Source organism: Dama dama, chromosome X (assembly GCF_033118175.1).
Source record: "Dama dama isolate Ldn47 chromosome X, ASM3311817v1, whole genome shotgun sequence".
Taxonomy (NCBI): domain Eukaryota; kingdom Metazoa; phylum Chordata; class Mammalia; order Artiodactyla; family Cervidae; genus Dama; species Dama dama.
The window spans coordinates 10546548-10668443 of NC_083714.1; the positions used below are offsets into that span (position 1 = coordinate 10546548).

General features: G+C 38.8%; 1 protein-coding gene across 2 annotated transcripts; it reads left to right on the forward strand.

Annotated features, from left to right (window-relative positions):
* The first annotated feature begins 46927 nt into the window (after positions 1 to 46927).
* Positions 46928 to 120675, forward strand: RADX (RPA1 related single stranded DNA binding protein, X-linked). 2 transcript variants are annotated; one of them, XM_061137120.1, is made up of 14 exons: positions 46928 to 47647; positions 56639 to 56781; positions 58457 to 58649; positions 71042 to 71150; positions 71349 to 71440; positions 71548 to 71670; positions 74614 to 74718; positions 76060 to 76224; positions 77372 to 77532; positions 78324 to 78499; positions 93612 to 93685; positions 102794 to 103087; positions 109595 to 109762; positions 120487 to 120675. In XM_061137120.1, the coding sequence occupies exons 1-14, from the start codon at positions 47005 to 47007 to the stop codon at positions 120615 to 120617; spliced, it is 2577 nt and encodes an 858-aa protein (XP_060993103.1). In that variant the 5' UTR covers positions 46928 to 47004; the 3' UTR covers positions 120618 to 120675. The 2 variants fall into 2 exon arrangements, with proteins under 2 accessions (XP_060993103.1, XP_060993104.1); XM_061137121.1 differs by having other exon boundaries at positions 102797 to 103087.
* Positions 120676 to 121896: the final 1221 nt, after the last annotated feature.

Consider the following 121896-nt stretch of genomic DNA (forward strand, 5'->3'; position numbering starts at 1 on the left):
CAAAGGAACACTATGTGAAGATGAAGGAGATTGAAATCATGCATTTATTAATACCAGCTGAGTGATGCCAAGGACTGACAGCAACCACCAGAAACTAGGAGAGAGGCATGGAACAGACTCTCCCTCAGAGCCTCTGGAAAGGACCAGCCCTGCCAATGGATACCTTGACTTTAGTCTTCTGGCCTCCAGAACAGAGAGGGAATGAATTTTTGGTGTTTTAAGCCACCTGGTTTGTTAGGGTACTCTAGGACAAAATTAGTATTTTAGGCCTTCTGGGATGCATCACCTTCTGGAGCACCCCCTGGCTCCCAGGGAGGGGTGCCCTCTGCCTGGTACTCACCCCCTCAGACCTTGCCTTCCAGGCATCTTGTCCCCTCCTGGCTCCTGAGGCTAGCAAGAGCAGCGTCTGACCACCACATGGCCTGTGAAGGAGTGGACCAGGACATGGTGGTTATTATGGATATGGTGTAGAAAGCTTTGGGCCAAACTCCAGAACAGAGACCGAAACCATGCGGTAGGGACTCACAGATACTCATGATGACTTCTGCGCCCTCCTTACCATCCTCCTCTTCCTCTTTGTCCACATAATTCTCATCATCGTCCTCCTAGCTGTCTTCCTCCTCCTCCGCTTCGTCCTCCTTATCGTTGTCGTATTCCTCATTCTCATCTCTCTCATCCTCTCCCTTCTCTTCTCCCTCCTCTTCATCCCTCTCCTTGTCACCTTCATCATCATCCTCCTCATCATCCTCAACTTCCTCAACCTCCTCAACTTCCCCCTCCTCTTCTTCTGCCTCTTCCTCCTCTTCCACTGGCTGTTCATTCCAGTACTCCTTGACTACGGACTGGGTGCCATCCGCCCCACCCTCTTCCTCCCAAAGGGCTCGCACTACAGCCTGGAAATCCCTAGGCACCGCATCCCTGCCGACTCTGACATGCCATTCTGCAGGAATCGCTCCTCTGACTAATCCAGGGTCGCGGCCCATCCTGCTACCTGCTCTGTTCTAACCACCAGTGGCTGCACAGTGCTTTCCTGGGGCAGACATGGCAAGAAAGATGCACCAGTCAGTACCTCAACCAGAAAAGCAATCCGGCTGCTAGACTGAGCTGGCAAAGATGGTGGCCACCGGCTGCTGACAGTGGGGCCTGACGGGAGTTGGCAAAGAAGATGGCAGCACACAAGTCTGAGATGGCAACTGTGGAGGCCTCCTGACAGGAAGGTTGGGGTTGGGGCGGCCCAAGGTGTGGCCAACCAGAACTGTGCCTGAGCTGGCCATTGGACTTGCCGGGAAAGAATATGATGGGCAAGTGGCAGGAGGCAGAGCTTGAAAAGGTCAACAGGGAACTGCTTCCCTCATTAGAAGTTCTAAGCTCACTGGCTGAAAGACGAGGATTGACGTGCCTGGGTTTCAACAAATTTTCAAGACTCTCAGCTTCTACAGCTTGAGTCCTTCCTCCCTTTCCTTCCAGGCCCTTGGAGTCGTGGATTACCCTTTAAGCCCAGGCATGTCCTGTTCTTATAATTTTACCATTACCAGAAAAACTAAAGTATTCCAAAATAGAGGCACTTTGCTGCACAGGCTGAAATGTTCCCTGATTTCCACCTGGAGATGGCTCACAACAATGGGGACAGAGCTGGAAAGTGCTTAATGAACTCTGCTAAATTTGAAAGGAAGAGGACCCCGCAGTTACAGACACCCTCCCACCCACCTCCTCCCCCCATTCCCACTCCCCCCTTACCCGTCCACCTTCCTCCCCCTTCCACTCCACCTGCCCCCTCATCCTCCTCCCCTCCACTTCCCCTCCCACCTCCCCTTCCCATCCCTTCACCTTCCTCCCACATCCACCCTCCCCCCAACCTCTCCTTTGTAGAAAAGCCTCCTAGGCCTTCCCTGAGTTTCAAAGAGCAAATTTAATCAGAGAAGTGAGAAAATGCAGAAACAAAGGAAAACAGCCAAGCAAGAGAAAAATAATCATAGTTTAGCCATAAATCAGAGTCATGGACCCTTATTTCCTCTTCCAAGGCTATATCTGAGCTATATCCTTGAATTGCTTTGCAGATACTAAAACCTCCACTAGGTGGAAGAATTTAACTGTATGCTGACCATGAACAAGTAGATTCCAGACAGGGAGAATTCATTTGAGTCAGTTCTAATGAGATGGATGAAACTGGAGCCCATTATACAGAGTGAAGTAAGCCAGAAAGATAAAGAACATTACAGCATACTAACACATATATACGGAATTTAGAAAGATGGTAATGATAACCCTATATGCAAAACAGAAAAAGAGACACAGATGTACAGAACAGACTTTTGGACTCTGTGGGAGAAGGCGAGGGTGGGATGTTTTGAGAGAACAGCATCGAAACATGTATATTATCTATAGTGAAACAGATCACCAGCCCAGGTTGGATGCATGAGACAAGTGCTCAGGCCTGGTGCAATGGGAAGACCCAGAGGGATTGGGTAGAGAGGGAGGTGGGAGGGGGGATCGGGATGGGGAATACATGTAAATCCATGGCTGATTCATGTCAATGTATGACAAGACCCACTGCGGTATTGTAAAGTGATTAGCCTCCAACTAATAAAAATAAATGAAAAAAAATCAAAGGATTGATGATGTTAACTCCCAAAATACCACCCTGTTACCTCACCACCAGCCAACCAGAATAATATCCACAAGCTGATCATGTATGCAACTACCACCTCCCTCACCTTACCTTTACAACCCTTCCCTGAAAACCACTCAGGAGTCTGGGTCTTTTGAGCATGAGCTACTTTACTACTTGCTTGACACCTTGCAGAAAATGCTATACTTTCCTTCACCACAACTGGCTATCAGTAGATTAGCTTTGCTGCACATTGGGTGAATGGACCCAAGTTTGATTCAGTAACATATTCATTTCAAGCCTTCAAAGAATGAGTAAAGAAAGGGAGATAATTCTTTCAAAGGATCAAGCTAAGCATAATAGATATTAAAAGGCAGACTTCCTAGAATGATTTCTGAGTCAACAGTCCCAGGTTTTTTGTTGCATTCAGCCTCATTAAGCTAAGATTTCAAGGATAAATGAATCTTAAAATTGTGAAGAAATCACTAGCTCTTTTATACTGATTCCATTTACTATTGTTACTGGGCAAAAAGCACCACAAGAATTCCTGATGAATCCTCTCAGTTCAGAAATACTCTTCCCTATCCTCATTATGTAGCACCCACTCATATCTCTGCATGGTAAGGAGGGTCAACTTGCCCCCCATCCCCCAATATATAAAACTCCTTTCTTTGTGTGCTGATCCACTGCCGCGAGGAGACTGAAGTGACCAAATAGTAGCTTTAGCTTCAAGTTCAGTAGAATCCATCTGCCTGCAAGGTGGGAGACCTGGGTTCGATCCCTGGGTTGGGAAGATCCCCTGAAGAAGGGAAAGGCTACCCACTTCAGTATTCTGGCCTAGAGAATTCCATTGGCTGTATATTCCATGGGGTCGCAAAGAGTGGGACCCGACTGAGCAACTTTCACTTTCACTTTTCAAGTTCAGTTGAATCCAATGTGTAAGACATCTAGTCTCTAGCAAGAAAGGATGGACCCCATTCTCCCAACTAAAATTTGTTGTAGACATCAAGACTGTTGACATCAAACATACACATACTAAGAAGGTATGACAAGGTTTATTCCTTACATAATAAGGCTTTCAGGGAAGAGAAGGGAAGCTTTCCCAAACTGCTCTGAAAATAGCTTGAAAGATTGGGAATGGACACTGATTTCAGCTTTTTGTTTTGTTTAGGAGGTGGGCCCAGAGTGAGAGTTTTGATGCAGAGATAGGACCTCCATGGTTTAAACCTCCTCCTGGCTTCCAAGAAGAGACTACTTGAGATTTCTTGCTAGCTTGTCCAGTTGTGGGTTGGAGGGAAAGAGGGAAGGCTGAGTCCCTAAAAGTCCTCAGTTCAGTTCAGTTCAGTTCAGTCACTCACTCCTGTCCAACTCTTTGCGACCCCATGAACCACAGCATGCCAGGCCTCCCTGTCCATCACCAACTCCTGGAGTTTACTCAAACTCATGCCCATCAAGTCAGTGATGCTATCCAGCCATCTCATCCTCTCTTGTCCCCTTCTCCTCCTGCCCCCAATCCCTCCAAGCATCAGGGTCTTTTCCAATGAGTCAACTCTTCCCATCAGGTGGCCAAAGTATTGGAGTTTCAGCTTCAACATCAGTCCTTCCAATGAACACCCAGGACTGATCTTCTTTAGGATGGACTGGTTGGATCTCCTTGCAGTCCAAGGGACTCTCAAGAGTCTGCTCCAACACCACAGCTCAAAAGAATCAATTTTTCAGCACTCAGCTTTCTTCACAGTCCAACTCTCACATCCATACGTGACCACTGGAAAAACCATAGCCTTGACAAGATGGACCTTTGTTGGCAAAGTAATGTCTCTGCTTTTTAATATGCTGTCTAGGTTGGTCATAACTTTCCTTCCAAGGAGTAACCGTCTTTTAATTTCATGGCTGCAACCACCTTCTGCAGTGATTTGGGGGCCCAGAAAAATAAAGTCAGCCACTGTTTCCCCATCTATTTACCATGAAGTGATGGGACCAGATGCCGTGATCTTAGTTTTCTGATTGTTGAGCTTTAAGCCAACTTTTTCACTCTCCTCTTTCACTTTCATCAAGAGGCTCTTTAGTTCTTCTTCACTTTCTGCCATAAGGGTGGTGTTATCTGCATATCTGAGGTTATTGATATTTCTCCCGGCAATCTTGATTCCCATTTGTACTTGTTCCAGCCCAGCGTTTCTCATGAAGTACTCTGCATATATATTAGATGGAATCAGACTCATTTTTACATGAGTCAATCTGATTTTCACTCCTTAGTTCCCAGATTCATATACACTGGATTTGGGAACATAGCATCAAATGTTAGTCTTTGATTCACTGCATATATCCAGATCCTGGAGGAATGTGCCTGAACTATGAGAGTGTTGTACCCAAAATGAGTATAACTGAGTTGCTCCACCTTATGGGATTGAGTTGACCACAAAGAAGATGTTGATCAGATATACTCTTTCTTGAGCCCAAATGTACCTAAGGCCAGTCTGTCATCCATTACACTATTACAAGGAAGTTTAGAGAGATTTTCTTATCTTCCAGAGCTTGTGCCATCTCACTGGCTATGATAGCTAAAGTTAAAGTTTATGGCCATTGTCTCTAGGGCATGGACACTGATGCCAGGGGTATGGAACCAGGAGTCAACATATCCTCAGGTAGAACAGCCCTCTTTGCCTGGTGTCCCAGTGAGTGGTCCAAGGGGTGGCATCACTTCCAATAACTACAGGGGACAGTACACAAATTAGAACATTACCCCTATTCCTAATGGAAAAATGTTCTGTGGCCCACTCTGCACCATAGACAAGCATATAAACAAAAGGGGCTTCTCACACTCGATTTGGATCATTTTTATACTGATTTGGAAAAGCCACATGGGCACTGTTGCTGAATAAATGCAGCTTCAATGTCCATACATGCCTACAGGAGAACCATGTGAATTTGTATCAGTAATACTGAAACAAGTTTGCCCTGGTTAGAGTGTTTCTATGAGGGGGGTTCAAATTTGTTAGCCATGGCCATGGAAGATTTTCTGTCCCCATATGGGCTTCCTAGGTGGCACAGTGGTAAAGAATCTGCCTGCCAATACAGAAGATGCCAGAGATGTGGGTTCGATCCCTCGGTGGGGAAGATCCCCTGGAATAGGGAATGACAACCCACTCCAGTATTTTTGCCTGTGAAATTCCATGGACAGAGGAGCCTGGAGGGCTACAGTCCACGGGGTCTCAAAGAGTCAGACACAATTGAGCTATTGAGCGTGAGCACAGCATACGTGGATGAAATGACAAGCCTCATACAATTCATTCAGTTGCTGCTGCCACTTGACTCAAGCAGGCCATGGGGATATTTGCCAAGATGTGGTGCTGTATTCAGAGGTCATAAAGCTCATCCCCACGCCTGCACCTGTCAAGGTACAAGGAGTTCCACCCCAGATACCAAGATTCTTGCTTTCCTTCCATGGCCACATCATCTGCCTATTTTAATTCAGTAGTCAGTACCTTTTTCATTGACCACCTGCACCCAGACATATCTGGATGTTCCAGGAGGTCCATGGGCTGTGACACATGGTAAAACTTTCAATGGTCCATGATATCACCTACTTCTGTCTGAATAGGGAAACACAAGTGTAATCTAAATTTCACAAAGTCTACCAATGGATCATTATCCTTGTGATCTGTGACCCACAATGTCCAATGATTGAAGTCAGGAGATAGTAGAAGCAATAAGCTGGAGTCACTTTCACCTTGCTGTATGACTAAGGTCAGTGAAGGGGAAAAAACGAGGAATGATTGGGGATTGTCAATGTGGAATCACTGATACAGTGAATTGACATCTGTGTCCTGACTTTCCCCAAGAAACCATTTCCTTTAGAAAGGTAATATTCCCACAGAATTCCCTGGTGGTTCAGTGCTTAGGACTTGGCTCTTTCACTCCTGGGCCTGGGTTCAATCCCTGGTCAGGGAACTAAGATCCTGCCAGACAAGAGGTACCCACCCTGCCCCTCTCCCAAAATAAAAGAAAGGAAATACCCCCTTGCTGGGAACAGCCTTGTATAGTGACCATATAGTCTGATTGTGATAGCTAGTCTGGCAATATTCTAGCAACGTAGCCGGTCCAGCAATGTTTTACAGTTAAAACTTTGATAATCCACTCCTTGATAATGCCAGCAGCTAGACCCTGAAAATGACCATAGAATACCCATTAATTGTCATGCCCATGAGTGCATTGTTGAGACTCCTTCACCATGAATGGCTTGCATTGAAAGTGGCCAAAAACCGGGCAGAACTTAGATTCAAGTGTTACTAGGGGCTTGCCAGAATCTGCTACTTATAAAAGAGTGACAATTTCATAGACAGAACAGGTTTCAGTGGCTATTAGATGCTCAGTTCAGTTCAGTTCACTTCAGTTGCTCAGTCATGTCTGACTCTTTGTGACCCCATGGACTGCAGCACGCCAGGCCTCCTTGTCCGTCACCAACTCCCGGTGTTTACTCAAACTCATGTCCGTTGAGTCAGTGATGCCATCCAACCATCTTATCCTCTGTTGGCCCCTTCTCCTCCTGCCTTCAATCTTTCCCAGCATCAGGGTCTTTTCAAATGAGTCAGTTCTTCCCATCAGGTGGCCAAATGATTGAAGTTTCAGCGTCAGCATCAGTCCTTCCAATAAATATTCAGGACTGATCTCCTTTGTGATGGACTGGTTAGATCTCCCTGCAGTCTAAGGGACTCTCAAGAGAATTCTCCAACTCCACAGTTTAAATGCATCAATTCTTTGGTGCTCAGCTTTCTTTATAGTCCAACTCTCACATCCTTACATGACTACTGGAAAAACTATAGCTTTGACTAGATGGACCTTTGTTGGCAAAGTAATGTCTTTGCTTTTTAATATACTGTCTAGGTTGGTCATAACTTTTCTTCCAAAGAGCAAGCATCTTTTAATTTCATGGCTGCAGTCACCATCTGCAGTGATTTTGGAGCCTCCAAAAATAAAGTCAGCCACTGTTTCCACTGTTTCCCCATCTATTTGCCATGAAGTGATGGGACCAGATGCCATGATCTTAGTTTTCTGAATGTTGAGCTTTAAGCCAACTTTTTCACTCTCCTCATTCACTTTCATCAAGAGGCTCTTTCGTTCTTCATTTTCTGCCATAAGGGTGGTGTCATCTGCCTATCTGAGGTTATTGATATTTCTCCCAGCAATCTTGATTCCAGCTTGTTCTTCATCCAGCCCAGTGTTCTGATGATGTACTCTGCATATAAGTTAAATAAGCAGGGTAACAATATACAGCCTTGACACACACCTTTCCTGATTTAGAACCAGGCTGTTGTTGCATGTCCAGTTCTAACTGTTGCTCCCTGACCTGCATACAGGTTTCTCAAAAGGCAGGTCAGGTAGTCTGGTATTCCCATCTCTTTCAGAATTTTCCACAGTTTATTGTGATCCACACAGCCAAAGGCTTTGGCATAGTCAATAAAGCAGAAGTAGATGATTTTCTGGCACTCTCTTGCTTTTCTGATGATCCAATGGATGTTGACAATTTGATCTCTAGTTCCTCTGCCTTTTCTAAATCCAGCTTGAACATTTGGAAGTTCATGGCTCATGTACTGTTGAAGCTTGACTTGGAGAATTTTAAGCATCACTTTACTAGCATGTGAGATGAGTGCAATTGTGCGATAGTTTGAGCATTCTTTGGCATTGCCTTTCTTTGGGATTGGAATGAAAACTGACCTTTTCCAGTCCTTTGGCCACTGCTACGTTTTCCAAATTTGCTGGCATATTGAGGGCAGCACTTTCACAGCATCATCTTTGAGGATTTGAAATAGCTCAACTGGAATTCCATCACCTCCACTAGCTTTGACAAAACGTGGTCCACTGGAGAAGGGAATGGCAAATCACTTCAGTGCTTTTGTCTTGAGAACCCCATGAACAGGATGAAAAGGCAAAAAGATAGGACACTGAAAGATGAACTCCCCGTGTCAGTAGGTGCCCAATATGTTACTGGAGATCAGTGGAGAAATAACTCCTGGAAGAATGAAGAGATGGAGCCAAAGCAAAAACAACACTCAGTTGTGGATGTGACTGGTGATAGAAGTAAAGTCCGATGCTGTAAAGAGCAATATTACATAGGAACCTGGAATGTTAGGTCCATGAATCAAGGCAAACTGGAAGTGGCCAAGCAGGAGTGGCAAGACTGAACATAGACATTTTAGGAATCAGCAAACTAAAATGGACTGGAATGGGTGAATTTAACTCAGATGACCATTATATCTACTACTGTGGGCAAGAATCCCTTAGAAGAAATGGAGTAGCCATCACAGTCAACAAAAGAGTCTGAAATGCAGTACTTGGGTGCAATCTCAAAACTGACAGAATGATCTCTGTTCATTTTCAAGGCAAACCATTCAATATCATGGTAATCCAAGTCTATGCCCTGACCAGTAATGCTGAAGAAGCTGAAGTTGAACTGTTCTATGAAGACCTATAAGACCTTCTAGAACTAAAACCCCAAAAGATGTCCTTTTCATTGTAGGGGCTGCTGCTGCTGCTGCTGCTAAGTCGCTTCAGTTGTGTCTGACTCTCTGCGACCTCATAGACGGAAGCCCACCAGGCTCTCCTGTCCCTGGGATTCTCCAGGCAAGAACATTGGAGTGGGTTGCCATTTCCTTCTCCAATGCATGAAAGTGAAAAGTGAAAGTGAAGTCGCTCAGTCATGTTCGACTCTTAGCGACCCCATGGACTGCAGCCCACCAGGCTCTTCCGTCCATGGTATTTTCCAGGCAAGAATACTGGAGTGGAATGTCATTGCTTTCTCCGCATTATAGGGGACTGGGATGCAAAAGTAGGAAGTCAAGAAATACCTGGAGTAACAGGCAAATTTGGCCTTGGAGTACAGAATGAAGCAGGGCAAAAGCTAATCGAGTTTTGCCAAGAGAACACACTGGTCATAGTGAATACCCTCTTCCAACAACACAAGAGAAGACTCTACACGTGGACATCACCAGATGATCAATACCAAAATCAAATTGATTATATTCTTTACAGCCTAAGTTGGAGAAGCTGTATACAGTCAGCAAAAACAAGACCAGGAACTGACTGTGGCTCAGATCATGAACTCCTTGTTGCCAAATTCAGACTTAAATTGAAGAAAGTAGGGGAAACCACTAGACCATTCAGGTGTGACCTAAATCAAATCCCTTATGATTATACAGTGGAAGTGACAAATAGATTCAAGGGATTAGATCTGATAGAGTGCCTGAAGAACTATGGATGGAGGTTCATGACATTGTACAGGAGGCAGGGATCAAGACTATCCCCAAGAAAAAAAACTGCAAAAAGGCAAAATGGTTGTCTGAAGAGACCTTACAAATAGCTGTGAAAAGAAGAGACGTGAAAGACAAAGGAGGAAAGGAAAGATATAACCATTTGAATGCAGAGGTCCAAAGAATAGCAAGGAGAGATAAGAAAGTCTTCCTCAGTGATCAATGCAAAGAAGTAGAGGAAAACAATAGAATGGGAAAGACTAGAGATCTCGTCAAGAAAATTAGAGATACCAAGGGAACATTTCATGCAAAGATGGACACAATAAAGGACAGAAATGGTATGGACCTAACAGAATCAGAAGATATTAAGAAGAAGTGGCAAGAATACACAGAAGAACTGTACAAAAAAGATCTTCATGACCCAGATAATCACGATGGTGTGATCATTCACCTGGAACCAGACATCCTGGAATGCGAAGTCCAGTGGGCCTTAGGAGCATCACTATGAACAAAGCTAGTGAAGGTGATGGAATTCCAGTTGAGCTATTTCAAATCCTAAAAGATGATGCTGTTAGGCGTTATAAGTAGCCACCAGATGGCAGCAGAGAATGGAAGTAGTCTGCCAGCAGTGGGCAGAACTCAGGCAAATCGCTTGCTGGCAGGTAACCCAGATGGAGGCCTTTTGAGCTCATTCAATTCTGGTGGCAGGGCCACTTGCCCAGTCTGATAATAAATCACCCTCCATGAATTCAAATAGACAACTAGGCTATTAGCCATAGCCCAAGTTCCAGTGAAAATACAGCATGCCTGCTCTTCAGGAGCATTGTCTAGGGCAAAGATGCCAGCTTTTAATTTAGCCCATGGTACTAACTGGTGCTCCCTTCAGTGACTTCTTTATGACTGGCATTGAGGCTGAATGACTGCTGATGCCCAGAGTCACTATTACCTTTTATTTTGGCCAAGATGCCAGTAAGCCAAGGCCAAACATCCTTGGGGGTTTCTTAGAAGTGTGGTCACCAGGTAGCTAAAGACTTCCCTTGTGGTTGAATAAACATAGGTGAAATGGCCCTTAAAGAGGTAGCCACAACCTTTCCATATTAACATGTCATAGCTATAGGACCAGACTTGCCTCTCAAATACATTTTCATTTAATGAAAAAAAAAGACTGTTGTACTTTCTCAACCTTGTTAGGATCAGAGTGGAGCAAAACTCAAGGTAGAGATATCTTGACGTGCTGTTACCTGGTAGTCCTTTCTTCAGGACTGCTCACTGCTCTCCTTTTGAGATCAAAATTGTGCTGGTCTTCTTTTGGGGCTTCTTTAGTGGCTCAGTGGTAAAGAATCCACTTGCCAATGCAGAAGATGCAAGAGATACAGGTTTTGTCCCTGGGTCAGGAAGCTCCCCTGGAGTAGGAAATGGTAACCCACTCCAGTATTCTTGCCTAAAAAATTCCATGGACAGAGGAGTCTGCTGGGCTACAGTTCATGGGGTCAAACTTCTTTTTAGGTAGTAGCGAGCCATAACATGAATGACTCTAACTTTACTATTTTGGAGATTGGTCAACCCACATGGATCCCTAGAATTTGATTTCAGTGGCTGGTCTCTAAATCTTATCAGGATGAATGAGCCACACCTTGGTGTTCATGCATGTTAGCAACAACAGTTTTCACTCTGGCACCAACTGAATCTTTAACACTCCCACATTTTGGCAGATGTGTTCTCAGATTTCCTTCCTTTGCTTCATGGCTGCATCTTATAGTTGTGCATCTTTTTTTTTTTTTAGATGTGCATCTTATAGATGTGCGTCTTACTACTATGTATGGCATCGTGTAAGTATAGGTAGCAGTTGTGCTGCAGTGAAAAGCCAATTCTGACTCCACGTTGGAACTGTTTTCTTTGACTTGCTTTTCATTGCCTTTGTTATTATAAATCATGCATAATGGCCTGCCTTTAGCGAGTCCTGCACCACCAGACTGTTAAACCAAAGTGTCTTTGTTCAGAACCTTGTCCACCTAAAGATGGCAGAAAGGAAGAAATTAACACATCCTCTACATTCCCCACCAGAGGCTTGCCATTCTAGAAGATACTTGCAACTGGTTCCAAATAGGAAAAGGGGTATGTCAAGGCTGTATGTTGTCACCCTGCTTATTTAACTTATATGCAGAGTACATCATGAGAAACACTGGGCTGGATGAAGCACAAGCTGAAATCAAGATTGCTGGGAGAAATATCAATAACCTCAGATATGCAGATGACACCACCCTTATGGCAGAAAGTGAAGAAGAATGAATGAGCCTCTTGATGATGGCTTAAAGCTCAACATTCAGAAAACTAAGATCATGGCATCTGGTCCCATCACTTCATGGCAAATAGATGGGGAAACAGTGGCTGACTTTATTTTGGGGGGCTCCAAAATCACTGCAGATGGTGACTGCAGCTATGAAATTAAAAGACACTTGCTCCTTGGAAGAAAAGCTATGACAAACCTACACAGCATATTAAAAATGCAGAGACATTACTTTGCCAACAAAGATCCATCTAGTCAAAGCTATGGTTTTCCAGTAGTCATGTATGGATGTGAGAGTTGGACTATAAAGAAAGCTGAGAACCAAAGAATTGAAGCTTTTGAACCATGGTGTTGGAAAAGACTCTTGACAGTCCCTTGGACTGCTAGGAGATCAAACTGAAGAAGGAATTCATAGGGCCTAGACTCCATCTCAGGCCTGTCCGTGCTGATTGTGCTAGGCCACCTCTCCAATGGACTCTGAACTCTGTGCTTAGAACCTGTGGGAATGACAATGGAAGGATAAGATCCCCTCTGGGCAGGGGAATCTTGAAGATCACATCCAGGTTACTCATTGCCTAAGAGAAAACAGACACTAATCACCCCTGCCTCCGGACAGTATCTATCGGAAGGTAACCACAGGCTTATTGATTATTAACTGTTTGAACACATAACACGTGAATGATGGGGTTATTGTGATTGTATTTACCCTTCCTTTGTAAGCCTCAAGGGATTTGGGCTGGTGGGTTTGGACACGTACACATGGGGTATAAAAGATTTTCACAAATGCTGGTCGGGGCCCTTGGCAAAGAGGAGACTCTGCCTTGAGCCTGCTGGTGTAATAAACTGCACTCCACTATCTGCATTGTCCTTCTGAGTGAGTTTGTTTCCCAGAAAGCATGGCTATAACAAAACTAGTCAATCCTAAAGGAAATCAGTCCTGAATATTCATTGGAAGGACTGATGCTGAAGCTGAAACTCCAATACTTTGGCCACCTAATGTGAAGAACTGACTCATTGGAAAAGACCCTGATGCTGGAAAAGATTGAAGGCAGGAGGAGAAGGGGACAACAGAGGATGAGATGGTTGGATGGCATCACTGACTTGATGGACATGAGTTTGAGCAAGTTCTGGGAATTGGTGAAGGACAGGGAGGCCTGGTGTGCTGCAGTCCATGAGATCACAAAGCGTCAGACACGACTGAATGACTGAACTGGGCTTCCCTGGTGACTTAGACACTAAAGAACCTGCCTGCAATGCAGGAGACCTGGGTTCAACTCCTGGGTCAGGAAGATCCCCTGGAGAAAGGAATCAGAGCAAAGAAGTTTATTAATCACAACAATCAGCAGTAGTATCAGCCTGGTAGCATCAATTTCCCTGTCCCTATGTTCCACAGTGTGACACTCTGGGAGTACATGGTGGCTAGAAACACTGGTTTGCATAACAGCTGAGAAACCAGGGCCAAGGGCCAAGTGACTTTCTATAGCAAGTAATTAACTGGCCAGTCACTATTCTCCAGAGAGTGAGTGGTTGTATAGCCTATCATATGATGAGGTCATGTCAATAATGCACCTTTATTCTCCTTAGTTTCAATTCAGAGCCTCAAGATCCACTCCCAAATATGTCCCTGGTTTGTGCCAGTATATTTGAGCCTAGTTTTCTACTTCCTTTGATTGTAAACTCTCCTCCTAGAACAGGACCTTCACCTCCCTGCTCTGCCTGTCGTGAGAACCAGCCTCACTTAATGGGCTTGGAGCCAATGAAAGTGTGGAAGTTCTATGTGTAGTTTGGCAAGTCTCTTGTGTTACATCTGCAGGGCCTCCAAACATGAGGAGGCTGCTCTGCTCTAGTTAAGTCAGAGGGATGGTTATGGGAGAACTGTTTCTAGAATGATAAGGAAATCTGGTAGATTAAGTTTCTCAGGTTCTTGCTGTAAGAAATAAAACTTAAAGTGATCTATTTTCAAGGACTACTAAACTTTGAGTGACAGCCTGCTGATGTAATAGTAAGGGATAATAGTGTGGGAAAGTCTGGGCAAACAAAAGGAGAGTAAAATGCCTAGGATTTTCACAGGGGTTCATTCTATTGGTGAATCAAAAAAAAAAAAAGAATGGGAATAAGTGTGCAGGATAGGTAATAAATCTAGGGCAAAGATTGTTAACCTTGTCGTTGACTACGGGAAGATTGTTAACCCATAGTACTCAGCAAATGATGAACTGGGGGAAGGACTTGTGTGCCAAGAAGATAAATTGCTCCTTATAATGACTCTGGATGTGCCTGCCCATCAGACACCCAATCTTGCAAGACTGTTAGTAAAGCCTCGCCTCCCACTGCACCTCGTGTCTCTAAGTCCATTCCTTGGGTTTGGGCCAGTGGGCTTTATTTTCCACACTTGCATGCAAATCTCCCTATCAAAGGTCTTAAGGTCTTACTATTTTTCATGAAGGCCTTGACTTGGACATAGAAGGTCTGTTCAAGTTATGTACCCCATGCCATTTGACAGCTCTACTTCTCTTACTGGTAGCTGCTGACCCTGGTTTTCAGTACAGCCTGCCCTGCTGCGGCCAGATAAGGATCTCTTTAAGCCTGGCCACAGAAGCCTTTTAGATTTGACAAGGATTTAGGGTTCATAATTGGCTGACCCCAGTCTGTGTTTTTTTTCTTTTCATTTCTAGTTTTAGTAATTTTTTTTAAATTATGTATTTATTTAGATTGTGCTGGGTCATCATTGCTGCAAGCAGGCTTTTTCTAGTTACAGTGAGAGGGGACTACTCTCTAGTTGTGGTGCATGGGCTTCTCCTTGTGGTGGCTTCTGTTGTTGCAGAACACAGACTTTTGGACACTCGAGCTCAGTAGTTGCAGCTCTCTAGCTCCAGAGCACAACCTCAGTAGTTGTGGCACATGGGCTTGGTTGCTTCAAGACATGTGGGATCTTTCCAGACCAGGGATCTTCCCAGACCAGAACCAGTGTCCTCTGCATTGCAAGGTGGATTCTTAAACACTGAACCAGCAAGGAAGTCATATTTGTAGTAATTTTTATTGAAGTATAACCTACAGAAAAACAGTGACCAAACCACAAGTGCATATGTAGCTCAATGGTTTTTCACAATGTGACCACATCAGTATAGCAGTACTCAGAAAAAGAAACAGCGCATTGCCACATCCTAGAGTCCCCTCTCATGTCTGCTTCAAGTTACTAAACCTTCCAAGAGCAAACACTAATCTGACTTCTATCTTCATGGATTAGTTTTCCCTATTTTTGAGCTTTAAAAGGGTTTTACTATACACCCTTTTGTGACTGATCTATGCTGCTTTTGTAAGAGTCATCTAATTTTTTGTGTGAGTAGTTGTAGCTTATTCATTTTCATTGCTCCTTGTTATTCTCTGATGTGAATATACCACAATTTATCTAGAAATTCTATTTTTCATATGCATTTGGAGAGTTAAAATTTTTTTGCCTACTGTGAATTGTGTTGATGTGAACACTCATATGTGTGTTTTGGTGCATATATGCATATACTTCTGTTGGATAAATAGGAGTGAAACTGTTGCATCATAGGTTATGTATAAATTCACATATATTGATGCTGCCAAATAAATTTCCAAAGTGGTTGTATCAACTTTCATTTGCATCACTTGCTCCACATTCTCACAAAAACATGATATTTCTATTATTTTTCATTTTACCTATTCAAGTGTGAAAGTAAAAGCAACACAGTATGCTTTAATATTCATTTCCCTGGTCTTCATGAATAATGAGGTTGACATCTCTTTCATTTGTTTATTAGTCATTTGTATTAGCCATTTTTTCTGAAGTACCCATTTGTCTTTTCTTATTTTTTCTAATGGATTGTTTGCCTTTATTTATCAATTTGTAGGAATTTTTAATGTATTCTGGATATAATTCCTTTGCTGGACACATGTAGCACAAATAAGCAGTCCCATTCTCCTATTTAATAATGTGCTGGGGGTTTAAGGTCAATTAGCCAAGAAAAAGAAATAAAAGGCATGCATATCGAAAAGGAAGAAATAAAACTATTTCTATTTGCAGAAGACATAGTCTTATATATATATATATAATTAAGTGTGTGTGTGTGCATATACATACATGTTAAGTTACCTGATTTCTGAAAAATGTGACACTTGAGTATAGTGAGGAAACAGTGGTCTTTTTTTTTTTTTTTTTTTTTTGGTCCGTGGCTTTTCTCTTAGTGATGCCTTTTGCTGAACAAATGTTAAGTTTTATACAGTCTTTTTTTCTTTATTGCTAGCATTTTATTTCTGCTGTGACTTGTTACAGAAAATGTTGCCTACTTCAAATGAAGATATTCCCTATGTTTTCTTTAATTTTTTTTTACCTTTCACATTTATACATGCAAACATATCCAGCTGACTTTCATTCATAGTTTGAAAAAAAGTCTATTAATTTTTTGAAGCGGATATCCAACTGACCAAAAAAAGACCACTGTTCCCTCACGGTACTTAAGTGTCACATTTGTCAGAAATCGGGTAACTTAGCATGTATACATACGTACACACACTCAATCATATATATGTAAGACCTTGTCTTCTGCAAGTAGAAATAGTTTTATTTCTTCCTTTTCAGTATGCATGCCTTTTATTTCTTTTTCTTGGCTAATGACCTAACACCCCCAGCACATTACTAAATAGAAGTGAAAAGAGCAAGGATCCTCATCTGCTTTTGATTTTTAAGAGGAAAGCTTTTAGTCTTTCACTAGTGAGTATGATGCTAGCTTTGATTTGTTTCCAGTCTCTTATTTTGTTGCTTTTTGTTCAGTGTGCTGAAAACCATTATTTCATATTTGTTTCTGATATTTTGGTTGTTTCATAGGAACTTGTGGTAGGTTGAATTATAGACACCCAAAGAGTTCTACATCCTAACCCCCAGAATCTGTGAATATATTACCTTGTACTGCAAAAAGGACTTCAAACATGTAATTAAGTTAAGGATCTTGAGTGGGGAGATTTTTCAGGATATTGCAGATATCTTGCAATACCGGAGTTGGCCCAGGGTCTTTGTAAGGAAATGTCCTTGTAAGAGACAAGGTGATGTGACAATGGAAATAGAGGTTTGAAGATACTTTCTGGATGGCTTTAAAGATAGAAAAAGAGGCCACAAAAAAAGGAAAGTAAAATACACAGCTCTAGGAAATGGAAAAGACAAGGAAACAGATTCTTTCTAGAGTGTGGTCACCACTGACTGATACCTTGGTGGAGCATGGCCACCACTGATACCTTGGTTTCGTCCCAGACAACCCATTTCAGACTTCTGACCTCCAGAACTGTTAGATAATAAATGTATGTTGTTTTAAACCACTAAAATTGTGGTAAATTTTTTTATAGCAGTTAACAGGACACTAATAGGTCACTGTTTCTCCATCATATGTAGAAACAGAAGGAAATTAACAGTTTTTCTACGTAAACTGTTCCTGAGGAAAAACAAGAGGTGGGAACAATCCTCAATTTTTTTCTCCACTCTGCACAGCTTGTGGGATCTTAGATTCCCAACCAAGGATTGAACCAGGGCCCTCAGCAGTGAAATCGCTGAGTCCTAACCACTGGGCAGCCAGGGATTTCCCAGTTCTCAACTCATTAAATGAGGCCAGTATTACCATGAAATCAGATAACAAAAGTTATGACATGAAACGAAAATTGCAGTCTGATATGACTCATTAATTTAAACATATTTTATGGAGGAGAATGGATATATGTATATGTATGGCTGAGTCCTTTTGCTGTCCACCTGAAACCATCACAATATTGTTAATCAGCTATATGCCAATATGGGGCTTCCCCAAGTGGTTCAGTAGTAAAGAATCTTCCTGCAATGCAGAAGACTAGGGTTCAATCCCTGGGTCAGGAAGATCCCCTGGAGAAAGGAATGGCTACCCACTCCAGTATTCTTGCCTGGAGAAGTCCATGGACAGAGAAGCCTGGAGGGTTACAGTCCATGGGTTTGCAAAGAGTTGGACACAACGAAGCACACACACACACATATTCCAATATAAAATAAAAAGTTTTTTTTTTAAAAACATACTTCAGCAGATTAAGCCTACAATATATAACAAGAATAATATGCTATGATCAAGTACAGTTCATTCCAGCAACAGAAGTGTAGCTTACTTGCTTCCCTTCCTCCAGATACAAGTCATCATGTGGCTCCCTCTACCATGAGCATAGGCTGACAGTGAACAAGGTAGAAAACCAGAAACAGGGTTAGCAGTGACATGCCTCAGTGTCACAGAGCAGAGTCAGAAATGTGAAGCTAAGAGATTTAAATATACTTTATTCCAACTGCTTACTAAAGCATATTTCATTCAAAGGAAACAACAAGTACTTCAACTAATCTTCCTTTCTTTTGAAACATAATTAATGAATGTGGAAAAAAGCTGCCGCATCAAAAAAAATCGCAATCAGATTTCAACCAGAGACCAGAAGTTTTATTAAGGAGTTTGTCCCTTGTGCATGTAGCAATGGGGAGCCATTTATAGGGTTTAACTAGTGATGTAATAAGTTAAGGGGCTTCCCTAGTGGCTCAGAGGTAAAGATTCTACCTATAATGCAGGAGCCGCAGTAGACGTGGGTTTGATTCCTGGGTTGGGAATATCCCCTGGAGGAGGGCACAGCAACTCACTCCAGTATTCTTGCCTGGAGAATCCCACGGACAGAGGAGCCTGGTGGGCTACAGTCCATAGAGTCGCAGAGTCAGACATGACTGAAGCAATTTAGCACTGCAAGTGCTAAATTATAAGTTAGAATAATAAGTTAAAAGCTTTCCTTTAGCATAGTAATTTCCGAAGTGGTGTTCAGATGCCTAGGATGTATGTAAATAATCCATTGGAGACCAGGAAAAAATGTATTAGTATTTCCATTATATTCATTGTATCTCACAATTCATTTGCTTCAAAACTTGTGCATTTATAATTTACCTTCCCCAAATTTCCTCAGTATATGTAGACATATTATACATATTTTAGCAATACTGCAAAAATATTTATTGGAGAGGGGTGCATAATCAAAAAGGTTTACAAATTCTGGCTCTACAGAATCCAAGATCACAGAGCCTTCACACTATGGTGTGTCATCTGAGGACACAGAAACAAGGAAGGGGATGGATTAACTGGTGACTCAGCCTCTCAGCAGAGGCTGCCAGCGGCTCTGACAACGTCTTTGATCAGACCTTACATTTGCAATGATATATTCAACTCCAATACCCTCACATACACACATGCTCACAGTGATGGTAGACAACCAAATTATTCTGATGCAAGTATCACACACTTCTTGCCTGTAAACGTCCAAGTTGAATGTTTCCCCTCCCAGGGGAAGATGGTATAGTCCGGTTGTCATAGAAACCAAAAGTACCTCAAGTCTTAATGGTTGACAGCAGCTTTCTACACCAACTAGATACTGCAAATTCATCCTCAGAGGCAAAATTTTAATCTCCACCTCAGACACCTGAACCCTTCAATCCAATAAATTAACGAATAAACATTAGAGAAAACACTAGAAACTTACCAGGGTACATGCATTAGTGGAAAAATATTTCTATACAAAAATTTAAGGAAATCACTTTAGATAGAGAGCTTGAAACATTTGGCTTTCCTGTCAGACATACATCTGCGTTCTAGTCCCAGTTCAGCATATGTTTGCAAGATGTCCATAACATATGCTGGGCCTGAAGGAGATGTTAGAAGTCATTCAATCTGAATTCCATTCTCATTTCTACCAGGTATCTATCTAATGATGCCAGTTTTCTAAGAGAAGGATAGTAAAAGCAATATCTGAGATATTCCAACTCCCTATGTTAACGCAAGTTTGTGTGGCCAATGTACAGTGAGGCTAAACAAACTGAAACATTGGAGTTTGGAGCAGAGTAAGGTTTATTGCAAGGTCCTGCGAGGAGATTCATGCAAGGAGACTTTCAGAGTTCCTGATCTGAAAGCCCCAGAACTTCCAGAATGGTTTCATCAAAGCACTTTTAAAAGCCAGGTGACATGGAATATTACTCAGCCATTAAAAAGAATTCATTTGAATCAGTTCTAATGAGATGGATGAAACTGGAGCCCATTATACAGAGTGAAGTAAGCCAGAAAGATAAAGACTATTACAGTATACTAACACATATATATGGAATTTAGAAAGATGGTAATGATAACCCTACATGCAAAACAGAAAAAGAGACACAGATGTACAGAACAGACTTTTGGACTCTGTGGGAGAAGGCGAGGGTGGGATGTTTCAAGAGAACAGCATCGAAATATGTATGTTATCTAGGGTGAAACAGATCACCAGCCCAGGTTGGATGCATGAGACAAGTGCTCGGGCCTGGTGCACTGGGAAGACCCAGAGGGAGCGGGTAGAGAGGGAGGTGGGAGGGGGGATCGGGATGGGGAATACATGTAAATCCATGGCTAATTCAAGTCAATGTATGACAAAACCCACTACAATATTGTAAAGTAATTAGCCTCCAACTAATAAAAATAAAAGAATAAAAAAAAAAAAGCTAAAAAAATTAAAAAAAAAATAAGTAAGAGCCAGGTGACGGAGGAGAGTCGCAGGATCTGTGATCAGCTAGTGAACAATTCTCTGATTGGCTTGATGCTGAGGTAATAGGGTGTCATCACAGGGGTTAATAGTACCAGTCCTTAGGCTAAGGAGGCCTAGGGGTATGTGCTACTGGTTAATATCTTCCATTTGTTGGAAAACAAAGGGGAGTGGGGGATGGGGTGGATGGGAGGTAGAGGAAGGGGAAGGGTGGAGTCGGAGATGGAGGGGGATTGTTTTCATTTGCAAAGCATCTTCCATTAGTTGGAACACAAGGGGGCATAGAGGGTAGGCCGTAGGGGGGTGGGGTAGGGTGGAGGGGGGTTGGGGTGGGGAGGGGATGAGGATGGGGATGTGGAGGGGGATATGGGGAGTGGGGTAGGGGGATGGGAGTGGAGGATGGAGGGGAGTTGTTTACAGTTGAAAAGCAACTCAAAAAAAAAAAAAAAAGAAAGAAAAGCAACTCAAGAAATGTGCAACAAATGTTACTATCTAGGTACTGCAGAGAGGAGCTAAAGCAGAGGATATGAAGGAAGACCTGTCCTGGGAAGTTCACATAAAGTCTTCCTGGATCGCACCTGCAGTAAGTGCCTCAGGTGTGTATCACATGGCAGAAGAGGTCAGAACCCTTCTGTCTACCTGCAACCAGCGCTTTCACTCCCAAACATACAGAAGAAGGTCACTTGAAATTCCAAATACCGGAAGTTGGTTTTCAGATGTTCCTGAAAACATGCCTCTGCCAAAGACCTTTGTTTCTGTGGAACATGTAGTGCATATCAGTCATGATAGAAGTCATAAGACTAATGTCTCCAACCTATGATACCCTGAAATTTACCTTTACAGCCAGAACCGGAGTCCAGTTACCAGCAGTTTTCATAGTCTTCTTGGGCAATCATTTTTTCTTCCTCTGAACACTGGTTTTTCAAATTTTTGCCGATTTTCCTCTCTCAGGTTGTATGTCATTTTCTTATTACTTTTGTAGGCATTTATTATATCACTGTGCCTGATTCATTTATTCATTTATATCAAAAATCTTATTCTTATCTATGATCTTATTTTCACTTTAAGATGTATTTTGTCAAGCATGTGGTTTTTATTCTTGAGGTCAAATTTTCCAATATATTCTTGCATGTATTTTCCTTTTTGTTACTATCTTTAAAACCTTTTCCCCATCTACTATGCCCTCAACAGAGAAATGCAAATCAAAAACACCACGTAAGGAGGTGGTTCCAGATGGAAATGTAGGAAGGTCCTAAACTCACCTTCTTCAAGAGACACACCAAATCTACAGCTACATGAAACCGAATCCCCCTAAAACTGACTTCTGCCCAGTTTATGATTAATCTCTCTATCCAAAACTTTATTCCCTTTCTTGTCCCCCTCTGACTTCAATCCTAATGCTAACTAAGACTAATCAACCAGAGTCAAAGGACTAAAATTGCTGTTGTAGACGTCATCATTAACATAGAAAGTCAAGTTGTTTCTCCAGGGGAAGATAAGCTATCAGGCTCCTGAGCAATGGACCACTTGGCCAGAGAATTGTAAAGATCGCTGCAAAGACATCCTGACTCCTGAAACTACCAATAAGAGTTTAGAGAGTAGCATGGAAATATATACATTACTATATGTAAAATAGATAGCCAGTGGGAATTTGCTGTATGCAGGGAGCTCAAACTGAGATAGAAGATAGACGGGCAGGTTGGACGTTTACAATCAATCACCCTTCTGTTTGCATTTCCTGAATAAGAGATAGGTGGGCTCCGGTTCAGAAATTCACAATCAGCCAGTCTCCTCTTTGAATTTCTTGAGGCAAGAGATAGATGGGTTCCAGGTGAGGAATTTACAACCAGCCCCCATTTGCTCCCCGAAATGGAAGTAACAACAGAAACTGGGTGAATAGCCAGTCTTTGTCTCTTGTAAACACCTCAAGGGAATAATCATGACAAAGACAAAGAGAGGCAAAAACCTTGTCTGAGTCAAGGATAAGGGCTCAGAAAGACTCCTTGGAGTGAAAAGTCAGAGGATAATTTCCGGCCTTAATGAGTCTTGCTCCTCCCAGAAGCCTTCGAGATCCATCTTTTCTAAAGTGTGCAAACACAACCCAGGGGAGGGTCCTGAAACAAATTAATGGGGATGGGGGGGACAAAACAAGATGTTTGGCCTGAGGGAAGACAAAGACCTGGGAAACTGTCCCCTTTGTAAATGATTTAAACTTCCCAAAGGCGTGACTCTGAGCTTACCTTTGTGCCTTTCAGCCTGTACTCTTCTTTTCTATCAACTTTTTACTTTACTCTTTACCTTCTGCCTCTTCACCTGAATTCATTCTTGACTAGGCAGACAAAAGACCTAGGGACCTTAGCCCTAACTGCTGGCTCCTGTGGTCCAGTGGTTAGGACTCCCAATCTGGGAGACTAAGACCTTGCTTTCAGCTACCGCTTGCTGCTGCTAGCTGCAAGCTGCCGCTTACTGCTTCAAGTGTCTGATATCAAAACCTGTGCTCTGTGCCAACCTATAGGGGTGGGATGGGATTAGGAGTGGGAGGGAGGTTCAAGAGAGACGAGACATATTGCTGATTCATGTTGATGTATGACAAAAAGCAACACAATATTGTAAAGCAATTATTCTCCAATTGAACAGAAATAAATTTTAAAAAAGAAATGTCACAGCACTGTCACTGACAATGGTTAAACCCAGCTTCATTGTTCTTTGCCTTTAAAACCAAAAACCTTAAAGGCCAAGCTGGAGTGGACCTGAGACTTGTCTCCCACTCCCTGCAAAAAATAAAAATGCTTACTTTGTTGCAAATACTTGCTGTCAGAGTTTGGCTTTCCACATCCTGAGCACAAAAACAGCATAGGAGCCCTTGCTTGATAACATATATATAGAACAATCTCTTCTGAAAAAGACTGAAAAACTGAGCAACTCCTTCACATCAGCAAAGGAGAAAGGGCCACATCAAAGTGGATAAGAGAGGCTGAGATGATGTTGCCATAAATCCCACCCCAGGCCTGGTGACCTACAGTCAGGAGGGAACTCACAAACTGGGAGCTTCTCCCTGACCAACAAAAGACTCCAACCTCACATCAGGTATTCTAATGTTTAAGAGCCGTTGAGAGCTCTCATCTCTTCTTTTGCCCTGGTTTTTACATCTTGTGGCCTGACTTCTGATCCCAACCTTAGCAACCCGAGTGTTAACCAGCAACAGAACACAAGAGTGTCTGCTCTGCCAGTATAGAGAAAAAATTTAGTGTTGTTAGGACAAAGTGGGAAGGAGAGAGGTGAGGAGCTGAGATGGGAAAGTAACAGGGAGAGTGACACGGAGCAAGTCTGTGTGGATGAGTGATGACGTGACTCTGCCCACATATGTGCTGGAAAAACTCTACTGAGATCATGGGTGGTTTTGCAGGAAGACTCGGAACCTGATGGGGAGAGAGGCAGAGTCTATGGTTTATATGCTGTGTGCTTAGTCTCTCAGTCATGTCGGAATCTATACGACCCCATGGACTGTAGCCTGCCAGGCTCCTCTGTCCATGAGGATTCTCCAGGCAAGAACACTGTAATGGGGTGCCATGCCCTCCTCCAGGGGATCATCCCAACCCAGAGATCGAACCCAGGTCTCCTGCCTTGCAGGCGGATTCTTTACCAACTGAGCCACCAGGGAAGCCCAGAACTACCATATGATCCAGCAATTCAACTTCTGGTTATCTATCCAAAGACATGAAAACATTCACTTAAAAAGATATATGCACCCCATATTCACTGCAGCATTATTTACAATAGACAATACTTGGAAGCAAACTAAGCATCCATCAATAGAAGAAGATTAAATAAAGTAAATAACACGTAAGATAGATAGAGACAGATAGATAGGTATAGATAATAAACCCAACAATAAATAAGACTCTTAAAGAAGATAGAAGTTTATTTCTATTCACCTAAACATTTGAGATAAACATTTTAGGTCAATGGAAGCTCTACTCCATGCAAGCATTTAGATATGAAGCTACTTTGGTCTCATTTCTCTGCCAAAGCAGATTGCAGAGTTTTTAACATGCAGCCCATTGACCCTTCAAGAATACCCAAGGGTAAAATTCAAAGAATCTATAAATTTGAAAACTAAAAATTTTTATTTTTTACTTCAACAACCTCAAGCTGAGATTTAGCATTTTCTTAGTTTATTAATATGGGCTAAGAACCACAGTAGTGGTAGCCGTACCTATAATTTTTATCACAAAAATCACAATACATATTACAGAATCATACATAACCTCAAGACATATTATAGTTGTTGTAGAGATTTCAAAATACCATTTATACTTCCTGTTACTTTGGAAGTAGTGTATTTGTTATATTTGCTGAAAGACATTGTTGATATAAAAGCACATGTTACTAAAAAAAAAAAAAAAGCACATGTTACTCTATGCAGTGTAAGTACCTGACATTAAGCTTTTGATTGCCAAGGCATCCAGTTCAAAGACATCCATTTCAAATAAACACATTGCCAGCCGCATGACAGCTACTAGCTACACAACTAGATAAGTACCCAGACCACCCCCACCCATGATACCTATTAAGTTCTTTTAGAAAGCTCTGGGTAAACCAGAAAACTGACCAGGTGAGTGACTCCATTTTTCCCTTCCTGTGCCCAAATCACCTCTTATGTTTTAAATACACCCATAAAGAGTGAACTTAGCCACCCTGCCCTTGGACCCTAATAAATGCAAACCTCAAGTTCATTTCTCTTTGTCTCTGTCTCTGTCTCTATGTCTCTCTGTTTCTCTCTCTCCATGACCTTGCTATGTGGCCCTCAAGTGTGCTGTATACCCTCTAGGACCTGTGAGTAATTAACTTTGTTTTTTCAAAGTTTCCTGATGGTTGTTGCTGAGGTACATGTTACAGTCATAATAAGAACCACAAGGGCCAGTCCAGCTACAAATTGGCTCTGGTTGGGGAAATGTCCATGGGGGTCTCATCACAGGTAGTACCAGTGGGCGAGTGCTTTAGGCATTCCTAGCTGATAGGACCAGAGAAGGCAATGACACCCCTACCCAGTACTCTTGCCTGGAAAATCCCATGGATGGAGGAGCCTGGTAGGCTGCAGTCCATGGGGTCGCTAAAGTCAGACATGACTGAGCGACTTCACTTTCACTTTTCACTTTCATGCATTGGAGAAGGAAACGGCAACCCAGTCCAGTGTTCCTGCCTGGAGAATCCCAGGGACAGGTGAGCCTGGTGGGCTGCTGTCTATGAGGTCGCAGAGTCAGACACGACTGAAGCGACTTAGCAGCAGCAGCAGCTGATAGGACTTCTATTGACAGGATGAGACCAACCCACACTATATCACTAATTTGTCATTGTAGTATTTTTATAGTTATATTTCAACATTATCGGTGCCCTTTGTAATCCTAAATAACTTTTTGGCATTTAAAAGTTTATTCTGAAAAGAAATGTGTAGTTTTCACCAGACTGCAAAGAATTCTTCACTTACTTGGCACTCAAAGCTGGATCCATGATGTAAGTCCATTATCTAGCTCAAAGGAGGCAGAAAGAGAATGGAGGGACTCAACTGTTGTTATATCCTGACCAGTAAATGTCACACATCACTTTCACTCATATTTTGTTGATGAGAACTTAGTCTCATGGGCACCCTTAACTATAAGAAAGGCTAATAAATGTAATATATCAGGAAAGCCATGTGGCTATTACAATGGAGAGAGGAAAACGGAGTTGATGAATTCCATGCAATCCACACCACTACTGTTTTTAGAAAAACTGAAGTATAGCTGATTTACAATATTATATTAGTTTCAGGTGTACAGCAAAGTGACTGTATATTTTTTGCAGATTATACTCCATTACAGGTTACTACAGGATAATGGGTATAAATTCCTGTGCTATATACTATATTCTTGTTGCTTATCCATTTTATATATACCACAACTCTTTCTATCCTCTTCCCCTTTGTTCTACAAGTTTATCCATAGATTTTTCTTGGTTTTTCTGTGTAAACAGATTTGTTTTCTCCTTTCCACAACATCTTTTATAGTGTTTATTTTTTTTCCTATCTAGCTGCATTGACTAAGACCTCCAGTATAATGGTTAATAGAAACAATGATAGAGAAAATACTTGTCTTTTCCCCCAATTTAGTAGAAATTCTGCTGTAAACTTTCACTATTGAGATATTAGTAGAGATATTTTATAAATTAACCCTTATGAAGCTAAGGAAGTTATTTTCTATTCCTAGTTTGCTAGGATGAACGAGATTTACAAGGTGAATAATGGTCCTTTATGATTTGACCACAGGAATGAATGAATGGCTTGAATGAGGTTTAGCCTCTAACAAGATGCATAAATTATTTAAGGGACATTGTCTCCCTCTGACTTTCCTCTTGAGATACTGAAAATTCTCCCAAAACAACTTCTGTTCTTACTGGCCTCTGGATGTAGAGTCTGTGCTAGAAAACAAAAGTCTGCAAGTCAGGGAACTCACCCTACAACCCTGGATCTGATACTGGCCCACTGTGTGATGTCAACCAACAATAGTAAAACAATATTTATAAGGGCTGTTATCAGGCGTCAGGGTCAGCAATAAGCAAATTATATCCTTTGCAGCATTAGATGTTCACAAAAGTCTGATTACAGGAATGTTATTAATGTTCCCATTTTACAGATGAGAAAAATAAGATGTGCAAGTTTAGAGTACCTTGTCCAAGGTCACAGAACACTGTTAATAGCCGAATCAGGATTGTAATGTAATTCCTGTACAACCAAATTCTATGTTATCAATGAATTTTCTATGCCATAAGTCACTTTTCCTCTTTGGGTTTCCAATTTCTTATCCATAAAACCAAAATGTGAACTATACCAGGAGTTAGCAAACCTACATGCAAATGGCACTGATGAGAAAAAAATTCTAGAAATGCTTAGGGACTACATATTTTTCTAAACAGTATATATTTATTTCAAATGGAAAGCATAACATCTGCAACAGCATTTACACATTTGTTGTTATTTCTCTTTCTCTAAAGGGTTTCATCATAAGGCTAGAATTTCAGACAGTACATCATTAACAGTCACCGTATTATTCCTGTGTACTGAATTCTAATACTGGAACTTTGAATATGCATTGTCTCAGACGAAGTCTGGTATGGTGAGTAAGGGTAGGATGGCAAGACAGGCAAGGGGAAGTTGTGGAATGATCTAGTGATGGGAAGGTATCAAATTTTGGTGAGAGTGGAGACAAAAGACAAATTAAGTAGGACATTCATCACTGAGCAAATGGAGCAGGGGTGCAGCATTTGAAAAGGAGTCTGATTGAGATGCAGAAAGAAGATATGAGATATGATGTGAATGAATAACTTTCCTTCTCCACTCCCAGTTTATAAATTAGCAATAGGGGAACTTAAGGAGGGGAAGGGGGTTTATATAGGGGTGTTCACCTTGTCTCTCTTGTTCTTTTGTCCCATGCTTGTTAGGTCACAAAAACCACATTCTTAGCAGTGGCTCTCTGTCTGTGACTCAATCCTGTAGTGGAAACATCTTTTTAAATCCCACCAATGACAGATGTGGCAAATACACAAGGAAGCATTCTAATAGGATGGTCAGAAGGAGATTGAGAAGTTCATGTATAAGCCATTGTATTCTTACTGATTGGTTGAATTATTTTATTGATTTTTCATTGATCTTGTTAATGACATACTGGGGTATGAGAACATGATCTGCATTTTTACTTCTGCAGAGGTCAGAGAAGGAACATTTGCCCAGTTTCCTTGGAGCTGCCTAACTGGAGGATTTTCTGACAAACAGAAATAATATGGGGCCTTCCTATGCTTTGGGTAATGAGACACTTGTTGACTACCTGAATATTTGGTCACAGGAACGGCCTCTTCCACACCCAAGGCAGTTTGGCTAGGATCCAATCTCCACCTTTGCATAAAGGAAGCCATATCCAAGCTCATGTTGATTGCATCATATTGTACTATTTATTTCGCATTGCAATAAGCACATGCAATTAGCCAACAACCTCTTTCCCAACTACACTTCCATTGGGTCCACAAATTTCCCTAGAAAGTTTCCTGGTGCTTTTCTCCACAATCAACAACAATAAGGATCTATCAAATTGCATGGTAAAGTAAAAGGGAGTCATGTCAGATAGGCACAGAAAACTGACTTCAAGGATAGATTATAGCTTTTGTTCCTTTTTCACCAATATCTGCCACAACACCCACTTCTCTTAAAGTCTCCACTGCCTTGAAATCTCCTGGGTTCATCCAAAGAGCTTTGTGAACCCACTCCTCTGTGGGAGAGCCAGCTTGACATCAAAAGCACCAGCAATGATAATAACAAAATTAATTGGACTACATCAAAATTAAAACCTTTCTGCATGGTATGTGTGCTAAGGCCATTTGTTACTCCAGGAGATCTTTCTGACCTAGAGCTTGAACCTGGGTCTCTTGCATCTCCTGCTCTGGCAGGTGGATTCTTTATAACTAGCACCACCTGGGAAGCCCTAAGGCATAAGGGTGGTATCCTAATTCAGTAGGATCAGTAACCTTATAAGAAGAGGAAGAGAGAAATATCTCTCTCCACATGCGTGCACTTGAAGAAAGAACATATGAGGACATAGAGAGAAGCCAGAAAGCCACATCTGCAAGCCAGGAAGAAAACCCTCACTAGAAACTGAATTAACTGTATCTTGATCTTGAAGCCTTTAGAACTGTGAGAGATAAAGTTGTGTTGTTTAAGACACCCAGTCAATGGTATTTTGTTATGGCAGCTAGAGCTGAGTTATACAATATGATAAAAATATTTATGTCATAAGCTGAAGAATGCAGAGAGTGTGTTCACCAAATCTTTTGGGATCTGTGAGGATTTATCCAGATGTGAGCAGGATATTCATGCCACTGTTACCCACCTCTTTGAAACTTCCTTCTCCCTTGAGCTTTCCTGGGTTCAACTAAAGAGTTGTATGAAAACCACCAACCACCCCCACACACATCCATGGGAGAGCAAGCAACATGTACAGCTATGTTCAGCAGAGGAGGTCACTGTGTTATGAGGGTTATGAGGATACCTGTTAGTGCCAAGTGAGAAGACACCATGAGCTTCTTCCTCTACCTTCAAATTACCTGAACACTGAATTTGAAATTGACATCTTAGAGTCATATCATTAAAACATGCTTAATTCACCAAGTTTGAGGTTTGAGTATTGTTGATAAGGTCCAGCACCTTCTTTTTAAATTGCATCTCTGTTTGACTTTCTTGGATGCAGAATTGGAGAGGTAGGATTTGGACATGTTTTGAAGTAATCCAATAAATTTACCATTGATTACTGGCAATTCCAGCTCCTATTTCAGAAAATTCAGTGACCAGATCAGTTGCTGAAAGATGCATCCCTATCACTGGAGTATCTGTGAGGTTGAACCCCAAGCCCTCCAGGATCTCAGTTTGGGTGCCAGAACATGCCCTAACAGATAGCATGGCCAAAGCTACAGAAATGCTCACAGAGGAGAAGATGATCCAATCTGGGAATGCCACAGTGAACTTGCAATAAGGTTGAATGCAATGCCAACCTTGTAGACTGGCATCTTACAGAGATTAGTACATTGTTGAGCGAAATGGCAGGTGGTTATTTTAACTTCAGAGCTGTTGAGTGGTACACAATGGATTGTATTTAGAAGTCCAGGTATCAAGAGAATCCAAAAGAGGAAAAGATAGAGGCAAAAGCTGAGAGAATTCATCTCTTCAACAAATGCTAAAGGATCTTCTCTAGACAGGAAACACAGAACAGGTTTATAAACTCGAACCCAAAACAGCAAAGTAAATGGCAATGTGATCGTACTTACCAATAATTACCTTAAATGTAAATGGGTTGAATGCCCCAACCAAAAGACAAAGACTGACTGGATGGATACAAAAACAAGACCCTTATATATGCTGTCTACAAGAGAGCCACCTCAAACCAAGGAACACAGACAGATTGAAAGTGAAGGGCTGGAAAAAGATATTACATGCAAATGGACACCAGAAGCAAGCAGGAGTAGCAATACTCATATCAGATAAAATAGACTTTGAAATAAAGGCCATGATAAGAGACAAAGAAGGACACTACATAATGATCAAAGGATCAATCCAAGAAGAAGATATAACAATTATAACTATATATGCACCCAACATAGGAGTACCACAATATGTAAGGCAAATGCTAACAAGTATGAAAGGGGAAGTTAACAGTAACACAATAATAGTGGGAGACTTTAATACCCCACTCACACCTATGGATAGATCAATCAAACTGCAAATTAGCAAGGAAATACCAACTTTAAATGATACAATGGACCAGTTAGACCAAATTGATATCGATAGGACATTTCACCCCAAAACAATCAATTTCACCTTTTTCTCAAGTGCACATGGAACATTCTCCAGGATAGATTGCACACTGGGCCATAAATCTAGCCTTGGTAAATTCAAAAAAATTGAAATCATTTCAAGCATCTTTTCTGATCACAATGCAGTAAGATTAGATGTCAACTACAGGGAAAAAAAAACTATTAAACATACAAACATATGGAGGCTAAACAACACACTTCTGAATAACCAGCAAATCATAGAAGAAATAAAAAAAGAAATCAAAATATGCATAGAAATGAATGAAAATGAAAACACGGCAACTCAACACCTATGGGATTCAGTAAAAGCAGTGCTAAGGGGAAGGTTCATAGCAATACAAGCTTACCTCAGGAAACAAGAGAAAAATCAAATAAATAACCTAACTCTACACCTAAAGCAACTAGAGAAGGAAGAAATGAAGAACCCCAGGGTTAGTAGAAGGAAAGAAATCTTAAAAATTAGGGCAGAAATAAATGCAAAAGAAACTAAAGAGACCATAGCAAAAATCAACAAAGCTAAAATCTATTTCTTTGAGAAGATAAATAAAATTGACAAACCACTAGCCAGACACAGCAAGAAACAAAGGGAGAAGAATCAAATCAACAAAATTAGAAATGAAAATGGAGAAATCACAACAGACAACACAGAAATACAAAGGATCATAAGAGACTACCACCAGCAGCTATATGCCAATAAAATGGACAACTTGGATGAAATGGACAAATTCTTAGAAAAGTATAAATTTCCAAAACTGAACCAGGAAGAAATAGAAAATCTCAACAGACCCATCACAGGCACGGAAATCAAAACTGTAGTCAACTTCAAAACTGTAGTCAAAACTTCCAGCAAACAAAAGCCCAGGACCAGACGGCTTCACAGCTGAATTCTACCAAAAATTTAGAGAAGAGCTAACACCTATCCTACTCAAACTCTTCCAGAAAATTGCAGAGGAAGGTAAACTTCCAAACTCATTCTATGAGGCCACCATCACCGTAATACCAAAACCAGACAGAGATGCCACAAAAAAGAAAACTATAGGCCAATATCACTGATGAACATAGATGAAAAAACCTCAACAAAATTATAGCAAACAGAATCCAACAACATATTAAAAAGATCATACATCATGACCAAGTGGGCTTTATCCCAGGAATGCAAGGATTCTTCAACATTCACAAATTAATCAGTGTGATACCATATTAACAAATTGAAAGATAAAAACCATATGATTATCTCAATAGGTGCAGAGAAATCCTTTCACAAAATTCAACATCCATTTATGATAAAAAACCCTCCAGAAAACAGAAATAGAAGGAACATACCTCACCATAATAAAAGTCATATATGATAAACCCACAGCAAACATTATCCTTAATGGTGAAAAATTGAAAGCATTTCCCCTAAAGTCAGGAATAAGACAAGGGTGCCCACACTCACCACTACTATTCAACACAGGTTCTTAATAAACTCACTCCTTTCTGCAATACTCTGTGTCTGGAAATCCTTTCCCAACACATTTTCAGACTGCCATGACACTTAGACCTCTAGAGTTAGGAATTTGGAGCTCATGGTTATTTGAGATTCTGACTTGCTGATAGAGATGCTCAAAGTTTGAAAGGAGAAAAAAAAAGATATTTACAATATATACCCAAGAAGCCACTTGCATCTAACAACATCCAAAATCTTCCCATTTTTGGAATTTGCCATGTATTGCAAAAGTAGAGTGTTCTTAGTTACTCATCACCACCAGCATTAGCTCTGGGGTGATAGTTTCAAAGCCAATGTACAAAACCAAGGCCAAAAAGAACAAAGTGAAAAATGGTAAGGATGGAACTTTGAATGATTGCTTTGCTGCCACATTTTCCAGCTATAACAAGAGAGGAAGAGGATGGTCTGAGCTGGCAGGGTCTGGGTTCATGCTAGGATATGTGTCTTTTAAGCAGGCAGAATGAGGGCCAGGGGCAAAAATGCCAAGAGGCAGCAGGACGAAAACTGTTTTCCCATCGCAGCCGAACAGTGTTGGGATCAGCAACCTTTTAAGGGAAAGGTACACACAGGAAGAAACTGGGTAAGCTTCTGTAATAGGTGCTGTAGAAATTATTTATGCATTGGCTTGGAGGAGATGGTGTCAAAAGCGGCTTCCAACTCCAGACTTCCAATGCTGCACACATCTATGTCTGCTCAGGGGGCAACCAGTCCTGTCCTCTGCTTACTAAAATCCCCTGCTCTATCCCTTGGACCCAGGACCCTAAGAAAGGATGCAGAAGGAGCCAAGAAGAGTGGAATCAAAAATTTCATTGTTAGATGTTCACTATGTACTAAACTGTGTGCTGCAAAGAAGCAGAGGGAGCCAAGAGCACTGGACTTGGTCAGGAGACCTGAGTTCAACCTTGCTTCTGCCAATTTCTAGTCCTAGTGGTAGAAGCAGTAGTAGTGAGACAGGCCTGGGACCTGGGACCCTTTGCTGCAGAGCTGCAATACTTGCACCTGGACATACCTCTCCTTGAGCAACAAAACACAAAGAAACTACATGGGACTAAAAATAACTGTGTGCACCTGCAGTTGGGGCAAATTTTGGACCCAAAAGATACAAAGAGATCAAAATACCAATTGCCAGTTTGGAGGGGCCTAGAGCAAATGCTAGGGGTTGGGTGCAAAAGCAGGGTACTGCACATGTCCCCTGCACTCAACTCCACCTAAGGGATGGGCAAAACACCAAAGTCACCCTTCTGGCCCACCCCTGGACACACCTCTACCTTCACTCCATATAAGGAACAAGTTTGTCCTTCCCCTATTGGGGAGATAGTGAGCAACAGAACCTGTTGTTTGTTCTTACTCCCTTCTACTGCAGCAGAGGCCCTAGTAAAGCCTGGTCTGGATTTCTTGTCTCTCTTCTAGTCAATTTCTATTAATTGAGGAAAGCCAAGGACCCTGGTCTGTAACATACTTTGTGGTGCCCAACTTGGGGCAATTGTCCCCTTCCAGGGAGAGGATCTGGACACTTCCAGGAGCACCGAATGCAGTTTCCCCGTGGGTGACAAGTGGCCACCTGAACCTCATGTTTCAGTGTCACCACATTTGGTAAGTCTGCCTTCCTGGCCCGTAGGGACCTCAGTACCCTCATTTAGGCAACACTTTGCTCAGCTTTGCCCTTTCTCACCATTTTTCCTTTCTCTGTTGGTCCTTTCCTTTCTCTTTTCCTCTCCTGAGATCTCTCTACTTCTCTGTCCTCCCCTCCCCCTGTCCTCTTCTGACAGAGTGGACATCTGGCAGCTGTAGCATCACTCCTCTCAGTTTGGGAGAGCATGGTGCCTGTGACTGGCAACAGCTCACCTAGACGGGTGACAAGCGGAAGTGGGAGAGGCTTGCCTCACATTGTGCAGACAGTGGTCCAGCAGGCTCTCCCTGACCAGAGATTTATGAGACTGATAGAGATTCAAACCTGTTGTCGTGTAGTGCCTGGACGTCTGATGGTCCCAACAGTCTCACCTTCATTTCCCCGCCTCCAAGAGATGTCCGGTTGGAAATGGGCTAAAGCAGCAGATATCTTTACACGAGTGTATTCATGGGTGAGTATTCCACCTGCAGCTTGGGAACCCACAGGCCCATGGGTGAGAGTCTCATCAGTGGTTTGGGGACCCACAGATGACATACAAATTGTATACATGGGTGAGAGTCCCACTCATGGGCTGCATTCCCACAGGCAATGTACAACTGGCCAGTTTCTAAGCTTGATCACTCTGGTGGGCAATAGACAGGGCACTCCCTCCTTCATTCAACAGGGTGTTCCCTCCACTGAACAGGGCACTCCCTCCATCTTTGGACAGGGCACTCCCTCCTTCATTCGACAGGACTCTCCCTACTTCACTGGACAAGGCACTTCCTCCTTTACTATACAGGACACTCCCTCCTTTACTGGACAGAGTGCTCCCTCCTTTACTCGACAGGGTGCTTTCTCCTTTACTCAACAGGGTGCTTTCCCCTTTACTGGACAGGATGCTCCCTTCATCACTGGACAGGGCACTCCCTCCTTTACTCAACAGGGCATGTCCTCCTTCACTGGATAGGATGTTCCATCCTTCACTGGACAGGGCACTTCCTCCTTCACTGGACAGGGTGCTCCCTCCTTCACTAGCTCTTTCTGGAAGGGGCCCAAGTTCATGCCTGATTAGACATCTGCAGCAGACAGGCTGAAATGGCAATATCTCTGTTTCTTTTTTAGGCTTTTCTGTCCCTCCTCCCTATACTTCTCCCTTGGTCCTCACCCCTGCATTCCCGCCCCCTCCTGCCCCCTTTATCCTGAAAATTTGTGTCTTTTAGGTTTTGTGATTTGTGATAGAGCTTTGCCTGTACAACTACTCCTGCATGTTTCTGCTGATACAAATAGCCCACATTGCCTGAGATTCCAGCCTTAGGATATTTAGTGGGATTTTAAAGAACAAAAAGAAAAGACAGGAGCTTGCATTTTTCCCTCTTCTGCTCTTGCAATGTAACTATTCTTGCCTGAGTTCCAGGGGCTTGCATCTCTCTCCTCTACCTTTGCAACAATGTAACTAATTTTGCCCAAGCTCTCAGAACTGGCTGATTCATCTGTAGTACCCCAGACTGAAAGGAAAAAAGGACCATTTTAAATTCAAGCAGGAAAACTATGTTCTGGTTCTACAGAAACTGGCTTATCTGGCTTCAGTTTGTGGGTTTAATTAATATAGATCTGTCTTTAGAGTTCTCAGCCTGAAGTATAATACTTTCATTGTACCTAGGGTTACTGAAAGTCAATATGTGCATACTGTTTTTGTTATACAATTTGCCAACATGGAAAACAACCTGGTAAGTTAAATTTTAAAGTAAATGTAATGGATAAGAACTTTTTGGTAAACTCTATAGGATTAATTATGTTTTGGAAACATCCATCTAAAACAGTCTCTCCAAAGTTTGGTATTTGAAACTAAATTAAGTTAAATGAAAGGAATTCACTGAATATCCATGTCATTTCAAATAAGATAAAATTTTGGAACTTTAACTGCTAAATATATCTAAATTTGCTTACTTTCTATGAGAGAGAAACTAAGGATGTTTGAGATTTTTTTTAGTGAACTTTAGAATGCTAATGTAGAAGACAGTTCATGGTTGCTTAAGGAAAGTACAAGGAGTGCTTTCAGAAAAGAAGATATGAGGAATGGAAATATATTTTGCTAAAAGGAAAAAGGGTGATTTTGCCCTAGAGATGGTTATTTCTGAATGGAAAGAATAGAGGACAAATAGGGCTGTGGGACTGGATTTGGTTTTTCTCTTTCATAAGAGAATGACGTTTTCTTGGAACACTCCTTTTGATACCATATTGTGTGAGTTTCTGTGCCTTTAAGTGATCTGCATTTACTTTTGATATCTTTTTTCCACCTTAGCTCAAGAAATAACAGTTTCACAGTGACCTATGATCCTATCTGACCAGATGTTTAATTTTTTTTTAAATTTTTTGACAGAATTCCCAAATATCAAATTCTAATTAAAATTCTCTTGACTTCCAGTTAAATTTGGGGTGCTTCAAGGGGCTCCTGGAATATCCCAAAGAGATATCCTAAACTAATTACTTTCATTTGGTATATTAAATTATATGGGAAAAATTCTTCAAATACACAATTGCCTGTGTCAGATGGAATCTTCAGGCTCTCCCCTATCATGGCTGCCAAACAGATAGGGGAAAAGGTTTCAGATTTTTCTGCTGTCTAGTCTCTCACCTTATTTTATGTCCAAAAATTTCCTGTGGGAATACTCTCACCTCTAGGCCCTCAGGTCCTGATCTTGTGGCATTTTACGTTGTGCCCAACTCCAACTGAACTTAGAAATCTGTAAGGAGAGATTTGGCAGATTCTCAGAGAACCCTGACAAGTTTAGGGGTGAATTTATCAGGCTGAGGTTGACATCTCTCACCTGGCAGGACATCACAGTCTATAATGACTGAGACTTAACATAGGAAGCCAATAAGGATAAGAGGTTAATAAAAGATAGTTCAGCTTTTGGTTGCTCTGATTCACCCTCCAGGGGTCCCTGGAGGGCCAATATACATGGACAGTGTTTCCACAAGGTTTCTTGGACAGCCCCCACCTTTTTGCAAATGCATTAGCAAGGGAACTGAGTCTTGAGAAGGGAACTCTGCTACATGTCAATGATTTATTGATAAGTAGTGACCAAACAAGACTCAGTTCAAAATACTGTTATGGTCCTAAGTTTTCTGGCAAATGGGGTATAAAGTCTTTCCAACTGGATCAGAGACCAGTGGCTTATTTTTCAAAACAACTGAACTCAATGGCCCTGGGATGGCCAAGCTGCCTGCAGGCAGTAGCAGCCAAAGCCCTGTTGGTTAATGAGGCTTCCAAGTTCACCCTGGGGCAACATTTAGATGAGTTAACCCCTCATCAGGTACAATCTGTGCTGGAAGTCAAAGGACATCATTGGTTGACTGGAGGAAAGTTAAGATATCAGGCCTTTCTAATGGACACCCTCAACATTGCCTTGAAGGTGTGTCAAACTCAGTAACTCTGCTTCTAAATATTGAGAATGGAAACTTAGTACCTCAGTGTATAGAGACCATAGGACAGACCTACTCCAGCAGGTCTAATCTTCTAGATGAGCCTGTTGGCAGTCCTGAGGCAAATGATTTACTGATGGGAGTAGTTTTGTAGAGATGAGAACCTGAAAGGCAGGGTATCCCATAGTTGGTCTAGATGAAATCATAGAAACCAAGGCCCTGTCACCCCAGACATCAGCCCGAAAGCCTAAACTAATCACGTTAATGAGAGCTCTGCAATATTTTTATAACTCTAGATATGGGTTCCATGCGCTACATGCTCATGCTGCCATTTGGAAAGAAAGATGAATGTTGACTGGTAAAAATTCCTTCATAAAACATAAAGATTTGATTCTGGCTTTTTTAGAAGCATTGCAGCTTCCCAGTCAGGTAGCAGTAACCCACTGCAGGGGCCATCAGAGCAATGGGTCTTTTCTGAGCCAAGGGAACAGCAGAGCTGATAAAATTGAAAAACAGGCAGCTCGACTGCAAGAACCTGAACAAGGTATGGCTCCAGTGATTGACCTCCTTGAGCTTCCTAGCCTCCCCCAGTACTCCCCACAGGAACAGGAACATGCTGAGAAATTGGGCTATGGGAAGGGAAGCACAGTGTGGTATAAAAAGGAGGATAAGGTTCTAATCCCTGAAGCCCAACAATAGAAATTCACTGAGAGCTTACATGATGCCACACACTATGGGACTTGAACTATGGGAGGCCTTTTCTTGCTTCTGACATTCTACTGGATGATGACATGAGCCAGGCCCTGAGATATTAATCTAGGGCAAGTTCAGAAGGCAATCCAGGACTATGCCCACAGGCCCTGCAAGCTCCCACTAAAACTCCAGAGGAAGGAGCAGTTCCTTCACAAACACACACTGAGAACCAAGTTCTTAAAACCTAGAAAGAGGAGTTCCTCTAAGACCAACTGTTGCCAAAATGGAAGGGCCCCTATAAAGTACTTTTAAGCACTCCCATTGCTGTCAAACTGCAAGGGATAGCTAGTTGGGTACATTTGTCCAGACTAAAGCTTGCACCTCCAGAAACCCCGCAGGTCATAGCAGAAGAACAGTACACCTGTGAGCCCGTGGAAGATCTAAGATGCTTATTCAAATGATAGGCACCATCAACAGATAAGTAAAATGATGGTGTGGGTGGGCTCCTATTTGAAACCTTAATGGGACTTGGGACCTCTCTTGTTTCCTTGGTTAATGTTCTTCTTAACAATTATCTGGCCCTTGATTGCCTTCTGGCAGAACAAGGCAGAGTGGTTTCATAATTTTGGCAGGATTGATATCACCTCTCTTGTCTGGTCAACAGTTAAGGAAGCTCAAAGTGATTCTTTCCTTTATCAGGCCTTTTATTAATGGCTATTTTTATTTGCCTTTTTAGCCCTTGTTTGTTTAAACCTTTGGTTAGGTTTGTGTCTTTCAGGCTCCAACAGTTTAAAGTAAGGCTCATTCATCATGGCTCAAGGAATTCAGCCCATTCTAGCAGAAAGTGGCCCTTGGTCCTTGGAACAGTCAGCAAGGGACTTCTACACCTCTAGGACAGGTTAGGGTCTGCAGCCGCTGTCCAGCAAGAAGAAGTTTCAGAAGAAGAGACCTTCGGCCCCTTACCCCTTAAAAATAAAGGTGTAGAGTCTCTCAGGGGAATGAGATAGGCCTGGGACCTGGGACTTTTGCTATAGTGCTGCAGTGGTTATACCTGGATGCACCTCTCCTTCAGCAACACAACACAGAGAATCTGGGATGAAAAATAATGCATGTGCAATTGGGGCAAATTCTGGACCCAAAAGATACAAAGAGACCAAAATAACCCAGCTTCTACTTTTGAGGAGCCTGAAGCAAAAACAGGGTGTTGGGAGCAAAAGCAGGATCCTGTGCATGCCTCCTGCGTATAACACCACCTAAGCCACCCCTCCAACCTGACCCCTGGACACACCCCTACCCTCATCCCATATAAGGAACAAGTTTGCCCCCCCACCCCAAAAGATAGTGAACAAGGGAAACTGTTGTTTGTTCTCACTCCCCAACAAAGCCTTATTCAAATTACTTGTCTGGCATTTAGTCAATTTCTGTTGACTGGGGAAGGCCAAGAACCCTGGTCAGTCAGTGCAGTAGCAGCAGCAACTCCAGAGTATTTACCATGTGCAGGGTGTGATGTGAAGCATCTAATTTCAGACACTCACTGCTTCAGGACTACATTAAAGATGTGTGCATGTTCAGAATGGGGGAAAGGGAGCTAGTTTGAGATAAACCTAAGCCACGGTCTATAGTGGGATTTGGAAATCAGGTTAAATAGTGTACACTTTACCTAGAGGGCATTAGAAAGCCATTGGAGGATTTTGACAAGGTAGTGACTAGATAGAGGGTGATTGTACCATGACATTGTTTCTTCTCAGGCAAACAGAGCTAGTGGAAATGACCACACTTAACACTGGGGTTTCAAAGTGAAGTCACTCGGTCGTGTCCGACTCTTTGCGACCCCAGGGACTATAGCCTACCAGGCTCCTCCGTCTATGGAATTTTCCAGACAAGAGTACTGGAGTAGGTTGCCATTTCCTTCTCCAGGGAATCTTCCCTACCCAGGGATCGAACCTGGGTCTCCCGCATTACAGGCCGACAGTTTACCGTCTGAGCCACCAGGGAAGCCCAGGGGTTTAAAAGCTGTATGCTAAATATCAGTCGTGAATCTGATGGGTCTTTCTAACTATCTGACACTCACTGTCCAAACTGAAAAGGACAGGGCACACCTCATATACGGGGTGGTCATGGGTGCATGTGTCTTACAGCAAGGCAGTGGAAAGCTCAGGTCTATGATGCCATGGCAGGTTCATGTCCGCTCCTGGTATACAAAACAGTCTACTCTCTTAGTTACAGCCAGTAACTACAGAAGAAAAAAAACTTGTCTAGAAAGAAAATTTCCAAGTATAGGCCCTCTGGTGGCAGTTAGAAAATGGTACAGCTTGTTTTCTGCTCCATCTTAATTCAGCTGAGATTTGCTAGCGGGTAATACCTTCAGAGTCTGTCGACATATGAGGCACATCTCCACCCATCCCCCATCCGCAGGAACCCCTGTTTTGTGCTTTGGAGTCAGAGGCACTGGACCTGTACAAAGACTTGGGATCCATTCTCTTCCTGGTCATAAGACCCTAAAAAAACCCTAGCTTAGAAGTTTGATGACCTTTCATCATGAGTGTCGCTGCTAGGTGCAGACTTACTGAGAATTCTACTTTGCTTCTTATATACCATTTTCATTTTCTAGGTCTCTGTTTTGCTCCTCTCATGGTATCAACTCTAGTAAATATCTAGTAAGAAGATAGTACAGATGAAAAGGCATAGGACTGCTATCAGGAAGATACATTGGTACCTTCCTATTTCTTTGCAAAGCATCTCCTTCAAGATCTCCAATTGCTAAATTATGTCTACCTGCAAAATGACATTGCCACATGATACTCTGTTTTGGACCTTCCTAATATTTCTTACCAGACAAGATTTTTCTTATCTCTTTCTCCTTTTAGATGCCTTAATGTGCCAAGAGTTCCCATATGGGCATTTTTACTAACAGGAATTCTTGGATGAGAATCACAGGGACAACTTTATATTAGGGACTTCTGGAAGGGAAATTAAGTAAACTAATTATAAATTAAATCCTGGTAATAGGTACTGGGCTAGATACCCCTTTGGGATAATAGTTTAAGGCAGGCATTAATTTACCCATTTCATACATGAGAAAATAGAGGCTTAGAGAGAGGATAAATGATCTGCAAAATGCTACACAGATGTTAAGTGTAAAAGCCAGAGTACAAATTATTCTCCGGTTGTATTTATATTGCTGCAGCTTAGGGAATGAAGAATGAGCAAAATTTCCAGGAAGTAGAAAGTAGAGTTGCTAGTATCCTTGCAACTCTAGGACCCTCTGACTGAGAGATTTTATTGCAAACAGCAGAAATAACTCCTCAAGGTCACAGGATACCATCTAATTGAAAGGTGATACTGCCACTTGATCACTGTGGGCTTCTCATAGGTGAACAGGCGAAAGAGAGAGCTTTGAGTAGAGTGAATTATAGTGTCATGAATTCCTGCCACACAATGGAGGCTAGAATAAATGTGGATGGAGCTCAGGTTATTTCTTAGGATACTTTTTAACACCACTATGACCAGTGTTAAAAGTATGATCTATATGGTTCATTTAACTCAAGCACATTGGAGATTTATCCTGGGGATATTACTATTATGATTGTGCCTGTAGATGGGATATGAGAACCTTAAGCTGGACCTCAATATATTTAATTTCTAACCATCAAATTCTGCATGCACTTGTAATTATACCAAGTTTTCTTTGATTCCTGGACCTAATAATTTTTTTTTTAATAATTTTTTCCTTAAAAATAGTTAATGAAAAAATTATGTCAAATGGCAAGTAGGGAGTCCCAAGAATCTGTTCCTGCATGGAAGCAATTATTAAGATGCCAAAACTGTCAGAGTCAAATTTTTTTAACTCTCGTTGTTGTTCAGTCACTAAGTCATGTCTGACTCTGCAACCCCATGAACTGTAGCACACCAGGCTTCCCTGTCCTTCACTATCTCCCGGAGTTTGCTCAAACTTGTGTCCATTGAGTTGGTGATGCCATTCAACCATTTCATCGTTTGTCACCCCCTTATCCTACCCTCAATCTTTCCCAGCATCGGGGTCTTTTCAGTGAGTTGGCTCTTCGCATCAGGTGGCCAAAGTATTGGAGCTTCAACTTCAGCATCAATCCTTCCAATGAATATTCAAGGTTGATATCCTTTAGGGTTGACTGGTTTGGTCTCCTTGCTGTCCAAGTGACTCTCAAGAGTCTTCTCCAGCACCATAATTCAAAAGCATCAGCTCTTTGATGTTCAGCCTTCTTTATGGTACAACTCTCACATCCATACATGATTACTGGAAAAACCATAGCATTGACTATTTGGGGCTTTGTCAGCAAAGTGATGTCTCTGCTTTTAATATGCTGTCTAGGTTTGTCATAGGGCTTCCCTGGTAGCTCAAATGGCAAAGAATCTGCCTTCATTGCAGGAGACCCAGGTTCAACCCCTGCCTCAGGAAGATCCCCTGGAGAAGGTAATGGCTACCCACTCCAGTATTCTTGCCTGGAAAATTCTATGGACAGAGAAGCCTGGCGGGCTACAGTCCATGAGGTCATAAAGAGTCAGACACGACTGAGCAACTTTCACACTTCACTTCACATACAGTTTAGGGGATGCTGATGGAACAGATTTGAAAGATTTAAAACCAGTTCTTCTTGGAAAAATAGAGATAGTTGATTTTTAATGACTCTTGCAGTAAATCCAATAAAAACCCACCATTTCATTTATTCATTAAACAATTACTATTGAGCACCTACTATATGCTAGAATATATATATATTCTCTGTAGTGGAGAGTCAGTGGGAATTACATGTTTCACTTATTTAAGTGCCTTTTACATATAACAGTTATGAAAAAAGTATAGGAAACAATAAAGAAAAATAAATTTCTACTCTCAAAAGGCTTATAGTCTAGCCACTAATTTAAGTGGCTCCTAACAAGGAGTAACTTTGACTCCCAGGGAACATTTGTCAATGTCTAGAGATATTTTTGGTTGTTACAACTGGGAGGGCATCTAGTTGATAAAGGCCAGGAATGTTTCTAAACATCCTCCAGTGCACAAGACATTCTCATAACAAACAATTTTCTGGTCCCAAATGTCAAGACTCTTCAGGCTGAGAAACCCTGAGTTAGGGAGATGAGCTACATACATTAGAAGTTTTGATTTTAGAGGGATGAATTGAGAGAGTAGCATTAACATATATACACTGCCATGTACAAAATACATAGCTAGTGTGAAGCTTCTGTAAAGCACAGGGAGCTCATCTCAATGCTCTGTGATGACCTAGAGGGGTAGGATGGGTTGGGGGGTTGGAGGAAGGCTCAAGAGGGAGGAGATATAAGTATACACATAGCTGATGCGCATTGTTGTAAAGCAGAAGGTAAGACAACATTGTAAAGCAATGATACTCCAATTAAAAAATTTTAAAACTGCAAAGCAAAACAAGATGAAAATATTAAAATAAGTTTTGTTTTTGATTCCAAGGTCTTAGATAATATAATTTAAATGAGTGACACATACAAGGTGATACAGATAAGAAAAAGATCATCCTAGAGTAAATTGATTATGGGAGCCTTCATGAAGGAAGTGGGGTCAAGATGAAGTGTTAGGTCACTCTTCTGCTCAACAGAGAGGAAAGTGTAGGGGCTCTGCTACCTCTCTTGACTTTCTCTCCTACAATTCTTCTTCTCATCCCTCCACCCCAGTCAACTGGGTTTTTGCATTTCCTTTAAGATATCAAGAAGGCTGTAGGTTCCTCCACCTCATTAGCCCTGATGGGCTGCAGTCCATGGGGTTACAAAGAGTTGGACATGACTGAGCAATTAATTATGCATGCACACATAGCAGTTTTCCTAGTTTTTAAAGGAATTTCCATACTGTTCTCCATAGCGGTTGTATCAGTTTGCATTCCCATCAACAATGTAAGAGGGTTCCCTTTTCTCCACACCCTCTCCAGCATTTATTGTTTGTAGACTTTTTGATGATGGCCATTCTGACCTGTGTGAAATAATACCTCATTGTGGTTTTGATTTGCATTTCTCTAATAAAGAGCAATGTTGAGCATTTCTTCATGTGTTTATTAGCCATCTGTATGTCTTCTTTGGAGAAATGTCTGTTTAGGTCTTCTGCCCTATTATACAGAGTGAAGTAAGTCAGAATGAGAAAGACAAATATAGGACATTTATATATATATATATGGTATCTAGAAAGATGGTATCAATGATCCGACATACAGGGCAGCAAAGGAGACACAGATGTAAACAACAGACTTTTGGACTCAGTGGGGTAAGGAAAGGGTGGGATGATTTGAAAGAATAGCATTGAAACATAGACATTACCATATGTAAAATAGATAGCCAGTGGGAGTTTGATGTATGACACAGGACACCCAAAGTGGGGAGGAAGGTGGGAGGTGTTCAGGATGGAGGGACACACGTATACCTATGGCCGATTCATGTTGACATACGACTAAAACCATCACAATATTGTAATTATCCTCCAATCAAAATAAATAAATAACTTTTTTTTAAAAGATATCAAGAATGCTTCTCTCTCACAGAATCTATTTTTGCTGTTCCCTCCAATTTCAGTGTCTCTTCCCAAGAAGTCCACACACTCACTCCCTCACTTCTTGCAGGTCTCTGCTCTGTTCAATTTCTGAATAGAAAACCCTCCCTTAATCATATTGTATTAATACACATTAACTCCTGGCCCCTCTCCTCACTTTCCCCTTAATATGTTTTTTGGTCTCAAAGGCAAGGCTGCAACTGGTCTCGAGCAGACACTCAATAAATACATGTGGAATTAGTGAATTGGTTAAATATTAATAATGGTATGGTTCTTCAGCCCAAGCAGTGAGAAGCTTGAGTAAAGGAGCCTGACTACTGTTATCTCCAATGGTCTAGAACAGTGCCTGCCTTTTAGTAGGGACTTCATAAATAGTGAATTAAGAATGATGAAATAGAGAGCCAAGGGAGATTAATATAATCAAGGCATGCTTATTTCTATCTTTGAAAATATTCTTGGACAATCACTACATTCTGTGTATACTGGCACATCTGGAGATATATAAATATATATAAATTCTGACTATTCTTCTCAGTGTTTTCACATTACATCCATTCCCTATACATTCCTTGTAGTTTAGAAATGCAGCTTCTGAAATTCTATATCCTGCCTGTATTTTAAGCCAGATATTGTATAAAACATAAGTATATTTTAAGAATTGTAAACTAAAGGCAGCCCTTCACAAGCCAGTTCTATAGTTTCCTGTCTCCATTTGCACTTAATCATAAATTCACCCAACCTGCACTCAGTGAGCCACTACAACTATGTGAACGCTAATAGCAAGAGCAGCTAATGTTTACAGAGGATTTTCTGCACCAGGAACTGTCCTAAAGGCTGTGCATACTTTATCCAGTTTTGTTCATACCACCAAAAGCCCGGGGTTCTCAGGTGGCACTAGTGGTAAAGAACTTGCCTGCCAATGCAGGAAACGTTAGAGACATGGGTTCAATCCCTGGGTCAGGAAGATCCCCTGGAGGAGGGTATGGCAACCCACTCCAGTATTCTTGCCTGAGAAGCCCAAGGGCAGAGGAGTCTGGCGGGCTACAGCCCACAGGCTGGCAAAGAGTAGGACACGACTAAAGTAACTTAACACTCATGCAAGCAATATACGTGAACGTGATAACATGGGTCTCCTGTGTACATGCGTGCTAAGTCGCTTCAGTCCTGTCCGACTCTTTGTGACCCTATAGGCAAGAATACCGGAGAAGGCAATGGCACCCCACTCCGCTACTCTTGCCTGGAAAATCCCATGGACGGAGGAGGCTGGTAGGCTGCAGTCCATAGGGTCGCCAAGAGTCGGACATGACTGAGAGACTTCACTTTCACTTTTCACTTTCATGCATTGGAGAAGGAAATGGCAACCCACTCCAGTGTTCTTGCCCGGAGAATCCCAGGGACAGCAGAGCCTGGTGGGCTGCCGTCTATGGGGTCGCACAGAGTCGGACACGACTAAAGCAACTTAGCAGCAGCAGCAGCAGGCAAGAATACTGGAGTGGGTTACCATGCCCTCCTCCAGGGGATCTTCCCGAGCCAGGGGTCGAACCCTCATCTCTTACGTCTCCTGCATTGGCAGGCGGGTTCTTTACCACTAGCGCCACCTGGGAAGCCCCCATTTACTGTCTGTCGCTGGCCCAAGGGGACTTCCCTGGTGGCTCAGATGGTAAAGATTCTGCCACAGCCCCCCCCCCCCCCCCAAACCCTGAGCTTTGACTACTTGGTTCTGGCTTCCAGCCAGGTTCTCTTCACCATAGCGTCTCCGCACCCTCCCTACTAGAAGAGTCACGAGGGCTCCTCCCCCTCCGCCCCCACCTCTGGGTACTTTGCTTTGGAAACCATGGCGACCAGCGCTTTTCCCGCTTCTCAATCCGGGCATCCCAGCCGGCTCTAAGTTAGAGAACCCGCCGCGCAACCACGTGTGTTACTGCCTAGTAATAGTTCCTGGGATACAGAAGCCCGCCTGGCGAGGGGCAGGGCCAGAGAGCCGAAGCACACACGCGTAAAGTCTTTGTAGCTTCGCGACGGGGCGCTCCGCCCCCTGGGGCCGAGTAACTTTTAAGGCTCGCGCGCGCGGTTTTTTTATTCTTTTCGCTTCGGACCCGGCAAGCTGACTTTTTAAAGCGAAGAGGGTACGCAGTCACCCCGCAATGTCTGGTGAATCGGGTCAGACTCAGGCTGGCCCATCCCAGGCTGGGGTCGATATGACGAACCCTGAGAGAAATCAGACTGGGGTCCCGGGAGGTGTGATCCGAAAGGTCGGTGCCTTAGGGCGCCAGTCCTGGATCCAAAAGGTTCTTGAGCAAGTAATAGACTCACCTCGCCAGTGGGTCACCCCATCGGAGGTGGTTCCTGTCGCAGTTTTGGCCGTCCAGAGATACCTGTTAGAGGATGAGCCACGCGACGTGGAACCTAAACCTCCGCTTTACTGCTTTGATGTGACAATCTCGGACGGGGTGTACCAGGAGAAGTGCTACCTGGACCCCAGCCTGAATTCTCTCGTATATAAAAATATTCTCAAAGTTGGCATAGAAATGAGAATTTCCAGAGTCTCGTGCATTTACAACGAGAAAAGAGTAGGCCAGGGAATCTTGTGCATAGATAACGTTTTCTGTGGGGAGTTGCTGGAATCTGTTTCTCTAGAAACTCCCTTCAGAAATAGTGCGCACCAAGAGGTCCCCGAGAGACCTTTAAGAGGCGGAAAAAGTCATTACTTGCCCCTGTGGAATAACGAAGATCCGTATGGAGATATCTGGCTAAACAATAAGCAACCAGAGGAGCACAATTTTAACAGTAAGTAATTGAAGGGAACGCCGGAGGGGTTAAAAAATAGTTTTTATGAATTCGCTTTAATGGAAAAGGAAACGAAGGTGTTTGGTTCTTGTTAATTATAAGCCAGGAGTGGTAAGAGACAAGCTTTGCAGGATGACGGAGAGACGGTCGCTTAATGAAATTTGCACAGCTTGTGTCTTGGGTTGATTGTAAAAAAGGGTCATTTCGGCAAGTGTCTCGCATGCGGTTTAAATTTAATCTGACAGACGTAGTCTCGTTGCAGTAAGTGTTCCTCGTGTGTTTGTTATATGTTTGACGGAGTGAAATTCATTTTAGTTCTATTCCCATTCCAGTCGTGGAAGTAGTACTTTCTGTGTTGGTTGGAAAGATTTGAATTGGGGATAAAAGTTGTAAAAATTTGGGGTTTGCCTTTTTTTGATTCAAAAAAGGATGTTCTGTGCTTTATTCCTTAGTTTACATTTAATGAAATGCCATTTTTATACCGTTAACTGTAGCAGTTACGTAAATACTGTTTTTGGAATGTGTGATTTTTGTGGAAAAGCTTGAAATTCTCATTTTTGTGTTTATTACTTACCACGAACAAAACTAATCTTAAGTTCAGTTTCATAAGAAGGAAGTTAACCTGATAATGCTGGCTCCTTAGTCATCAGCCACTGCTCTAAAATACATTTTTATCTGTAAGAGATGGAAATGAGCAGAATTATAGGTATGTAGGTATATGGTAAGGGGAAGAAATAAAGTGCAAAAAATAAAGGCGAAAGTACTGGAGCGAGAAAGATAATTTTCTGCATTTAACTGCTTTTCAGGTTTTTTTTCTAAACACTGCAGTAGTAATGCTATGATGTGTAACAGCAACAGACTTGAAAGTGAAAAGATAATTGGGACAAAAATATGCAATTAAAGTAATATCCAGTTATAAGAAAGAGAAGATGGCTGTAGAAATGTGTAGCTAAGGATGATTTAAAAAACTTAAACTTTAAAAACAAGATACTCATTTCAGGGATGAAATAATGGAATGACTTTTTTTTAATCTCAAGCATGGAATAAGGCAGTAGTACATTACTACTCAGTTGAATACTTTTAGAATTGAATGTACAAATGAAAAATTGGTGCTCTAGAAGAACTGAGAATAATAATTTGTAAAAAGTTATTTCTCTGATTATGAAAGTAATATCTATTCATTATTTAAACCATATTTTTATTGCAAAAGTCAAGGTCCATGTGCTAAAAAATCCAAACTTTAAAAGTGCTCAGGGCTGGTGCACTGGGATGACCCAGAGGGATGGGATGGGGAGGGAGGCGGGAGGGGGGATCAGGATGGGGAACACATGTAAATCCATGGCTGATTCATGTCAATGTATGGCAAAAACCACTACAATATTGTCAAGTAATTAGCCTCCAACTAATAAAAATAAAGGGAAAAAAATTTTAAATTAAAAAAATAAAAAATTTTGAGAAAGTAAAAAAAAAAAAAAAGTATATTGTATTAAAAGTGTAAGACCCAAGAACAGTAAAGTGCTAATGACAAATCTAGAAGTATTGGTGTTCTTTCGGGTTTGTTGTATGTTTGAAGTTTTTAATAATAAAATGTTTGGATGGAGTAAAAGACCCTTCTTACCTCCTCTTATGGCTTCAACTTTCCACTCAAAATGGGGGAAAATGATTATATTACATTTTATGATTTGTTATTTCTACTTCTCTCAAGTGTCTTTAACATACATCTTTTTATACACTTTTCTATAGTGGGGGTGTACCATAATTTATATAATCATGCCCATTTTAATGGGTAATTTATAGTTTTAGGCAGTTATTAGTTTTTCAGTTTTAGATCCAGTGCTGAACCTCATTAGGATATGCCTGTGTTTGTTTACTATGTTCAAGTATTTCTGTTAAATGGATGGCTTCCTAGCCGTGAAATTACTGGGTTAAAGAGTATTTGAATTTTTAAATGAATATTGACAAAGTGGTTTCTGAAAAGGTGGGTTCTTGCCTGGAGAATCCCAGGGACGGGGGAGCCTGGTGGGCTGCGGTCTATGGGGTCGCACAGAGTCGGACACGACTGAAGTGACTTAGCAGCAGCAGCAGCAGCGTATTTAGTAGAGTGCCCATTTCCCCATTTTATACTATTGTTTTTAATTGCATGTTTTTTTAATTAATTTATAGGATTTCTTTGCTAAGGGCAGTAAGTTTTTACCTGCTGTATATTGCAAGTTATTTTCTCCCACTCTGTCCCTCTTAGATTTTGTTGTGTGATTTTGTGCTTTTTAAACTTTTCTATTTGGTATACTGTGTACATAGTAAAATAGAAAAATCTTTAAAATACAACTATATATGTATATATATATATATCTGTGTAACTGTCCCCCTAGATCAAGATACGGAGCATTTCAGGAACCCCAAAAGTCTTCCTCTTCTGGTTCAGTACCCTATTCCAAAAGTAAACCATAATACTTAAGAGACAGCTTTTTAAAATGCAAGTTAGAATTCCCTGGTAGTCTAGTTGTTAGGACGCCGCTTCCACTGTCCAGGTCCAGGGTTCCATCCCTGGTCAGGGACCTAAGATCCTAAAAGCGGAGGGTGCGGGCAAAAAATAAAATGAAGTTAGACTGTGCCACTCTCCTGCCTAAACCCCTCCCCAGGGCTCCCCATTGCACTTAGACAAACATCTAGACCGCCTACCGGGATCCATGTGGCCCTATGGCGGGTGCAAACTCTTTCTGTAAAGAGATAGTAAATCTTTTTGTCTTTTTGAGACCTGTGGTTTCTGCTGCAGCTATTGAACTTTGCCGTTGTTTATGGAAAGCAACACAGAAAATATGTAAATGTATGGGTTATTTTATTAACAGATCCTGGCAGCAGGCTGTATTTATCCTGAGGACCACAGTTTGCGGAGCCCTGCTGTACACAGCTGCAGCCTTCCTTACTGCTCTCCTCTGCCATTTTGTTTCAGCATGCCGGCTGCCCTTTTTTCCACCCTGCCCACCAGCCGCCAATTTAATTTTTTTTTCCTCCTGCCATTTTCAGCTCAGACGGTTAAGAGTCTGCCTGCAGTGAAGGAGACACAGGTTCAATCCATGGGTCAGGAAGATCTCCTGGAGGAACTGGCAACCCACTCCAGTATTCTTGCCTGGAGAATACCATGGACAGAGGAGCCTGGTGGGCTACACTCCATGGGGTCACAAAGAGTCTGACACGACTGAGCGACTAACACAATCTTTAAACATCCAAGCTTTATCCTGCTGCAGGGACTTTGTCCCTGCTTTTTCCTCTTGTTGGAAAGTTCCTGCCCATCCTCAGGTTTCAACTCAAAACATTTTAAAAGGGTTATTTAAATATGTATTCCCCCCCAAAATATGTATTCCCTCCCCTTTTATTGTTATTATGTGTGTGAGTCGCTCAGTCATGTCCAGCTCTTTTGCAACCCCATGGGGTATAGCCTGCCAGTCTCTTGTCCATGGGATTCTCCAGGCAAGAATACTGGGGTCGGTAGTCATTTCCTTCTCCAGGGGATCTTCCTGACCCAGGGATCGAACCCTGGTATTCTGCAATGCAGGCGGACTCTTTACCGTCTGAGCCACCAGGGAAAGTAAAGAGTCCACCTGCAACGCGGGAGATGCAAGAGATCTGGATTCAGTGTCTGGTTCAGGAAGATCCCCTGGAGAAGGAAATGGTTACTGACTCCAATAGTCTTGCTTGGAGAATCCCATAGACAGAGGAACCTGGAGGGCTACAGTCCACGGCATCACAAAGAGTGGGACACGACTGAGCGACTAACACCTTATTGTTATTACATCACTGTAACAGAATTGATAACACTCAGAAATTATTTTGTTTTCTTTCTCCTCCCTCTAATTTATAAGATCCTTGGGGGTAAGCACTCGTGTTTTTGTTTTGTTTTGTTTTTTTCTCACTGCTGTGGTCTATTTTTCTTATAGCCAGGAAAATGTGTGGCACATAGTAGGCAGTTGAGAAGTGTTCACTGAATAAAGGAATGAATGAAATAGATTACATTCATAGGTTTTCTGATGTTGAACCACTACCGTTTCTACTTGGTCATGCTTGTTATTGTTATATCTTTATATATTCAAGTGAATTTGATCCATAAGTTTTGTTATATTTTAGGAAAGTACTATTTCAGATCAATTTTGATATATAATTAATATTAGTCTAATAGAATGAGTTAGGAAGCTTGCCTGTTTTTTCTGTGCTTAGAGAAATAACGTGTTCATTGAAGGTTTGGTGGAATTTACCCCTAAAACTACTTGAACCTGGGACCTTGGGTGAGCATTGGGAGTTGGGAAAATGATTCCTTTTCAATTTTTGAGAAAGTTAGTAAAACCAGTAACGCTTCTTTTGAGTGCATTTTTGAGAGTTGATATTTCACTAGAATCTCATTTCACCTAAATCTCAAAGTTGTACATAATCTACATGTTTTAATCTCTATCTTGTCAGTTATATCCCCTGATATGTTCCTAATGTTCAAGTCTTCACCCTTTTTTGTGATCAGCCTTGCCAGAGGTTTGTCCACTTTCTTGTTATTCAAAAATAAAACTTTTAGCTTTACTAATTAAAAGTCTGTATCAGGGAGATGTTTCTACTTTATTTGTACTGTCCTCTTTAATTATTTTTATGTCTTTTGTTCATTTTTTATTTTTACTTTTGGTACTTCCTTCTAGAGTTAAATGCTTGGTTTATTTATTCCCTTCTTTATTTCTTCCAAAAGCTTTAACAGTTCTGAAATTTCACACAGTTACTGTTTTGTCTGTATACCCCAGGTTTTGAAGTATAGAGCTTTTATTATTACTTGTTACTCATATTTTCTGATTTTAAATTTGAGTTTCTGTTTACCCTGAAAAGTTTGTAAAAAGTTTACTTATTAGCTATGCAGTTCCTTGTTATACCAGGTTTTAAAATTTTTAATCAAAACATTCCATATCCTTATTTTAAAATCTATTTTATTTGCCCATTTCTTTGAGAAGAATATTACTTCTCTTTATGAAGGTGATTTTGTTCCTTTCTGCTTATATTTCTAAAAGTTTTAGGTTTAGATGTTTCCATAATACGTAAAGTTTCATAACTTGAGTATATCTTGGTGGATTTTACTCTTTAACAGTATAGGATTTCTCTTAGTCCCTTTTTGCCTCAAATCATATTTTTTTTCCTCAAATCATATTTTGTCTAATAGTACTGTTTACCACTTCCATGGTCTTTTAGTTAGCATTTAGAGCCATGATTCTCAAACCTAAGTGGGCATCCACATCACCTCAAAGTGAAAGTGAAAGGTGCTCAGTCGTGTCTGACTCTTTGCAACCCTATGGACTATACAGTCCATGAAATTCTTCAGGCCAGAATACTGGAGTGGGTAGCTTTTCCCATCTCCAGGGGATGTTCTCAACCCAGGGATCGAACCCAGGTCTCCCACTTTACAAGAGGATTCTTTACCAGCTGAACCACAAGGGAAGGCCAAGAATACTGGAGTGGGTAGCCTATCCCTTCTCCAGCAGATCTTCCCACTGCAGAACCCGGGTCTCCTGCATTGCAGGCAGATTCTTTACCAATGAGCTATGAGGGAAGCCATGTGACCTCAGAAATTCAGATTGCTGGATCCTGCCACCAGTTTATGATTCTCAGTACATCTGCCCTAGAATTTACATTTCTAACACATTGATTCTGCTGGTGCAAAGGCCACACTTTGATAACCACTGGCTTAGTGTATATTTCTTTGCTCATCACTTTATTTCCATTTTTTAAAAAATGGATTTTGCTATACATTCACATGAATCAGCCATGGGTGTACATGTGTTCCCCATCCTGACCCTCCCTACCGCCTCCCTCCCATCCCATCTCAGGGTCATCCCCCTGCACCATCCCTGAGCACCCTGCCTCATGCATCAAACCTGGACTGGTGATCTATTTCACATATGATAATATACATGTTTCAATGCTATTCTCTCAAATCATCCTTGTTTTAGGTTTCTCTGTATAGCTAAGATTTTTCTTTTTTACCCAAACAAATTCTTTTTCTTTCAAGAGATGAAGTTAATCAAGTTAAATTTTATGTAATTAATGATGGTTGTACCTATTCTTGCAGTCCTACTTTATTATATGCCATGCATTATTTTTTTAACTATTTGAAAACTTTTTTATCCTAGTGATTTAGGAGTAATGTATTTTTATTCTCTTCAATGTTTTAGCATAATTATTTGAACTAGCATTTTATGTCAATCTCCAGAATTATTTAGAGTTTATAATATTCTCCTGAACAAGATGTTTAGGACTCTACTTAATCATGATTCATTTTGGCATACTGCTACATTGGATTTAAAAGTATTTGATTAAAAAAAATAATGAAGAAATAAAAATAAAACTATTTGATTTAGGATTTTTGCCATCATAAATGTTTTGGAATTTTAGTTCTCTTTATTACATTTGTTACAATTTTTAAGATTTATCTAAGTTTATCAAATGAATTGGTACAATTTTTATATTTACTGTGCTCTAAAACAACTGAAGAGAAAGCTATTCTTTAAAAATTGTTAACCATGTGAATCTGGTACAGTTTGGAAGGTCATTATTAGGAACATTTTTATTTTCTTCCATGGTTATTGATCTGTTCCAGTGTTCTTCTGTTCTTTATGGCAACGATATTGGTAATTCATATGTTCTAGAAGATTGTCAATTTCACTGCTGTTTTCATGTTTAGTGCTATATAATCATATAATCTTTAAAATGATTTTCTCTATGTTTATAGGTGATCACATTCTGGGTGTTATCTTTTTGTTTGCTTTCTTCCTGATTGCACTTATAAGGTTTTACCTTTTTATTAATTTTTCCAGGGAATTGGACTTACCAATCATACTGTTTTCTAATTCATTATTTTCGGTTTTTATCTTTATTCCTCTCTATATTCCTTAGATTTATTCTTTTGAAGCAGTTTTCAATGTAATAATAATAATAATATTAAGGTTTTATTTTCTTTTTTTAAACTCTTTCTTCTGAAGTATAGAGTGGAGTTTTCCAGAGGCTGCATGTCAAGGACATTGAAACAGACTGAATAAATGCCAAAGAAAATATGATTTCTCCAGCTGTATTCTTTTAAGCTAGATACTGAAGAGATCTGCAAAAATGTAAAACAATACCACTCTTCCCACTACATTTTTGGTTTTGAACAATGTAGTCATTTTTCAAAAATACATCTTTCTACTATGTATAACAGATTTATTTTTGTTTTAAAGGAATTGATAAATATTTTTATTTCTTAGCTTTACTACATAATATGGTAAGTATTGGTAAATATTACCCACATAAACAGAAGCTTATTGAGGTCTTCAGTAATTTTTTAAGACTATAAGGGGGTCCTGCGACCACCAAGTTTGAGAAACACTATTGCATTGTTTGCTAATTTTTTATATTGAATATGTAGTCTATTATTTTCATTCTTTCTTTTGATAAAGAATCCACTTATTTCTATGAATTTACATGGATTCCCCATTGTCTTTGTATAACCTGTAATTTCTTTTTAGATTTGAGAGATATGTATATTCTATGAAGTTAATGAGGTTTTTTGTTGTTGTTGTTGTTATTTTTATTATCTGGGAAAACATTCTCCAGGCAGATGTCTGATCATGGCTGTCTGGACTCAACTGTAGCAGAAATAGTAGCTCTTACAGCTGTGGTTTTATAAAAGTGTGTAGCTTTTGAATTTATTCCACTTGTAAAGGAGGAGTATGTGCCTTCATTGGTCAAAAGTGTTCCACATACACTCTAGGTAATTCAGAAGTGAGCTACAATTTGTTTCACCATATTAAAAAGGAAATTACTTAATTGTGTCAGATCAAATACTAGTCTCTGTGATCCTGGACTAGTAATGTTTTGGGAGAATCTGGAGGGGAATTTATACAAGATACCTAATACTGATAATGGGGGTGGGTATTAATGGTAGTCTTGTAATTATAAAAGGCCATTTAAACTCTTACTGAAAACAAATTACAAGAATACTTTTAATACCAAAGTTGAGTTGGTGATACATTATATAAATAAAAATGGAAGTGGAGGATGCCTTAGAGAAATGAATGAAATGTTTGAACAAATACAAGTTCAGGTTTTAAAAGCTGGGACTGTAGGCTATGAGAGCAAAATGTGGAAAAAAATGCAGATGGAATCCCTCTTAGCCCAAGGAAGAATAAAATTAGAAATACAAATTAATCTTTTAAAGATGACGAATAGCTTTTGAACAGTTTTGGCACTTACCAACAGGCTTGGAGATTAAAACATTTCCAAATAAATTATATGGCATATAAAAATGTAATAAGTGCCATTGGTATGTAGAAAAATAAAATAGGATGGAGATAAGTAAGGGGATCAGTTTTCTACAGGGGGGTTAGAGCTAGCATCACTAAGAAAGTGACCTTTGAGCAAAACTTGAAGGAGAAAATGTCATTCAGATGTCTAAGAGAAAGACATTCCAGACCCAGGGAACAGCAAGTGCAAAGGTACAGACAGAACCATGTCTGGAATGTTTGGGGAAAATTGAACTTACACATATGAGACTAAGGTGAGGGCAATAAAGAAATATATCATGAAAATTCTATAAATTAAATGTGTAAGTGCTTAGTAGGGGGAAAATATTCCATGGTGTTGAGTTTTTTCTTAAGGAAGGTAAGTTTTGATCCAAGTCTTCCAGGAAGTAATTACACAGTGTGACAAGATAGAGAGTATTATAGATGGACAATTCCAACTAAATGTGTTAGTTAACATAGGTATTTACCTATATTCCAGTCACATAGTAAATCATGGGTATGTGTATGTGTGTGTGTGTATTTAACCATTATTATTAAGGATACTGTTTATTGCTAAGTTTTGTATGTGAGAAGTATATAGACTGGCTTAGCTGGTGAGGAGTTGATTTGGGTCTGATCCGGCTACCATTTTTAACTAATAAAATAGAATTTTGAAATCACTATGACATATTTTTTCTTTTTTGTATTCTAGATACCAAAATAATTTCCCTTTCTCACCTTGAGATGACCTGGTCTAATAGAAAGAGTTTTCCTGCATTGCTTGTGAGAATCTTGCATAAATCAAAACTGCGATACTATGGAAAACCCAATAAAAAGATGATTGAGCCATACCAGGTATGAATAGTGATAAGATGTTATATGTTAATTTGTCGATCATAAATTATAACTTGCAGACCTGATATATTCATTAGGATAATTTATGTTTAAATAAAAAGTTAAAAGTTCAACTTAGTAATGTAAATAATGAACATAAGTATATATTTCAGAGTATTTTTCTGTGTAGTTTCTTACACAAAAAGGAATTATTTCTGTATTAGTGCTCTTTAGTTTCCTTGATCTAGCTAGTCTCCTTCACACCTTTTTCTGTATCTTCAACATTTTCCTTTTTTACTGAGATTTCTATACCAGCATATAAATATTAGTAATAGTAATATATAGTCTGTGTGGGCATGCTCAGTTGCTTCAGTTGTGTCCGACTCTTTGCAACCCCATGGACTGTAGTCCTCTGTCCATGAAATTTTCCCGGTAAGAATACTGGAATGGGTTGTCATGCCTTCCTCCAGGAGATCTTCTTGACCCAGGGATCAAACCCGTGTCACCTGCATCTCCTACACTGCAGGCAGATTCTTTACCACTGAGCCATCATGGAAGCCCAGATATATAGTCTAGTCTTCCATTTTAAAAAAGGAAAAAAAAAATCGTTGACATCAGGACGCCTGTATTCTCTCTCTCCTTCAGGCAAGCTCCTTGAAGAAGTAGTCTACACTAGTTCTTTTCACTGTCTTTCCTCCTGTTTACTTATCAACACAATTAATTGGGCTCTTTTCTTCAGCTGGTCACTCACTATAGAGACCTTAATTGTCAAATCTGACACTTTTCTATTATCTTGACTCTGTGCATATGATGCTGATTTCTGTCCCATTTTTTTTAAACTTAACATTTTACTGTATTTCCATGTTATCAAAAATTATTTTGAGTGCTTTGCTAAGCTTTTGTAATAAAAGTTATACATACTTCTAGGGAATTTGCAAAGTGTATAAAGATATATAAAGCTGATAAATAATATCAACCCAAATCCTACCACTCAGTGAGAATCACTGTTAATATTAGTGTGTTTTATTTCCCTGTTTTGTATGTATAGATCATATATATACATACATGTATGTATCTCTCATATATGCACATGTCTGTGATGGCATATGTATGTCATATATACCACATCTATGTGTATATGTATTCCTATCATGTATTTGTTGTCGTTCAGTTACCAAATCATGTCCAAATCTTTGCGATCCCATGAACTATGGCCTGCCAGGCTCCTCTGTCCATGGGATTTCTTAGGCAAGAATACTGGAGTGTGTTGCCATTTCCTTCACCAGGGGATATTCACGACCCAGGGATCAAACCCGTGTCTCCTTTATTGGCAGGTAGATTCTTTATCGCTGAGCCACTAGGGAAGTCCCCTATCATATATTGCGTATAACTATGTCATATATCATAGTAAATTTTCTTACAAAATAGGAATGATAGTATATATAATATTTTGTATCATTTAACATTTTCTTAAGTATTTTCTCACATTACTAAAAGTTCTTCATTCATAACTTTTCATCATTACAGAGTCTCTCATATTACATCATAAATTACTCAGTGGATCTCCTATAATTTTGCTTCCTCATTCTTTTTTTTTTTCTCATTCTTAAAAAATAAAATTTGAACACCATGTAGGTAAAAGTAACAAATATGCATTTACTAAGTAAAATATGCTTTTACTCTTTTTTTTTCCTAGACCTTTTTGGAAGTTGCTGACAGCTCAGGCACAGTGTCCGTGATTATGTGGAATACCCTGTGTCCTGAGTGGTACAAAAGTCTGCATGTTGGTTTAGTTCTTCTGCTTCAAGATTATTCTGTTAAAAAGAGTTATCCATTCAGGATGCAGCCTCTTCCTGTGGATCCACAGATCAAACTAATTTCTACAATGGGTTAAGTATTCAGTGACTTTGTTATTTTATCAGTATTTTGTTTGTATAAATTTGCAAAGTACCATATCAAAAGTCAAGAGACCTTAAAAGTTACTGAAGCTGTTAGAATCTGACAAACCTTTAAATTCTTTTATCCATAAAAAAATTTGAGCAATCACTTAATTCATTTGTTAAGGAGAAGCATCTGAGATATTTATTACTGATTAATGAATGAGTGCCACTTTGGATTTACTTATTTTTCTTTTCTTTCATTTTTTTGTATTAAAATATTAAATTAGTGACTTGAATATAGGTTTTGTTACTTCAAGGTGCCATTTCAAAGGGCTTTTGTCAACATTCTATTTTGAAATAATTTCAAACTTACACAGAAGTTGAAAGAATAGTATAAAGAACTCCTGTATACCCTTCACACAGATTCAGCACTTGGCAACATTTACTTTATCATTTCTCCACTATAGATAGATAGATCTCACCTCTGAACCATTTGAGAGTAAGTGGCAGCCATCATATATACATATCCCTTTACCTCTAAACACTTCGGTGATGTTTTACTCTCTATTTCCTCAGAACAAGAACATTCTATTACACAGTCACCATATAGTTGTCAAAACTAGGAAATTTAAAGTTGGTATAATAATGTTATATAACTTATGATCAGTATTCAAATGTTGCCAATTATTGTAATCTTGAAAGGACTTTTCCTAATTAGTATTGAAATCACAGTATTGATATCTTGGCATCATCCTTACTATTTGGGGAACATTAGAATTAATATATTAAGTGATTGCTTACGGTGTAGATATGACTTCTTTGAATTTCCATTTTTCAAAATTGTAGAACATATCAGTCAACAGTTTTAAGCACTGTTTTTGGTTTGTCATAGTTTTATACTGGACTTGCATTTCTATGTATTCTGAACTCCCTAGCTGACCTATTAAGATTAATTACATAAAGAATGTTCAGATAATGTAGCCTTTGTTCACTGTTTACTGAAACATATATTTAGGACAATTTCATACGATTCTGTATTAGTGTCTACCAGCTATTGATGGTAGACATCAATCTGGCTGGGTGAACAAGGTATTAATTAATTTGGTATGACTAGTCCATTATCACATTACTCTTTATCATAGGAGAAGATAAACTGATTGCTGTTGAGATTTAATTAAGAAAATGTAGTGAAAGTTGGCAAGAGGAAGCTAATTCTAAACGTGTATTATTGTGTCTGCCAATTTATAAATTCTTTCTCACAACCATGCATCTCCAGGTGACAAAATTGCTTTTGAGTAAAAATTGAGACTTTCTTTGTCAATAGCACATAAGGTAAGTGACTTTGTTGATGTCATATAATGGATCACTGGCCTAGTGAAAATTGAAACCTAGTTCTCCTCATACTTAATCTAATGTTCTTTTTACTAAATACAGTGTTTTCTGATATAAAGAAAATTAACTTCAATCACAGTTTCTATGTAGCTGTGGACAAATCTAGAAATGAGTCTGTACTAATAGCTGCTTCTAAACCTTATAAACATATGGAAAGTGGGACAATAGACAGCATGTGGTCAGTAGATAAATAGTTGTTAAAACATAGCAGTGAAAGTGAATTGAGCTATATGCTACCTCTGCTACATAGAATTATAGGGCCAGATTTTCATAATATAAACTCTCTTTTTAAGATATGCTGCTGCTGCTGCCAAGTCACTTCAGTCGTGTCCAACTCTGTGTGACCCCATAGACGGCAGCCCACCAGGCGAAGCTATTTATATTTTTAAGTGAATAATTACAAATACAGAAATCATTTTTAAAATGAGAGCCTTAATGAGAATATGTTTAAAATGCATCTTTTAGTCTTTAGAACAGTTTTACTTATCAGTGTTAGCATCAGTCTCTTATCCCACACCTTTTTAATAAATAATAGGACTTTTTCCCTCTTCATCAAGTGTCAGTGAGCTATTTCTATAAATAGCTGAATAGTAAATATTATAGGATGTATAAACAGTATAGTCTCTTTCACAACAACTCAGCTCTGTCTTTATTGAGTGAAAGCAACCAAAGATAATATGTCAATGGATGGGCATAGCTGTGTTACAGTAAAACTTTGATTTGCAAAACACAGGCAGCCTTCTACAAGCCATAGTTTGCCTAGTGTTCATGTATAAGTGGATCTCAATACTACTGATACATTAGTATCATTTGGGGAGCTTTAAAGAACCATGACCACCGCACTCGGAGATTTTGAATTATTAATAATTATTCTGAGGAGGGGACCACACATTGATGTGTCTCTGAAACTCCTCAGGTGGATTCTAATGTACAGTCAGGGTTGAAAACTATTGATCTATGATCTTTAAAAATCTCAGTGTGATGAATCATCTTTTAAAGGGAAAAAAAAGCTCTGTAAACTGTGCTAGGCACAGGGGACACAAAGATAAGTAATATAGAATTCTACCCTTAGAATTAATCTAACACATAAATAGCCTGTGGACACAGCAGGGGAAGGAGAGGGTAGGACGAATTAAGAGAGTAGCATTGAAAAATACACATTACTCTGTGTAAAAAAGATAGCTAGTGGGAAGCTGCTGTATAGTACAGGGAGCTCAACCAGGTCCTCTGTGATGACCTAAGGAGTGGGGAGGAGGCTTGGGAAGGAGGGGATATATGTATACTTATAGCTGATTCATGTTGTTGTACAGCAGAAACCAACACAACAATTATCCTCCAATTTAAAAAATAATTAGTCTAACAGGGTAACAGATATGTAGGATGAACAAATTACATTAACATGAAAGACTGCTGACAGTAAACGGTAAGAAAAAAAGGATGAATGGAAGGGGAGAGGAAATGAACAGAAATGTAGTCGAGGAAAGAATGAATGGTCTGGAGAGTAAGAGAATGGGTTGAATTGGAGAAAATGTAAGTAACGATTAGGAATAAGAACAGGGTAGTTTAAATGTTATGAGAGAATACATGAGAAAGAGTATGCAATGAAGGCCAGTTTGGTCCATACAGAAACAAGGATGTGTGGTAACTATCACTGCCTTCTAGGTGTTGATGTTGGAACACAAACTGTTGGGGTAATTTAGCTTGGTTTATTTTTTTCATGCTTAGACATATAGTTATAAGTTATAGAAACTAATGTAATTTTAAAGAAACTAAATAAATGGAAGCTTATGAAGATGAAAATTCTGTTGTAAAAAAAGGACATATTATTTGCTGGCAGTGTATGATTTTTTGTTTTTGTTTATTGATTGCCTTTTTGTTTATTCTTCTGTCCTGTCTTATACAAAATAGTGTTCAGTTGACATACACAAATAATAAACCTTTTAAAGTCTTGAGATTTTCAGACTGTATTACATAATACATATTGAGGTAATAATGTTAAGTGTTTTTGGTTTGGGGTGAAGGAGATTTTTAATTCATTTGAAATCCTAGCATTTTAGAGCTGGGAGGGACCTTGAGTATAACTGAGTAACTATGGCTATGAAAGTGCTTTGTAAAATGCAAACTATTTTCTAGGTGCAAGGTAATACCATGTAATACAAACTTTCTTCACTCATATATGAAAAAGTAAAGGAGAATTTTGTAGTCACATGTTTAGTAATAGGCAAAATGAGAAAGCAGTCATCTTCATCCTGGTTTAATCTTTGTTTGCTACATAGGAAATCCTTAGAAAAATATTGACATTAAAGAAATAAGAAACCCAGATAGTTCTATAACTACTAAAGTGAATCAGAGGTTTAAAATAATCACACACACACCCACCACCCACCCACCAGGCAGGTATCATTTTATAGGCAAATTATAGCAAACATTCAAGGAATGTATCATTCCAAATTTCCAGAGAATAAAGTAAGAAGGTATACTCTCTGACTTATTCTTTGCTACCAATATAACCTTGATAATCAAAACCAAGTAAGAATTTTATGAATGAGGAAAACTAAAGGCTACCTTCAGCTATGACCATATATACAGATATACAAAATTGAAGGTTAGCAAACTGAATTCAGTTATATGTAAAAAAAATGATTACACATTGTGACTAAATTATATTGTTTTCCAGCAATGCAAAGTTGATTTTACTTAGAAAAATAGACAAGTGTCACTACCACATTAATAGATTAAAGAAGGTTGTCCTAGTACAGTCATAAAAGTCATTTGCTAAAATTTTACACACATTCATAAATTTTAAAAAGAAAATAGCAAGAAAAGGAACTTTCCATAACTGATAAAGGATGTTTGAAAAGCCAAATGAAAACAAACACAACTCTTAAGGGGAAAATTTAGAAACACTCCAAAATTTTTTTGGGGGGGGCATGCCTTGTGTCATACCAGATCTTAGTTCCCCAACCAGGGATTGAACCCGAGCCCTCTGTAGCAGAAGGGCAGAGTCTTAATGACTGGACTACTAGGGAAGTCCTGAAACACTCCTTTGTAAAATGAGGACCACTTACCATTACACACGAGTCAGGATGGCTGCTACCCAAAATTACAAGCAATAAATGCTGGAGAGGGTGTGGAGAAAAGGGAACCCTCTTACACTGTTGGTGGGAATGCAAACTAGTACAGCCGCTATGGAGAACAGTGTGGAGATGTCTTAAAAAACTGGAAATAGAACTGCCATATGACCCAGCAATCCCACTTCTGGGCATACACACCGAGGAAACCAGATCTGAAAGAGACATGTGCACCCCAGTGTTCATCGCAGCACTGTTTATAATAGCCAGGACATGGAAGCAACCTAGATGCCCATCAGCAGACGAATGGATAAGGAAGCTGTGGTACATATACACCATGGAATATTACTCAGCCACTAAAAAGAATTCATTTGAATCAGTTCTAATGAGATGGATGAAACTGGAGCCCATTATACAGAGTGAAGTAAGCCAGAAAGACAAGGACCAATACAGTATACTAACACATATATATGGAATTTAGAAAGATGGTAACGATAACCCTATATACAAAACAGAAAAAGAGACACAGATGCATAGAACAGACTTTTGGACTCTGAGGGAGAAGGTGGGGGTGGGACATTTCGAGAGAACAGCATCGAAACATGTATATTATCAAGGGTGAAACAGATCCCCAGCCCAGGTTGGATGCATGAGACAAGTGCTCAGGGCTGGTGCACTGGGAAGACCCAGAGGGATCGGGTGGAGAGGGAGGAGGGAGGGGGTATCGGGATGGGGAATACATGTAAATCCATGGCTGATTCGTGTCAATGTATGGCAAAAACCACTACAATATTGTAAAGTAATTAGCCTCCAACTAATAAAAATAAATGGAAAAAAATGAGGACCACTGATGGTCTCTTACTACTATCTCTGTTTAATGTTATATAGGCTGCCCTTGCCAATGTGGGGATGTGTGAGTGCCTGTGTGCTCAGTTGTGTCTTGATTCTTTGCGACCCCATGGACTCTAGCCCACTAGGCTTCTCTGTCCTGGGAATTCTCCAGTCAAGAATACTGGAGTGGGTTGCCATTTCCTCCTCCAGGGGATCTTCCCAACCCAGGGATCAAACCCACATTGGCAGGTCGGTTCTTTACCACTGCACCACCTAGTGAGAAGGTAAAATCCATTAAAAGCATAAGAGCTTTTTATTGAGGTATAGTTAATGTATTGGCCTCCTGGGTAGCTCAGATGATAAAGAATCTGCCTGCAATGCAATAGACCCCCATTTGTTTCCTGGGTTGGGAAGTTCCCCCGGAGAAGGGATAGGCTACCCATTCCAGTATTCTTGGGCTTCCCTGGTAGCTCAGATGGTAAAGAATCCTGCAATGCAGCAGACTTTGGTTCGATCCCTGGGTTGGGAAGATCCCCTGGAGGAAGGCATGGCAACCCACTCCAGTATTCTTGCCTGGAGAATCCCATGGACAGAGGAGCCTGGCTGGCTACAGTCCATGGAGTTGCAAAGAGTCGAACACAACTGAGCAACTAGGCACAGCACAACACAGTTGCTGTATCGCTGTACAATATGTTAGTTTCAGGTGTCCTACAGAGTGATTTGATATTTGCATACATTACGAAATGATCACCATAAGTCTAGTGACCACCTGTCCCCAAAGAAAGTTATTATAATGTTTTTATAAAGTTATTATAACTTCTTATTTTGTATATTACATCCCTTTGGCTTACTTATTTTATTATATAACTGCAAGTTTGTACCTCTTAATTTCCATCACCTATTTCATCCCCCACCCCCTGGCAACAGCTGATTTATTCTATGTATCTGTGAGTCTGTTTTTGTTTCATTTTGTTTGTTGAATTTATTTTAAGATTCCACATATATGTGAGACCATGTGGTATTTATATTTCTCTATCTGGCTTATTTCACGTAGCATAATATCCTCTAGATCCATCCATGTTTCAAGTAGCAAGAGATTTCATTACTTTTGATGGCTGAGTAATATTCCACTGTGTGTGTGTGTGTGTGTGTGTGTGTGTACACACACACCCCACATCTTCTTTATCCATTAGTCTGTCAATGGACATTTAGCTTGCTTCCATATCTTGGCTATTATAAATGACACTTCAGTGAACACTGATGTGCATATACCTTTTTGAATTAGTGTTTTTGTTTTCTTCAGGTAAATAGCCAGAAGTAAAATTGCTGGGTCATATGGTAGTTCTGTTTTGAACTTTTTGAGGAACCTCTATATTGTTTTCTATAGAGGCTGCATCAATTTACAATCCCAACAGTGCACAAAGGTACCTTTTCCTTTACATACCTGCCAACATCTATTATTTGTTGTCTTTTTTGATGATAGCCATTCTAACAGGTGTGTGGTGGTATCTCATGGTTTTGATTTGCAGTTTCCTAATGATTAGTGACGGAGAAGGCAATGGCACCCCACTCCAGTACTCTTGCCTGGAAAATCCCATGGACGGAGGGGCCTAGTAGGCTGCAGTCCATGGGGTTGCTAAGAGTCAGACACGACTGAGCAACTTCATTTTCACTTTTCACTTTCTTGCATTGGAGAAGGAAATGGCAACCCACTCCAGTGTTCTTGCCTGGAGAATCCCAGGGATGGGGGAGCCTGGTGGGCTGCCGTCTATGGGGTCGCACAGAGTCAGACACGACTGAAGCGACTTAGCAGCAACAGCAGCAGCAATGATTAGTGATGTTGTGCATCTTTTCATGTCCATTGGTCATCTTTGTGTTGTCTGAGAAATATAAATGTCTATTCAGGTCCTCTTCCCAGCTTTTAATTTAGTTTTTTTTCTTTGACATTTGTGTAAGTTCTTTGTCTATTTTGGATATTAACCCCTTATTGAATTATCATTTGTAAATACCTTCTCCCATTCAATGGGCTCTCTTTTCATTTTGTTGATAGTTTCCTTTGCTTTGCAAAAGTTTGACATGGTTACATTTGTTTATTTTTGTTTTCATTTCCCTTGCCTGAGGAGACAGATCCAAAAATATATGCTAAGACCAATGTCAGAGAGCATACTGCCTGTGTTTTCTTTTTAGAAGTTTTAGGGTTTCAGGTCTTACATTTAAGTCTTTAATCCATTTTGAGTTTTATTTTTGTACATGGTGTGAGAAAGTAGTCCAGTTTGATTCTTTTGCATATAGCTATCCAGTATTCCCAATGTCATTTATTGAAGAGGCTGTTTTTCCCCATTGTATATTCTTGCTTCCTTTGTCATGGATTAATTGACCATATAAGCATGGATCACCAGGGCTATATGCTTAGGGGTGCCTCCTATGTGGGTTGTGTGAGCCCTCCTATTGTGAATGACTACTATGGGTGTGCTGGTAGGCAGGGCAGCTCCTGGCCTGGTTGGCTGCCAGACCCTATCTTGTGTGGAGGCTGCTGCCCACTGGAAGGTGGGAGCCAGTCCCTGGGCAAGGGATGGGATTGTCGAGTGGGTCCATGGCTAGTGCCAGCCTGCTGGTGGGTGGGCCTGGGTTGCTGCAGGATCAGCTACTTGGTATGGAGGTATTCCAGGACTGGTGCTGACCAGCTGGTGGGTGGGTAAGCCAGAGACTTCTGCCACAGGGCAAAGCCCCAGTCACACCTGACCCACAGACTGAGCTGTGGAACTTCAAGGATGCAGCAGAGAATGGGGGAGAGGCTGCCCTGGCAAGGTTTCTTTCACCTAAAGGACACCTTCACTTCTCTTGTCTGTGTCATCCCTAACTTTCACTCTTGAGAAAACACTAAATATTGGAGGATCAGAAAGAGGGCATCTGGTGTATTGAGACACCCATTAGCATTTTGATAAGTCCTCCAAGGTGCACCTCGAGGTCTCTTGATGTTTTTCATTTGAGGAACTGATGCAGTTCCAGTTCAGGGGTTTCTCCCTGTAGACAGGGCACCCAGTTTGTAAGGCACTGTTTTGCACAAACATCACAGGCTTAGTGGGACTTGGAAGTCACATTTGGGGCATTCTTGCCATTTGGTTTTTTTAATTTCTGGGCATCTCTTTGCCATTTGCTTTTTTTGGGTAACTTCCTGCTGGCGTGATTTGGTTTGGTTTGTTTGCTTTGAGTGCACAGATATTTTGTAGTAATTGCTTCCTCTAAGGTTCCACCTCTAAGTCCCCTAGGAAAAATCCTAAGTGATTGGTAGACCTATCATTATGATCCAATGAGGAGAAAACAAAAACTTGACCAAACTTTAACAAAGTTTTCTAGGGGGAAACTTGCATTTCTGTCTTGGAGATGTAAATGTTCTATCTGATCTTCCTAGGACAATCTGTGTTTGTGTGTTTGTTCTGTATGTGTTTTGAAAACTCTGACATTTTGGACAAAGGTCACAGGTCTAATGGAACTGGGAAGCCATGTTAATATGACTCTCTGGCTGGCTAGGTTTTGGTTTATTCTGGTTACTTTGGTAACGCACAGACATCTGATACTAACTGCTTCCTCTAAGGCTTCCTCTATGTTTTCTTGTTTCTTTCTCCTCAAACCCTCTGTGAACAGGCAAGTGGCTGTGGAAGCAACTGAGGAACTCTGGCCAGGGTTATTCTGGTGTGTTCCAAAGGCCCCGCAGCCCACTGTGCCACAGTATCTGCCACCCAAGCTAGTGAAGGCTCTCGTTTCTTTCTGCCTTAAGTTGAGAACCAGGCCAATTAAAATTGTGCAAGCACAGGTCAGGCACTTTTAAAAGCCATTAGGGTGCCTGCTGCTTGAAGACTCCCTTGACAGGATAAGGTGGATCACGGAATGGACCAGGCTACTAGGGTCTCCACCCCCAACAAGACAACTTCCGTGCAATGCCAGACACATCTGGTTCAAGCCTAACACTGAGCCCACTTTTCCCTGGCCACTGCCTTCCTGGCAAGACTATGAGGTGGATACCTCAGCCTATCTTTCCTATTACCTTCACCTCTTTCCCCCTTGGTCCAGATTGATTTACAAGAGGCTAAGTGTTGCCTCTGAACCTTCCCAAGAGGCCTTCTTCCCTAAGCTAGAAAAGGAAAAGTAAAACTTTCCAACATAGGTAAATTGGTATGTCAGTCCTTCAGTTTCACTGAGGTAGCCACACAATTCTTTTTTTAAAAAAAGAAATACAAAACTATCCTTGTTTTACAAATGTAATCTTTACAGGACCATGAGGGTGGCTCCAAAATTAATCCAAAACCCACCAATCCTTTTACCACTTCCCAAATCTTCCATGTTTATCTTAAGAGGCTTGTAAATATTTTCAAAAAGGGGAAACAAAGTCATCCTAGGAAGACTTGCCTGTATCTTTGAGATGCAAGTGTCCTATCTGGTCTTCTCAGGACCATTCATCTCTGCTGTCTTTTAAAATGCAAATTTTAGAGGGGGTAAACTAGAAGTTGGCTTGTCTAAGATAAATAGAAATCCTAAATGCTTTTTCTGCAAATATTTAGCCATCTAGCCAAGTGAATTTGACTTGTTTAATCTGTCAGAAACCCAATTTTAATGCAACTTCTTTTGTACACTGATGGGTTTTGCATTGCTGAACCTGACTCAGGACTGAAATCTTGAAATAAGAACTGAGGTCTCTGTGTGTGTGTATGTGTCTTTGACTTTGGATAATATTGTCTTGGTTGATTTGTAAAAGAGCTCTATTTAATTGACTTAAATAAAAGTGTTTACAAACCAAACAATTGAAAATACAAAAGGAATTAAGCTAAGTGAGTTTCAGGCTCACATGAGCTGGGAAATATTTAGAATCAAATTAATATCTGAAATTAATGCTTGTTATCACAAATTTGTCATCAAGAAAAGGACCTTGGTATGAGGAAACTTTTAAGGACAGAAAATGTAAATGAAATAAGAGCTTTAGATAAATTCTATTAAGGATAATAGTGGCATAGTGGTAAAGAATCTGCCTGCCAAGGTAGGAGATGCAGGTTTCATCCCTGGCTTGGGAAGATCCCCTGGAGGAGAAAATGTCAACCCACTCCAGTATTCTTACCTGGAAAACCCCATGGACAGAGGAACTTGGTGGACTACAGTCCATGGGGTCACAGAGTTGGACACGACTGAGCATTCAATATTAAGAGAAAAAAATGACATTATATTCCTATATCATACCTATAAAAAATCAGTGCCAGACATATCACATGCTTAAATTTTCAGATTTAGGGCAAAACTTTTTAGAAAGTATCTGTTTGCCTTTGGGATAAGGAAGCATCTTTTGGATAACACACAGAAATGGTAACCATGAAAGAAAGATTAATAAGCTTAACTAGATTAAAATTAAGAACTTCTGGGACTTCCCTGATGGTCCAGTGGCTGACTCCATGCTCCCAGTGTAGAGGGCCCAGGTGCTATTCCTGATCAGGAAACTAGATCCCACATGCCACAGCTAAGAGTTTACATGCCACAGGTAAAAGATCCTGCATGCTTCAACTAAGACCCAGCACAGCCAAATAAATAAATAAAATATTTTTAAAAGGATAAAGCAAAAATTATGAACTTTTGTCCATCAAAAGACACCCCCATGGAGGATTCAAGTCAATGTATGGCAAAACCAGTATAATGTTGTAAAGTAAAATAAATAATTTTAAAAAAGACACCCCCCCAAAATTCAAAAACTGGGTGAAGGTGTTTGCAATAGTATAATCAACAAAGGCATTCAGTATATATAAAGAACTAATACAAACAAGAAAAAGACAATCCAGTAGAAAAAAAAATTCAAAAATATTAGGAGGTATTTCATGAAAGAGGATGTGTAGATGACTATAGGTATATGAAATGTTGAACATAATTAATAGTAAGAGAAGTACAAAATGTCATTTTGTATCATTTGATTGACAAAAAATAAGAAATTTAGGAATTTCCCTGGCTATCCAGAGATTAAGACTGTGCTTCCACTTCAGGGGGCACAGGTTCGATCCCCGGTCAGGGAACTAAGATTCCATATGCTGTGTGGTACAGCCAAAATAAATAAATTTAACAGAACCAAAATTTGGAGAGGATGTGGCTCAATGGAATTCTTGCACATTGCTGCTGAAACAGTTAATAGTTTAAATTAATATTTAATATTTAGTAAATATTAATGAATATTTATAGTATTAATAAACTAATTGAAGAGTTAATAAATACTACTTGAGAATAGTTTGGAATTATCCTATAGAGTGACTTCCCTGGTGGTTCAGACAGCAAAGCATCTGCCTACAATGCGGGAGACCCGGATTTGATCCCTGGGTTGGAAAGATCCTCTGGAGAAGGAAACGGCAACCCACTCCAGTACTCTTGCCTGGAAAAATCCCATGGACAGATGAGCATGGTAGGCTCCTACAGTCCATGGGGTCGCAAAGAGTCGGACACGACTGAAGACTTCTTCATCCTATAGAGTGGAACATTTGCATGTTTTATAATCCAGGGTTTCCCTTCTGGATATAATACCTTAGAAAACGTTTGCCTGTGTGTACAAGGAGATATGTAGAAAAAAAATTCATAGTGACTGTTTGTTATGACAAAAGCTGGAAATAATCCAGATGTCCAGCAATATGATGAGGAGTAAATAGAATTGTAGTATATCAACACCCTGGAACATTATTCGCAGTAGAAATGAGGAAAAAATGCTGTATGCAGCTGCATGGATGAATTTTAAAACCATAATGTTAAGTGGGAAAAAAGGTAGCCCTAGAATACCACATTATGGTATTACTCCATTCATTTAAAGTTCAAAAACAAATCCAAATAGTGTACTATTTCGGCAAAAACACTTAAGTGATTTTTTTTTAAAAAAAAACAAACCTCTTTTTAAAAATTTAAGTATATGGTAAAACACAAAGATAAGTGGATGTGATAATGTCAGAGTAGATAGAAGAAAGCTATTGATAATCTAGTTCTCAGGTTTAGTGGTGGACTCAAAGCAGTCAATCTATTTTTTGCTGTGTGATATATACATGTGTATATTATTTTATATGTATATCATATTAAAGTAATATATTTCTTTTTCAGAAATTTGCCTGAATATTCGAGATCCTCCAACTAATATAATTATCATCCCAGAAAAGCAGGTGAAACCAGAATGGAGATTGCCAAAATTAAATCACCGTTTTGTTACGAGGTAAAATAGATTCTTGTAAAATATCTCAAATATTTATTTTCACTGTTAGTGACTGAAACAAGGTATTATAATTTGCTCAAAATCTACCCCAAATTATGCTGTAGCAGTTAAATAGATAATGATTTTCATTCATATTTGTAGAATGCTCTTTTGCTGTTTAAAAATAAAATATTTATTTAATAATTTTCCTTCTTTTAGATCAGAACTGGATAAGATGCCAAATAATTCTATCTGTGATGTTATTGGCGTTTTGGTTTTTGTAGGAAGGGTCCAGCGGACAAAAAAGAAGGGTAAGCTTTTGATATTGAAAGTCATAAAATGTATTTCAGTGAATAATTCTGTGTTCATATGTGCATAATCCATTGTCTTCATTTATTCTAATGTTCTATCCATATAGATAGCCGTGAAGATTTTTGGTCATATCGCTGGATTCACATTGCTGACGGGACTTCAGAAAAACCATTTATAGTGGAGCTGTTTTCAACATCTCAGCCAGAAATCTTTGAACATATTTACCCAAGTACTCAGTTCAAATATTATTATCATTTTATAGTTGGAAATGGGAGCATTAACTGAAAAAAAATAGTAGAGTATACTAGCTTACAGAATGCCATGATACTGAGCTAGCAAATTCAAGCAGTCTGATAGCACATAATACATTTTTTCTATATTAATATTATAAATGGTATTATAGATACTAGCTGTCTTCTGGTTTTCTATTCAGAGTTAATTTGGGATTGAAACTAGTTTTTTTCAGTTCTCACTTTTAGCATTTTAGACATAAAAGCTTAAAATTCAGTGAAACTAAAGCATAGACCGTTTCCTTTGTATCCATTTGGAAATTGAATTAATAGACCCCATTTAAGACAATGAAGACTTTACTAATGTAGAATTAACTGGTAGAGGATTGGGAAACTATGTAATTAAATAATGACAGTGGTAAGTATGATGTCCTTTGAGTATGAAATTAATATTAGGTTAATGGTGTTAAACCACCTGGTCAATATTTTACTTACTTTGGTGTTGATTTTTCCCCTTATTATTCATATACATAGGTATTTTTTCCACTTCTTTTATTTATTTCAAGACATTTAAAGTATGTCCTACATTTAAAGTATGTCCTACTATGTATTTTATGTAACAACTTAGTCTACAAATCTATTTTGATGAGGAAAAATATATTTAATACTTTCTTATAACAACTTCAGTGAAATTTTTCCTTGTTTGAATTTGTAACATAAAGCTAGTTTAGATATGGTGAGCTATTTTCCAAATGATTATATGATTGAAATACTGATTGTTAAATGCTTGCCAAAATTGGGAAAATTCTCAATCTTGACCACATGTATTTTTTTTTGATCAGCAACAACATAGAGATAGTAGAACATCGGGATACCAAGAGACCATATATGGGGCTGTTCTGCTACCCCTTATTCTCTATTGTAAAATAGTATTACCCACTATTCAGATATTACCTCATTAGAATCCATCTTATGCCTGTGAGATTAAATTTATATATATATATATATATATATATATATATATATATATATATATATATATGAATAGAACTAAATATTTCCCCAACTATGATTGAAGGGGAGAGCAGAAGGGGAGTTTTTACCAAAACCAAGGTATGGGTTTCCAAGGTAAGTGGGGCTTTGATCTTTCATATACCTTCTCTCAGGGCATAGATGGTTGATAGTGATGATTGCTCATGACAATTTAGATGGGTTTTATGGCCAGGTCCCTCTCTCTTTATAGCCACTGTAGCTGTTTTAATAGCTAACGGACACAGGTTTTGGCAAATGATTTTTCACAGAAATGTTGCCATGTAGTCACATTCTATTTCTTATGGAAACATGAAATATATCTTTTAAGAAAAGTTTATATGGAGCTTAGTGAGTTTTACTCTAGTACAAGAGTTGACAACAATCACTGTTCATTTTCATCTTTTGACTAAGAGTGAAGGAAAAAATTGTGAAATAAATGGTGGATATTAAGGAACTTCAGGCCTATGAAGGAGAACATGACTAAGGATCTTCTGGAACAGTACCAGAATCCTTTGGTAGTAGAGCATCTGTTTTACTTTGTATGTGTGTGTGCTCAGAATCACAGGCTTTGGCGATTCATGGTGCTGTGGAAGGCCAATGGTGTGTGTGTGCTGGGGCACTGCTGGCACAGAGCCACCTTTTTTGCTTTTCATTAAGGAAAGTGAAGAACTAAGGGGAAATTTTCACTGCTTACTATATATTAGTTGCTCATAAATGTTAATTAATTTTGTACTTGCAGTTACCTTTTAAAGAAGTGATGTTTTTACAAATTTATGGGTGAGGAAATAAAGGTCAAGAGAGATTTTAAACAGCTAGAAGGTGTTAGGTTCAAATGTCTTATTTTTAGCAATCATGAAATTAAAATGAGAGATTTCTTTAGTATTCTTATGTCAGCATCTTCAATCATGAATACTCACATCTTTGTACAGTTTTTGAAATAAGTGAAAAACAATATAAATCAAGAGAATTATTCTTAGTCATTTGAACGGATTTTATTTCTTTGCATTGCTCCAAATTAAAGAACTAGTAAATGAGAGATACAGGAAATAAATTTATAGATATTATCATGCTCTAGGGAAATATTTATTCTCAAATGAGAGCTTACTGTTGATAGGAAATTGCAAGTATTTATATTTTATTTCTTCATTTCCTAATTTGTAAGACAACTGTTTTGGCACATGGTAAGTTAAAATTTTAAAGATATTGTTGGATAAGTAAACTCTTCCTAAATAACCTGATAGTTAAAGAACAGTTGATAGCTTTTGAAAGTGGTTGAAATCTGAAGACACGATAATCTTATTTTCAAGGATTCTTTTTAGTCTATCTAGTTGGTGAGGAAAGCCAACAGAAAAGAATACGTGGTAGAAGCCCTGTCTTTGAGATTTAAAGTCTAATTGAGAGAAACACAATTAAAACACTTGCATAAACAAGTTCACATTAATAGTGTGTAGCCCTATCTGATGGAAAGAGAGAGTAATTTCGGGGATCAAGTTTAGATTGGGTTAATCAGTGAAAACATCATGGAGAAGCTCAGTTTTTTTTCTCTGTAGGAAATAATGGTTCACACTCTGTTATGTGGCCAGTTATAAGACTTTTGCTCTTCAACTGTCCAGCAAGCAGGGCCTTCAGTTATGTGCAGCTGCTATATTAATACTTCCTAAAGGAAAAGTGTTAGATCCTTGTTGCTCCAAGTGTGGTCAAAGGGCTAACAGCACTAGTATCACCTAAGATCTCACTAGCAAAGAATTTCAGGCCCCACACTAAAACTACTGAATCTGAATTTACATTTTAACAATTTTCCCAAGTGATTCCCGAGTTCAGTAAAACTTGAGAAGCACTCTGTTAGATCGTGATCTAGGTATTTCCCTTTGAAATGCAAAAATAATTTTATAAGTTTTCTTTTCCTGCAGTGACATATTTCATGTGTACACAGCTGAAAGTTGTCAAAAATGATGCTCAAGTACCTAAACTGCTTTACCTGACCACTACAAATGAGAGTCATATATTTATTACTGGTAAGCAATTTCTTTGTATATACTTAATTGGAAATCTAATATATTTTCTCTTCATTAAGTTGAATTTTCTATTATAACATTCAACCACAGGATAGCCTTATTTTGATCTCCTTCACTATAAGATTGGTTTAACAAAGAATATGTGTGTGTGTGCACGCATGTGCACAGTAGTTGCTCAGTCGTGTCTGACTCTTTGCAACCCCATGGACTGTATAGCCCATCAGGCTCCTCTGTCCATGGAATTCTCCAGGCATGAATACTGGAGTGGGTTGCCATTCCCTTCGCTAGGGGATCTTCCCAACCCAGGGATCGAACCTGGGTCTTCTGCATTGCAGGCAGATTCTTTACCATCTGAGCACCAGGAAGCCCCAACAAAGAATATACAGCCTATGAAATCTATTGCTTCAAGATGATTTACAGTTCAAGCAACGATTTTCTGACTTCTGAAGAATTTTATGTCCTTTGGTTAACTTTAATTCCTGCTTAATGTTAAGTTAGATAATCATAAATGGCTTTATAGATTGAAGACTGTTTGGCCCTGTATCATAATAAGGATTCAACTAACAGTAGTTTTAAAATATTAAAATGAAAATGTATGTTAAATTTTGGTCCCCAGACTTGCATTTTACTTACATAGCAAGCAAAGTCTCACTGCTTATCTACAAGTTTATTATTTTTTTCCATTCCCTCTGATAGTGTGGGCAAGAAAATCAGATGAGTGAGAGTACTGTGGAATGTTGTACTTACTAGAATACTACCATCTTGGTAATTAGGAAATTTGTCAAAGTAGAGTCCTAGGAAGGATGTAATACACATCTTTGTTTATACCCCATTTTATAAATATGAATAATATCAGATCTAATATATACCAATAATATCAGATGTAGATGACACTTAAGTACATTTCAAAAGCATGAATTTAAATGCTAAGCTATATTCACAGAAAATTTAGTTCATATGTGCTATCATACCTTCAGGTTAATACATAAAAATTGGTTAAGAAGATGCTAACCAGTTGGATAGTTAGAAAAGTCCAGGCTATCAGTTTTCTTTCTCTTCTGGCTTTTTTTGGTATCCTACAGACAGCTACAGTGTAGTCCACTGAAACTGTAATATGTTTGATTTCCTTCTAGATTTAGGATTTATTAACCATCTTTGATAATTTTTGTATGCATATTCAGTATAATTATGTGCTACATAGTGAATAAGTTGACTTCTTTTCTTGGTGACGTAAGATTGATCTTATATTAAAATGTTTTTATACACAAAAAAGCCCAGGCAGTTTACTACAGTGATTTGTTTTTTTTTTTCCCCCTTATTTTTTACCCTTCATGCAATGAGGTCATAAAGGCCAGCCGTATGCCAGTGATGCCAAGGTAAAAAACTTTATTCAGTGGATTAAAGCGAAGAACGATTCTGGCGAAGTGAAGAATACTATTATGGGTGGATATTACCCCTATCCACCAGTGCCAGAGACATTTTTGAAGTATAGTAGTTCTCTTAAAGGTACTGATGAAATTACTAGTCATTTATGATTATATGCTATATGTATGGTATATGCTTGTCATTTAGTCATCTTTATTCTTTAGTTTGAGTAGGCCAAAATGTAGCAACACTCACTGTTAATAATTTGGTCTTTATCAAGATATAAAAACATATGTCCCATAAAGGTGGATATTTTGATTTTATTAGACTGTAAGAAAAAAGGAATATAGACTGACTAAATGGAGATAATATCTTGATTTAAGGTCTTTGAGATAAAATCTGAGTTGGTAGATCCCAACTCCTATAACATTATTTAGATTAAACATATGAAAGGAAACATTGGACAATTTGATATCAAGATACAGAAAACTGTATTAGGCCACTTTTATGGAATGATACATGGATATCCCTTGGTATCCATAGAGGATTGGTTCAAGGAGCCCCATGGATACCTAAATCTACAGATGCTTAAATGCCTTACATAAGGGATATATAGTGATTACAGTTGGCTCTTTGTATCCGCAGGTTTGCAAAACTTATGGATGACTGTATATTGGATATAACACAGTTGAGGCTCCACCTTTAAATAAAAATGATATCAAAATTAGTGAGATTCAGAATAAGTACTGATGAGAGACAATGTTAATTTATTTTAGTAGAATTAAAATATGATAGTTGAAAGGTTTAGCATCTATTCTTTTTGACAAGCTATGGGATAATTGCACAGCTTTGGAAAAAAAGAAACTTTGAAATACTGATCTATCATCAGCTAAATATTGGCATCCTTCTATACTTCATAATGCCAGCAATATGTAGTATCTGCTATATATAACATATAGAATATAGAATATATTAACATGTGCAATGGCTAAGAAACACTTTATAGTTTGAAGTATGATATATAAATTACATTTAATATGTAAAATTTCTGTTTCAAATTAAGACAGCAGACTAGAAGACTGTATCACAATTTAACTGAAATATGTTTTGTTAGTTTTACTGACATTACATAGGGGGATGCCAAATATAAGCACAAAGTCTCACATATTTAAGTTATGTAGCAAGTTTATAATTTTCATGTTGTGAAATTACATTGCAAATCTAATTCTTATTTTTGTCATTTCAGTTCTTTAAAACTTAAAATTTCCTTGGAATTACTCTTTTGCAGTTGAATCACTCTTGACAGCTCTAAGTGAAGTAAAGGTGGAGATTGAAGACTTGCAGTATAGGGAACAAAAGCGCATTGCAATTCAGGGAATAATTACCGTTATAAAGTATGTCCCGCATAGCAGTGCAACTGAAAGTGCCTCAGCATCTGAAACACTACGGGTATGGTGCCCGAGGATTAATAGTATATCTCTGAAAGCACTGTGTTTGTAATCAAAATTGGTATTACATCTTGTATAATTCATTCAGAACTCACATGTATTAACTCTTAATGATGTAAACCTAAAAGGAAAAGCTTCATTTTTAGTTTGTTTTCTTTTTTATGTCATCTATTTTGGAGCAATCTGGACTGAAAGTCACAGCCTCTGATATTTCCCTAGGCCCTCCAAACTTGGTATCTTGTTTTTGCTTTCTATGTAATATGAGCCTGTCACGATAGCCTTTATTTAGATTTCCAGGTGGTATTTATGATTACATTCATTTCTTAGCTTTTGTCCAGGCCGAAAGTATAGGTACATTCCCACTGAACGTTTTTAGCTCTATTGTCAGACTTGGCAGTTCTACCCAGATTTTATTAAGAGGTAGCAGTGACTCTTGGAGGATAAATGCTGTAGAAGAGGCCACTTCTGGACTCTAGGCAAAATCAAGACAAGTTAATTTTTTTCATGAGTTTATGTTTTTAAAAGTTATTTCTAAGATTACTATTCTTATGGAAAGAAGCATCTAATCCAACTTTACAGTTATATAAGAAAGACTTTTGTTTTTCTTTATGAAATATGTTACTAGCAGTTAGATTAAGATAAATCAACTTTATAAAAGCATTGTTATGATTACAAAGTTTTGTCACAACTCAAGTTATGAAAAATGAATACACTAAAAGTGTAGAGTCTTTTAAGAGAGAAATAATTTTTGTGAATTAGTTTAAAATGTTTTCTTCAAATTTTTGGTTTTAGAATGCTAACCGACCCTCAACATCCGAAGCAGCTAGAAAAGAAAGTCAAAGTCAGGAAAAAGATGGTAAACGTCATCACGATGATGGTTCTGGGAGTTCTCAGTGTTGTCGTTCTGCACATGCAAGTTCAAGCCCTGTCACGAAGAAAAAAATTATGCAAACCCCAAGTGGCAAACAGTAAGTCATTTGTATTAAGTATATACATAGCATATGCTTTTTCATTTGTTTCTATCCCACAGAATGAGCAGTGCTACTAGAAGTTGTATAGTTTTCTATGGCTGCCAAAGTCCAAAATCAAGGTATAGGCAGGGTGGGTTCCCTCTGAAGGCTATGAGGAAGACTCTGTTCCATGCATCTCCCTTAGCTTCTAGTGGTTTAGTGGCAATCTTTAGCATTCCTTGGCTTATGGAAGTTATCACTTGAATCTCTGCCTTGGTCTTCACATGGCGTTCTCCCTGTGGGTATATATGTGTCCAAGTTTTTCTTTAAGGACACCAACCATATTGGATTAGGGACCTGCTCTGGAGTACCAGTCTACTTTAGTATGAACTCATTTTACTGATTACATCTTCAGTGACCCTACTTCCAAATAAGGTCATATTCTTATGGTCCTTGAACATGTAATTGGTTACATATTGGTAGTCAAGGTGGTGTTTGGCAGGAACATAATTCAGTCCTTAACAGTCTGCCCTCTAAAAACTCATGTCCTTCTCACATACAACATACATTCACTCTATCAGAACATCCCCCAAAGTCTTAATCTATACCAGTATTAACTCTCATTCCTAAATATCATATAAATCTCATATGGATAAGATGCAGGGTGTTTCATCCTGAAACAAAATTCTTTTCCATCTGTGAGCCTATGAAACTAGACATATTACCTTCCAAAATACAGTGGTGGGACAGACATAGGATAAGTATTCCCATTTCAAGAGGGAGAAATTGGGAAGAAAAAGGAGGTTATGGGTCACAGGCAAATTTGAAACCTAGCAAGGCAAATACCATTTGGCCTTAAGGCCCCAGAATTATCCTCTCTGGCAGAGTACTGTGTCCTTTGGGCCCACTGAGATGGCAGCCCCACCCCCATGGCACTGAGTGGTGGTACTGCACTCTGGAACTGAGAAAGTGGCCCTGGCTTCTGGAATTCAGGAGGTGTCCCTGCCTCCTAGAATGGAGGAAATGGCATCACTCCTCGGGGGCATTTTTCCCTTTTCTTGAAGGATAGTACTTGATCACAGCTAGATATCTCTGTCAGCTCATTTCCTGACTGTAGAATCCCAGAAGTCCAGTGGCATTGCATTCCTGCATTTCTTCCCACCTATGTCCCTTTCAGTTGAAGCTAATAGCATGCCTACTGAGTTGGTTGACTGGATCCACAAGCTGTAATCCCTTGGGCAAATGGTTATCTAGCAATGCTCTTAGTGTGCTTCCCAAAGCAAGCTTTCATATGTTTTCCAATATTGAGAGGCTGATAATTTTTCAAGTATTGATGTTTCTTTTTTTGTTTTTATTTCATTTTTTTTGGCCATGCTGCACAGCTTGTGGGATCTTAGTTCCCCACCCAGGGATTGAACCCAGGCCCTTGGCAGTGAAAGTGTGGAGTCCTAACCACTGGACCTCCAGGGAATTCCTTGATTCTTTTTTTCTTAACAATTCCTTTTCAACTCTTCTCCCTTCTTGTATTTTACTATAAGCATCAAGAAGAAACCAGACTGTGTCTTCAACACTTTGCTTAGAAATCTCTTCATCTAAATATACAAGTTCATCTTATACATGTTTCACTTTCCATCCAACAGAATACAGTTTGGCCACGTACTCTGCCACTTTGTATTAAGGATTATCTTTCACTCAGTTTCCAATAACATTTCTGTCTGAAACCTTACCAGAAGCAAAATTTACATTAACATTTCTAGTTCTGTTCATGACACTGAATGTATTCTTAGACAGCAGAAACTTTCTCTACCACTCCTTTTCTTTCAGAGCTCTCAAGAGATTCTCCTTCAAAATCCACATTTCTACCAACATTCTCTTGAGGGCTATCTAGGCTTTTTATGTTATGCATCTCAAAAACCTTCCCAACCCAGGGAATGAACTCATATCTCTTGGCATCTCCTGCATTGCAGGTGGATTCTTTACTGCTGAGCCACTGGGAAAGCCCCCTTCACTTAATACCCAATTCCAAAGCCACTTCTATGTTTTTATGTATTTGTTATAGCAGCACACCACTTAGTGATACCAAAATCTGTATTAATTTTCTAGGGCTGCTATAACAAAGTACCACAAACTGACTTATACAACAGAAATTTATTGTTTCACAGCTTTGTAAGTCCAAAATCAAGGTATCAGTAGAATGGATTCCTTTTGAGGGCTGTGAGAAAGTCTGCCCCACGCCTTACCCCTAGCATCTGGTGATTTGCTAGCCATCTCTGGCTTTCCTTGGCTTGTATAAATATCACTCCAATCTCTTGTGTCCAAATTTCCCCATGTGATAAGGGCATCAGTCATTGGATTAGGGGCCCACCCTACTCTAATATGACCACATCTTAACTAAATTACATCTTCAGTGACCCTATATCTAAGTAAGGTCAAATTCCAAAGTAATGGGGGTTAGGACTTCAGTGTGAATATTGAGGGGGCACAGTTCAACCCATAACATAAGCTCTTATCTGCCATGTTCAGCATGGACTAATGGAATGTAAGTTTAAAGTAGGGAATTACAAAAAGAAAATAACCATTTTTGTCTTTTTTTAATTCTACATATAAGGGAGATCATACAGTATTTGTCTTTCCTAGTCTGACTTATTTCACTTAGTATGATAATCTCCGGGTCCATCCATGTTGTTACAAATGATAAGACTTCATTTTTTATGGCTGAGTAGTATTCCACTGTATATACAACATCTTTATCCATCTGTGATGAGCACTTAGATGATTTCCATTATCTTGGCTGTTACCAGTATTGCTGTTGTGAACATAGGGGTGCATGTATCTTTTCTATTTTTTAAATTTTTTGACCATGCCATGAAGCTTGCAGGATCTTAGTTCCACAAACAGGTATCAAACCCATGGCCCCTGCAATGGAAGCACAGAGTCTTAACCACTGGACCGCTAAGGAAGTCCCAGCTGTCTTTTTGATAACAGACATTCTGACAGGTGTGAAGGTTTGAGATGATAATCTCATTGTGGTCTTCATTTGCATTTCCTTGATAATTAGTAATGTTGAACATCTTTTTCTGTCGCTGTTGGCTATCTGTATGACTTCTTTGGAAAAAAGTCTATTCAGGTCCTCTGCTTATTTTTTATTTAGATTGTTTATTTTTTTGAAGCTGAGTTGTATGAGTTTTTTATATATTATGTATCTTAAATTTGTAAATACCTTCTCTCATTTGGTACGTTGTCTTTTCATCTTGTTGCTGGTTTTCTTTGCCATGCAAAAACTTTTTAGTTTAATGTAGTCCCATTTGTGTTTATTTTTGGTTTTGTTTCCCTTGCCTGAGGAGACCTATCTATACAGATAATTCTAAAACCAAAGTCAAAGATCATACTGCCTATGTTTTCTTCTATGAGTTTTATGGTCTCAAGACCTACATTCAAGTCTTGTTTTTATTTTGAGTTAATTTTTTGTGTGGTGGAAGATAGTGGTCCAGTTTCATTTTTTTGCATGTGACTGTCCAGTTTTCCCAATACCATTTATTGAAGAGACTTCTTCCACCATTGTATGTTCTTTGTTCCCTTGTTATAAATAAATTGTTCATATATGTATGAGTTTATTTCTGAGATCTCAGTTCTGTTTCATTGATTGATGTGTCAGTTTTTCTGCCAATATCATATTGTTTTGATTATTATAGCTGTGTATATACTGTGAAATCAGGAAGTATGATACCTCCAGTTTTGTTCTCATGATTGCTTTGGTTATTTGGGGTCTACTGTGGTTCCAAATAAATTTTTGAATTTTTTGTTCTATTTCTGGGAAAAATGTCTTTGGGATTTTGATAGGAATTATAGTGAATCTGTAGATTGCTTTAGGTGATATGGACATTTTAAATTAGGAAGCATTCCCTTCAATTTTTTGGAAGAATTTTAAAAGATAGGTATTAAATCATCTTTGAATGTTTGGTAGAATTCACTTATGAAGCTGTCTGGTCCTGGAGTTTTGGTTTGGGGGTGGTTTTTTATTGTTTGATCATTTTACTGATCACTATACTAGTGATCAGTCTATTCAGATTTTCTGTTTCTTCATGATTCAGTCTTAGAAGCTTGTATGATTCTAAAATCTGTCCATTTCTTCTAACTTGTCCAATTTTAGGCTTGAAGTCTATTTTGTCTGATATGAGTATGGCTACACCTGCTTTCTTTTGTCTACCCTTTGCTTGAAGCATCATCTTGCATGCCTTCATTTTGACCTTATGTTTCTCTTGATAGAGTTGAGATGAGTCTCCTGGAGGCAACATATAATTGTGTCTTGCTTTTTAATCCATCCAGCCACTGTATCTTTTGATTGGTGAATTCAATCCATTTACATTTAGGGTGGTTACTGATAGATGAGGATTTAGTTACTGCCATCTTATCATCTGTTTTCAAATGGTTGCTCTCCTGTTGTTGTTCAGTTGCTCAGTCCTGTCTGACTCTTTGTGGCCCAATGGACTGCAGCACGCCAAGTTTCCGTGTCCTTCTCTACCTCTTGGAGTTTGCTCAAACTCATGTCCATTGCTGCTGTTGCTGCTAAGTTGCTTCAGTTGTGTCTGACTCTGTGCAACCCCTCAGACAGCAGCCCACCAAGCTCTCCTATCCCTGGGATTCTCCAGGCAAGAAGAGTGGAGTGGGTTGTCATTTCCTTCTCCAATGCATGCACGCATGCTAAGTTGCTTCAGTCATGTCCGACTCTATGTGACCCTATGGACAGCAGCCCACCAGGCTCCTCTGTCCACAGGATTCTCCAGGCAAGAATACTGGAGTGGGTTGCCAGTTCCTTCTCTCCATGTCCATTGAGTGCCATCCAACCATCTCACCCTCTGTCACCCCGTTCTCCTCCTGCCCTCAATCTTTCCCAGCATCAGGGTCTTTTCAAATGAGTCAGCTCTTCGCATCAGGTGACCAAAGTATTGGAAGTTCAGCTTCAGCGTCAGTCCTTCCAATGAATATTCAGGGTTGATTTCCTTTAGGAATGATTGATTTGATCTCCAAGGGACTCTCAAGAGTCTTCTCCAGCACCTAAGCTCGAAAGCATCAATTCTTTGGCACCTAGCCTTCTTTATAGTCCAACTCTCACATCCATACATGACTACTGGAAAACCGTACATAGCTTTGACTAGATGGATCTTTGTTGGCAAAGTGATGTCTCTGCTTTTTAATATGCTGTCTAGGTTTGTCGTAGCTTTTCTTCGAAGGAGCAAGCATCTTTTAATTTCATGGCTACAGTGACCATCTGCAGTGATTTTGGAGCCCAAGAAGATAGTCTGTCACTGTTTCCATTTTTCCCAAATCTATTTGCCACGAAGTGATGGGACCAGATGCCATGATCTTAGTTTTTTGCATGTTGAGTTTTAAGCCATCTTTTTCACTCTCCTCTTTCACTTTCATCAAGTATCTTTAGTTCTTCACTTTCTGCCATAAGGGTGGTGTCATCTGCATATCTGAGTTTATTGATATTTCTTCCAGCTATCTTGATTCCAGCTTGAGCTTCATCCAGCTCCTCTTTTTACATGATGTACTCTGTATATAAGCTAAATAAGCAGGGTGACAATATATAGCCTTGACGTACTCCTTTCCCAGTTTTGAACCAGTCCTTTGTTCCACGTCCAGTTCTAACTGGTTGCTCTGTATCTCCATTATTTCTTTTTCATTCTTTTTTGATCTACCATTTGATTTCGTGGTTTTCTCTGATGTTTTTCTCAGTTTCTTCCTCTTGTTTTTAGCTTTGGTGGGTCTTCATTGCTGAACTTGGGCTTTCCCTAGCTCGGCTAGTGGTGGCCACTCTTTGTTGTGATGTGTGGGCTCTCATTTTGGCGGTCTCTCATGTTGCAAGGCACAGACGATAGGTGTGCTGGCTTCAGTAGTTGCAGCGTATGGGCTCAGTAGCTTTGGCTCACAGGCTCTTGAGTGCAGCCTCAGTAGTTGTTGGGCATAAGCTCAGTTGCTCCATGGCATGTGAGATCCTCCTGCCCCAGGGATTGAACCAGTGTCCACTGCATTGCAGGACAGATTCTTAACCACCAGACCACCAGGGAAGCCCTCCTGCTTAACCACCAGACCACCAGGGAAGCCCTCCTGCTTTTTTTTTCTTTTCTTTGGTGTTTCTGCTTGTTGTTAAGTTGCTAAGTCATGTCTGACTCTTGGCATCCCCACCAACTGTAGCCCACCAGGCTCCTCTGTCCATGGGATTTCCCATACAAGAATACTGGAGTGGGTTGCTATTTCCTTCTCCAGGGTATCTTCTCAACCCAGGGATCAAACTCACGTCTCCTTGGCAGACAAATTCTTTGCCACTGAGCCACTAGAAAAATTTCTGCTTTAGATTTATCTTTTGTATACAACATCTCACAGATGAAATAGTCCTTTTTCTGCTGATAGCATCTTATCTTCATTTGCCTGTATAGCTTATGTCCTTTTCCCCATTCCTGTTCATGTTTTTGTTTCTCAAATTATCTTTCTTTATGTTGTGAATTTGTTACCAAATTGAAGTAGATATGGTTATGTTTTCCTCTTTAACCTTTATGCTATAATAAAATGTTAAAAGCCTATTTTGATGTAGTTACAGTTTCATGATTCTGTCTATTACCTTACTCAAACTTTCATGTACTTTTTTGCCTTATTGTTTCTGGTAGAAGAACTCTTCTCAACATTTTTTGTAAGGCACAGCTTTTGTTTGTCTGAGAAACTATTTCCCATTCATATCTGAATGATAACTTTGCTGGATAGAGTATTCTTGGGTGACAGTTTTTAATCTTTCAGTATTTTGAGAATGTCATTCCACTCCCTCCTGACCTGTAGAGTTTCTGCTAAGAAATCTGTTGATAGCCTAAGTTCCTTTGTAGGTTACCATCCTTTTCCCCCTGCCTTTGAAATTCTTTCTGTGTCACTGACTTATGAAGACAACTTTGGTACAATGCATCTTGCAGAAGATCTTTGTGCATTGAGGCAACAGTTGTTCTCCTAGCTTCATGGACTTGTATATACAGTTCCTTCCCCAGACTTGGGAAATTCTCACCTATTATTTCTTTCTTCTCCTTGCTCCTATCTCCCTCTCTTTTCCTTTTGGGATACCCATTGCCCTAATACTGCCTTTCTTAAAAGAGTCAGCTAGCTTTCTTTACATTTACTCATTTTAAAAAATATTTCAATTCTCTTTTCTCTTCTCCTTGTATCATCTCTCTATTTCTATCTTCAAGCTTGCTAATTCTCTCTTCCATATGGTCTGCTCTATTTCCAGTGTTTGGTAATGCATTCTTCAACTCATTTATTAAGTTCTTCAGCTCCAGGATTTCTGATTGGTTCATTTTACTTTCAGTGTCTTTGGTAAAGTATTCCTTGTGTTTATTAATTTTATACCTGAACTCATTGGTATCCTGATTTATCTTGTAGCTCATTGAATTTTATGATAGCTATTTTGAATTCTCTTATCAGTTAGATCACAATATTCTGTGATTTTTTAAGTTTGGTTTCTGGAGAATAGTCATTTTCTTTTTCTGGTGCAATGTTACTGTGGTTTTGCATGGTGCTTAATGAGGTGTTACTCTGCTGGCCATTTCAAGTGGCAAACTTTACCTTTCTTCTTGTTTGTTGTTGTTTTAGTCGCTAAGTTGTGTCCGGCTCTTTTGAGACCCTTTGGACTGTAGCCCGCCAGGTTCCTCTGTCCATGGGATTTCCCAGGCAAGAATACTGGAATATGTTGCCGTTTCCTTCTCCAGGGAATCTTCCTGACCCAGGGAAGATACAAACCTGTATACCCTGCATTGCACGCAGATTCTTTACCACTGAGTGACTAGGGAAGCCCCTTTAATTTCTAGGTAAAACTTTTTGTCTCTAATAATTCAACAGATTAGGCCTTTCTTTTATCTTCCAGCAGGTGGTGCTATAGCACAAGTTTTTGGTTTCTCTTACCTGCACTGCCTCTGGTTTATTTGACAGTCAACACTTTCCACTCTTAACCACCTCCATCAGAGGTATCTCCCAGTGCCTTTGTTGTTACTGCTTACGCTTCCAGGGTCGTTGGTGCTATGCTGCTGGTGGTGTGGCTGGTGTCACCGCCTGGGGCACCAGGATGCTGGGCAGTTCTGCCATGTCTAGGATTTCCTGAGTTGCAGACTTTCCCACTGCAGTTTGGGGGGTAACCCAGGTGACACAGGAACCTCGGCCATGTTCAGTGTTGTCAGATTTGAGGACTCTGCGGCAGTAAGTGAGAGGAGGGGTCAGAATCATGGGTGCCTCCACAGCTAGACAGGCAGGGTCCCAGACCCTACTACCACTGCCATCCAGTTAATCTGTGCACTGCTGTAGCCAGGAGGCCAGAGTTGTATCCCCTGCTTACCTTGTTGCCACCGAGTTCTCTGACTGCAAGTTCAGCTGCCATGACTTGGGGGACCAGGATTACAGGCACCAACTCCACTGTTCCCCAAATTCCACATACTCTGTAAGTTCTAGTCCACCCACCTTTAGATATACAGCTATGTTGAAATCTCCAATGCTCTGGTATGTTGGACAGAAGCACTTTTGTTGAGTTGTGGATGTTTTACTGGCTGTAGATAGGAGAGAGACAAAGAGAGCGTCTTCCTTTGCCTTGATGCTGATATCACTCTGTTCAATTTTAATGAAACTAATGATACAGTCCCCAATTTATGTTTCAGTTTACTATTTTTAAACTTTATGATGGTGTGAAAGCAATAGAAATTCAGTGGAAAACATACTTTAAATTCTGAATTTTGATCTTTTATTGGGCTAGTGGTATGCAGTACTATACTCTCTTGTGATGCAAGGCAGTGGCAGTGAGCCACACCTCCCAATCAATTATGCAGTCAAAAGGATAAACAACTGATACACTATAATCATTCTGTACCCAGAAAGCCATTCTGATTTTCACTTTTAGCGTGGTATTCAATAAATCACATGAGATATACTTTATTATAAATTTGGTTTTGTGTTAGGTGATTTTGCCAAACTGTAGGGTATTGTAAGTGTTCTGAGCATGTTTAAGGTGGGTTAGGCTAAGCTATGATGTTAGATAGGTTAAGTGTATTACATTCATTTTCAAGTTACTATATTTTCAACTTACACTGGATTTATCAGGACTTAACCCCATCAAAAGTTGATGGAGATCTGTATTTTGGGCTTATATCAATTTTTATACTATGTGTTTAATCAAATAGTTTTCATTATTCAAATTCCCCTCTTTTAAATTGATACATGTTCTTTAGTAGTTACTCTATAAATTACAACCTGAACACTTGACTTATTGTAGATAAATATAAATTATTTAGAGCTTCCCTAGTGGCTTAGGGGTAAAAAAAAATCTGACAGTGCAGGAGACACGGGTTTGATCCCTGGTCCGGGAAGATCCCACATGCCATGGAGCAACTAAGCCTGTACCACAACAATTAAGCCTGTGCTCTAGAGCCCACGAGCCACAACTACTGAAGCCCATGTGCCCTAGACCCTGTGCTCTGTAACTAGAGAAGCCACCACAATGAGAAGCCCACGCTCCACAACTAGAGAGTAGTCCCCACTTGCCGCCACTAGAGAAAAGCCCCCACAGCAATGAAGACCCAGCACAGCAAAAGATGAATAAAATAAGTAAATAAATAAATGCAGATTATTTTACCATTTCCTGATAATGCTAGATCTTTAGGATTATTCCATTTATCTCCATTTTCATTATTTTTGCTTTATATTTTAATTCTACATATATTTTAAATTCTAAGAGACATTTTTAATATTGTTTTTCTTACATGGTTAGCATTATTTTTTTCATTTATTTTTACTAGTTGGAGGCTAATTACTTTACAGTATTGTAGTGGTTTTTGCCATACATTGACATGAATCAGCCATGGATTTACATGTGTTCCCCATCCCCATCTCCCCTCCCGCCTCCCTCTCCATCCCATCCCTCTGGGTCTTCCCAGTGCACCAGCCCTGAGCACTTGCCTCATGCACCCAACCTGGGCTGGTGATCTGTTTCACCCTTGATAGTATACTTGTTTCATTCTGTTCTCACAGAACATCCCACCCTGGCCTTCTCCCACAGAGTCCAAAAGTCTGTTCTGTACATCTGTGTCTCTTTTTCTGTTTTGCATGTAGGATTATCGTTACCATCTTTTTAAATTCCATATATTTGTGTTAATATACTGTATTGGTGTTTATCTTTCTGGCTTACTTCACTCTGTATAATGGGCTCCAGTTTCAGCCATCTCATTAGAACTGATTCAAATGAATTTTTTTAATGGCTGAGTAATATTCCATGGTGTATATGTACCACAGCTTCCTTATCCATTCATCTGCTGATGGGCATCTAGGTTGCTTCCATGTCCTGGCTATTATAAACAGTGCTGCGATGAACACTGGGGTGCACATGTCTCTTTCAGATCTGGTTTCCTCAGTGTGTATGCCCAGAAGTGGGATTGCTGGGTCATATGGCAGTTCTATTTCCAGTTTTTTAAGAAATCCACACTGTTCTCCATAGTGGCTGTACTAGTTTGCATTCTCACCAGCAGTATAAGAGGGTTCCCTTTTCTCCACACCCTCTCCAGCATTTATTGCTTGTAGACTTTTAGATAGCAGCCATTCTGACTGGCGTGTAATGGTACCTCATTGACGTTTGATTTGCATTTCTCTGATAATGAGTGATGTTGGGCGTCTTTTCATGTGTTTGTTAGCCATCTTTATGTCTTCTTTGGAGAAATATCTGTTTAGATCTTTGGCCCATTTTTTGATTGGGTCATTTATTTTTCTGGAATTGAGCTGCAAGAGTTGCTTGTATATTTTTGAGATTAATCCTTTGTTTCTTCATTTGCTATTATTTTCTCCCATTCTGAAGGCTGTCTTTTCACCTTGCTTATAGTTTCCTTTGTTGTGCAAAAGCTTTTAAGTTTAATTAGGCCCCATTTGTTTATTTTTGCTTTTATTTCCAGTATTCTGGGAGGTGGGTCATAGAGGATCCTACTGTGATTTATGTCAGAGAGTGTTTTGCCTATGTTCTCCTCTAGGAGTTTTATAGTTTCTGGTCTTACATTTAGATCTTTAATCCATTTTCAGTTTATTTTTGTGTATGGTGTTAGAAAGTGTTCTAGTTTCATTCTTTTACATGTGGTTGACCAATTTTCCCAGCACCACTTGTTAAAGAGGTTTTCTTTTTTCCATTGTATATTCTTGCTTCCTTTGTCGAAGATAAGGTGTCTGTAGGTACACCTACGGATTTATCTCTGGGCTTTCAATTTTGTTCCATTGATCTATATTTCTGTCTTTGTGCCAGTACCATACTGTCTTGATGACTGTGGCTTTGTAGTAGAGCCTGAAGTCAGGCAGGTTGATTCCTCCAATTCCATTCTTATTTCTCAAGATTGCTTTGGCTATTCAAGGTTTTTTGTATTTCCATACAAATTGTGAAATTATTTGTTCTAGTTCTGTGAAAAATAACGTTGGTAGCTTGATAGCGATTGCACTGAATCTATAGATTGCTTTGGGTAGTATACTCATTTTCACAATATTGATTCTTCCAATCCAACCACATTTTTTGTTTAATTCTCTTCATTCCTACTTATATTTCCATGCTTCTCTTTGGAATCATTTTCCTTCTGACTGAAGAATTCCTCTCAGCATTTATTTAAATACAGCTTGCTGGTGATATATTCTCTATTTGTATAAAAACATCTTTATTTCACTTTTACTTTTAAAAGGATATTTTCAGTTGGTTGCAGGTTTATTTTTTTAAAGTCTGAAACTACTGTTTTATTGCTTTCATTGTTTCGATTAAGAATCAAACTAATGTCTTCTGATTGTTCATTCAAAGATACTGTATCTTTTTACTGTGAGTGCTTTTAAGATTTTCATTTTGATTTTCAACTGTTTGCATTTGATGTGCTAAGGAGTGGTTCTCTTTGTTTTATACTGCTTTGAGGTTACAAAGCTTCTTGAGTCTGTTTATTGATATCTTTCATCAGTTTTGGAAAACCATCTGCCATATTTCTTCAAATATATTTTCTTCCTCATTATTTCCTTTTTTCCATGATTCTTACTTCATATATATTAGCATTTCTGACTGTGACCAACAAGTTTCTTATACTGCATTTTTTTACTCATATACATATTTATTTTTGATTCTGTGTTTCAGTTTGGACCTGTAACTCCATTTACTCTTTTACTATGTCTTCTGTGCTATTAAACCTATCAGTTAGGTTCATTGAGCTCTTGTGGGGTTTCCAACCCAACTAGCCATACTGTGATTAAGTTCTAATGCTAATAATCAGACTTAACATCAGATTCGTAAGGGCTTAGTCCTCCTCAAGATTGACCTTACCTCAGATGTTAATGGCCACAGTTCAGCTGGTCCCCAGGTCCCCCTCATTTCCAATCAACTGGCTACAAATTCAGGAATTCCCATGACCCCCTCAGAGTCAGTAGCTCACTAGAATGAAAAATACTATACTTAAAATCACAGTTTTATTGTAAAGGTTACAGATCAGGAAGAGCCAAATGAAGAGACACATAAAGAAAGGTCTGAGAAGAAACATGGAGCTTCTGTGTGCTCTCCTTGTGGAATCTGGGCATGCCACTCTTCTGGCACGTTGTTGTATTTTAAATCCTGGCTTGCTGACTCCAGTGTCTGTATTACCCATTGGTCTGTTTCCATTGGTACAATTTATGGTAGTAATAAATATTACCATTTAAGAGGTTGTATCAATGAACATTTTAATCTGAAAGGGAGATAGTGACCCATGGTGCTCTCTACTAGATAGTAAAATGTAGTCAAAGTATATCAACTCATTCAAAATTTAGCACTGAGAAATAAAATATAATAAATGGGATGTTAAAACTTATTTGTATTCTCTTGGTGGTATTTACTTCATAAAGCAAGAAAGTACACCATATCAGGGTTATATGAATCCTTAAAAATCATTATCAGTGTCTCCTAAGAAAGGAGAAGGCACAGTTGGAATGACTTTTGTTGTACATGCATGCTCAGTCGTGTCCAACTCTTTGCCACCCTCCTCTGTCCATGAGATTTTCCAGGCAAGGATACTGCAGTGGATTGCCATTTCCTCCTCCAGGGAATCTTCCTGACCCAGGGGTTGAACCCATGTCTCCTGCATTGGCAGGCGATTCTTTATTACTGAGCCACTGGAGAAGACCATAGGGAAGACTACAATATTAATTATAATACTGTTATATCGATGAGGGCATGGCATGCTATACAATCTATATGACTTTTATCTAAGGTCAATAAATTGATGAAGAGTACAGCTTATTGCCTCTGACATAATTTTTATAATATTCAGCTACTATCCACCATATTTAATATTATCTTAACTGTCTGTTCCCTTTCTTTCCTCAGGCATCCTTTTATATTTCTTATGCTTTAATTTTTCATCTCTTTTTTTTTTCAGTTTCCTCAGTTGATACCCATAGACATTGATACCTCTACTTCTGTCATTTAGGCCCTCACCTTTAAGGCACTTAAGGCATACAAATGAATGATTGTATGTTTCAGTAAAAATTTCCTAAGCCACTTAAAAAAATTCTATACAATATAATGACGCTGTCAGAATTTGGAAAACTAGTTCTAATTTGTTTCAGATGAAAAAAGTCACTTTATAACACCATGTATTTTAAAGTATATGCTGCTGTGTGTGCTCAGTTGTTCAGTCATGTCTGACTTTTTGCAACTCCATGGACTGTAGCCTGCCAAGCTCCTCTGTCCATGGAATTTTCCAAGCAAGAATACTAGAGTGGGTTGCCGTTTCCTACTCCAGGGTATCTTCTCGACCCAGGGATCAAACCCGCATCTCCTGCATTGGCAGGCAGATTCTTTACCACTGTGCCACCTGGGAAGACCCTATTTAAAAGAATATACATACTGTTTAATGATCTCAAAATACATGTAATTTAACTATTTTTATTTATTTAAATATCTCTCAGAGTTGATGTTACCAGTTTATTAATTTTTAGAAATAAACCATTTTTCAATACTCGGAAAAAAGTTTTAATTACAACTATAAAACGTGTTTTTATTTCCTGGAGTTCTTTAAATGAAATTAATGCAGTCTTCCTTCATGAAAGCTTGTTCTTTGCATTCACTAAGAACTCATTCATAAATAAAGAATACTACTATTGTAACAGACATTTCTATTGCTGAAGTAAGTTGAGCAGTATTATGTGGTATTCTACAACATGACACTTCTGTTTTGCTTTATGCTTTTAGTTTTGGAACTACAACAGCATAAAATACTCATCATAAAAATACACTGAAAGTTTTTAAGAAGGAGGTATTTGTTATAAGTGCAAGTTTCTCTCGTCAGCTTCAAAATAAGATGCTTCCTTTCACTTATTTTTCTTTCAATGAACAATTATTGAGTGGCTATTCTGTGGAGATACAAAAATAGATAAAGTCTATGTTTTTGTAGAGCTAATAGAATCTGGTAGAGGAGATAAACTGAAAAGGCAGTAATTTTAATACAATGTGGTGAGTGGTATGATAACATTTATTCTTAGTGCTATGAGAGCATATATAAGGATTAGTGAACCTTGAGTAGAGAGCAAGGATGGCTTCTTATAGAAAATAATGCTACGAGCTAAATTTTGAAGGCTGAATAAGAGTTAACCAGGCAAAGGAAAGGGGGAATAAGGTTTTTCTGGCTGAAAGAAAAATGTGACGTTTTGAAGCATCATGAGGCTTATAGAAAACTCTGAAATGAGGTTAGAGAGTTAGGCCAGATTGTTTTCCAGAATATTTGAACAAAGCAAGCATGAAAGGAGGCCATTGAATAATTTATATTGTAGAGAATGAAATATATGTATATCCATCTTTAGTGTCAACTAATTTAATAAAAGTTGAATAGTTTCTTTTGTGTAATACTCCTTAAAAAACATATAACTCTGTTTCAGTATTTGAATTATGTTAGTATGGATATATGTTCATAATTTGAATGTGTTTCCCTTACATTTCTAATGCATTATTTTCAAGAAACTAAACCTATAAATTTTTTAATCATATTGGATTAGAATAAATTCCAAATGGAACGAGTTTTCCCATTCAAGTCTGTTTTTATAACTGTTTGTTATCTTTTTTAATCTTTTGTAGAATTCCTGTACCTCAGCCAGAAACTTCTTCACAAACAAAAGGAAGTACACCAAGCATGCCAAGCTCCTCCCACTGTATGTTGCTTTGATGATGATGATGATTTTATGGAGACTTTGTGGAACACTATTATTATATACATATTGCTGTTTGATTTGGTTCTGCATTTTGGGGTTGTGCCTGCCACTAGCTAATATAAGTACTTTAAATAGATATGTAGCTAGTTATTTTTGTTTCTATTTTTATTTTTATTACCTTAAATCCTTGTCAAAAGTACTAGTGCCAAATTGTTCTGAATTTTGGACCAGTACATCACTTAATTCCCCAAGAAAAAGAAATGCAAAAAAGCAAAATGGCTGTCTGAGGAGGCCTTACAAATAGCTGTGAAAAGAAGAGAAGTGAAAAGGAAAGATATACCCATTTGAATGCAGAGTTCCAAAGAATAGCAAGGAGAGATAAGAAAGCCTTCCTAAGTGATCAATGCAAAGAAATGGAGGAAAACAATAGAATGGGAAATACTAGAGATCTCGTCAAGAAAATCGGAGATACTAAGGGAACATTTCATGCGAAGATGGGCTTAATAAAGGACAGAAATGGTATGGACCTAACAGAAGCAGAAGATATTAAGAAGAGGTGGCAAGAATACACAGAAGAACTCTACAAAAAAGGTGTTAATGACCCAGATAATCACGATTGTATGATCACTCACACTCACCTAGAGCTGGACATCCTGGAATGTGAAGTCAAGTGGGCCTTAGGAAGCATCACTACGAACAAAGCTAGTGAAGGTGATGGAATTCCAGTTGAGCTGTTTCAAATCTTAAAAGATGATGCTGTGAAAGTGCTGCACTCAATATGTCAGCAAATTTGGAGAACTTAGCAGTGGCCACAGGACTGAAAAAGGTCAGTTTTCATTCCACTCCCAAAGAAAGGCAATGCCAAAGAATGCTCAAACTACCGCACAATTGCACTCATCTCACACACTAGTAAGGTAATACTCAAAATTCTCCAAGCCAGGCTTCAGCAATATGTGAACCGTGAACTTCCAGATGTTCAAGCTGCTTTTAAAAAAGGCAGAGGAAGCAGAGATCAAATTGCCAACATCTGATGGATCATCAAAAAAGCAAGAGAGTTCCAGAAAACCATCTATATCTGCTTTATTGACTATGCCAAAGCCTTTGACTGTGTGGATCACAATAAATTGTGGAAAATTCTGAAAGAGATGGGAATACCAGACCACCTGACCTTGAGAAACCTCTATACAGGTCAGGAAGCAACAGTTAGAACTGGACATGGAACAACAGACTGGTTCCAAATAGGAAAAGGAGTACGTCAAGGCTGTATATTGTCACCCTGCTTATTTAACTTATATGCAGAGTACATCATGAGAAACGTTGGGCTGGAGGAAGCACAAGCTGGAATCAAGATTACTGGGAGAAATATCAATAACCTCAGATATGCAGATGACACCACCCTTATGGCAGAAAGTGAAGAGGAACTAAAGAGCTTCTTGATGAAAGTGAAAGAGGAGAGTGAAAAAGTTGGCTTAAAGCTCAGCATTCAGAAAACTAAGATCATGGCATCCAGTCCCATCACTTCATTGCAAATAGATGGGGAAACAGTGGCTGACTTTATTTTTCTTGACTCCAAAATCACTGCAGATGGTGATTGCAGCCATGAAATTAAAAGATGCTTACTCCTTGGAAGGAAAGTTATGACCAACCTAGACAGCATATTAAGAAGCAGAGACATTACTTGATCAACAAAGGTCTGTCTAGTCAAGGCTATGGTTTTTCCAGTGGTCAAGTATGGATGTGAGAGTTGGACTATAAAAAAAGCTGAGTGCTGAAGAATTGATGCTTTTGAACTGTGATGTTGGAGAAGACTCTTGAGAGTCCCTTTGACTGCAAGAAGATCCAACCAGTCCATCCTAAAGGAGATCAGTCCTGGGTGTTCTTTGGAGGGCCTGATGTTGAAGCTGAAACTCCAATACTTTGGCCACCTGATGCAGACAGCTGGCTCATTTGAAAAGACCCTGATGCTGGGAAAGATTGAGGGCAGGAGAAGGGGACGACAGAGGATGAGATGGTTGGATGGCATCACCAACAAAATGGACATGGGTTTGGGTGGACTCTGGGAGTTGGTGATGGACAGGGAGGCCTGGCGTGCTGCAGTTCATGGGGTCACAAAGAGTCGGACGTGACTGAACTGAACAACACTTAATAAATTGGTTCTTTGGTAGTACATTCCTTCAGATGTACTATTTTTAATTAACAGAAGAATCAGGTAGGAAGTTTAATTTTTTTTTTTTTTTACAATAACCGTAGTTAAAGATAGTTGTAGTTCCAGTTTTGGGGTTCATTTCTGAAGTGATATCATGACACAAATTTAGTTATGGCAGGGTATCCTTAGAGTGAGTTTGTTTAAAGCAGATCTTATAAGGGGGCATCTCTGTAGACATTTCAATACTTTAGATCCTTCTTGTTTTATGAGTTATTCTTATTTGAGAATTGACTTCTAGTCAGTCTGACAGATTAAGAACCCACAAAGGGATTTGGATTGTACTCCCCCCCTCAAATAAAAGATAGAAAATAAGGGGGAAATCATTATAGTATAAATACATAACCAAGCTGAAAGCAAGAATTAAAAATTCCTAAGTGGCAGAAACAAAAAAGATTAAGTTCAGTGGCAAGTAGGAACTAAAACTAAAATTGCTCATGGATATTTAAGAACTAGAGGCCTAAATGATCATAGACTGAGGTGTAATAACCACTTGGAAAGCAGAATCCAGAGCACAGGCCTCTTGCATTTGAAGTAAAACCAATATAAACTTGAAAGGTTATTAAGGGTCAGATTAATTATTGCCATCAACATGGGAAAATATCAAGGAGCTTCCTGTATTCCCTGGACAATGAGTAGGAAAAATTGCATTGACTTAGTACCCACTGACTTGAATTAGAAAACCATTGTTAAATATCAAATTCTTTTTCATTGGTCTATATGTATGTCCCTATGCCAGTATACAGTATTTTGATTACTGTAACTTTGTATCAGCTTTTGAAATTGGGGTGTATGAGCCCTCTAACTTTGTTCCTGTTGTTCAAGATTGCTTTAACATTGAGGACTCTTCTGATTCCATATGAATTTAAGGATCCATTTGACCATTTCTGCAAAATAAGCTTTTGGGATTTTGATATGGATTGCATTGAGTCTGCAGGTAGTTTTGGATAGTATTGACGTCTTAATAATATTAACTCTTCTAGTCCATGAACATGGGATTTCTTTCCGTTCATTTTTAGGTATTCTTTATTTCAACAATGTTTTGTAGTTTTCAGTATAGAAGTCTTTCACCTCCTTGCTTAAATTTTATTCCTAGGTATTTTCTTCTTTTAGTTGCTATTTTAAATGGAATAGCCTTTTAAATTTTCTTTTGAATCTCTTTACTTGCTATAGGTCTGGAGATTTTTTTTTTCTTTTGAATGAGTTTTGGTAATTTCTTTTGTTTTTATGAATTTGTTTCATCTCAGTTTTCTAATTTATGGTGTGTGATTGTTCATAGTATTCTGTTTTAATCCTTTTTATCTCTGTAATGAATCACATTTTATTTCTGAATTTAGTTATTTATGTCTTCACTCCTTGGGTCAGTAGAGGTGAAGATTATAAATTTTGTTGGTCTTTACATAGGACAAGCTTTTGGTTTCTTAGATTCTATTATGTTTTTTATTCTCTTTCATTTATATTTACTTTAAGCATAATGACTTCTGTCACTTTTAGTTCCTTTAAGTTTAATGTTACATTATTGAATGAGATCTTTCTTTTTTAATATCAGTGTTTATGTTGTAAATTTCCCTCTGATCACTACTTTCACTGAATCCTATAAGTTTTTATGTTGTATTTTCATTTTTGTTCATGTACCGTAATACTATACCTCGGGGTTGGTTGGTTGGTTGTTTTTTAACTTGTGTGAACAGAGGCAACTCAATCACTCTCTATATGTCAACCTACTCATCTCTGAAATTGACAGCAAGCTTCCCAGATGGCTCAGTGGTAAAGAAGCAGCTGCCAGTGCAGGAGATGCGGATTCAATCCCTGGGTCAAGAAGATCCCCTGGAGGAGGAAATGGCAACCCACTCCATTATTCTTGCCTGGGAAATTCCATGGACAGAGGAGCCTGATTGGCTACAGTCCATGGGGTTGCAAAGAGTTGGATGTGACTGAGCGACTGGCATGCACTCAAATGGGATGATAGCATCCCTTTATTTACTTCATAAAATTGGCCTAAGACTTTTAAACAGATGTTCGAGCCTAAGACTTTTAAACAGATGTTCGAAAGTACTTTTTTAAACTGTAAATGTTTCTCAAAGTTGTCACATTTGTATAGCATCCCTCTATAGGAAAAAATCTGGAAACTAAAAATAATCAGTTAATTCTTAACAGATTATGTGAGTTTAAACCCTTGGATGTGTTACCATATGAATGATTGGTTTAATTTTTTACTTTTTTTGAATCTATATGATTTTCATAATGAATTATTTTGCCCAGGCTTATAGATAATTGCCTTTATATCTCATTTCTCTTTATTTTTTCTTGATTATTATCAATATTTAAAATATATTGATAACTTTTAGCTATTCAGAGCAAGCAAACCTTAAAGAAACTGATAATTAAATTTAAATGGTCAGAATTGTTCAAAAAACAATTAAAAAATACTGAAATGTAACTAGAGTGCGAGCAAAAGATCAAATCTTATTCAGTTAGTGTAGTGTCCCAAACCCCCAGTATGGCATTTCTGTTAACGAGATAGTTTCTCAAGAAGTGTCTGATACATGAAGTTGATAATGGTTCTTCCTAATTTACAAAACTCTTTTCATTTTTTCTTTTTTAAATTGAAGTGTAATTAGCATATAACATTATATTAATTTCAGGTGTACAGTATAATGATTTGGTATTTGTACGTATAGCAAAATGATTACCACAATAAGTCTAGTTAACATTCATTACCATACATAGTTATAAAAATTTTTTTTTCTTGTGATTAAAAAGATCTACTCTTAGTAAGTTTAAGATATGCAGTATGGTATTAACTATAGTCACCAAGCTGTACATTACATCTCCATGACTTATTTATTTTATTTTATAACTTTTGATCCACTTCACCCACCCCTCCCAAACCCTTGTTTCTGGCAACCATCAGTCAGTTTTCTGTATCTGTGAGCTTGTTTTTTTGAGTGGTCTTTTTTTTTATTCCACATATAAGTAAGATCATATAATATTTGTCTTTGTCTCACTTATTTAACTTAGCATAGTGTCCTCAAGATTCATCCAAGTTAAGATTTCCCTTTACAACTGAATAATATTCCTTTGTATATATACCACATTTTCTTTACCCATTCATTCATTGATGGGCACTTAGGTTGTTTTCAGGTCTTGGCTATTGTAAATAATGCTACAGTGGACATGGGGGTATATATATCTTTGAGTTAGTGCTTTTTATTTCTTTGGATAAATACCCAGTAGTGGAATTGCTGGATCATATTGTTGTTCTATTTTTATTTTTTTGAGGAACCTCCATACTGTTATTCATAGTGGCTGTACCAATTTACATTCCCACAGTGCATAAGGGTTGACTTTTTTCCATATCCTCACCAACACTTGTTTATTCTTGTATTTTTTCTAATGTCCTTATTAATAGGTGTGAGATGATATCTTGTAGGTTTGATTTGCATTTTCCTAGTAATAATATTAAACATCTTTTTATGTACCTGTATGCCAACTGTATGCCTTTGGGAAAATGTCTATTCAGATCCTCTGCCCCCTTTTTAATCATATTGCTTGTTTTTGTTTACTGAGGTAAACAAATTCTTTATATATTTGGATAGTAATCCCATATTATATATGATTTGCAGTCATTTTCTCCCAGTCGGTAGGTTGCCCTTCTATTGTGTTGATGGTTTCCTTTGCCATGCAGAAGCTTTCTAGTTTTACATAGTCCCCTTTGTGTTATTATACTTCAAGTTTAATGAATGAATTGGATCTATATGTGTTAACATGGTTACTAATGTATTCCCAGATATGTTTCATGCTAGTTTTGGAAATTATTATGTGTGTAAATTCAGAAGTACTCATTTTGTGAATATATAGCTAATTTGTATATGCAATTTGATTGTGTTAGGTATTTTGAAGATTACAGAGTTTAACATCTTATCCTTTGTATCTGGTAACTTAAGTAAATGAGACATATACTGAAAAGCTAGCAATAAACAGTGATAGTACTACTGAGATCATAAGACATTATAAGTAGCTTCTGACTTACACAGTCCTTTACAAAGTCTATTATATGTTTGCTACAAGCACAGACCTGATCACTGACTGGAATACTCTGTTTTTTTCCAGTCTTGTAGATCATGCACCAGCATGTGGTCATTGAAGGCAAGCTGGAAAGAGGCGAAGGAAATAGCTCTTCCCACTCCCCTATGCCTTCATACACCCCTACCTGTCACTCTTATCCACACAATGAAATGCTAGTGTAGATTCAGTGAAGAAACAAAATCACCACACATACACATTTATACGATGTCCTTTTTCAACTCACAACCTAAATGTGGTCTTCTGAAATATTTCCTCATTAAAATATATATCCATTCTCACCAGGAATAAGGGTAAAATGATTCACTAAAATAAGAATGATTACTATAATTCTGATAAATAATTATATATATATGTATGTATAATTTTGCTAGGTATTTTAAGCTGTATTTTAGTTATGTACATATGTGTGTGCTTAGTCACTTCAGTTGTGTCTGACTCTTGGTGACCCTATGGACTGTAGCCCGCCAGGCTCCTCTGTCCATGGGATTCTCCAGGCAAGAATACTGGAGTGGGTTGCCGTGCCTTCCAGGGGATCTTCCCAACCCAGGGATTGAACCTGGGTCTCCTGCTTTGCAGGTGGATTCTTTACCACTGAGCCACCAGGGAAGCCCATCTTAGTTATGTATTGGGCCTAAAGCATAATGTGTTTTGTATGGTAATATTAGTAATATTCAAGCTAAAAATTAAATAATTATAGTATATGATTTTCCATTTTTAGAAAAACCTGAACTCTAGATACATTTTGTCTCTTTCCTAATTATTGCCCTTGAAATCTTACTATTCACAACCAGTGACTGCCAATATCTCCTGTACTGATTTCATACCCATTTGTATTAATTTTGAAACATATAATTGGGATAGTTACAGTCCCAAGTTACTAAATTAAAAAACAATGCATGATATTTTTCAGAAGAACTTTTTCATGTGAGCATTAAACCTTGCCAGTTCTTAACACTCAAATAAGAAAACAAGCACAGAAAATATATCAGACTATCAGACTTATTCCTATCAGTGTGAATCAGAGGATTTTTTTTCCTATGGAGTAGATGTAATTATTTAATTAAAGTTTCAAAATTGGAATGGCTTATAACTTTTCTTTGCATAATATATTTTATTTTATTTTATTGCATAATATATTTTAGAACAAATCAGTCAGGAATTCTCACTATATTGGGTTGTAATATCTACTTATTGCTGATCTGATTATATACTTTTATTAGTTTAGATAAGAGGAATTCATTTCTAGAAGATAAAAAGGATTAAATCCCAATCTTCAGTTTAGTCCTATTAGAGTTTTCCTCTTGGCTTTTTTTTTTTTTTTCATTTATTTTTATTAGTTGGAGGCTAATTACTTTACAATATTGTAGTGGTTTTTGTCATACATTGACATGAATCAGCCATGGATTTACATGTATTCCCCATCCCGATACCCCCTCCCACCTCCCTCTCCACCCGATTCCTCTGGGTCTTCCCAGTGCACCAGGCCCGATCATGGCTTTTATTGAGTCCTTTCCTTTTCACATGTGATTATGTGTTCTATCCTTTTTGTTATCAAGTGTATTATAGGAAGTTAAGTGTGTTCATCAACTAAATTTTGAGAATTAAAAAGAAATTCTTTTGTAATGTTACAGTATTTGAAATTCCTGGTAAGAAGTTCAACTTCAAAAAAAAAAAAAAGAAGTTCAACTTCTTCATCTTCTCTCAAAAGTCAGTCTAATATTTTACCTCGTAATAAATGTTCAGTCTGTGTCTAGGGTTAAGAAACCAAGAAAGTAGTCTGGGGATATGGAATAAAGTCCAACAGCAGAAGTGATATATTAACCACACTGAAACCTTGCTGTTGAAACGCCCTTCTGTCTCAGCAAGGTCTTTTATATTAGGAAAATAATGAACGCCAAGGCACGGGCAGCATACAAGGAAGCAATTCAGCAACCTTACTAAACTTAGGAATGGAGTTTCGAAAAAACAACTTGCTTCAGGTTGTCTGAGCTAGCAGAACTGACAAAGTGAAAAGTGCTAAAATCTGGCTTTTTTTACTGATTCTACTCTATGTCTACAGTTTCCAGTGTATATTATTCAATTAAAATGTTATTTTACCAAATTCCTTAGTGCAGTATCTGGTACATAATAGGTGTTGCTGAATGAATGAATGAATGAGTGAATGAATATCACAGTGTGTAAGAGATAAATTATATTCTGCCTTAGAAACTAAATATGTTAATTAAGTTGTACATAAATGATAAATGGACTTGATGACAGAACAATCAAGAGTTGAAGTGGTCTTTCAATTTAATTCCCTCTTTGTTTTTCATATGTTATTTATATCTGAAAGGAATATCATATAAATGGTCCTTTTGAAAGAATGTTATATCCAAGAAATAGACTATATTTTGTACAAAATTTATTTTAAGCTTACCTTCCACCAGTAGTGAGGAGTGGTTCAATCTCTAAATGTTCCTATTCTCATGAATTTGACTTAACTTAAATTTATCACTGAAAATAAAAGGAATGTTTGTTTGTTTAAGAGCATTTAGGAAAGATAGAAAAAGTATAAAGAAGTTAATTAAAAGTCTCATTAATTCCAGCAACAGAGAAAACTATTTTTAATACTTTGGAGTAAAAGTTTATTTTGAAGGTGAATTTTAGTTCATTCCTCACTTTAATAAGATTTATCTTTTGGACATTCAGTTTATGTTTTCTAGGTGGCTGTTTGATTTTTACAGTTAATTAAGCTATTATTAATCTGCTTCTTTGTACTGAATTACCTGATTTCATTAGTTTATAGGTCACTTGTGTTTATCTCATTGTTTCTTTAGCAGGTCGAGAAAACTCCAGTGGTGCCTTCGTAGCAAAAGCCAGAAAAACTATAAGTGATAAATGGGAAAGTCAGCTGTGGAGAGAGAAGAAGTTCGGCTTGATAGATCACCTGCATTACAGCCAGGTTTATCCTGAAAGTATTCCACGAAAATTTAGTTTCGAGCACAGACATTTTCTTAGTCGGCAGTTTAATTCTCAGCCTGCAAAATACATACCACCAGAAGGAAGGGTCCCAAAACTTGATAATTTTAAGAGCGCCCGAAGCCTTGGACATTTTGAATTAACTATCTTAGGTAAGTCACCTGTTCTTTTCTTTGAATGTTACTGTCTCCTTGTGCTTTGTTGCTCAGTCATGTCCGACTCTTTGTGAGCCCATGGACTGTAGCCTGCCAGGGTCCTCTGTCCATGGAGATTCTCCAGGCAAGAATACTGGAGTGAGTTACCATGCCTTTCTCCAGGGGATCTTCCCAACCCAGGGATCCAACCCAGGTCTCCCACATTGCAGGTGGATTCTTTACCATTTGAGCCACCAGGAAAGCCCTTGTGAATGTTATTTACTTGACATAATCTCAATACAGATGGTACCATTTTGCTTAAAAAAAAAAACTAAACACTCCACCTCCACCCACCCAAAAAAAAATGTTAAACCCAAAGAGAGCTCCTGTTTGGCTCAAACCAAAGGAATGGGAACACATCCTGAAATACATGAAGCTTTAATTGTGGGCTTTTAAATATTGGCAAATCCTTGGAAAGTATTTGGGGAGAGAAGAGTAGGAACCAAGGGAACTTTTCTATCCCCTGAATGACTCTCTCTAAAACCGATTTTCTTCTCCTTTAGACACCACTTTCTTGCTCATATTCTCTGCCTTTCTTTCTCAGTGCATCTGAACCATTGAAGGGTAAAATGTCAGTTAAAGAGAAAGGGATAATAAAGAGAAGATCCTATGAACTTCTGTCTGTTTAGCCTGTGAAGAAAATAAAATTCTCAAGTAACTTAGGTTGAAAAGAAAGAAGCTACTGAAAAAAACTGTCTTGTCTTTTCTCCTTTTTTGGCCATGCCGCACAGCATGCAGGATCTTCGTTCCCTACCAGGGATTGAAACCGAGCCCCCTACAGTGGAAGCTCGAAGTCTTAACCACTGGACCACCCAAGAAGTCCCAAAACTATATTGTCTGATAAGTGACAATAAACTTATTTTCTCAGGTTGTTCTAAACTGACATGTAGCTATGGAACTTATAAAAATTTAAAGTCAACACATTTTTAAACTTCATTTTTAAATTTTGTTTCTCGTGAATGAAAAATGTACACAAAAATTAATTATAAAATAAAATCTTAGCCAGAGTAAGATACTCTCTAGATCAAGGGAAATTTTTTATTTGTACTTGAAAGGAAGATCTCATTACCTTAAGTGAAAGAATGATGAAATGCCATTAGCAAATTAATTTAATGCCTGAAAGAAAATGCATTTCATGGATTTTTATATCTCTAGTAGTGGAATGAATTACCTTGACCTCTATCAAGATTCCTTTTTCCCCTTTACTCTCTCCCACTCTTCTTCCCTACCTCCTCACATATAAATATTACATCCATGTGATTGTGTATATGTATATAATTTATGAAAAGTATGAATTCCCACTAACAGACAGTCTCAGATCTAAGTTTCAAATGCTTCTTTTTACTAGACTGCATTGCTTGGTCTCTTTGGGTAGTTTATCAATCTTAGTTTTATATCCAGGAAACAAAAATTACGGCAGAGATTTCCCATACATAACAAGAATTAACCATGAAAATCATGAGTTCATTTGGAGTCATAGAAATTGAATATTTTTCTTCTTTTCAACATGTTACTGATCCTGTAAACATTTCAGCTATCTTATGTATCACCTAAAAGCAAGATTCAGATGTAAAGGAGGCTAATTTGTTGTTATACCTAACCAGCTGTAATTCATGTTAGAATTGGACTGTTTTCTATCCTATCATTTTTCAAGGACGTAAGTGGATTTACAGGGATAAAAACATTGAAAAATAAGCTACACGTGGATTAAATAAAACAGAACATTTAAAATAAAACAGAAAAAGTAAGTATTACTGCTGCTGCTGCTGCTGCTGCTAAGTCGCTTCAGTCGTGTCCGACTCTGTGCGACCCCATAGACGGCAGCCCACCAGGCTCCCCCGTCCCTGGTTACCGGCATTCAGTAGTAATTTCCTGTGAGTTTTCTTGCAGGAAGGGAGAAAAGGGATTGTTCCTGATGAGGTACTTAATTTTAAAGATAAAAGAAGCCTGGATGTCTTCTAGTCTTACCCACTAGATAGGTAAAAGTCAGGCCATGATTAGAAATCATGTCTTAATCCCTTACCCTTATAATGTCCCTCCCCCCTCTCTCTTCCCTCTTCCTATAACAACTAATTTGTTCTCTATATCTGTGAGTCTGCCTCTTTTTTGTTACACTCACTAGTTTGCTTTATTTTTTTGGATTCACATATAAGCAATATCATGTAGTATTTGTCTATCTCTGTCTGACTTATTTCACTTAATATAAGCTCCCTGCAAGTCCATCCATGTTGCTGCAAATGGCAAATTTTTATTCTTTTTCATGGCTGAGTAGTATTCTATTGTGCATGTATACCACATCTCCTTTATCCATTCACCTGTTTATGGTCCCTTATGTTGCATCCATATCTTGGCAGTTATCAGTAATGCTGCTGTGAACATTGGGCTGCATGTATCTTTTCAAATTAGTGGGTTTTTTAAATATATATAGCCAGCAGTCATATGGTAGCTCCATTTTTACTTTTTAATGATGGCTGATCTGTAAGGTGTGAGGTATACTTCATTGCTCTGCTGTTTTAGTGTGAAAGCAGTCATAGATAATGTGTAAATGAATGTGCCTGACTATGTTTAACTAAAACTTTATTTATAGACAGTTAAATTTGAATTGCATGTAATTTTCATGTATCATGAAATGTTTTTTTTTTTTCCAACCGTTTAAAATGAAAAGTGTCCTAGGCCATGGATTCTTCGAAACCAGGTAGAGGCTACATTTGATCCCTCCTCCCAGCTCATAGTTTGCTGACCCCTATTCTAGATCCCTGTTTTCAGATATAACTGGCTAAACCAATGAAGGCAGATAGGTCTGAATGATTTTTAAAGTTCTGACATGAAGACTGTCCAACCTACACTGATACTACCTTTTAGTAGTTTATTATCCTTCAGCTTTATCTTACTGATCTCTGGAGCACCTAGTAATTTTGAAGTATCTTATTCTGGGAGCCAGCAAGTTTATTCAGACCATAATCCCATTACTTGGTCGTTAGCTCTGACTGGTCTAGGGTGAATCATTATTGAAAATACTGCACGGAATTATTAATCTTCTTCCCACAATTCAAATGGCTCCCAACAACCAATTGGGTACTGTGGCAATATCAGAAACCTATCCCAAAAGTACCAATTCTTGTGTTAATAATTCTCGTTATGCCATCTCACTTGACTCAAATAAGTAGATAGTATGTGCTAAAATCTCAGCCCATTGCTTATTACATAATAACACACTTCAAAGAGAAGATATTTGAATGAAGTAAGATGAAATTTTCAATGTGTTTAGCTCAAGTATAAGCTTTTTAATCTGTTGGTCAATTTTAAGAATTATTTCTCACTTAAAATATAAGAAGATACTTCTCAAAAGCTTGATTGGACTCAGAGATGGCATTAGTACATCATTGATTCTGCAAACACTAATTTATTAATAGTTGCCCATGAAATGCTATGAGTCAATTAAAGCTTAAGTGTTCTCTCTTCAATTTGCATTTGACTTAGACAATAAGGAAAATAATTACTCAGCCAACCTTTAGTAAACCTCTGAAAGCCATCTGTTTATCTCTTGGATATCAAGAGATACAAACTCCAGTAACAGTAGGTGTAATTTAAGGAGAGTGTTAAGATAGTGTTTTCTTGACTTTTTAATCAAGATTTTTTGTCAAAAAATTTTGTATCATTCTTTTCCTTTTCTGAAAAATGCATTTAAATCATCACAAATTGTAAGTAAGTAATTGCATTAACTGTAACATCAAAGTAATGTAATATGTTGTAGTTACATGGAAATCATAAGGCTATACTTATCTTGATTTTTTCTCCTATTAAAGCAACCAAACAAAGCAACATAATTCCTGCCCTCCTTGGTACTAGCTTGCAGGATCAGGACCAATTATTTGTAGCCCTGAGGTATGCCTCCTTCCATGTTGAAGCCTACTTGAACCATTAAAATCTGAGTAGAACTGGATTCCCTCACTCTTGGTTTCTTCACTGGCTGTATCCTTAGGATATTCTGTTCCACTGACATGCTTCTCATTCTTGTATCTCAAATGGAGCAGCACACTGGATTGTATGGGTTACTGTTGCTACCCCTTAATTCTGTCCCATATTCCATTGCATAATAAAAGTAATTTAATCCTTAAACCTTAAGTACCTACTATCAGATTTCATCAGTGTAAGACACACTTTTTTCCCCATATGTTAACATCTTTTAAAATGGATATGGATCTTATAATCGATGCCATGCCTTTGTTTAATTGGTAGTATTTTTTTCCTTAGTGGTGTATAAACTGATCATCTTAAAAAACAATGATGTCTTAGATTTCATAAAATATAGCATATACCAAGTACTATGCTAGGTGGTGGGATCCTACCCAACACATACACACACAAACACACAGACTTTCATTGGAAAAGGAATACAGTGATAACAAAGAATTTGAGAGGAAGATACATAAATTGCATACAATACACTTTACAAATGAGGAATATGAGCTTATTTGTTTGATTTTCTATTTCTCTCTAATTTTTAATATAATCCACATATATTGCCACACTTACCTAGGTAGTATGTTGTGAGTTACCTAAGTAACACATAAATTGTCACCATTGAAGTGCATTATACCTGTACATTGTGGGGAGGATATTGTGTTTATCTCTTTTGCTATTGTGAATATGGATGAATTTATATTTGAATACAGTGCACAAATGTCCTAAAATCTAACTAGTTGAAAATTGTACATTGAAATGTGCACGTATACATTCTTTTACTCAATTTCACACAAATATTTACTGAGCTCCTAAGGCATGCTCAGTGCTGTTCTGGGGACTGAGGTTACATGAGTTAATGCAAAAGATAACAGTCCTGTGGTGAAATGAGATATGGTGATCAATGTTGGAGAGTGCTGTCATTGGAAATGGCTAAATTTTAAATGGAGTGGTCAAGGAGGTCTCCCTAAGAAAATAACATTTCACCGGACACCTAACGGAGGTGACGGAGCAAGCCGTGTGTTTATCTGGGGAAAGAACATTCTATGTACAGGAACATCAGGTTCAGGGGCCTTGGGCATATTTACTTATACATTTGCACTCTGAACTCTAGTTTTAGCCAAACAACTCATGACAAATTTTACCAGTAATGTTGAAGCTAAACTCACAGTATTCTATAATTAAGAAAGCAACTCATGATAGTATCAATGACACAATGATAATAAAGCTATCTTCCTAAAAATCAAGGTTTTCAACTTGATATTTTCTCAATTCTAAAGCACTCTTTCTCTTTTTTTACATTTCCAAGTTGGAATGCATCTTATGGTTAATGGGTACATTTAATGCAGTGTTTTCTTTTTATTGAAAACCCATTATTAAATTGATGGTATGCCTTAGATTTGGTATTAGAATCAAGGAAATAGAATACCAGTATGTGCACACTGACATGAGTTTTGCAGCATTGCTGAGTTATAAGGGAGTTATAATACTGAACTGGAACCCACAATAAATTCTAGATGGTATGACTATTTTAGTTTATGAATACCAGATTTTAATAATCCTTAAAAAGTTTTAAGTAGCCCTTAGTTGTTTGTTAAGTTAAAGCTATGGAACTTAGTGTTGTTTACCCATAAAAAACAAAGAATGGACTTGCGTTTCTGGATCAGTTTACAGCTTAACTGGAAGGACTTGTTTGCATATCGTTGGCTCATGCTCTATACTTAAGAATTGCTATGGGATGAATAGGGTAGATACTGAAGTCATAGAATCTATAGGACTTGCTGACTAAATATCAGGGAAGAATGAAAGGGAACAGTTAAGGATAACTTCTAAGTTTCTGGTTTGAGTGTCTGGGTGAAATTCAGAGTTTTCAAGCTGTGCTCTGCATATTTTTCCTTGATCCAGTCAAGATGGTTTCCTTACTCTGGCCTGTACTTTTGGCTTCTCCCTGTCCTACCTGAAATACCCTTCTCGCTGTTTATTTAAATGCTACTCATGCTTGAAGACCCAGCTGAAACCCTTGCCTGTCAGAAGTCTTTTTTTAATCCACCCTTGTTGACACTGACCCTCATAAAGAGACAACAGACATAGGTCAGGATGCATGGTCGTGATTCCCCCAAGCTGCAACCTTTTCTAGCCCTAATGGTGAGTGACTGAAATTTTTCTTGTATGTTTGAGGACAAATGGAACCTTGGTACTTCCATCCCTGGCCTTGCTTGAGTCTTATACCGTAAGTCCAAAATGGCAGTAAGAAAACCAGTAGTTATCTCTGAATTCTCTTGTCCTGTAATGGCATCTATCATAAATGATGATGAAAATTCTCTACATGTCTTCATTTTTGTGACTAGCCTGTTCTCTAGATACTAAAATTTAAGCAGTCCATCAATATGTAAAAGATTTGGGACTGTTATTTCCAATGATGATGCTAGATTGCTCCAAAGTGTCTGCCCTTTTAATCAGTAGAATGTATTCATAAAATAATGTGTGATTTTTCTATAACAGGTCTGAACCATGAGATAGCAATTGATGTGGCTTTCCTCCCCATGTATTCTCCACAAGATATCCGAACATCTCAAGTAGACACATTATTAACCTGCATGAATTATAGCTGTGTGTATCCACAGGCATCAACTGCCACTGAAAAAGTGACAGGTTCAAGAGGACTTGCAGGTAAGACAATCTCAGTATCTATGCAGTCAGAAAATAAAATTAATTAATAATGCAAACGGTCCTAACCTTAAGATGTTACTATATAAACAGTTCTAGCTTTAACATTTGATACAGTTTAAAGAGTTATTTGGTAAAAGTACCCAAAGATAAATGAGAATACATTTTAAAATAAAATTGGATAGATTAATGGTTTCTATTCCAGGCTGGCATTAAGAATATTCTTTTATAATACATTTCTAAATGTAAGTATTTGCTAAACCGAAGTGGTATGCATATGGAACAGTGCAGCTTCTACTCTTCTCTCCTTTTAATTCAGGCAAGACAGTTTGTCCTTTCACCTTATAATTGCCTGAAATTTCAGTGCCTCCATACTGTGTGCTTAGTCACCCAGTTGTGTCTGATTCTTTGTGGCCCGATGGACTATAGCCCGCCAGGCTCCTCTGTCCATGGTTACTCTCCAGGCAAGAATACTGGAGTGAGTTGCCATGCCCTCCTCCAGGGGATCTTTCCAACCCATGGATAGAACCCAGGTTTCCCGCATTGCAGGCAGATTCTTTACCATCTGAGCCACCAGGGAAGCCCAGGAATACTGGGGTGGGTAGCCTATCCCTTCTCCAGGGGATCTTCCTGACCCAGGAATCAAACTGGGGTCCCCCCTGCATTGCAGGTGGATTCTTTACCAGCTGAGCTACCAGGGAAGTCCCATACTATAGTACAGTACAATTGTTTTCTCTTATAATTACTTAGTTATTCAAGTGCTATGCAATAAATTCCTTGAGGACTGCTAAGCATGTGTGTAATCCCAATAGTAAAACCCTTCAACCAACGAATTGTTTAGGCTGCTATATAACATCCTGAACTTTAAATCATTTTTATATATGAGTAAAATTATATGTCCAATTATACTTATCCTATTCACTTTCTTCTGTCATTTCTATTTCCTAAGCATGTGGTAAAGTTTCTAGCCATTTTCATTGAGCTTATTTGAATATTCCCTTTAAAAAGGCACTAAAGAAAGGCCTTATTATCTTGGGATTTTGTGGTGGGTCTTTCTAAGCTGATGAAACTCTTGAGTGTATGTTGTTTTTAAACAAGTCTTAGCAGTTGTGCCTGATGATGAAGTAACTTTTGGCAGTAATGGTTACTGCAAACTGAACTTCCCTGGTGGCTCAGATGGTAAAGAAACTGCCTGCAATACAAGAGACCCAGGTTCAATCCCTGGATTAGGAAGATACCTTGGAGAAGGGCATGGCAACCCACTCTAGTATTCTTGCCCAGAGAACTCCGTGGATAGAGGAGTCTGGTGGGCTACAGTCCATGGGGTCACAAAGAATCGGACACAACTGAGCAACTAACACTTCACTTCAAACTGAACTTAAGTATCCAATTTTGTAAGAGGTTCTTTATTTTTCCCACAGTCCATTTTAAAGATGATATAACTTGCAGTATTACTTCTTTCGGGGCTTCCCAGGTGGCTCAGTGGTAAAGAATCCATCTGCTAATTCAGGAAACACAGGAGATGCGAGTTTAATCCCTGTGTCAGGAATATTCCCTGGAGGAGGAAATGGCAACCCACTCCAGTGTTCTTGCCTGGGAAATCCCATGGACAGAGGAGGCTGGCAAGCTGCAGTCCATGGGGGTCACAAAAAGTCAGGCGCAACTGAGCATGCACACACATTACTTCTTACATTTCAGCTCCTTAGACTGTCAGTGACTCCAGATTTGGTAGTTAGGGACCTAATCTGTACTTTAAATGTTTGTGGAACTCTTGCTCTTGCTTCATTGCAGTATCTTGCTTGCAGTATCCACTTCTGTCACGTTTCTTCTGCTGTCTGTGTACGTTACTAACGATATAAAAAAATGAAGACAAAATTCACAGTTACCCACTACTTGCTAGTGCCAAAGTTCTTCCAGCAGTCACTTAACATGATCATGTCAGATTACCTGGTACCATTCTACCAGAGCAGTTAATATTTGGGACATGAAGGGCAAGAATCTCTAGAATAGAGAGAAGTGACATAATCAAAAGCAAGGTAATTCATTTCAAACATGGAATACCATATTTTTCATGGCATAATGATAGTGTCCATTTAGCTCTGTGCAAAGCATTGTGCCTGGACATTTTACATAAGTTACAACTAATCCTAACAAGAGCCTTGCAAGGTAAACATTATTATCCCCTGTTGATAGATGATTAGACTGAAGATCAGAGAGTTTCATCAGCATAGATAACAGCTAGGATTTGAACACAGATCAATTTGTTTCGAAATATTTCCATTCTCTCCGTAATTACAAACGAAAAGATAACTATACATGAGACAGCAAAAGAGACACAGATATAAAGAACAGACTTTTGGACTCTGTGGGAGAAGGCGAAGGTGGGATGATTTGAGAGAATAGCATTGAAACATGTATATTACCATATGTGAAATAGATGACCAGTCCAAGTTCAATGCATGAAACAGGGCACTCAAAGCCGGTGCACTGGGACAACCCAGAGGGATAGGATGGGGAGGGAGGTGGGAGGGGGGTTTGGGATGGGGGACACATGTTCACCCATGGCTGATTCATGTCAATGTATGGCAAAAACCACCACAATATTGTAAAGTGATTAGCCTCCAATTAAAATAAATTAATTTTTTAAAAAATATACAGAATAATGTAATGCAGTGGCTTACAGTATAACATTGGTATCATCTTTTCAACATTTTTATGAACTAGTTTTTTATTATAAAAGCTGTCCATGTTCATAATTTAAAAATTCAGACAAAAAAAATAAAATAAAAAAAAATTCAGACAATACCAAAAGGTATAGGGTAAAACTGAAAGTTTCCCTCCCTGCCTTTGAAGGTTCATCCCTTTCTACCAGCCCATCCACTCTCTGGAGATACCCTGTATTTGAATCCTTTAAGAAATTATTTTTACATGTGACAGTGTATTCTTTCTGTCACACATACATGCACGCACACACACACATACAGTCTGTTTCTCTCTCTCTTAGATACATACATGGAATTATACTAAACATGGTTTTATAACCAACTTTTATCTTTTAACACTTGAATAGCTTTCATGTTAGTATCAATATATAGAGAGCTACCTCTTTTGTTTTAGTAGCTATAAATATTCCACTGTGTAGCTATACCAGTATTTACTTAATTAGTCCTGTATTGATGGACATTTAGATTGTTTCCAAATGTTTTTTATACTGACAAACAGTACTGCTATGAGTATCTATATCTATCTGTGTGTGTGTGTATGTTGTTGTTGTTCAGTTGCTAAGTTGGGTCTGACTCTTTTGTGACCCCATGGACTGTACCCTGCCAGGCTCCTCTGTTCATGGGCAAGAAGACTGGAGTGGGTTGCCATTTCCTCCTCCAGGAGATCTTCCTGGATTAGGGATTGAACTCGCGTTTTCTGTGTTGACAGGCAGATTCTTTACTGTTGAGCCACCAGGGAAGCCCCATGTGTATATAATCTATAATCTTTGTGCACTTATATATCTGTAAGATGAATTCTTCAGTTCAGTTCAGTCGCTCTGTTGTGTCCAACTCTTTGTGACCTCATGGACTGCAGCACGCCAGGCCTCCCTGTCCATCACCAACTCTGGGAGTTTACTCAAACTCATGTCCATTGAGTCAGTGATGCCATCCAACCATCTCATCCTCTGCCATCCCCTTCTCCTCCCACCTTCAATCTTTCCCAGAATCGGGGTCTTTTCAAATGGGTCAGCTCTTTATATCACGTGGCCAAAGTATTGGAGTTCAGCTTCAGCGTCAGTCCTTCCAATGAATATTCAGGACTGATTTCCTTTAGGATGGACTGGTTGGATCGCCTTGCAGTCCAAGGACTCCGAAGAGTCTCCTCCAACACCACAGTTCAAAAGCATCAATTCTTCAGCACTCAGCTTTCTTTATAGTCCAACTCTCATATCCATACATGACTACTGGAAAAACCATAGCTTTCACTAGACAGACCTTTGTTGGCAAAGTAATGTCTCTGCTTGTTAATATGCTATCTAGGTTGGTCATAACTTTTCTCCCAAGGAGTAAGCATCTTTTAACTTCATGGCTGCAGTCACCATATGCAGTGATTTTGGAGCCCCAAAAATAAAGTCTGTCACTGTTTCCCATCTATTTGCCATGAAGTGATGGGACCAGATACCATGATCTTAGTTTTCTGAATGTTGAGCTTTAAGCCAACTTTTTCACTTTCCTCTTTCACTTTCATCAAGAGGCTCTTTAGTTCTTCTTCACTCTCTGCCATAAGGGTGGTGTAATCTGCATATCTGAGGTTATTGATATTTCTCCTGGCAATCTTGACTCTAGGTTGTGCTTCATTCAGCCCAGTGTTTCTCATGATGTATTCTACATATAAGTTAAATAAGCAGGGTGACAATATACAGCCTTGATGTACTCCTTTCCCTATTTCTTAGATGTCACCAAATTTAGAATTTTGGTATAAGTGAAAAGTTAGTATTAATCACTCAGTCGTGTGACTCTTTGTCATACGGACTGTAGCCATGAGGCTCCTCTATCCAAGGGATTTCCCGGGCAAGAATAGTAGAATGGGTTGCCATCTCCTTGTCCAGGGGATCTTCCCAACCCAGGGATCAAACCTGGGTCTCCTGCATTGCAGGCAGATTCTTTACTGTCCAAGCCATCAGGGAAGCCCAAAATTTTGGTAGGTATTTTCAAAATGTCCTTCAAAAAGGTTATAACGATTCACACTTCAACCAAAAGAAAGAGTGCCACTTGACTCACTCCCTTAAAAATACTAGATAGTATCAGTCTTGTTAATCTTTGGCAGACAATAGGCAAAATGTATCATTATTTTCATTTGTGGTTCTGAATTATTTCTAAGGTTCAATATCTTCATATATTTATTGGCCATTTATATTTTTCTGTGAACTTTCTAGAACTTTCTATGCTAGTTTTTTCCATTTTTCTATGAGTTCTTTTTTTAATTAATTTGTAATTTCTTGCTGCATACTGAAGAAATTTAACCCTCATTGTGTGTTGCAAATACTTTTATCAGTTTGAAATTTATTCAATGGGAATCTTGTTTTGATTTTTTAAGTAATTTTATTTTTATGTATGCAAATATATCAGTCTTTCATTTTTGTGGCTATTGATTTTATGTCAGACTCAAGAAGACATCACTCAGTCCAAGATTTTTTTTTAATTCACTGGGTTTTTTTTTTCCTTATACTTTGATATCTTTTTTTACTCACATATAATTTGTATTGTGGTAAAATATGCATAACATAAAATTACCACTTTAACTATTTTAAAGTGTACAATTCAGTGACACTAAGTACATTTACAATGTTGTGCAACCATCAATGTTAACCATTTTCAGAACATTTTCATCATCTGGAAACAGAAACACTATACCTGTTAAACAATAACTCCCCATTCCCCCCTCTCCTTAGCTCCTGATAACCTCTATTTTACTTTCTGTCCCCATGAATTTGCCCATTCTAGACATCTAAGTGAAGTAATGCAGTTTAGTTCTTTTCGGTCTGACTTACTAACTTGGTATAATATCCTCAAGGTCCATCCATGTTATAATATATATCAGAATTTCATTTCTTTTTATATCTGAATAATCTTCTGGTGAATGTATGTACCACATTTTTTTATTCATTCATCTGTTGATGGACATTTGGCTTGTTTACATCTTTTGACCACTGTGAATAGTTCTGCTATGTAAATTGGTGTGCAAGTACCTGTTTAAGTCCCTGCTTTCAGTCGTTTTAAGAATATCCCTAGGGTTGGATTGCTGAGTTGTATGGTAGTTCTATATTCAACTTTTTGAGAAACCAGCAAACCATTTTCCACAGCAGCTGTACCATTTTACATTCCCATAAGCAATCCACGAGGATCCCAATTTCTCCACATTCTCACCAACACATTATTTAGCGGGGTGGGGTTTGGCTCTGTTTTTGATTGTTTTTTATAACAGCCATCCTACAGTGATATCTCATTGTGGTTCTGATTTGCATTTCCCTAATTACAAATGATAGTGAGCATATTGTTATGAGCTCGTTGGCCACATGTATATCTTCTTTGGAGAAATGTTGATTTAAGTCCTTTGCTCATTTTTGAATTGGGTTGTTTGGGCATTTTTTTTTGTTGTTGTTGTTTTTGCTTTTGTTAATATAGTTTCATTTTTATAGTTTAAAATTTTAATCCATTTGGAATTTATTTTGGTATAGAGAATGAGATGGGGGATCCAGCTTAATGTTTTTCCAAGGGATTAGCCATAGTTCCCAAGTCATTTGTTGAATAATACTGATACGATATTGAAATTGCTATTATACTTTTAACTCTTAAGTACAATAATATATGTATGTGTATACACACACACACACACACACACACACACACACACATCTCACCTTTTTGAAAGCAGTTTCCATTGATAAACATTTCAGAAGCATAACATGGTATGAAAAGGTTTTAACATATCTAAGAAAATAATTTTATTATCCTCTAGGTAATCTGGATTTCAGATATTATGTTCAGAGAAAGGAATGACACACTATATTACAAGATAGGTTAGACTGTGCTGCAGTACAAAGCAATTCCAAAGTCTCAGTGACTTAACGCAGTAAAAGTTTGTTTCTTGCTCAAGTCAAGTCTGATGCAATCAGTTATTAGCTTTCTCCCCAGCAGTGATTCAGGAATGCAACCTGCTTCCATCCTGCTGCAGCTTCAACAGGAACAAATGACTTCCAGGGTTGTCTAGGCAGAGGAAGAAAGGGATGAAGGAGACTAGCTTGTAATTGTGTTGGAGCAAAAACTGCTACATCATTTCCACTCACATTCTCATTTGCCAGAACTTATGTACATTATCTCAACCTAACTGGTGACTCAGTTAGATGGTAAAGAATTTGCCTGCAGTGCAGGAGACCCAGGTTTGATCCCTGGCTTTTGAAGATACCCTGAAGAAGGGAATGGCAACCCATTCCAATATTCTTGCTTGGGAAATTCCATGGATAGAGGAGCCTGGCAAGCTACAGTCCGTGGGGTTGCAAAGAGTTGGACACAACTGAGCGACTAACGCTAACCTAACTAAAGGGAGGCCAGGGCACTTTGTCTCCCATGTGACCATGAATAGGAAATGGAGTGGTAAACACATAGCATTCCTTTGTCACACTCACCTTATGCATATATGATGTTACTAAAAATATACAATTTTTGTACTTCTAACAATTTAAAATGAGATGTAGAGAAGCTCATTTTATAGGTAAAATCTATAATCCTCTTGAAACAATTCCTTTGTAATATAAATAATAACATTGTAATTTAATAGCAGTGTATTTTTTTAAGCAGGGTATCTATTAGTTCTGTTTACTTAAACTTATTTACATGATAGCAAAAGTTGCATACAACAAGAATGAAGTTTATAGTATGAATTGCTTGGATTACATAAAGCACTTTTTATAGGCAACTGTGTAAAGCACATTTTATCTATTTACAACTTGTAAGACACTTTGTTTTACTGCCCATCAAAATACATTTATAAATAGAAAAGAATCAGTATGATAACAAGAGAAGAAATATTACATTTAATGAAAACCTCCAAAAATTTGTAATTTAATACCAGTTTTTCTTAAGTAGAAAATGATGGTTGCTGACATTTAATTGTTATGTCAGCTACCAAAGTGCTTTTTCATGCATTTAATCCTCACAGCAGCCTATGATGTAGTTACTACATGAGCAGATTGAAGCACAGAGAGGTTGTCATTTACACAAGTAGGCAGAGTCCTAAACAGAAGACTCACTTATACATTTTGTTGCAGGTACTGTGTAACTCAATATTTATAAATGACATGATAACAATTAGAATTATTAAGGTTTGGGTTTCTGTTGTTAGCATCAAATCTGAAGATCTTAAAATCTTTCCAAAGCATCTGGATTAAAGTCCATTCCAATCAAAGAAAAAGAAAACTATATAGTACTAGCAAGTTTTGTTTTTTTTTTTTAATCTTTTCACTGTGCTGGGTCTTTGTTGCTGCATGGGCTTTTCTTTAGTTGTGGAGTGGGGAAGGATGGCTGCTCTCTAGTTGCAGTGCACAGGCTTCTGTTCTGGTGGCTTCTCTTGTTTTAGAGCACGAGCTCTAGGGCACAAGGCCTTCAGTAGTTGCAGCACATGGGGTCAGCAGTTATGGCTCCCGGGCTCTAGAGCACAGGCTCAGTAGTTGTTGCACACAGGCTTAGTAGCTCTGCAGCATGTGGGATCCTCCCGAATCAGGGATCAAAGCCAGGTCTCTTGTATTGGCAAGTGGATTCTTTACCACTGAGCCACCAGGGAAGACCTAGCACTTTTATTATATTCATTGTGTGTTAGTGACTTGCACAATTTTAAATAATTCATCAGGGGCTTCCCTGGTGGCTGAGTGGTAGAGAGTCTACCTGCCAGTGTGGGAGATGTGGGTTTGATCCCTGGTCCAGAATGATTCCACATACCTCGGAGCAACTAAGCCCATGTGGCACAACTACTGAGCCCATATGCCACAACTACTCAAGCCCACGTGCCTAGAGCCTGTGCTCCACAACAAGAGAAGCCACCACAGTGAGATGCCTGTGCACTGCAACTAGCCCCCACTCTGCAACTAAAAAAAAGCCCATGCAGCAACAAAGACCCAGCAGAGACAAAAATAAGTAAAACTATTAAAGATGTAAAAAAAAATCATCAGATTTTGTGGTGGATGTGGCTTTCATGTGAAGCTGATGAAATCTAAGCTCCAGGAGTTCTCACTTGCATAAATCCCTTCCAAGGCCCTTCTGGGTTTTTTTTTTTTTTTTTGGAGGTATTTTTCTTTCTGTTTCATAAAGAGGGCCCTCAAATACTGTACCTTTTCAGGCCCCATAAAATGTAGATGCACTGCTAGCCTTTTAGCACATTTTTTTAGAGAAGTAGCTCTAGCACAAAAGGTTCAGAGCCCATACCTTGATGCCAGACTGTCCAGTTTAGAATCACCCTGTGACTTTGGTTATTTTATTTAACCTCTAAATGTTTTAATCTTCTCATATTTAAAATGAAATCTTTGTCATGCGTAGTCACAGAAATCTGTGATACAGTAGCTTAGTAGTGGTCAGGTACTGTTTTGAAAGAGATTCCTTAAATACTATTTTACCCAAGAAAAGGAAGAAAAGAAAAACAGTACTCTCTCATTTTTTGCAGATTGACTGTGTGTTGTGGCACCCCTTTGGTGCTTTGTTGTTGTTTAGTCGCTCAGTTGTGTCCAATTCTTTGCGACCCCATGGACTAGCCTGGCAGGCTCCTCCGTCCATGGGATTCTCCAGGCAAGAATACTGGAGTGGTTTGCCAGGCTCTCCTTCTCCAGGGGTCTTCCCCACGCAGGAATTGAACCCACATCTCCTATATTGACAGGTGGATTCTTTAATACTGAGCCACCAGGGAAGCCCCTTCAGTACTTAGCCAGTTGTTTATGATCCTGTCTTAGCCCTCATTTCTGCTCTGCAGAGACTGATGGTTAGCCGGAGGTGAACATTGAGTGTTTTCTCAGACCTTTTCTGAACATGCGTACAGCGCTGGGCATATACGTGGCCACCTTGATTCCTTGAAATACACAGGAAGTCTTAAAAAGCCAATAATACTCCCCCCCACCACATCTCTTTCCCCATCTCCTTCCTCCCCAGGCTTTTTGGTCTGTCTATTGCTTGTCCCAACTTTATCTCCTGTTCTGTCTGCTCTGATCAATGCTTTTGCCTTAATGTGCTTTCGGCAAAAGCCGCTGGGAAAGCTACCCTAGTCGTGGGGATGCTCCAAATTGGGTAAAACAAAAGCAGTTTCTTGCATCTGACCTTGAGGGAGCTGCCTAACATATCAAAAATACACAACCACATCTTTGAGAAAAAGGTCAGCATTGCTCCCTCTGATGCCAGCAACCTGTACCAGGAGGGCAAGCTGCCATCTTCATGACTGTTGCTGACTTGGGGAGTAGGTGGGCAATTCAAAACAAGCACACTCTTATCACAGTGCAGCAGAATCTCCCTTCATTAATCTTTCACCAGGTGGTTAAGTTTTGTTCTAAATTCCAGAGTTCTGCAAAAGCTGATCTGAGAGCTTTTTGCCAGCTTATAAGTTGCTTTAGTGGAGGGAGAGAGCCCTGAAATTCTGTACTCTGCCATTTTCATTAATGTCTCAGCCAATCCCCTCTTGATAAAGGTGCTTAAGAATATCCAAAGCTAAGTGTTAGTTAATAAAGCTATTTCAAAGGAAATATACTTTAAAAGCAGCTTCAATTATTATTCTTACTTCGCTTTATGTCTTAGAAGTTTTGTAAATAATAGATAATTGAATTTCAAAATAGAAAAGTTTAAAAAACAAAAAAACAAAAAAAAAAAAGAAAAGAAAAGTTTATTCTTTGTATATCCTTGAGGAGTACTAGGAAACTGTTTACTTGGCACCTAAATGACCTTGAAAATATATAGATTTATTTAGTTAATTAATTAATTATGGGGAGTACCAGCTTGTATATTGACATTTTTTGTAACATTTGTTTGATGTATTCACTGTTATCTGCAGGGATTACTGTGACATAACTCGATGAATATGTGTGATGAATTGGAGGGAAGAGGGGGAAAATAAGAGACACTGTTAATTATAAGAAAAATCAGCTTTTGTGATACTTAATCCAAGTAAATATTTATCTATTTTACAATACTTTTCATCTGTTTTACTTTTAGGTGATATTATCAAAGCAGTAGCTAAAATGGATAGATCACATGTCATCTGTATCTTGGATATCTGTAGTTTGGGGAACAATAAAGCAGAAGTCTATTTGCACAAAATTTATAAACCAAATAAAACTTCTTAAAAATTGGCAAATTTAAGAAATTACTAAAGGTTATAAATAAAGAATTGCTTTAAAGATATTCTGTCATTTTGTTTGTGATTTCAATAACCATTTCTCAGCAAGAATATTACATAAATTCTAAAGTTTTTGGAGCTACCACACTTCATTTTAAATTCATTACTTGAAAAGATCATCAAAACAATTCTTGTGTATCAAGAAAATTCATGTTACTTGTTTCTATGTGAGTATTATCTTGACTTAGAATTTGTATTCACTGTTCTATTTGTGAAAGTGTCCATCGTGACCAACTTTGCCACCCCCAGGGACTGTAGCCCACTGATTCCTCTGTCCATAGTGTTCTCCAGGGAAGATACTGGAGTGAGTTGCCATTCCCTTCCCTGTGATCATCTTCCCGACCTGGGATGGAACCCAGGTCTCCTGCGTTAGCAAGCAGATTTTTTTTTTTTAACCATCTGAGCCACCAGGGGTGGCTATTTGTGTAGCCATTTTATTCTACAGCCTCAGCATTAAGGCATCCCAACTTACAAGAGTTTTCTTGGACATTTTTCATGGACATTTAGCATCTTTCCATTTTTAATTGGGTTATGATGGGATTCTCCCATCCAAGTTCTAACCAGAAGTTTGTGGTCATATGCTAACCATACCCTGACCCTGATTAGCTTCTGAGATTGGACAACATCAGGCACAGACAGGTGGTATGGCCATAGACTACAGTGGAAAATTCTAAATTGCTAATTTGAGGATTACATTCCTCTAAAGCAGTCAACCTGCGTTTCTCATAACCTAGGTAGTTCCTGTCATTTTCAAAAGCACGTGTGGATTGTTATATTCCAGTTGCCCTGGCCTTTAGTTTGGTCAGCTGTACAACGAGCATACTGAATTCAGTTGTCGTAAGGTTTTCCACCCTATTGTGACTTCATACCCTTTGAATTTCTAAATGTTATGACCAGTGTGTGGTCTTTTGTTCTTAAAATTGTGTTTAAAGTTAATTAAAATAGTGAATCCTCCTCGTGTTAAAATTTTGAATGTATTATTAAAGAAGTTAAAACTTGTCTCTTTCTGAATGTATTTGGTGTCTTTCCTCCATATTTTTGACCTATAATAGACCTACATGTACTTGGTAAATGAGCCAGTATGATTGATTCTTCCATATGGGTTTAAAACTTGTTTATCAAATAGAATCTGGGTTTTCATATTAAGCTATTAGAAACTTAAATAGGCAGTTCAGTTTTAGTGCCACATAAATGTTGGAGAAGGGAAAAGTTAATACTTAAATAAC

Excerpts from the sequence above, each read along its gene's own strand:
- RADX (XM_061137120.1), top strand. The coding sequence starts at position 47,005 with ATGTCTGGTGAATCGGGTCAGACTCAGGCTGGCCCATCCCAGGCTGGG. Across the intron at positions 71,441-71,547 it reads CCAGCGGACAAAAAAGAAGG|ATAGCCGTGAAGATTTTTGG; the intron begins GTAAGCTTTTGA and ends CTATCCATATAG. Across the intron at positions 103,088-109,594 it reads TTTTGAATTAACTATCTTAG|GTCTGAACCATGAGATAGCA; the intron begins GTAAGTCACCTG and ends TTTCTATAACAG.